The sequence below is a fragment of the Gymnogyps californianus genome, chromosome Z (assembly GCF_018139145.2).
Source record: "Gymnogyps californianus isolate 813 chromosome Z, ASM1813914v2, whole genome shotgun sequence".
NCBI classification, from domain to species: Eukaryota; Metazoa; Chordata; class Aves; order Accipitriformes; family Cathartidae; genus Gymnogyps; species Gymnogyps californianus.
In genome coordinates, this window is record NC_059500.1 from 20,543,484 (window position 1) to 20,684,436 (window position 140,953).

Consider the following 140,953-nt stretch of genomic DNA (forward strand, 5'->3'; position numbering starts at 1 on the left):
AGTGAATCAAATCGTTTTTTGGTCATTGCAGGTTTATAGGAATATTTTTGTGGATTGTTTTTATTTGATTGTGTTTTCTTTTTCTTTTCTTTTTCTTTTCTTTTCCTTTTTCTTTTCCTTTTTCTTTTCCTTTTCCTTTTCCTTTTCCTTTTCCTTTTTTTTTCTTTTTTGAACAGTCTTTTGGAAAAAGAAAAACCAATGAGAAAGTGGAAAAAAACCCACAAGCATTTGCAATATTTAAGCATTGCCTCTTAGTATTGCTTATTACTAATTATTTAACAATTAATGCAACCATATGATAGGATATCATATATAACCTAAAAAATCCTATTTACTTTTAAAACAGTAAAAACACACAAACAGATAAAATGGGTTGTATGGATATGTAGATACATTTGTTTGTGCTTGTGCAGGTGATAAGCAGCTACCCACGAGTTCTGATTTACTATGTTAACTCCCTGCTAATTAAAATACTGAAACTGTTTATTCTTCCTGCTCAAATATGAAACAAAGATTATCAGAAAATTCATGAGGGAAAAAGCGTTGTGCATTAATGTACATTAATCATGCTTAGTCCATCGTAAAATGGATCTAAATTAGCCACTGTTACAATGATACAATATATATTGGTGTTCAGAGAGGAAACCTGACAAACTAGTGCAAAAAATGGCTAGCGCATCTGTACTTGAGACTTGCATTGATGCGAAATATTGGCAAAGCTGCTTTGATTTACACTGATATGAACAAGATTATAATCAAGCCTAACAGCTAGACTGAATGCTATTTGTGTTAGTCATCTGTGAGAACATATAAGGCCTGACTGTGTAGTTAAAACTCCCCTGGAGACCAATGCCAGTTTTACCTGCATAATGACCATAGAGCTGTACTGTAATAGTGTAGAAATTATTCTGTGCTATAATAGAAAACTTCTACCTACAGCCATTTATTGAGGTCTTTGGTGAAAATACTCTGCAGATCGAAGCATGTGACATTGCAAAGGACATCTGTGATTATGAGAGGCTGCTTGTGTTATGTAATATAAATCATTTGAGCATGGGCATCCAACCAGAATATGACTTTCCACTTCATGTGAGGAGTAATTAGATTGGCAAGAGCACACCACGTGCAGAGTACTGAAATAAAATAAAATGCATCAACAGATCTCATAGACAAAACAGAAAAAAGGGCTTTGGAGGTGTTACAGGTGCTCTCAGCAATGTTCCTATGATTTTAAGGGTGATTCCCACATGACTTTAGCCTGCCACAAGTGCTCTGTTTCCGATCTACGCAGCACTAGTAAGCGCTCTTATAAACATACACATAATGGGAATTTTCAAATGTATATTCATGTGCCAATTTGTATCACAATTTCGCTCTTCTCCATTCAAGACAAATTAAACTCATTCCTGTGCATCCTACTGGTAATGTACAATTAGCTTCCTGAGACTGCAATCTATTTTTCTCTCCTACCTTGCAGGAGGCTTTGAAGACACCAGGTAAAAAAACCACCTCATCACTTTAAGAAGGCTCTTTAATATGGATCCGAATGCCATGTAAATCAAACCATTCTGTAAACTGTGCCTCAACCTCTTTAAACATATCTCTATGTTAGCTTTAACATCATTATGTCCCATTGTGATGAAAATGGACTTTCTGTATCCTGTGATAATGAAAATAGCCACTTTATGCAGTTTCTGTCTGCAATTATCCAGGCTTTTCTCAGACTCCAGAGAAATCTAAGCTAATTGCTTTGGGACTTTTGCTACATTTCCATAAATTCTTTGTTAATTTTTCATGAGAAATTGTTATTGCAGTTGGCCTTAAAGTTCCCATTGTATTCAATAATGTAAAGAAGTCATTATGAAAACATAACCAATTCACTAGTGCCTCCATCAAAGCTACACTCTTTTATCTACATGTATTCTCAGGTGAGACTGAATGACTCATCCAAACCCTTCAACGGCTCTTTTTTTATATTTTGATACATGCTTTTCTTCATGTGAGCTTACTCAAAGCAAATCTAAAAGTGGTTCTATGTGGTGCATGACCTTGTCATTATAGGACATGAATTGAGTTTGCTTTATCTGACAGTTGGTTGTGGAATTGCTTTTATACCTACTCATCAAGCCAAAGACAAAGAATTCTGTTTTAAGTGACATTGTAGTAATAAAAATGAGGCACATTTCCAAGGGAACGCTTCACAACTTGTGATGTTGTATTTGATGTATTGATTATTTTGAACTCAAAGTCACGATTTCTGTAGACTAGAAACAACAATAAAATATTAATCTGAATCCATTGTAGTGCACTTTGTGCAGATATTCAGTAATACAAACACAGGCTCTACTCTGATGAGTGCTGAGCATTTCTTATCAGGATCCTTTTTTTCTTTCCTTACCCAGCTGGACTTCAGTACACTGATGCACATTTTCCTCTGCAATATTCTCTTAAAATGCAGCGATTATGAATGTTAACTGTTATTAATTAGATAATACCCTACAAAACAGTGAGAAAGCTGATTTTGGATGAGGGGTTCTGGGGTAACTGCAGTTCTTTGCAGGCTCCTGAAATGACAGCAGCTCTGCGCAGCTGGCTACAGCTGGTCCAGAATTTTGTGAAAAGAATACTACACAAATTAGAAACGAAGAACTGTCAAAAGCACGGCTAAAGTTGTGTTATTGACCGTGAAAATGCATGTCACTATCATCTTCTGCAAGCTGCAGTGTAAAAGCTTTGACTGCGTTCTGAGGACAAGCTTCTCAATACAAAAATCAGCAGGTTTGCATTCATTTTGGTGGCGCCATGCCAGTTTACACTCATTACACCACCAGCCTCAATGAGGTCTGTACTTAAACAAAAGCATCAGTGCAGTCCACCAAGATGCCACTTTAAAAGTCCCTGAACCATATGAAACCTGCTTGTCTCCCCTAGACCCCTGAAAAACACTAATAACAATGAAAGCATCTACCCCGTTTTCAGAGCTTATTGCACATTACAAATTTTCACGATTTAGCTCTTTCTGTTGTGATCATAAAATATTGACATCTTTGTAATCAGATACGTGCCACTGCCAGCTCTGAAGCAGTTAATGTAATTTGCAGTGCAAGACAGAATTCCGCAATGATTTTCCCTTGAAAGTTGCAACAGAAGAAAATGTACACTAGTGAGAAACAAAAGAAAATTAAAAGGATCAGGGTGAAAAAATCACCCTGAAAAATCAAGATAAGCCAGTATTTTTCTAGTTAGAGAATATTGCTTAGCGATATGATTTATGGAAAGCACAGGTTTTGCTGATATCAATAGTAACCATTATAGATTCGAACTGAATCATTTAATGACCTATCTTTCTCTAAGGTCCTCTAACGTCTGATTGCTGAAAAAGGCAAGGGATTGTAAGCAAACCTCAGAAATCTCTAAGGTTTGACTCAGAAACATGCTCACAAATCCCATTGCTTATCCTAAGCTTTTCTAAACCTCTTTCGTGTGGTAATGAAGCAGAGGATCACTGTATGATTGGATCTCCTATTCTCTTGTAGGTAGGTGGTCTAAAATAAAAGAAAACCAATACTGCTTGCGATATTTATCTTAATCTTAAATAAGTAAAATGCAAAAACCTTAAATAAGTAAAATGTTAGCTGTACTTTTTGCTTTCTCACCAAAAAGATAAAGCTGGCTTCAATCTTGTGCACAGCTTCAGGTTTTTCACATTTGTTAGTGATTTCCCTGTGCTGGAGACTATCAATTCAAGACCTGTGCCCTTCCCATACTTCCCAGGAGCTGTGGTGCTTTATTCTCCAAGGAAGTGACTGATGTGAATGGGAATATTGGCAGCATATGGCACCACTCAGGACATCTGAAGTGGGTGGTGCATTGTACTGGAGGGAGATTTACTCTGTTTTAGTTCTTGTTGCGCGCACTCCTGAGCAGCACACATTCACAGCCTCTCTGAGATGGCAGTTTTACTACTGCTGCTTTTCGAGGATTTGCTGCCGCTGATGTTAATGGTGAGACAAGTGAAAGAAGCAGTACAGTAGCTAGTAGGATGAGATTTTGACTACTAAGAGTCTTAACTATTGGGTTTTTCCTTACTGCTGTGGTAGCAAAAATAGTGAGTGGTATTAGGAAGCTAAGCCTTCCATGTATACGACTTCAAAAGTGCCTGAACATAGTATATCTCTACTTTATCCAGAGCGCTGGATACTTATTTCTTTCTCCAAGAGCTACAGCCACCCTCTCCACATTGGTTTTCTTCCACACAAAATTGGGTTTGCTTTGAAAGAGAGAAATGATTGAAAGGCCTGCCTTCATCCCAAAAGTCTACACCTGTTGGAAGACTAATGGTCTTAACAGCTGGTCTGCCTTTCTTCTCACCGTCTTCCCTCCAACATCTGCTCCAAGCAGCAAATCCAGCCCCATGCATTCAGAGTGGCCCAGGGAGGAAAAATGGATCGACTGGCAAGGGTGGGGGGGTCTCTCAATCCATAAGGGATGCAAAAGGCAGGGAAGTGCAATTATATTTTTCCCTGTAGTTGCTGAGTGGATGTGAGGAGACAGGATGTTATTTGGGATTAGGCTAAACAAGGCATTAGCTGAGAGCAGTGGAAGAAAGATTAGTGGAAGAGACGTGGGACATGAAATGCTGGAAACTAAGAGATCCAAATAGGAAAGGAGATATAAACACCTGTGCTTGCATGAACGTGTGTGCACATCTACTCACATAGGATTGAGGCAGGAGCCAAAGGAAAGAAAGGAGAGCGGAGCGGAAAGGTGTAAATGCAAGGAGCAGTTCCAAGTCTTTTTGCTTAAGAGAACAGCAACAGCCACTGTTTCTTGTACAAACACTGCTGCAGTAATGCAGGAAAACAGACTTTGAACTTCTGGGGACTAATCGAATGGTTTGGCTGTGCTTCCCTAAGCAAGTCATTCTGCTTTGTTTGTACACGATAATTGCAACAGGCTTTACAGCTAGTAGTCCCTTTACTGGTAAAGAAAATTTCACTTGGGTAAATTCAGTCCAGCAGGCCAGGTTTATTGTATCTTGAATATATTCACAAGTTCTTACACAGGCTAGATAATTCCTTCTTTTGTAGCTGGGTCTTAATGGTGTTTTCTTTTACATGTTAGTTACTTTCTAGCTTTTCGGTATTTTGTTGCTCTGATACTGCCTGAACCATGATAGCAAATGAAGTGATTACATGAACTAGTGAATATGGCTTGGTTCTTTTCTCTTTTCTTTGCTTCAGTATCTGCTAAATAAGTGAAAGAAAGACAGTTGCCTGAACTATTTGGGAAAAAAATTAAAAGCAAACACATACAGTAAAGTAGTCTTGGATTTTTCCAGAGCCCTTAGTGTTTAGTTTCAGTCTACCAGACAATAAAGAAGATTATTTAGGGAATATATACACAAGGCATGCATAAAATTTTCTCTGAATCGTTAGCTAGCTATGAGACTGATCACCAAAAGCAACGCAAAAAAGCCCTTTCATTCTTACAACAATCATTCTTTCTCTATTAGCTGAGTGTATGGAAAAATCCCTCAACATATATACATATAGTACCGATTTCCATACAAGTAAGTGCCGTCCAGCACTATCACATTCCAACTAGCTCTGCTGTGAAGACAATTGTTCATTGAAAACTGTTGGGAAGATAAAGTTCACATGCTTTGAAAAAAAACCCAAACCAACAACCAAAACAAAAATAAAAAACCCTGCAAACTTTTGACTGTTAAAGTTCATTATGCATTATGTTGTTCTTTACTTCAATGAAGGATCTCATAGAAATGCTGTTACAGTAACAATGGAAAACACATTGCTTTACATGATGCTTCATTTGCGAATTCCCTGTGGCTAGTGCATTTCTTTCCCAAACTGAAAGAAATGAAGTGTCATGTGTATCAGCTTGTTCTTCATTGCTCACATTCCTCTTTGTGTTGACGAGAATTTTTCAGTACAAGAATGCAAGAATGGTACTTTACTTAAAGATACTGCGTTATGTTAAGCAGACAGTATTGTCATTATTTAGCAGCTATGGTAGACTGTGGATGCAGTCCTGTTGATTTTATTAAAGAGGCTGTCAGGATCTATAATTCACACATCATTAACCGCTTCATTAAGACTACAGCAGCTCTGTGAGCCCTAAACTTGTAGCAGTTTCAAGACAATACAAGTAAATGCTCACTGGCTGAGACATGCAGGCATCTCCAGTGACTTGTTCACTCGATAGTTAAAAGCCAGCACTGTTTTTTAGGAAACACTTTTTTCGAACTACAAGCATAAATGCATAAAACATGTTCACTTAGAATTGATTTGATTTAAGTTAAAAGCATTACTTTGCAATGAGGTGTGCATTCTCACATCGTCAATCAAAAAAAAGGCAATAACATACCAAAATGTACAGTCATTTAAGTATTTTCATATGGTTTAGGTTTTCTTTACTGGAATATGAAGCAGCCTGTGTGATGAAACAATGTGAAGCAGAACTCTAATAGACATGAGCAACGTGAATCATATTTATTTAAGAATTTAGAATTAATGGAGCATTAATTATATAGAGAAAATTTTTATTTTCCTATTATTTTCCCCAAGTCCTCCTACATTTCCATTCTACTATACCCAGGCCCTTGTGCTTGCTTTCTCTTCCTCTCTTTCAGTAGACACCTCCTTCCCTCTCTCCCTGCTTCTTTTGTTAGAGCTATCAACTCAGACATAAGCACATAGCATGGATTTTGAGCTGCACTTTGGAGCCTGATACACTTGAGCGGATTTGGAAACAAGCAAAAAGATTTGCACGTCCACCAATTATGCAGAGCTGACCGTGGAAGCCTCCTGGGTGGGATGCATGTGCAGCCCTCACAGCACCACCCAGTTCTTCCCCTCTCTTTTCCCTGACCTTTTTTGCCTTCTTCCATTGCCCGCCCCCCGTGGCATGGTCACCGCCATTTGTGGACAGCCTGGGGTGCAGAAGCAGGGAACGGATCCAGGGGCCAGGCGCTGCTGGCTTTCGCTCAGTCACCCCTGCTGCTTCATCCCCCAGCAGAGCTCTGATACTAGGGCACTGCTCATATTCTGCAAATGCACGTCTGCTGACGGGGAAGGAGCTTTCCTTCTGTTGCTGGCAACCACAAATTTCCAGCCTTCCCCACCTCAGGAGCTGCAAGCACACCTTGCTGGAACAGAACCACCAGCCGTCCCTCCTTCCATGCAAGAGGGCTTTGGGCACTTTGCTCTGTGGGGTCCCTGTGAAGATCCTGCCCATCTGCCCCAGGGGCTGCCAGCCTCCTCCAACAGCTCCTTCACCCCGAGCACCACCGTCCCTCAGGATACCCCAGCAGCTCAGCCCCACAGCCACCCCTGGAGCTGCCCTGGCTCAGGGTGACAAGGCCATGCAGCAGTCACTGGGCTGGGGCTGGAGGACCAGGTGTTGTGGCTGCTCACCACCATCGATGCTCCAAACCTAGGTGTCCTGACGGGTCTGTAGCAGCATTTCTGGGGCCCAGAATCTTCTACTGGGGCTCGCCAGCAAGAGCAGCCTGGCACCCCTAAGCCAGTGCTCAGCCCAACCTACAGGTACTCCCTAACAGATAGAAAACCAAAATCTACTTTCTTTGCAAAAACCAAGCAAAAGTTATGCTGATGGCTGTTAAGGGCTGGCAGCCTTGTGTGGGGCTCAGCCTGCTGCTAGTGTTAGGTTTGGGGTCAAGAGGAGACCAAGCCCAAAGCTACAGTAAGAGTGAGGATGCAAAGGGGCTGCCAAAAGAAACCAAGGGCTGCCTGGCAGTCACACATTTCACAGGTTTTTATCATGCACTTTTTGAAGGCTGCTAAATAAAATAAATAGCATGATATTGTATTCGTTGTTGTCAGCCCAGGAGCACTATGCAAAGCATAATTGATTGATGTTACCCCAAAACTTCATTTGAATTTTGCTAACTTAATTCCTTGCAGCTTTACTGACAATTTAAATAGCATAGTTGTTGCCATAAAGTAAATCTCTAGGTAAATGTACTGTCAACAAACATATTGTACCTTTCTTGGAGCCAGTATGTGAATATCTGTATTGACATTTTTGTAGGGAAATAAGTCAAATTTTTATTTTCAGAAATTTTTTTTTTCTTCCTCTGCATTTACCTAGAGAGACGTGCAGATAGATTTCTGCTCAGTCACGGTAGATTCTTTCAAGGTTAAATCCCAGGTCTTCAGGGATTATTCTCTCTGTGAGATGTCAATATTTCTAAAAATGGTCTAATCAGGAAAAAAAAAAAATCTTTTACCAAGAGCACAATGCTGACAACTATTTTTGCTGGGGGAGAGTGATTGCATAATGGTCACCACTTGCAACACGCTTACAATTCATTGGGATGTCTGGGCTGTAAAACTCTGGCTAGGGTTGAGATCATTCTTTCTATGTTTTGGTGTACCAGTGGTTACTGAGAAATAAGATCAGCTATGGTTTTCCAGCCTTTGTCTTTAGTGCCATCCAAACATATCAAATACTATGGGACAAAGCCGGCTTTTGTAAAAGGGGACTGAATGAGGAGCTCCACTTTTTTTCCCTGTAATTATCACTGGTGAGTACCTGTGCTCTCAACAGCAAAAGTACTGGTTACGTTGGGAACTGGTAGATTTTGTAAAAACTGGAGGGATAGTCACTGTGTAAACAATTAGAGGCCAAAATTTTTCACCATGACCTTGCACTGACCTCAGCCTTGAGGTATAAACTTTGTGAGAAGTAAAACATGAATGCCTTCCTGTCTGTCCAGGACAGATGGCCTAAGACATGGTAGTAAATTCAATGTGCCCAAGGCCATTCTCTAGCAATGAGACCAACCTACACAGAACAGTGCACATCCTTTCCTTTAAATTATACTACTGTTCAAAACAAGGTGGCCAAATCCAAACCTACAACTTGGGTACAGTCGTGTCCCATGCCCAGCAGATGGTACGGGCCAAAACTGGGCTGAGGCAGCCCTGGCATTGAGTCAGTGTGGATGGGTGAGCCCAGTGCCCAGCACCGCTCCCCAGCTCTCCTTAATTTAACACTATAGAATTAGCAGGGGTGCTTCTTCTGGTGCTTCTCACTCTTTCTGGGGAGTAAATCTACTCATTCTGTGTTCATTTTACTTAGAAAACTTGAAGGAAACTGTTGTGCTTTAATCCCAGCCGGTAACTAAGCACTACACAACCGCTCGCTCACTCCTCCCCGGTGTGATGGGGGAGAGAATCAGAAGAGCAAAAGTGAGAAAACTCATGAGTTGAGATAAAGACAGTTTAATAGGGAAAGCAAAAGCCGCATATGCAAGCAAAGCAAAACAAGGAATTCATTCTCTACTTCCCATCAGCAGGCAGGTGTTCGGCCATCTCCAGGAAAGCAGGGCTCCATCACATGTAACCATTATTTGGGAAGACAAACGCCCTCACTCCGAACGTCCCCCCCCTTCCTTCTTCTTCCCCCAGCTTTGTATGCTGAGCATGACATCATATGATATGGAATATCCCTTTGGTCAGTTGGGGTCAGCTGTCCCAGCTGTGTCCCCTCCCAACTTCTTGTGCACCCCCAGCCTACTCACTGGTGGGGTGGTGTGAGAGGCAGAAAAGGCCTTGACTCTGTGTAAGCACTGCTCAGCAATAACAAAAACATCCCTGTGTTATCAACACTGTTTTCAGCACAAATCCAAACCACAGCCCTGTACTAGCTACTATGAAGAAAATTAACTCTACCTCAGCCAAAACCAGCACAGAAATACAAGCAGTTACCTCTTAAAGGAAGGTCAATAGTCACCGCAGAAGCATCTGAGCAAGTCAAATGATATTCATATATTTTCCCAGCTCAACTAGCATATTCCTTTCTCAGCCTCATCCTTTCCCTGCAACCTGTATTCATTCTCAAGTTTAAAAAAGATGAGAAAAAAACAATCAGCTCAGATATTCCTATGTGACCTGATTGTGTGGAGGGCTGTTTGTGTCCAGAGCCAGGGTGACAAGAGGATTGTATCTATGGTAAATCAATGAGCACTAAATGCTACAGAAAGTTAACAAGGCTTAATTAATTAGTCCTGCAAGATACCATTGGACAAGTCAACAGTAAAATATTTTTCCTAAGAGATCATCCAGCTTTGCAAGAGCTGAAAACCCCAGCAATCTGTGATTATGCACTGCAAACAAAACCCCATGGAACGCAGCACGAGAAAATCTTTGTGACAGATAATTGTAAAAAAAAAGAAAAAATAAAATTAAAAATAACTGGAAAAAACAGAAATGTTTTTCCAATAGACGCATAAAAAGCTAAAGGTGAACTGCCCTATCCATCCCATGTAATTTCAGAAACCTGCAGACATAACAAAAAGATACGGTGAAAGCAGCAAGTATATCTGTAACATTCTCATGAACACTCCTCTTGGTGACAGAGGATCATCATCATTTAGTGTACTAAAGCAACCATGGTCTGTGCTTAAGCCATGCAAGACTAAAAAGCCCTCTTAGGAATATTTAGATATCACCAAAACCTTTTTAATTAAAAAAAAAAAAAAAAAAGATACTGGATGCTCACTAGATCTCAGCATGAAATGTTAGTCTCCACTGCTCACACCTTACCAATGCTTCAAAAATCAGCTATCGATGATGGCCTAGATGGCCAGTATTTTGGGCTACAAGAACTTTTGGTAGGACCTCGTAGGACAGTCCTTAACAGTCTGCCTTTCTGATGGGTAATGTAAATCTCCCTTGCTGGAACCTCACTGCTTTACTTCTCAGCCTATCCACAATAGCCAGGAAGTAAAGTTACTTTCCTTTTTTGTTTTTCTTTTTACACTGTTTTAAGACTTTCACCTCCGATCAGATTCTTCTCAAAACTGAAATCCCTCATTTCTTACCATTCTCATTCTCCTTCAGACTCACTCTACTCAGTCCACATCTTGAAGTGTCGTGGCCAAAAGACAGACAGGGCATGGAGCTGACTTCTTCCCATTGCTCAGTAGAGAGGATCGTTAGTTCATGTGTTTCATGCTGTTTCATAGCCCAGCATGATGTGTTGATGCTTTCACAATAGCATGACATTGTTGACATTGTTCACTTTGATCCATGATAAACCCCTACAGCGTCACTACCTAACCACTACTTGCACAGTTTATTTTCCTTACATATGCATCACGTTTTGTGTTTCTTTTGTACTGCACTTTTCCAGTTTGTGAAGATTATTTAGCACTCCAGTCCCATCCTTTAATGCGCTTCCAGCCTATTCCAGTTTGGTAGAAACCATATATTTTAAAAGGGTATATACTCTATTTCATTACGTAAGGTACTGATTTATATACTGAAGAGTGGCCTCAGAGCAGCTGAATGGGAATCCCCTCTCAGTACACACTCTAAGTTTGACCAAGAAGTGTTGATAGCTATTCTCCAAACAGAGTCTACCAGTCACATTTGTTCCTACTTCACAACAGCTTAATCAACACTACACCTCCCCCACTTGTATTTGGGAGCATTGTGTAACACACAGTCAAAGTCATACTAAAGTCAAGATAGGTAACATCTGGTGTTATTCTCTTAATGTCCTACCAGAGAACGAAATTCAGTTGTTTTGTCTTGATTTGTTCTTGTTTTGTTGACAGTTACTCAACTGCTTGTTCCAGGTGATTACAAAGAGTTTGTTTCATCATTCGTTGTATTATTATTCTGTGAATTTGAAGATAAGTTAGCCTCCTAGCCTCAGCTAACAAGCTCTGCTAACCTTGGATTCCCCGTTTTTTCCCCTTTGCAAAGCTGGTGGAATTATTTCTGCACTGTGACACACAAAACAAATCCAACTGGTCCAGCTGCTTAGGCAAAGAATCACTTTTTGCACACTTGCACAGACACACTCTAAAAACTCAGAGATTTTTAAGCACCTTCTGGCAGTCAGCTGTTTCAAGCCAACGATTTCATCCATAAGCAGTTTACTCATCTCTGCTCTTACAGCACATTTTGCATATGATCTCTGAAACATCATAACTTTCAAGTCTGAGGCTTGGGAAGAAAACAAAATTCAGCAACTGATAATAAAAGAAATAGATAAAAGCCTATCAGCAACTAAATAGAAGTCTCCAGGCATAAACACTTTCTCCCATAAGGTCCTTGGCCTTATCACGCTTCCAATGTCAGACTGACAGTTCAAACAGCTCCCCAGCAAAAAGTTAAAACACCTGCTAAGTTTCAAGGCGGAGCTTGACTATGGCTTCCATTTTGTTACTGCTTCAAATAGTGTCGTGATACTCAGCAGATGCTGATGTAAGTTAAACTATTAGCTGAGCGCTATTAAAGTCCTAGAACAACTCTACAAGTTACAAAATTCAATTGCTTATGGGGTCCTTTTGGCTGGGTGGAAACCTGAGTCCCAAAGTAGTCTCATTTTCATGTTTATCATGTATTTCACATTCATTATGTATCATGTATTTATCAGGTACCTCATATTTGTGGTAGGTATATACCTTTAATCTTGGCAAAACACTATTTGAACTCTGGATCTAGGGTAACCTGAAAAAAGACACAAGATCTGCAATAATCCCTCTGCCACAGGTGCTTTATAAAATACCCGTCCAACACCAGTGTGATAATAGGAGTCCAAACAATCGATCAATGGATTTTCAGTCATTTCTCCAAAAAAAAAGCCGCCTTCTCATTCTAACTGTGTATTCACCATTAATAGTTACAACCAACAGTTTTAATCACACAGACATATATAGATGAAATTCCTCAGAGTGCTTGTGAAGGTTGGGATCCAAGACAATCGCTATAAAAGTATTTATACATCCCCATCATCAGGCACCATCCACTGCTGTTTTTCTGGGTTCTGGCCCAGATTTCTGACCTATTTCTGGGGCCCTATGGCATACACCAAATTTATATACATGGCCTGGATGTATGTAATACACAGAACATGTACACCAAGCAAAGCATTTCTCACATGTGGCACTGTGCAAACACAAGCCCTTACATGCACACAAGTCTGAACAGTATAGTGACCTCTTCTTGTAGGTTGATAGCCTTTATCTTTCGAATCCTTGCTACTGTTTTTAGGCTTAACACTAATCGAACAGAGCAAAACTTTACTTACAGATAAGCAGGTTTTAAAGAAACAAAAACGGCAGTGGCTTTAAAAGTGCCTTTTCTATCATGGAAGTAATGTGAAGACAACTAATTCAAGATGATAACGTTAATGGAAGTTGATAAAGTGTTTGAGTAGACAGTTGTATGGATTTATCAAGTGAAGCATGCATCTTAAATGTATTAGAAAATTATCATCTCACACTGATTAAGGATGCAACATTTCTTGCCATCAAGATGTGCTTTACATCTGGGAGACTGTAATGTGTCTTGCAAATGGCTTCAGTATTTCACAGACAAATATGTTTTTCACTTCCACATGTTCTGTCTCTAAGTGAATGGAGATGCTAGAAAACTCAGCTGTAAAAAAAGTTCACTGGTTTTCCATCCAAAACAGGCTTTCCATTACAAATCAACCTTTTTGCAAGGGCTTTAATCCATTTTGAGATGTTTCTCTTGTATTCCCTTAGCAAGCTATGACACAGTTAGACAGACATGAGGAAACTTCAGCCCTGTGAACACTTGCCCACGAGAGACATGTAATCCCTGGCAGTAGTGCTTAATCACATTCCTCAGTCAGGTGTCAAACAGAGCAAAGGCACAAACACACAAGCAAGTTTTGTTTAGAGGACCTCAAAAAACCAGCCAAGTGGCAAATTTGGACATCTGTGCTAGACTGCGGCTGTCCTGTTTTTTCACTCTAATCTGTCAAGATAACCATTTCCCCATTCTCTTAAACAAACACAGACTTCCTTGTTTAAACACTGCAATAGTTCTAACAGAGCACACGTTTTAATCATTCTCTGCTAAGTACACTAGCAAGAGACTCAGAAAAGAAGCAAAACATCTTAAACATAAGCTGCTGATTTTGCTGTGTGCAAAAGAGCAGGGCATGTGACCCTCAGATTTCAGATGGACTGTAAACAGTGGGCTTGTAAGAAAAAAGTGTGACTCAAAAAGAGATGAGCTCTTTTTTGGCCTCTTAATTAAAAGAGGCCAAATTAAATTCAATTCCACTCTGAAAGAATAATTAGAATAATTAATGGAGGGGGGTGTGTGTGTCACTTTTCTTTTCCTGTAGGGTATCTTTTCCTACAGATTCCCTCTGCTACTCAGATTATATTAATGTAGCACTAGTAAAAGCTTTTCCATGAGCAATATAATCATAAAATGTGATAAATGTTGAACATTAGTCTATAGGTAGCCACTGCTTTTAATACCAAAATCTAGGAAGATATGCTTCTCACAGACAGACTATTAAGTACAGAAAAACAAATAAATCCAATTAAAATCAGTCTTCTATTTTTTCTCAATATTGACTTATCTTTTTATTTTCTTCAGGCTTTTCCCCCTCCTTTTCTTTTCTATTAGTTCTGATTCATTCCATTCACTTCCGTATTATTTATCTTAGATTTTTTATTGTTCTGCACGTTGTTCTCTTGCCTTTCTCTTCTGTAACTATTTGTTCTTTTTCTCTCTGAAAGAAGCATTTCTTTTCCATTCATTCTTTACAGCTTTTATGCCCAGCACCCTTTACTGACCCACACACTTTCTCTCTCTTTCTCCTACAATCTTTTTTCTTTTGTTTTGTCTGTTTCTTTTCATTGCATTCTACTGTTTTTTTCTTGCTCTTCCCTACCATGGTCATCCTTCTTTATCCTTTCTCCCCAAAGTCTCCTTTTTCTTGCCATTGAATCCCTCCCTTTATCTCTTTCTCATTATGGGATTTCCCCACATTCTAATCTTCCATCTTTTCCTATCCAACATATGGTGCCTCCTACCCTCTCATTCCTCATGGGGTCCTTCTTCCTGTCCTGCTCCAGAGGATACATTTCCACTGACAGAAATGTTACTCTCCCATCTTGCTCTTTCACCTCTTGCTTTATTTACACTACAGCACCGTCTGAGTCTTACCACATGCTTGGGAATCACTCTATCCAGGGTTTGGGTCTTGTGATTTCACACACAAACGATCCCGATTATTTTCTACCTGCGTGCCACCTGGCCATATTGTGGGTGTGTATTCTTTGTCGGGAGCCTCCTTCTCCCTTGGGATGAGGGTCTTGGCCAGGCCAGTGCAGAAGCTTCCCATCATAAAGTTTCCTTGGTAGTTCATACAGACTTCCAAGAGCTCCTCTTTCGTGGCACTCTGTTCAAAAGTGTTTCTCCTTGGAAACCATTGTTAAAGAAAAGAACACACAAGGTCTGCAGAGGAATTTTCAAAACACTTTATTCTTGGACAATACAGGAACCACACAGATCCATGCACAAACAATAACACCTACAACCCTACATGTCTCCCAACCTGAGTTTATCCTCCCCTTCTCAGTGATTCTGCAAGTTCAATTCATGATTGAGGCAGCTATACTCCCTTCCTTTTCTTTGTCACTCTCCTGTTTTCCAAGGCCAGTTCATCAGTGAAATAGGGAGAGAGAGCAGGCAGGTCTGGAGAAGATATCCATCTTCTGGTAAAGCTTTGCTCACCCCTGTCGTGTTACTCACCACTCTGATACCTTGGTCAAATGGCTCATACCCAGCTCTCAGAGAAAGACTAAAAGACAAACAGCTTCCATTAGCTTAGTCTAACCACTCTTGGCAAAGACAATTAACAAAATATCTCCTTTCACCTCTTACATTCAGGCTAAAAAGAATTAGGCACCTGGCTTTACAGCACAAGTGGGATGAAACAATCCAGAAGGAAAGTGTCATGGACAGTGAGTATGAAATACAGTACGTTTTGACAAAATGAGATGCAGACAAACCATCCTGTTTTCTTGCACAATAATGTACAGACATTACTTCATCAGTAATGTACAGACACTGGAAATAGCATGTCACATACCTGGAAAATGTTTCTCCTACCCAAAAGGTGCAGTCATCTCCTCAGACCAATACCTCAGATTGAACAAAACAGTAACTCTTAAGTGCTCCAGTGATATAGCTACTCTTTTTGCTCATTGATGAAGAGCACCAACACCCAAACTAGCATTCAGAAAGAAGTAGCAGCTGAGGATCATAGGCAGCTCAGATCCGGAAATAGCCAGAAGGTGTGCATGAAAGTCCTAGCAGGCATAAAGTCTCAAATGCTTGGAAACTGGAAACAAAAGACTGCAAATTCGCCTAGAAAATATCCCAGGACCAGGGAAATACTAGTCGTTGCCACGAGGCAGAAGTGAAAAAACAGCCCTGAACTGCGTAATTGAGAACAAAACAAAAGAAGCAAAACCTGGCTAGGGCCTGTGACCCAGGTTCTGATTGTCTCCAGAGCTGAGTTCTCCTCATACTACGCTCATCAAGCCTAAACTGCAGTTTGCTATAGGGGGTTCCTTAAAGTGCCAACTGCAGAACAGCTGTTGTCCATAGTCTCCATCTGAAAACAGTGATTTCAAAGCTTTGCAAAGATTTCTAGCAGTACTTACACAGAAATCCCTTCTGTTGCTGGAGGGTGTGAGCATCCTTAGAAAATCTTTGAATCTAGAACTTACTTAAAGATAAATTTTAGAAATTTCTAAAATTGTACTGTACTCCTCTGTGCTTACAAAGACATGTCCATCTTTGGGTCTCCTATACATGATATCATCTTAGCATTGTGAAAAATAGGTTGCATTCTTCAAAATTATGAAGTCTGTTTTGGAAGATTTCTTCTGTCTACTTTGTTGAGGTCATCCATCAAAACAACCCATCATTGCTGTGTGGAGTCTTCCACATAGTGTTAGAAAGTTCTGCTGAGGGCTTTTATGTTTATGCAACATTATGGTGCCTTCCATCAGTTCTGGTAAGAAGACTAACAAATTCATGGCAGGATCATGTATTAGAGACACATCATTCAGATTTCCTTCCAAATGTTCCTTCCAATCCTGCCATACAAGGGGGTCAGCTAAACAATTTCATAATCCATCAAACACTTGAACATTCTGCAGTTATTAGTCACCTGGAGAAATTTACAGCTTGGGGAAAAGGGCATAGTTCCAACATGAATCCAAATATTAGTGAAGGCTGAGGTTATAGAGCTAAAAGATTTTCTCACAAAGGGAATATTGTCCTGAGGATTTAAATGTCAGAAGTTGATGTGGGAAAATACCATCTCACTCAGCGAAAAAAATGAGGTTTTCATAGAACTAGATGCAAAGAGCATGAAGTAAGGAATCCAAAGGAAGACAGGATGGATGCTACAAGAGTCCAGAATTGGAATAGAAACATCACAGGCACCAGAATGGAACAAGTGACTAGAAAGGAGAAATCTGAGAATGAAGAAATAGGGCTCTGTCAGACATGGTATATGAGTCTGACTATCCAGATTTCAGGTTGGTTTCAAGGCTAGGATAAAATTTGGCCTGATGTGGCCCAGGACTGGCCTGCCTTGCCGCCAAGGCACACCGCCAGCTGATGCTCACCTTGGTGCCCACCAGGAACCCCAGGGCCCTTCCAGTCAGACGCCATCCTGTGTTTTTGCTTTTGATTACTGTGTCCCACGAGCAGGAATTCACATTTACCTTTGTTAAACCTTGTGCAATTCTTTATGACCCAATCTTTCAGCCTGTCAATGTCTCTCTATAAAGTGGCTATTCCTTCCTGTGTATGCACAGCCCTTCCCATTTTTGTGCCATACACAAACTTGGAGCAGGTGCATTCAGTCCTATCATCTGGGTCAGTTATAAGGATATTGAGTACCACTGTTCTCAGTACTCACCCTGAGGATCTCTGCTTGTGAGTGGCAGACAGTTTGACTTTGAGCCATTGACCACCACCAGTTAGTTCAGACAGTTTTCCATACATCTTGTGGTCCATGTGTCCAGTCCATAGCTTAATGGCTTGTCAGCAAGGATGCTGTGGGAGGCTGTGTCAAACACCCTGCTAAAATCAAGGTAAGTTATGTCCTCAGCTCTCCACTCACTGCTTAGCAAGTTGTTTCACCATAGAAGGTGACCAGATTGGTCACGCACCATTCACCCCTGGTAAATCTGTTTTGGTTTTTCCCAGTCACATTCTTGTCCTTTACATGCCTGGATATAATAGCTTACAAGAGGACCTATACCACAATTTTCCCAGCAACAGTAGTAGTAAAGCTTGTAACATCCTGGATCTGTATATGCTTTGATCTACTTGTGATTTCCTGTAACTGTTTTCAGTTTAACACCATATATATTGGAAGGATACAAAGGAGGTGCCTCCACAGTTTGTGTATAGCACTTGAGGACAGGTCATGCACAATGGCACAGTAGAGGTAGATGCTCCTGTAACTCATTTAGTCCCCAAGAAGCTTTTTAGAGGTTCATTTGGGTCTTAGAGCATCCCATGGTGCAGCTCATGGAGCAACTAGAGAGCTATAGAAGAAAAAGAGAAGAAAAATCCTATCATCTAAACTGTGAAGAATGTCCTCAGTACATATGTCAGGGCAAGCACCAATGATGGTATCTCTTCCCTTTTCCCAGCGACCCAATATATGTCCAATACGGTGTTGCCCACACACACACGTATACAGAATCTGAGCATGGTGAGGTCGTGCGTGCCTGTAACGTCAGTATCTTCACTAGTCTACCCTTTAAGGAGAACATACGCATATACTTTGGGGGTTTTGTTTGTGAATATGTTAGGCTCTGTGTGAGTGTTTATTTATGAAGGCCAGATGTTTTGACTTGCACCTTAAGATCTCTCTGTTGAGGAGCTGAATCTCTTGTCTGAACACCCTAAATACCCAGGAGATAGGATGAATATTTGTTTGATAAATTCAATAGAATAGATACCTGAATGCATTTCTTACAGGGCAACACAAAAGAGGTCTTACAAAATAACAAAACCTTACTTGGAATATTTGCTAAGAGAAGAAATAGGTTTTGTAGAATAATATAATAGTGAAGGAATAAAGTTGTCGCTAATATATTTTTACCATAGTATAACCCTGCCTTTACTTTTAGGCAAGGTAATTTCATCTTTTACGCTGTGCAGATAGCACATAAAGTCACAGAAAGGCTGCATTCTTTTTCAGAGGAATGTGAATATTAGCTATTCAACAATGAGGCAGATTCAAGACCCTTGTTGGCACAATTGATATAGTTTTATGAATACTTAGTTTATTAGTGTCATAAATAATTAATTCAATCCAGGTAGACTCCTTTAAAAAGCAATTTACTAGGCTGTCCAACAAGACAGCAACAAAGTACCAGGAATACACGTTGCTAAGAGGCATAATTTTAAAAAAGGATTAGTTATTATATTAAAAATATGATAAATACTTTTCTTCTGAACTTTGCAGTTCAATTGCAGCATTGTCTTCACAAAAATTCACAACTATGTAAGGTGGAAGGACAAACAAAAGATGTTATTTTAAATAATAAATATTTTTTAAAAGTAACATACTATAAGAGACATTTCCCATCTAAAGGAGGTGGTAAATGAATGTATTACTTACTTCAGAATGATTTAAATATTGCTCAATAATTAATGTGCTGCTGTGCTAACGTGGCATTATAGAGAAGAACTAATTCAAAGGCAATTAGTAGTATTAGATGAAAGTTTTGCTTTGGGGACGTTTATTATTTAGAAGCTATTTTTTATCATTAATGTAAACTCGATAGCTTACACTTAAGCTTAGGCGGCTGTGGCTGCCTGCTACATACAGACTCTGGCGGAGATGCATACTCTCAAGCCAGTCAGTCCTTGTAGCTCAGAGACAGCAACGCCAGAATAGCTCCGTGCATTGAAGCTGTCCCATGGGTGTGCAAACATTTTTAACCCTGCCACCTCCTCGCTATTGTAGCTAAGATATAAGGGAAGAATGCAGCGTCCTGGCTTTGTCTTGCACTTCAGTCCCACGGAGAGGCAAAGGTTAAGAATGAGGAAAATTAGGCAGACAGCCCTGTGTGGCCCAGAGAAAAACATGCTATTCTGTGGGGGCCAACTCCCCTTACATAAATGGGAGAAAGCTCTATGAATGAGATCATTTTGACTTCCTTTGCTCACATGTTAATGTGGGCTTTCTTTCCTTTAGTTAAAGCAGGTCAGCCGTGCAGCAAGGTTCAGCGCCGCATTGTGAACCGTTTCCGAACCCCCGGTGCCTGCGCTGCGACTCGGGTCTGAAGGACGGGACTCGCGTGGGCTTTTCCCGTGCTGCAGCCAGCGTGCGAGGGTCTGGCATCCCCAGAGCCTGCTGCCCCGCTCCCAGTGAGATCCCCGCAGCAAAGTCCTCCGCAGTCCACGCGCCCAGAGGAGCCAGGGGAAGCAGTCTGGATTTTAAACCACCTTTCATGGACTTATTAAAATTGGATTTGTGTACGCCCAGCCCTTACTGATAGCACATTAAATTTTAACGGGGGGCAGCTCCCTGACATTTAGGAGTACTGGTGATCACATACTAGTCACAGTGATAAGCTATCAGACAGACACTCCTGCTGCTGCTGTTTGTTCGGTGGCTTTTTTTAATCCTTGGATTACTTTGCCCTCAAATTCTTTTATAGTTTGTTCACTGAATTATGTTCACTCCAGAGAAGTGAATCCAGTTTCTTCTGTTCCCACAGTAATCATCAATTCAAGCTGAAGTGAAAGGGTCAAATTTAGAGGCAAGTAAATGGTGGTGTAAATTTCTCATTAGCAAATCAATGCAAATCTGTGAAATCCAGTGTCATTGAACCACAGTCAACCTTGCTTTAAGTGAAAATAAATTCCATTAATTTCTGTGGGAATAGCATGTTTTTTACTCTGCGTTTCATCCATTGGGCCAAATTACCTCTATACCCTTGACATCACTGTGAATTTGAATTAATTAGGGAGGTCAGCATCTCTGACACGGTGAATGTAAATCTGTATAATTCACCTGCTCAGAGGGGAAGGGAGCTGAAGCAGAAAAAAAAAGAGGCAGAACAACAAAATAAACTTGGCCACCATAACATTTTTATCATCCCCTTGAACCTCACTGGTGGTGGCAGCTTCTACCTTCTCAAAATGTGCACTGTGTTAACAGATTCGTACACTCAATGGACTTGATGAGCAGATGGCTGGGAGGTGGGAGATAAAGTGCCCAAAAGGAGGCTGCCATGCATAGAAAGAAAATCCCATCCCTGCTGCCCCAAAGCCTGCCCTTGGCTGGCACTGCCCCAGACCGAGTGATGCTGCTGGGGGAAGGAAAGTGGCAGGACCTCTCTGGAGTATTGGCTAAATACGTGCCGAAAGGCAGTAGGTTATCTTATACAAATTAAAAACTTTTAAAACAAGTTAGAAATAATGATGAATGAGGAGAACCCAACACACAGCCCAAAACCTGTAAGATGCCCTTCAACCGACTAAAGAGTCACCCCACAGCTCTCCAGCAGCGCGTGCTGCCTGCTCTCCTTCCCAGTGGCTCACAGCGCCTGGCATGCCAGGGAGGGCGGTTCATCTCATTGCGCTGGTGACAGTGGTGCATCCACAGTCTCTGCATATGCTGATGAGACTCCTTAATCCCTAAAGGTTTATTTCAAAAATAGCCTTTAATCAGGCTTCCGCATTTATGGCAAAGTTAACGAATTATTTTACTTATGCCTTTGAAAATATAACATGTATTTAACTGTGTGAAAATCCGTAATGTAGTTTTACATATATATGTGCATGTATACCTTCTTAGATATACGCATATATCTATACATATAAAATTTTACAAGTGGACTTACATATAATATGTCACACATTAGAAATAAGAAAAATAGAAACGGAACGAAATACTTTACTGTGAAATTAGGTCTAACGTAAAGCTTTTTAATGAGCCTTTATTCATTTAAAGTTTGCATCAGACCCAATTCTCTCCTCTTTTTCAAAAGACACCTTACCAATGCTCTATCATATTACAAAGCCACTGTAAGAGACTTAAATTCTTATGAAATGGACACTTTAGTCAGGTTAGGTCATGTTCAGCAGTAATGTTGTCAAGGACAGCCTCGGTTGCTCTTGTTTTTATTATTTATTTTTCACATTGTCCAGATTTGCTTGATATTGTTTGGCATTTTTAGCACTGCTATCTCTGAAAGCCAAGATGAAGCATTAAACCCAAGTCTTGTTATTATCTCTGAAATATATAAGAACAAAGGCATACGCGAAGTGTAAGCAGTTTGGAAAAAATACTATATTCAACATTGGAAATATTTAATGGATCAGATCCCAGTTGGTCCCTTTAGGCAGAATTGTTTCTTCCCCACACACGCATGCAATTAATACTAATATACTTATAAAGGAGATTTGTGGGTACTTAGCTCTGTGTACTTGACTGCCCAAGAGCCTTACAGAACTCCTATAGCAGCTAAAAGGAACTTGTGAACAAGCCGAAACAGGATAATAGCACCTATAGGTGTAAAGGCCACCGAACTGTATGCCAAACACGTGAGGACTCACCTGCTTTTCCTGCAACAGATATCAATGTATGTTCAGGCAGACTGTGTTGTCTGCAGTTAGCACTGGGGTCTGAGTTGCTGTCATGTATCTGTCTGCAAGAAAAGCCGGAGCTTGGTTTGCAGTCTGCAACACTGTTCTTCATCTGACACTCACTAAACACACTTTTTGGAAATGGTAAGAGAATTGCAATAAATTTCAAGACTGTAGATGTGAGGACACACAGCCTGGTTTAAAATTCTTGGCTCTGAATGTTTTGCATTTCAGATCTGGATCGCAATCTAAGCAGTCAATGTTGGATTTTCTGTGGTCAGAGTCTCATGTGAGCTGCCAATTGTATTTCCTATCAAAATAGCAGGAATTTTATGAAAGCAGCTGTTCTGGAGAGATTTTTTGCTGTTCTTCAGACTGATTTCAGCTGATTTGCCTTTATCTACCTTGCACCGTACTCAAACTCTGGGAAATGCACTTCAGTGTGCTCTGTACAGTGACTGAGAGATGAATCTGTGTATCACCAGCAGATTGAAAAGACTCATCTCACCTTCCCACTTTACCCGCTGGTAGGCTTATATATGTGAAATAGCAAAATGGCAGAGGAGAACTGTGTAGTAGACTGTAGTAGAACGGTGTAGTATCTAACACACTGTCAGACAGAGGAAAAAACACCCAGCACCGCGGTGAAGGTGCTCTCTGCCTCCCTGATGTGAAGCCCCATCCCTTCAGCTGGGAACCACAGGAATATCAAGAGCAACGCACAGCTGCTGGAGGCTGTAAGACCTCAAGTATGCAAACCAGCAGTTAAAACCTCAGCTCGTCTTTGCAGATCCACTCTGATGGATCATGGTATTGAAATCACTTCAGTGTAAGCTAGAGCATCCTGAATTGCTTTAATTTCTACTAGTTTTTGATGGCCCCCTCTGGAGTCATTATTCTATTAGGACTGAACTTTGTAGCGCACACGCTCCTGCCCTGGTACGTACTGTACATATTACATCATTCAGCCAATGCTTCAGGAACTATTAGTCATTGACTTCTAGTGTAATGCTTTAGATCTAACCGCCTATTTTTGAGTAACCTAATTAAAAAACTTGTTAAGGATTTCTTCCAACTCCATGTGGATAACACTCATATCCTGGCCCTGTCCCATTCATTATTAAGAATAAGAATTGAAACATGCTGCTGCTGTCAAACCAATGCATCACCTCTTTTTGGCTAAAAAGAACTGGGTTTGTTCAGCCATGAGAAAGGAAGGCTGAAGGGAGATTTGACTGCTGTCTACAGCTACCTAATGGGAGGATGTAGAGAAAGTGGAGCCGGACCCTTCCCAAAGCTAGACAGGGGTAGGAGAAAAGACAAAAGATACAAGCTGGAACATGGGAAATTTCAACTAGGTATAATAAAGGCAATTTTCACCGTGAAGGTGGTGAAATACCGGAACAGAGGCCTAGAGAAGTGTAGGATTTCCATCCTTGAAGATATTTAAAACCCAAGTGGACACAGCCCTGAGCAACCTCATTTAAACAAACCTTGAGCTGGATGTTGGACTACAGACCTCCACAAGTCTCCTCCAGCAGAAGGAGGACCACAGCATTCTGTGATTCTAAGAGCAAAACAAGGGGGTGGATTTAAGAAAATATGGCTGAGGCTACATGTTTCTCATCTTCCTGGGTTGTCTCCTGAAAAGTCTCCTAAGGGCTATGTCTCATCTGCCCTATTCCAAGTCTGTATGAAATCTCAGGACAATTCACAGAACTAGATTAAACTGTCAAAGTGCCCATAACTCTAAGTGACTTTACTTCCCTTTCATGCTGGATACAAACACAAAATGCACTTCCAGGCTTGGCTTCTGTATACCGTTTCTGGCAAGGGAAGTCCTGCCTTACAAACCACTTGACAGTCAGGGGATCAACGAGCATATGGGAAAGGATGATTCAACCAGATTGCCCCTGTGATATTGTTTGCTTGGCTTTCCAAAAGGCTTTTGACAGGGACCTTCACCATGCCTTTTAAAGAAACTTCACCAGCATAAAACCACATATAGGAAAAATAACTGGCTAAAATCCAGGAAATTAAAGGTAGGAATAAATGGGCTGTTCTACAGCAGAAAGACAGATATGATTCTCTACAACTATAAAGGATATATTAGAAATAGAAAAGGTTCGGAGAAGAATGACAAAGATGATTAACAGGTTCCATATAGGAAAAAAAGAAAAAGAAAAAAAAAAAAAAGATTAGGCTAGGAGTCTTTAGTGTGGAAAAAAGACGACCTAAGGTGGACTATGTTAAAGTCTATAAAATCACAAGAGGTATAGGGGGAAGATGACTAGGGAAGAAATTATTTGCTGTTACTTCCAGTACAAGAATTCAGGGTCATCCAATAAAATTAAGAGAGACTGCATTCAGGACACACAGAGGGTCTTTATGCAAGGGACAATGCATGTGGGAAGCTCCTTGGCAAAGGAGGACACTGTGGATACAGAAAGTTTATACTGAATTCAAGAGGATATTGAGCAAGCACTTTGGAAAAAAAGAAGTGTGTGAATTATTGCATAGAAAAACCACAATAGAAAATGTCCTGGCTGAAAATTGTCAGAAGATGGAAGAGTATTAGCATAGATACGTTCCCTAACCCTGCTCTTCTCTAGGCATTTGCTTGTGGCCACTACTGATGACTGAGCTAGCCGGAAAGTGGTTGGGTTTATGTTCTTCGACCTTCCTTTATCCAGAGTACAGAGAAGAGTGTTGAGTGAGCAGATCCCCATGCCATGCCCGAGTGCAGCTAGCTCACCCACGGCCATCAGCTTTCCTGCCTCCTGATCGATTCCCCAGTGCCTTGAACTCCCAGGATGGCCGATGTACATGTGTCCTCCTGAGCAATGTAAGCATGTCCAGAGGCTACCGCATGAATCTTGGCCATGCAGCTAAATCTCAGCAGACCTGAAACAGTGGGAGTGGGAAGTGAAACCACCGGTTGCCTCTGCTATGTGGCCTGAACCTTCCTATGGCAAGAGCAGTTGGATTTCCAAAAGCATTCAGGCTCTTCGCAGGAATCTCAAAATATGTTTCACAAGATAGCTGCCAGATGCCTAACTCCCCTTGACTGCAGTGCGATAGCACTTCTGAAAACACATAAGACACCTATCTACATCTTTAGGTGCTTAAATCTCTCTAGCGTGCTGACCCTGTGCCCTCCAGAACTTAAAAATAACTTTGCCTAATTGGACTCCTACTTGACCCCGTGTGGTTTGAGGCCTGCTCCATCTGCACAGGCTGACAGGGCAAATGAAAATATATTAATCTGAAGTGAAAAGCACTTATTGCAGATGGAGCAGGATCCCTTGAGGTACATTTCTATCCCAAAGTTATGGACAGGCACAGCTATTTTAATATTAATACTAAGTTTTAAATAATAGAGAAGCTATGAGATTATCAATTTATGGCCTAACAAAATATGAATCACACTGTTATATGCCAGATTAAAGGACTGCAGTTTATAACTTTTCATGGTTCTCTATTACAACAGTACTATAGTGGTAAATACTATTAAACAGGAAATTGCTATATGTGGGGTTTTTTTTCCTCAGCACAACAAAAGAAAAAGAAAGGAAGAAGGAAAATGACGGGGACAGGTCTCTGTGTGTTTGTGCAGCATCAAGCTGAGCAGGCTGGAAGCTTTGGAGGGCAGGGTAAAATAATTTAAACTCCAAACAAAAGAGCTTGGAAAGGCAAAAGACAGAGCAGGAGGCATGTCAGACAACAGTATTACACTCACTGTGTGTGCACATGTGCTGAAGGTATATCTGATCACCAGATGATCTTGCACGTATGCATATTTGTCTAACCGTTCCACTATTTTTTTCTCTCAGAGAGCAGTTTTGTTATCAGACACAGGCATTCCCATGTTTGGCACATTCAGGATTCATTCCCTTGTCTTTGCTATTTTTTTCCTTTGTTTTTTCCATTGCAGTATGAGGCACCATAAGCACATTTTTTTGGCTCCTGATTAGGCGGAGAGATCTTCTTGTCCAATTCAAGGACACATTCACTCACATTTTCAAAGCAGATGATTAGCTGTCCCAGGCTTTGCCAAGACAGTGGGAGTTGCATAGCTAAATCCTTGTGCAGGTCTTTGAAATTATTCTCTCTTGATAACTAACTGCAGCAGCTGACCTTCCCAGTTTCACATCCATCCACAGTTTCCGAGCAACAGTGCAATGCACCACCTACTATGCCAGTTATCCACTCGCCATTATTTGCAAAACTGCACAAAAAAAAATTTTTGTCATCTGTACTTAGTACAGTGCTTTAAACTCAAAAGCGGGTTAATGGGTAATGTTGTGATCCTGGGTCTGAACCTGCCCATCTGACCTCAGCATTAGCTCAGAGCTTTAGGATGTTGCTACCCCCAGCTGCCCTCCTTTACCTTTAAAAAGGTAATTTAAAAAAAAATGTCATGCCCATGTGAGAAGTAGCCAGCCAGGCACTGCGGCTGTGCCTCCAGTCTCCCCCATTAGGGTCGGCACAGCCTGGGGCAGATGTGGGGCAGCTCTGTGCCATGACACAGTGCCTGTCCCCAGCACGATGGGCACTTTCAGCCATGGGGCAAGAAGGGCACACGTGGCAACAGCATCCTAAAGCCCTGGAGTTAAAATTGCCACAGCGCTTCCCCCTGCCTCCTGAGGTTACAGCTCAGGAGGAGCAGGAGATACGGAGGAAACTCTCCTGTTGGTCTCCTAGCCTCGGCAGAGGCAGTCTGCAGCACACTGGAAGGGCTTCTTTGGGGTACAGTAATTATTAGCTGAATGTTTACTGGATCAGTTCAAATGGAAACAGCATGTCTTCAGCAACACTACAAAGGGCATTTGATTAGCAGTGAAGATGAGCCTGTACCAAAAACTTGGATTCAGAAAGTTCGTGTTCAGCCTTTGTGGCTGTAACCCTGCTCAAGTCAGGATGTACTCTGCCCCCAGCTATTTATTTAGCTGAAACACATAAAACTCTTGTTAGTGTAGCTATGGTTGGATATTTCCTTTTTTGCTGTTCCAAGAGAAACATTGTTCTACAAGAAGAAACAGCTTGTGTCTGAAAGTAAATAGGTTAGCAAAATAGCTGTTGTCAATGGGCAGCAGGAGCACTCTCCCCAGAGAGAACAGCTCATTCATTTGGGTGGTTAAGTAAGAAAATAGGAGTCTGCCTTCAGGTGCCCAAGTTCGAAAGTATTGGCCTATGTTCCTGAATTGAGTCCTCTCATGCCCTAATTCAATTCTTATCGACCTTTCTGTACAGCAGACTGGTGAATCCTAAAACTGGATGTTTGTTGTACACAAACAAACAAAAAAATCACCACCGCAACTTCAATGATAGTTATCTGAGCTCAGCACTGTGGTGCTGGTATGTTCTTTGCTTGAAATTTCCTAACACTAAATGTACATGTGCATGAAAGGGAAAGAAGATCCCCAGCAGCCACGCCAACCTCATTTGAACATTAGATTATTCACTTTCCCAACTAATCAATAATTGTTATAATTAAAATTGATAGCTGCAAATAACATGACAGAGTGCTGCTGCCAGAATACTGATTGTGTATTTGGCTTGGAAAGATAGGCAGTAGCGTGGAACACTTATTTTCCAATTTGCTTTTAGCTGTGTGCAAATTGCTTTAGCTGTATCCAGCTGATTTAGACCTTGCCTGGAGGTACACTAGATTAATTGGGAGCCACACATTCATTGCTTACAGAGCGGACTCTGTAATTGGTGAAATTTGTTAGTGCCAGTTATAAAATAACTATATAGTTCTGCTTTTTAGTTGTCCTTTCATTACTCTTTCAGGAAAGGGGAAAACAATTAGAACCTTTCAGATGATCAAGATTGCTTTTAAGTCTTTATGTAAAACCGCCAGTGTGACTACAGTCAATATTTTATGCAAGCAAACATTAGTGTGAATATGCTATTGATTTTTTTTCAAAACTGAAAATCTCTTCAGCATACACAAGAGGGATTTTTTTTTTGTCCTTGTTGTGACTGAACTTTAGATAATGAAACCATTATGTTGTTACTACCCAGAGCTTTCAAAAATAACTTTGTTCTTTTTTGTACCTTAACTAGCTTATTGTTAAACAGTAGAAAATTCATTGTTGTTTCTTGGCACCCAAAAGCATTAAAAAAAGACTACGGCCATAGCTTTTCTTAAATCCAGGCTCCTTTTTTGCCTATGTGTATATAATAGGGACATGTAAAGCCTACAGCTAAATACATAAATGTAATAGATTACTTCCAAGTTATAAATTCTTGTGATTATTGATGGATTTAGGAGTCAAGAGCCATGACCTAGGCTTATTTCAGTTTCCCTTGTTCATAGCTTTACCCTAAAAACGAACAAATTATAAACCGGTTACTTTTCTTTAGAACAGCTATGATGCCAGAGATGTTCTGCATCTTACTTGTGGTGCAGAGAGCATGGTGGAAGAGACTGGAGTAACTTCACAGAGCGTCCATGCCTGGCCCTGAGCACACCCCATCTTTGTGAGGGGAAAAGATGCTGTTACGCTCACTGCCACCTTTAAGGTTTTTGACTGCTCAGGATACACACACAACAAGGCCACGCAGAGGAGACCCTTGCAGAGCTCTCATTTACAGTTCCTGTGACCACACCATGCGTATAACCTTTCCCTTGCATGTAACATTTGAGCCTGTTGACCAGTTGCAATTAAACTAGATACTCCAAAGACACTCTATAATTTCACAAGTATTGGTAAGGAGGCAAAGGAGAGACAGCCTGTTAGTGGCCTCATTTAGGAGAAATTTAAGAAGTTCACACTTTATTGAACATCTGAGTCTAAACAGGCAAGAAAGCCATTGAAAACTGGTCTTTACTAGCTGCACTGATCACAGAACTATTTGTTGTTCTTCAAGTCTCTTTTCCTTGGTGATTAGTTAGCAATTTGCTTTTGATGGTGTCAGAAGATAGGGGTAATTCAACGATTCAAGTAAAGCATCCGACTTTGATGCTATCACTAGGGACTAATGGATAGTAAATGTAAGAAGCGAGCCAGGGGCAAAGCATAATCTAAAAAGGGGTGTGGAGGTGTGAAAGGGAGATGGGGAAGTGGTCTGCATCCCTCACTGCCCTTAGCTACCCTGATAAAACCTTCTCCTGAAACCAGTGTCATGAGTTTGCTTTACAGATTTCACAGAGAGAGATTTTAAATTCTCATCCTACTGATCATTGTGTAGTAGTCAAATGAGCTTTAGTGTGAGTCAGAGGGGTAATTGTATTATTGATAAATGTTGTCTCCGTGAAATCAGTGACTTGTTCTGAAATTTGTTTTGCTTTGGATCTGCTACCAGATGCTGCCAAGAATCTGAATGATCTGTGAATGAATTTTGTCCTTTTAAAGAAATAGAAAAAAAAAAAAACAAAAAAACCTGTCAAACTTGAAGTCCTGGAAGCTTATTTTTCCCTTTCAAATGAACAAGATTAAAAAAAAAAAAAAACAGAACAAAACAACAAAACATTACTAAATATATGTGGCACTTAAAGTCTAGTACCAACTTTGAACTTTTGAACATACGAAATACTGCATCATGAAGATTCAGCTAAAACCTCATCTAAGCTGCATGCTGAAGTGCTAATGTCTAAAAATATAGCAGCCAAAACAAAAGCATCTAGTAAGGACAAAACTATCATGTCCCATGATGGACATATCCTTCTTACAGAGAAAAATACTCAAGATGGCTTCATCGGCCAATTAATGAGGAGATATGGGCCCTTTGTACTGGTGGCTAGTAATCTAATACTGCCACCATTTAATGGGCCCCAAAAGAATGTAAGAATCGATCTACTTAATGACAACAAACAATGAAAGAGAACAGGACCAAAGGTTTCAACTTACTGCCATGAGAGGAAGTGTAAATTGAGACACACACTTCAGGTTTGCCATGTAGGGTCTCCTGGCTGATAATTTTCTACTCTGCAATAAAGTTCTCTTTCTCTATAAAAGAGGGACTCCTCTTTACTCCTGTCTTCACATGGCAGACAGAAAAGACTGGTTCTTGGTGTATAGCAGTTAGCAGCAAGTGAAATCATGTTCCCTTGGGGTAGGGGAATTGCATGTGAGTAATGGGACAGGTGTAGTGCCTTCTAAGGACAAAGTTGTCAAGGCCATGCTTGAGCTCTAAGGCTGCCTCATGCTTTATCCTGTCTCATCTTCTTTAAGTTGCTCAGACGTAGTAAGATAACTCTCACCGCTCTTTGGATTGTAAACACCATCCCTTTTGATGCTGCACACCTGTGCCACTGAAGAAAGCAGAGCATACTGAGATGGCAGCTCATAAGCCAGCAGCATGTGAGCCTGTGGCAAGCACCCGAGTGCTTCAGGACAGTCAGATCTGCTCTGAGGGCATTTGCTCCATGTTAGCTGCATAAAGAAGACCCACCTGTCCAGTGCCAGAGCTTTCTTTACTAGGAGCTATTGCAGTCCCCAGTATCAGTGTTTGGGGACTCACCTGTGCTTGCTTGGTGACTTACACGATGCCACTGTTCCTTGTGCTGCTTGGGTGACCTTGCTGGACCCATGCCTCTCCAAATCCCTGTATTTCAGTACAGAGCTCAGCATTGGAGTCTTTAGGGCAGACTCAGAAATTTTCAGCCAGGTCACCTTTATGTCAAAGCCTCCTGTCCTCCCTACCCATCAGGGCCAGCTTTAATCATTCCCTCCCCTTTCTGTATACATCTTGAATGATTTGCCAGGCCCATACACTGACATATACATACTGCTCTTCTTTAATAAAACAGAATTTTAGTGTATCCACAACTTAGGAGAATTAATCCTTTTATAAGCGGGACAGGTTTTAAAAGCTCGTGACCTAGTGTCAGGTGCAGAGATAAAACTCCAAAGCTGAGCAGTCATTAGTACCCTAGAGAGCTATTTTATTGCCAGTGGGCTACAAAAGAAATCCCTAAGCAAATTAATATCAAATCATGCATATAGCATTTATGTGTGACCCTCTGACAAAGGACAGACTGAGTACACGAGCATCTGAGAGAGACTTACATGTGCATGTACTCAAGGAAGAAGTAAGGAGCTATACTGAATAGCAATTACTGCTCTGCCTCAAGGGACCAAATCCTTATCTGAGTTGCAGAAGCAGAACCCACCTAAGCCTAATGAGAGGTGCTCTAGCATAAAAAACAGTGGACTCTGTCTTGCTATTTTTAGTGTTTTGTTTCTATAGTGGTTTCTTCTGCACCTTGCTACTTTAGGGAAGTAACTCCGAAAACGGGGACAGACTTTTGGCAGATAAAAGGGAAAGTGGTCAGCTGGTTTCAACAAAGTCACAAGCCATTTACAGAGGCTGAGGACTTGGCAAATTCTCTATTAAAGGAAGCCAGCTTCTTTCCAAGTAGGAAGATCATGAATTAGCACAGCAGATACTTGCGGCAAAGCTTGGTATTAAATTATGTTCCAGTGTACAGCATGGGGAGACATATTGTGTCATTGACATTTTAATGACCTTTTCTGTCTGGAGATCTGCTTAAAAATCAGTGGCTTGATGAGGCTCATCACTGCAAACACTTAAACTGACTTAGTGACAGAGCTGGGGAAAGGTGCAGAGAAAAGGAGATTTATAAAAGCCTTGCTCTGGCATGTGTAAGCAATGGAAAAGCAGAAACTTCAACTGTCCCTGCAGCTCGTCTAGCCCTTGATCTGGTTCCTCCTACTCTCTTCTGGGGAACACAGAGCCCCAAAGGAAGGAGGCACAGTCACGTTTCTGAAGCAGCCAGCAGAGCTGACCACTGCTGAATAGGGAGCTTACCATGGAGAAACCTGTTCTGTGGAAGGAAGGTGCCTAGTTTGAGCGCATGTATTAAGGGCCAGCTCCTTTTAAAGCTAATTGCAAATCTTGTCCCTTTCAGTCACCCACATTGGATGCGGAGAGGAAAAAATCCCCCTCTCCCCGCAAGTTATTTCTAGTGTTACTTGGACTCTCAAACACAAGTTTATGCTATTCAGGAAAAAGGTGAAAAAATTATGGAAAAAAAGGACTGTTTTTTCATGGCAGTCTGTTAACTGTGCAGGAGGTTCTTCAATCAGAAAACTCTGGGGCTTTTTATAAATCTCGTTTGCGCTATTCTGTAAGAGTTTGATTTGAAACACACAAAGACAAAATTCCTTTTTCACCTTTCATTTGTCTAATTAAGAAAATATTAGTAAGGCTCTTACTGAAGCCCATTCCCTGCACACCGTTCTATTAGAAACAGCCTAAACCCAAGTCCTGTAAGAGCAGAAACTGCACATCCTTGTTCACAACCATGAGAGCACAGACAGGGCTGGGGGCTCCTGGGGGCTAGCAGGTCCCATCCCACCGACCCCGGCCAGGGAGCAAGACAACTGGGGTACAGCCCCAGCCCAGGGCATCAGGTGGCCCTGGGGCAGGGATGGACAGCTGCGGGCTGAGCCGAAATGGAGTCCTGGGCCCCTGAGCAGGGGTGGGGGAAAGCACCATGGGAGGCTGGGCAGGGCCAGCAAGGCTTGGTAGTGCCCTCAGGGCCCTGAAAACAATTAGGAGAACTGCAGTCATTTACTCTACCTGTCAAGACATATGCTTTAAAATTAGTCTCCTGTATTAAGGGTTTAAACAGGCTTTCAGAGAACCTTTGCTTCCTGATTAAGCTCTTTTAGCAGGCGTTGCTGCACCGTTCAGTTTCATGAAGAAATCCTGTAGCATTATGCTCAAAGCAATAAGTAAACACTATTCTACCATCAGCAAACTCAAATGATGGAAATAATGTAATTAACATACACCATTATACCATCCAAAATGACTGCAGAATGCTGCTGAACCGACTATGGGGCTACTGGAACTGAACTACAGGTACAAGGCTTGGTCTGCAGGATTTCATTTGTCTGTAACAAAATCTGCTTTCAGAGTCCCCAGAGCACTTCTCTATAATATTATGGTGGAGAATAACAAGTTTTCCGCATGATAAATATTGTCAGGCTGCAAGTAATAATTACTTTTGCTAAATCCTTAAGTTTGCTAATTTATCAGTCCAGACAAGAAGTTTCAAGAGTTGCTACTGAGGCTGAAAGCACTATTTAGCATATGCTGCACAAAAATTACTAACAGCGAATGTGAGGATTTTAATGGTGTCTACCTTCCCACCACTGCAACATGTGTAACTTCAGCTGATGTCTCCTCTCCTGAATGAAAACCTCATGCATTTCTTGGTAAAAGTAACAGTAAGATTCCCTCAAAAAAATCTTACAGAAAGGGCTGAAGCTATGAGAACTTAGGCAATACTGACCTAAGAAAAAAAACTACACCAAGGAGAACTGTAGTTCACAGCAATGCTATAGAGTGTTTAGTACAGAAAACTAGGCAAAGGGCTACAACTGAAACAAATGAAGAAAACAGAGCTCTCTTTCTAAAGCAGAACAAAGCTGGTTCATTAAGTAATGACTGTATGTCCCCAGTTCCCTCTGATACAAGGAGATACAGCTTCAGACTTCCTATGTGGGCTTGGTATCATTCCAATTTTTGAGGCATTTGATGGTTTCAAAATACCTTTTAAAACTGTAATGGTTTTTGTCAGTTATCTTAAGCTCCTTGTTAATAATGGTCTGCTCTAGCTACTCATGGCATCTTGTGCTATCATCTATGAGATGCTATAGCTATTATTCAGAGGGAACTATAAATATGAACTATGCTGTGTGAATTTGAAGTGAGACATGATCTCTGTCCCAAACACTTCAGGCTGAAGAGAGACAGGATACATTAACACAGCATAAGATACAGGAAAAAACACAGGTCAAAGGAGGGAGTGGGATAAAAGGAAAAAGACAACTAATCAAGGGCTGAGATCACAAATGTATGCAGAAGGTTTTTAGCTGTGCAAATAGAGTGAGTATTTATAATATCAAATGGATGTAAGAGGGTTTATTAAGTGGGCAAGTGGGGTAGAGAGGGGAGAGAAGAAAGGAGGAGTGAGAGAGTGTGGCAAGCAAACATTAGAGTGAGATTCTGAGGCAGAAAGATGAGGACTGTACATTTGTCAGTTGTGATCAAGGTAGTGAAAAGACACTGATGCCAGAAGGAAATACGAACTAGATTCCCTGCTTGACTCTTTCACTGGTTCCCTGAGAAGAGCCAGGGTAGAGAGCTGCAGAAGGGCACTGTGGTGTTCTTTGCTTATGCCACTTTTTGTGCTATCAACAATCCCCGGTGTGTTTTAGGATGGATTCAGGGGTTTTCTAACTTCATGTCCTTTCGGGGCACTTGTCCTGCCAGCGCTTGTCAAAGTGGCAAGTGGGACTAATGACCCAATGGTTAAGCCCAACCAATGCACCTTTCAGAAGCAAAGGCGGGGATGGCATGGCACAGAATTAGCTCTGTGAGTTCTCAGGTGTTCCCTAAGGCCACCAGGGAATCTAAAATTACAAAACTGGAGAAATGTTACTTCTAGCCCCCATTTTCACCAGCTCTAGTCTAGCCCTGGTAGCCAGACAGCTCAGTCAGTTAGACCTCTGTCATGTTTCAGCCTCTAGAGCTACATGATTGCTCAAAAAACCCCCAACCCCTTCTCTGTTCACATCCATTTTTTCCCAGTGCAAGCACCACAGGCAGTAGCTCCCTCGCTGGGTTTTTTGGATCTGTGTGACAGGCTCCCACTGACACACCTTTCATTTCTCTAGCTGCATTCCATGGACAGGCTAGAAACTCAAAGAAATAAGTGCAATGCATAAGCCCTGCTTCACCTTTGCAAGATATCCAGCAACATCTGGATGAAAGATAGGAGCAGGGTCACTGCTTGGGGCTGCTAGAAGAGCAGAGTGGTAGAGGTGTCAGCCGGAGGCAACAAAAAGTACAAGCCCTTCCTGTGGAAAAGAGAGTACAAATATATCTGTATCATGCTGCTTCAGCTGCCTCTTTCCAGTGAGCAACCTCTGCAGCTCTTAGTTCGCAGGTTTGTAAATTGTCTTCCTTGTATTACTGCTTCAGTTTGCTCATCCTTTGGATGCTCACACCGTGCTGAAATGACCATAGCAGCTGCACATCAATGCTTGGACATGTGGGTGGATACGTTTTGGCTTCGGGGAGTGTTGAACCAGGGAGTCATGCTCAATGTTGCACAGCCTTTAAGGACGTCAACATGGCAAGTGTTAAACCAAAAGGAAAGCTATAGAGGGAAGACAATAACCTTAAGTGGAGGAAGACAATAAATGGCAATGGATGTTAGCCCCTCTCACAGACTTCAAGGATATAATAAAGCTATAACATTAATTATAATTTTAACTGTTGCTTACCCCGTATCAATCAGAGTAATTCATTCCAGTTACTTACGACACTCAATCTTAAACCACACTAAATCAAAATCACCAATAGTGTGAATTTATAAGATCTGTTTTGCTGCAGAAGCATTAGTGGTCTAGGCTGGAAAAAAAAATCAATGATACATTTCAATACAAAAGCCAGCTGAGCCTTTACTATAGAAGTAATAAGGCATTTATTATTTCAAGAGCCCTGCATTCACAATATCCCCTTTCCAAAGAAAACACCCCTTCCTTCCCATTTTTTATGAGGCTAATTTGTAGTATGTCACCACTGTGAGACTTCTGAATGTATTCAGAACAAGACAATAAGAGTAAGCCACAGACGAATGATGTGTAGTAAAAATCAATAAACCTTATAACTAGTCACTAAGGGAACTGATTTTATGCCTATAAAAATAAAACAATTATAGCAATATTAATGGCAGATTCCTCATAGTAATATAAAAAGTCCAAGTGTGCTTGTCTGTTGGGAATCTTTAATTCATCCTTCTGTATTAAGTATTCACAAGGTAGGAGAAATGGAACCGACTTCAAGAACAAGCTTTAACTTGCAGTAGTTCACCCTGTCAAAAAAACAAACACAAAAAACAAAAAAAAACAGTAAAACTTTAAAAAACAGTTTTGACAATCAATATAACTGGGATATGCAGGCAAGGACAAAAGTTAAAGCCTCAAAAACCTGACCAGTAAATCTGATTTTTTTTCATGTCGTGATTAGTGATTTCATATTATTGTGTACTGTGTCAACCGCACTGTAATAAAACAGGTGGTATAGCCACATAAAATATTTTGTGGTAATGCAGGTTAAGCACAGCAAGGGACTTTTTTTTTTTTTAATTGTCAGGTCCTCTGTTTTTAGGCATCTATTCATTGGGGGGGGGGGGGCAATACAGATATAATAGAAAAAATTTGCCTATAATTTACAGCACACAGAGCTGCTCTAAAACAGGTATTAGAGATTTAAGTTCCACTAATACCATCCAAGGTGTTACTATGGGCCTTTTTTGAGCCTATCAGGGTCAGTTGAAAGAGGGCCACTGCCGTCTGGCTTGGGCCCCGCATCGCCCGCTGGGAGAGGTGAACACCACAGGCCCAGCGAGGAGGCACGGGATGGCTGCAGGTGCACACCAGCAACTCAGCCCCAGGGAGAACCTCTGGGGACACAGACTAGTAGTTGTGTGGTAGCTGCAGCCTCTGCTACCTATGGCACATCTTTCAAAGTGGCCCATAGGCACCAAGCAAGTACAAAACCAACTTTTTTCCTTTATTCTGATTGCCAAATTATTTAAGGCAGGTATAAAAATGAAAGCATCCAATATACATTTTACATAAAATAAACTGCATTACAGCATAAAACAAGTAACCAGGCAATGGCATTAAAGTCTCTCCTCTAAAACTGGGTAATTGTAAACATTAAAAAAAAGACTGCAGGACTATTCAAGTAATAGAACAATCACAGATGTCTTCTGGTATGCAGGCTATTAGGTTATCTGCCATTCAAGATTATCAAAAAAGACATTTCATTATTCACAGATGCTCATTATCTCCATTTAAAATCTATACATTATATACAACACAGTTTTTGTGGTACTAGAATCCCCATGCCTTCCAAAGGTATATTTTTCACAATACACAATTACAATGAAACAGTGAATACAGTAACATTTTACACTGATGCATCTTAATAGGAGCCACCAAATAGACGTCTACATTGTACCAAAGTGTCATCACAGTTAGCCTCTCTGAGAGCTTGTGGGAAATATCAGAAGGGTATGCAAGGTTCAGGCACACTGATACATAACATTATTTATTTACAATTGGAAAGAAAAAAAAAGAAAAAAAAACGAAGAAGAGAAAAGAAACAAACAGCCTTTTGCGGTTAACGCTTTCTAAACATGACAAATACATATCTCCTTTTACTGTGTGGTTCGCAACTTAGCAGCAGACCCTGTGTGCGAGCCTTGGTACTGATACAAAAAAAGTAAAGAATATATATATATTTTTATATATATATGTATATATATATATACGCATATATATATATATAAAAACAGAAGTCTAATTACAGCAACATTTGTTACTCTGTGATAAAATCTGCAATTTACAAAAATGAAATGACTGGTTTTTGCCTGCCATTAAGGCATTTCAAATTAACACCATGGAACTGATGTCTGTAATAAAGCGCTTCCTCATGTGATCCAGTCACATGACAATGTATATCTCCAAACTCATCATTCTCTGAAAAGAGAAAGAAGAAAGTTTTAGTATGCAGTATCCTTTCCTCTTAGGTTTTTTCTGCACCTCGGATACACCTTGAAATGAAATCTGCACAGTACTCTCAATCCCAAGAAGGAAAGACAGCAAGCCACGTCCTCGTCCCTCCCCTGCCAGGAACAACATAACAACAAGTAACCTGTGCCGGGATTTATCTTCTTGGTTCTGACACCCTAGCATCCATCAGCTCTTTCAGGGCTACAAACCTTTCTCACTCAAATAATTCCAGCTAAGAGCCTTACATGGTCGTTCATTTTCAGAGTCAGCTTTCAGAAAGTCACCCATAACCATCCAACATCACAGTACTATTTAATTAACTCTGAGGCTTAACATGGCAGTGATGAAAGAAATCCTAATGTTAAGGATGCTTTGGGTTTTTCACTTGAGATGGGATCATTATAATACAGAAGTCTCTCTCCTCTTGAAGAGTAAGGATGATGGTTGAAGAGTAAATTCTACTGAAAACCTAGTAAATAACTGAGAGGCAAATGCATGGAATGGGTATGTAACTTAAATACGATGTCACCTCTAACAGACTCCCAAGCAAACCTCTCTGAAAGCAAAATCAGCAAACCAGGTAGACTTGCAGAATAGATAAAATCTTAAGTTTTCCCGGCAGTACATGGATCTAACTGAACATGAACTTTAAACCCCTTTTATAAAAAATCTGGATCTTAAATTATATTTCATAATCACTTGTTTTATCTCAATACCAATCCTTAAAACATAGTCTACGGAAAATCTCAGAAGACAGACTACTTGTTCCTTCTTCATGATCTATGTTACAGTTTAAGGACACAACTAAGGACAAAATGTCACCTTAAAGAGAATAAAACTACAATTAACCCAAAGTCCCAAGTTTTTCTTCATCCTTAAAAACTGTGTCATACAAGGAACTGTGGACCATCAGGCTATAAAATCTATGATTTGCTTTCTCCTCTCTATGTTAAGATATATAGTTTAAGATTCACTGGCTATTTACCTTCTTTGTGCAGGAAACATACCAGATGCAGATGCCTGCGCAGCCACCTGCTGAGTGGCAACAAGGGCAGCAGAGGTCAATCCTGAGGGAAAGAAGAAATGAAGGAATGTTGATGTACTTCTGGTTTTAATGGATTTTTGTGCTCAGAGAAATGTTAGGAAGCATCTCTAAGGCAAACAGACAAAAAACCCCACTATCAGAAAATGGTGCGGTTTTAACACTACATAAATGGCAAATACTTCAGGCACCAGTGTTAAGACAGCCTGCCCAGTATGATCAATACATCTTCATACAGTAAACCGAATTGTCCTTGATAGACATTTTACAGGAAAATACAGCATTCCTACTCATTGTATTCCTTTCCAAGTACTGCACTGCATGATGCTAAGTGGTTTGTACGAGTTCCTGAATAGGAAGCTCAGTAGAAATAATAGGTACCAGGAAACAACAAGAATCAAAAGTCACAATGAATTACAGAAACGACATGCCAGCTGCTCAGAATACAATACTTTCATAATAACTTATCGTTTTTACAGTTTTGCTACTGAACAAGCATAATGCATCCCAAAAGGCATATGGAATCACTGAATCAAACTGAGAAGTGTCAAGACTTTTACACAGGAAAAATAACTGCTGAGGCACCAAGTGAAGGTAATGAATTCACGTCATTTAGCCACCAATTGTGATAGCATGTACTTTGCTGCATGGGAGGAAATCTCCTTTTAATTCAGCTAGAGTCCAGGGTTAGCGAAAAACAGTCAAAGACTGGTATAAAACCCAGGGAGAATGAATCGTATCTTACTGCGCTGCTTTTTCCCTGACTGCAACTTTGTGCACTGCATTTGCCAAAATACAGAGAGCCCTCTTTCAGACGGTCAAATTATAACAAGCTCAAACCCTTGTGACTGCAATGCTTTGCACATAAAATATGTTCAGTATAAAAAGCTTTTGTCTTTGCTACACTTCTTCCATTGCCTACACAACCCTAATTATACAAAAAGGATTGTTTTGTTGTTTGGTTTGGGTTTTTTACTGCCTTTCAGCCAGTTAATGTCAGTTTGCAGTAGGAATCAAAACATTCACGTGACTGACAGCCTAACTGGTACATCTTTAATAATGCTCTAACACCCAGTTTTGGAAACAAAACTTGGTATTTCTCAGGCATGAAGGCTATTCATTTGCTGTTAGTCCATGCTTTGAATTTTCAAGCCTTCTTCCTAAATGTAAAGCACTTCTGATTTAACAAGGGGATCTCTATTCAAAATGCTTCACATACACATGATTTCCAATGTCAAGATAAGAACTCCATGAGGCAAGCTAATCCCACCATTGGAAATCTTCTGCTCACCTTGAAATGGGTCATATTGTCCAGGTATAAGGGGGTAACCCATTCCAACATGTGTGTGATGGTGCGTATGGAGATGCCGCTGGCTAAAAGGAGAATGACGGTCTCGTTCCCTTTCTGCTTCCCGTTCACGCTCAGCTGCTGATTTTTCCACAGGCTAGTAATAGAAAGAAAACTGATATGAGAATTTTAAAAGGGACAAAATCACAACAAAACCACACTTGGCATTACCTGGCAACAGCCTTTTGAATTCAAATGATGAAGCTGATTTTTTCTGAAGAAGTATCTCTACTGGATTATTTGCACTTGATTCTAATCTAAAGTTGGTGTATCTAACCAATGGGAGATTCTGCGGCAACACACTGCAGCTTGAAGCCACCATGACGACTTCTAGTTTTGGGCTCCCTGAAGCTTGGCTGACTTGCAAATGCCTCAACAACCTAGTCAAACTGCTGAAAGCTGATGTAAATGAATCCTCAGCCCTCTTTAATGCACTCCGTGGATCAAGCCTGCCTGAATAGCAGGAAAGCCCTTTTAAAAATAGAATCAGAGTCAGTGACTTGCTCAGAAGTAAAACTAGCACCAACTTATCTGAAAGTAAAATAACAGTATTTGCTCCAATGTGGAAATCTTCAGAAACGGGGGCTGGCAATCTGCTGCTTGGAAGATGTGGCTTCTTAGCAAATATGGGGAGGGGATATTACCAAATCCCACAGTCCAACTTCTCATTTCATTATCTGTTTCCAAACAGGAGCTTCCTGTTTAACTGCAATAAACTGTGCACCAGGAGGTATCTCTGAATGTATGTTTCTATATGAGTCCATTCATTTAAGATAGGAAGACTCGGAGCGCAGAACTGTGTTATATGTGTCACTTCCAGTTTATGCCACGGAAGCATCCTGACTATAAATTGCTTTTATTTTAAGCAGTACTATAAAGAAGAATCATGCATTCAGAGCTTCATGCCAGACTGTGTGCTTCTTAAAATTATGTTCTCTACTCCTACCCATATGTACCACTCTTCAGTAACAACAGATGAAGCCTTACAACAGGGGACTTGCTGCGATACTGGTTGGCATGCTGCTGGAGCAAATCCAGTGCTTTGGACTCAGTGGTTGATTTCGCATTGATGCTCGGGCTGGTATTGACTTTCTCCGCCTCTTCTCTCCCTGACATCTTCCCATAAACTGGATAATGAAATCCTGGAGAGAGATAGGCCCCTGCAGGTAAACAATAAATACCACATCAAGTTACTGTTTTTACATTTTGGTTATATCAAGGTGGGAGGAGGGGATGCCAGGACAGAGGATAACATCAAAAATGGATCATGTGACTATCAAACAGCATCTTTGCTCTTCAATTTCTTCACCTAATTTACCCTGATGAATGGAGGTTATAAAGAGGGTTGAGCTGATAGCCATTTCAGACATTTATGGGTCCTCTTTAAGTGAAAGGAATAGTAACTATAATGGTTCTGACAGTAAGTGCTTAGAATATTTTTATAGGCAATAAACTATCTGTCAGTCTAACAGCAATAGCAGACTGTCAAGGGTTGAGAAAACTGTAGCTGGGAACTGTGACAGTTCATAAAAGGAACATCTTGTATTAAATCAGTTTCATCTACAGAACTTTCCCTAGTGGAAGCACAAGCAAAACAAATGTCACCCATGAAGCTTCTAATTTACCCCAGCTACTAACAGAAATATTAAAATGCAGGCTTTACTGCACTTTGAGGGTGTAAATCTTAACTAGCGTGCAAGGCAAATTTCAGAATACATACCAGGATAGCTGTGCATTAGGACAGGAGAGACTGCACGATAGGCTGGATGGTTGGGATCGTACATCTGTGGATAAGGATAAGCATGCAAGTACTGGATATATGACTGATGCTGACTCATTGGTGAGGAAACTGCTACTCTAGCACCCCGAGAGTCCTTCCAATTTACAGGAGTCTTTCGATCATCGTTTTTTATCTTGCTCTCATCCACTGATTGAGAATCAGAACGCTTGACCTCTTTAGGTTCCTCTTTAATGCTTGCTAATGAGACAGGAAGGTTAGGCAGGGAACTTTCCTTGTTAGGTGTTTTTCTAGGGCTGTCTTCTTTTAACTTTTTCTCACGATCAAGTTCTTCTGATTTTTGCTGATCAAGGTATTTGGGCTGATAGACATAATGATGCCATGTTCGTGAATCTGGATCCTAATACGGAGGAGAAAAAGAATTTTGTTCTGAGCTTAGGTGTTGAAATACGATTATTATTGGTATTTCCCATACTTCAGTTAATGTATTTTTAATAACTGTTTTAATAACGTATCGCTATTACATAGAGGAGAGGTTTGCTTGCTACAGAGTGCCTTGAGCTCAAAGTCAAACCAATATTCCCATGAAGGAGCAAGAGACTATTATCAAAATTTAATTCAATTCCTTCATCTTATATCCTTCTTCATGCCTTTAACTAGTTTAATCATGAAATACATATGCATTGTATCAAAGTTCTGAGACCACGCTATTCATAAAACATTTTAATTAAAGCCCACAGAGAGCTCTTCCCACTAGAGAGCAAAAAATATCTGTGAACCACAAAATTAAAGCTGGCTAATGATATGCCAGAGCACTTGGATTACCTGGAACAATGAACCTGAAAAACTGATCTAGCTGGAAAGATGCTAATGCTGCCTCTGATATTACAAACATTCAGGAATCAGTGGAAGTCAGACATTAAGGCAGACTTCTTCAGCTGACAGTCTTATTTCAAGTTTATAAAATTACACATGGATAAGTATTTACAGGATCAGGACCACATGATTTAAAGAACAGGTACAGCATATCATAAATATATTTTTGCATAATATATTACATAGACCAGTTTACAAACACGTTATAGAATTAGCTACGTGAGTTCTTTACAAGACTACACCAAATCAGTACTGAGCAGTAACAGTAAGACTTTTTTTCTAATACAGGATATGCAAGAGCTAATTGTAAACACTGTCTCCAATTGATACACATTCATGGCACATGCAACAGAAACATAAGCACACAACTAGACCCTTGGACTGTCTGGTTCAAATACTCATTTGAATCAGCAGAAATCTTCTCCTACTGGGGGCTGTACCATCCCACTTCCTTTAGAGGTCCCTAACTCCCACTCACCTGACCCCACCGTATCTTGAAAGACAGCCCGTAAGGGTGAAGTCTGGGATGTACCGTACATCAGAACATGAAAGCATCGAGCACTGAGGCTCCGGTTCAGAGCACAGAGACAGCTGCATTGCCTCAAATGAAGGCAATGTGACATCTAGGAAGGTCAGCACGAAGCCACTGGATGAAATTCTGGTTCCACTGAAGTCAATGGCAAAACTATCACCGACTTCAGTGGAGAGAGGATTTCATCCATTGTGTAGGTCTGTAGGGGCTTGAGGTTGGTTGAGGAGAGAAGGGGAACTTAACTGCTTCAAAAAGGTCACCCTGGGTTAAGATAAAGAGCTGAGCTTCAAGCCAACTCTTCAAAGAACCAGCTCACCCATCCTTAGTAAATGCCAACTGTCATTTAACAAAAAAAAGAAACAGTTCAAACTATGTTTCAAATCTACTTTAAGTCCTCTCACGATGAAAGCTGCTTATTTTGCCCGAAATTTCTCATTTCTGAACTAAGCAAACTGCTTAGAATTTACATCTAAAAGAGAAATCTAATTCTATTTTACTTGTGCATGTAATTTAAAATAGTCTATTCAGGTCTTAAGCCTGGGTTCTGTCACCACCTTGCTAGATCCTTTTTTTTTTTTTCCCCCTTCTTTTCAAGCAGCTCAACTGAAAGGTCTGTTGGTCTATTTACAGACTACAGTACTATCGAGCATGAAAAAAGGATGGCGGAGCTTGTTTGGCTACAAAGGTAGAAGAACATAGCAGAATCAGGGACAAAATCTCACATGACGTAAGGACAAATCAAGACACTCTTGTTCCATTTCCTGTGGTCTCACCTGTTTAAATCTTGTGGTTGGATCTACTCCCGTTTGCTTCATGGAGTCCATAACAGATTTCATCTCCACAGCCTCCTTTATAAGCTGGTGGTTTTCCATTTGTTTGGCTTTGAAACTGTCAGACTGAAGCTGCTGCTGGTGATTGGAAAGGATCTGTGATTTGCTTGTCTCCTCACCTTTGTTAGGGACTGATGACCCTATTTTAGTGTTATTTTTGCTGGACTCTGGAGTTGAAGGGGCTTTTGAAATAGTGGCAGATGGAATATTCTTCTGCTTGTTGTCATCCTTCCCAATCTCCTTCAAGGGGGGGTCATTCTTCCTTTCACAGTCCCTCCCAGTTTGTGCCATTTTCTGTTCTGCTAGTCTCTGGTCCTCATAGTATTTTTCATACTGCTGCCTGTAAGCAGGGTTAGAGGCCATTAAGGACTTTTGGTCCATATAGAGCCCATAGGCATACTGTCCATAATAAAGTGACTGAGCAAGTGCAGGGTGTCTTTGTGTTATCACTGACTGATGTTGTGGCTGCAAATTAGAGGAAGTGCTTTCACTTTTCTTGGCATCTGACGGTTCTGCCTTCTCTTTCTTTTCAGCCTCTTCCTCAGCCTCCTTTTTGATCTTCAGTCCCTGTGGGGTACTGCTGTTCCCAGCTGCTGGTGCACTGACCTGTCCAGAGTGCATGTAACTTGGGGAATAATAAGGATCGTAGCCATGGTAATAGGGAGAATGGGACTCTTTTGCTTGAGCCGATTGTGCTGTGGTTGAAGAATGTCCTTTTACAACACCGTCCTTATTAGAAATAATATCCGACGGAGAGCTGGCCTTTGACCTCATGCCCTCTGACCTGCTGTCAGAGCCACCATCATCAGCCGCATCAGAAATATCCGAGTAAGCAGGGCTGTTGGTTTTAGCAGCCGCGCTATCTGCACCGTTTTGTGTCAACACGTGCAGTGGCGCCATGGCAGATTGTCCATTCACCAAAGTGCTGCATTCCATCCTGGAGGCACTCCCTATGGAAGGGCTGGGCGCATTGTCTGTGAACGTGTAAACCTTATCAGCTTCAGCCTTAATACTTGCCATCCTGCTCTCTTGAGACTCTGACAGTCCATTAGCTAGCACTTCATTCTTGTTGAGATGGTCCTTTAAAAAATGTCCAGATAAGTCTTTCCCAGACCCTTTTGAATCCTCCAGCTTTCCCAACTTAGAATCCATCTTGGGGCTTCCTGTCTCTTTGCTTTCTTTGTCCTTCAGCTTTCGCTTCTCCTTTTTCTTTTTGTCTTTGAGTGATGTGAGAGCTGGGTTTACAGTGCTTGGCTCTCCCATAATTGTGGGCTTTGGTTGAATAGGTTTTAGCGGAGGGCTCTTTGGTGTAGCCTGAACAATAGTCGTTGTTAGAGAGGGCAGTCCTGGTATTGTCCCTGTAGTGGTGGTTGTAAAGGCTGTAGTAGGTATAGCTATTAATTGGGGAGGAGTCGGTGCTGGCGCTGGGGCAATGGGCCTGGCTGTTTTCAGTTTGGAAACGTTTTTATCCACTTTGCAATTGTTCGCTTTCTTGCCTTTATCACCCAAACTCTTCTTGTCAATTAACCCTTCAGCCTCCAATTTTGGCATTTCGGTCTGCAAATTGCCATCTGCTACTGAGCAACTATCCAGTGTGGCTGCCATATTAGAAATTACCGGAAGGCTGTTCAATTCACTGTTCAGACCCTTCTTTTTGCCAGAATTCTTGCCAGTTTTGGAACTGATAACTGAACCAGGGCCATTGCTGGTCAGTTCCCTTTTTCCCTTGGGGGTCCCTGGGGTAGTGATGGAGGAAGGAGATGTCGGTGCTTTTAGTGGATCAAAGCCTGGCAAATTTGTGCTTGGCTCACTGCATTCAAGTGCCACATTACTCAATGCTTCCTCACAGTCTGAAATTTTGTCTTCACTGTCAGGCTCAAATTCCAGTTTGTTTTCTGGGTCTAAATGTGCATGAGCCTGATGGTATCGCAGTCCATTAATGTGCTTGTACTTTTTGTTGCAGTTGGGGTGAGGACAGTCAATCAGCACTGGAGAAGAGCAGCCTTGGTCCAAAAAAGTAGTCTCGGGTTTCCCCTGTGGGGTTGTGGGAGTGCTTCTAGAATTAGTACGAACACGTTTTCCAGATTTATTGTCCTCTGAACTGGAGTTCAAATCCAGCTCCATTGGAGGCTTAGTCTTCCTCTTGTTTGTGGATGAGGGGCTGGCTTTGACTTCATCCATGGCGCAGTTTGGGGGTGTCCTGCGCCCACTTGAGTTAAGGCTGCCCCTCCTCCCCTTCCCATTGGCACCACCTCGATTCTTATTCTGAAGTCCTCTGGACTCTGCAAAACTCGCATCATTCCCAGGTACAGCTGCAGCGGACCTTGCCCGCTTTCCCCTGCCCCGTCCTCCACGCATTTCCAGGTCACTTGTTGGCGATTCACAAAACCTGTGTAAGTAAGAGCAGACTTTATCAGCAGGAGCTGTGAACTGAATAAATACCAAAACAACACCACTTCCCATAACAGAACCTTCATACATGTTAAAGGAAAGATGTTCTTCTTCCAAATGAGAATGCTACGGTCTCAAAGGGAAAGTCATTAAAAAAAGGACAAAAATGGTACAAACAAGACCACCTAATTAGAACAATGGACAGAAAAATTCTACAAACTTACAGAAATGCATTTTTAAATTAATTGCGCTCTGATTGAATCCCATGTATTTCCCCTCCCCTCTCAAAAACACGAAACAAAAAGAAATAAAAACTCCCACCCCACATTTCAGTGTGGAATAGAGAACTACTCTTTTCACTGGTGCATGTTTTCATTTATAACCAGTTGGTTTTTATTAATCTCTGTACAGTCTCTTGACAAAGATTGGGGGTGAAAACACAGCAGAGAAAAAACAGACTCAGAATGATTGTCTACCTAGGAGGGGCCCAGTCATGCTTTGTGCAGTCCAGCAGTGTTCCCACATAAGTCTTGTTCCTCCACGTAACATTTACCACTAGGACACCTGCCAGTGGGAGAAAAACAAAGTATTATCACAGTCAGAACAATAATTGGGGTAGGCTTTTTGTTTTGCTCTTTTTTCATTTTTTCTCTCCTTCCCCACAAAGCGAAAGCTTTATTCTCATTTGCTTTCAAACGCTGTGGTCTATACTCTTCCTCTTCTCTGGTTTCAGTGACCTCAAGTTAAAACCCACAGGAAAGACAGCAAACGACAAAGAACAAGTGTGTGTGAGCGCATGCGTATGTATGTAACAGAGTGTGTGCCTGTGTGACTGTGTGTGTAATCAAGATACAGCTGACAGAAGGAAATGGGTTTTGCCGTGTCCTGCTGTAAAACAGCAACACTCACCTCTTAATTTCGCTATTATTGCACATAATTGCTTTCACTTGGCAGCCAGCCAGCATAAACTAAGCACCAGTTACAGTGTTTAAATCAGTAGGTGACTGAGAAGAATCTGCTTTGCTTTGAACAATATGATAATGATGCTTCTATTTATTTGAAATTGCATATATCCAAACACACAAACACACACAGGTATGCACTGCAAGTTCTGTTCAGCAGATATAGACGGAAACATGTATTATTTGCCTTGCTTTTTCTTCTGTGGAAAGTGAGGGACTAGACACGAAATTGCAACCATACAGTAAAGCTAAGAGGAATCGCAATACAGATACATATAAAGACAGATCCTTTAAAAAATGTACTGCAATTTAATTTGCTTCTCCACTTATGACTTTTATTAAATGTAAATTTGTCTGCCCACCTAAAGCAGACTTCTAATTTTGGTTTATTGGAATTACCCCTGTAAAATGTGTGCACGGCAAGGATATCCTATGTAACAATAAAATAAATGTGGGGGACATCATTCAAATGTTTTCAGGTTGCCGTCAAACACTTCTTCACATAATTTATCACCATGTTTATGGACTAGCCAGCATAATGACTCCTTTAATTCATTAACTTACGCAGATAAACACAAGGTAGTACTATTGAACCAGCCATCTCTTCTCATTAGAACGTACACTGAAATAAAAAATGTATTTTACCCAGCAAAGAAAGGCATGATGCAAAATGTTTCCAATTCATGAGAGGCGTGAAGACACTAACTCGCAGCTGCCAGCCTTGTGACTTGTTTTTTCTCTACACTTCCCTTGTTCTAGCTGTAGCGTTTTTGTAACGGATATAATAATGGCATTGTGCCAGAATGTTTCCAGCCCGTCTTTTTGCTTTGTCTTACCAGTGCGATTTCTAATTTTGCACTAAAACGATCCCTCTATACTGCACCGAGGTAAAGTAAACATGCAACCAGCCATGAATTTCCTCAGGGGCCTTTTAAGAGCGGGAAAGTATTTGAAGTGTTGCTAGTGGAGGTGCCAGGGAAGAAGGGATTTCCTTGAAAATTCTGTGTAGCACATTTGAAAATTATTCCCCGTATGGTTTCAAGTTGCCATTATGATAAGGCGACTAGAATTTCGTACGCTGGGGAAAACTGGTCTGAAGGATGAAAGATCAACGGCTCTTCCAGCCAGGGTCAGAGCCAGGCTTTGAATACCTAGAACGTTTAGGGTTAAATCGCTACGCCGTATTTTTATGACCTACGCAAACCCGGCAGCCCGGGAAAACACCACACACGTTTTACCCTGGCCGCCTTGGAAAGGGCGGCAGCGGGGGCCGGGGCGGGGCCGGGGCGGGGGGCAGCGGGGGCGCTGCCGGGGGCCGCCCGGCTCAGCCGCGCTCTGGCCCGCCAGCCCCGCGGGGCGCCCCGGCCCCCGCCGCCATTGGCCCGCGCCCGCCGCCAGCTCCGGCTCCTGATTGGCCGCGCCCAGCTCTGCGGCACCCGCCGCCGCCAGCCCATTGGTGGCAGAGGCCGGGCGGGGTGGGGGTCGGAGGCGCGAGCAGGCGGGCGGCGGTCTGCGGGCGGGAGCGGCGCGGGCAGCGTGAGGCTCTGCCTGTCGCCCGGCTGCTCGGGCGGCGCCGAGCCCTGCCGGAGAGCGGGGTCCTCCGACCGCGGCCCAGGGGTGCAACACCTCGCCGACGGCACCCGCGGCCTGCAGCGCTGAAACCGCCCGCTGCCGCCTCCTGGGCCGCGGACGGCGCCTGCGGGCTGTTAGGCGGGCAAAGGCGAGCGGACGGAGCAGTCCGATCGCGGGAGATGGCTCCGGCGGCCGAGGGCCCGAGGGCGGCCCGGCGGGTTCCGCCGGAACCGTCCCCCGTCCGGGAGGGGAGCAGGCGCTCCCGCAGCGCCTCTGCCGCTGGCGCCCAGTGGAGGGGGGCGCGGGGGCTCTGGGACCGCAGATGCCGTGTCGTTTTCGCCGGGTGCTGAGATCGCGGCATGTCTTGAAACCTCTACACCTGCTCAAACGTATGGGCAAAAAACGTGAAGAGGAGAACACGTCAGTAGATCCACAGAGCAAAAAACTTGTCAGTGGAAATCGGGTTTCTCACAACAACTCCAAGCTATGTTCCCACCTGCTGCTCGCACACTAGAGAGAGATACTAAAAGGTGTTTCTCCGGTAACCTTCATGCTTTCTTTCCACCTTAATAGGTTGTCAGCTGTGACTCTCTAATGCTCCGACTGAAAATGACAGCTATTTCCCATCGCTAAATTCTGTTAACGTCATGCAGCCCCATCTCCCTGCAGCAGCACAATTGCTCCCTCCTGTCCGTTTACCAGTGTTAGTCCAATCACCTTCTAAATGCACAAAGCAAGGAGGGCTTTCTGGCTTCACACGGACTATTACGGGAGAATTAACTGTGCCATTCAGTTTTCCCCAGCTAGTTCACCTTTATCCTTTTGTTAAAATGTAATTCCTAGGTTTTCTGTTTGTTTTTTTTAAATCAAGGTGTATTCCTAAATAAGTCTCCACCTTCCTCAATATTTGTAGTCTATCTCTACATGCACTTATTAATATATATAACAGACCTAGGGATAGTCTGTTACCTATTAATAGAAAAGAGGGCAAAGTAGAAGGCATGGAGTAGGTATAATAATAAAACCCCCTGAAATCAATACACATTTCAGTAATTCTTAGAAGACATTCAAATGACCTTCCAGTGTAAGAAAGTCAATACTTCAAAAGCAAACACAAGTAAGTTCCTCCCTTAAAGTCAGTTACATTTAGCATCTCATTAAGTTTGTTAGTCTTAGCAAAGGCCCCAGTATATAAGTAGGAGGGAAGATTAATCTCCATGCCGCATTAGAATAACTGTGGCAAGGAATAAATTTCCTTTCCCTAATAAACAGCACATTACTCAACCACAGGTAAGATTCCACAGAACCAGCAGTGAAGGTAGCTCACTTAATCTTCTAAGATTATCATAGAAATGGGTCAAGAGAATATAAGTAACATGGGAGGTATGACTGACCGCTAAGGCAACATGCAACCGGAGGCTTATTAGACCAAAGCACTGGAAAATTAAAACGGAGATGAGAAAGGTAAGTAGTCCACACTATATACTAGATGCACTACTGAAGAGAAAGGATTATTCTTGCTGCACCCAGTCAGGGTGTACTATTACAGGTTTCTTTGATCCAAAATACTTGTCCTGGCACACAGTTCAAGCTCAAACCAAGAACCTCTGCTGGGACTTCTCTGCATGGTCTCAGAGGCAGTACACAAATAGTACTACAGCGGTCTTAGTTCACCTCCAAGTATTACATCTGAGCACACCGGGCATGCAGTCATAGATGCACTAACCCTCCTCTAAGTTGTTCCAGTTGCTCTTTTGAGCGTGTGTGTGCTGGGGCATAGCTCTCCACATACTCCCTCCATCTTAGGAAGCAACATATCACAGGATCAAACCTCACTGGGGCTATGTCAAGTCATAAGAAGTCTCCGTAATGAGACTTCCCATTACATTAGACTGTACATTAGACTACACATCATGTATCAATTATTTATTTAGCATTGCCTGAACAAGAGTGAAAATGCAAACACAGTCTGAGGAACCCACAGGTTTCATACTGTCTGAATACGGAGATGTATTTTCACCTTAAAAAAAGCTCAAGAGACTAAACTATTTTAAATAACCACTACTGAAGAATGGGAGAAAAATTCAGATGCTTGTAATGCAGTGTACCTGAGGGTATTGGGACTCTTAAGATTCCAATTCAGGAAACCTGGCCAAATATCTAATCCTGTTCTTGTGAGGTTGGATCAAACAATAGTGAATATATTTAGACTACATGCAAATGTTTCTTTCACCAAGTAAGGGTGTCAACTCAAGAGTTTCACCAATTACCAGAGCACAGTTCACAGGAGTTGGATGTAATAGAGAAAAACTTATCCCAAAATGAGGGTGTAAATTTCTTGATTTAATTTGGTTTATCATTCCATTTGCAAACAACATAACTATTCACAGTTACAGTTTATCTGAAATTAGCAGTATCCTCCACAGTCTTCAGTGTCAAATATCCTAAATTAAAGCAGCCAAGAATAAGAAAACGAAAATTTCAAAAGTTACTACCCATGCTACTCTTCCTCATTAAGGAGCAGAAAATGGGGTCACGTTACCTAGAACTTTTACAGTTCACCTACACTAGTCAGTACCTTTTCTGCCAAAATCCATTATTAGCCAAGGCAGGATCATACACAAAAGCCTTAATGTACGGCAAAGGTGCACACACCTAGCACCCACCACTGTCAATAGAAGTCCCTCCTTTAACATCAAGGGGAATTTCATTAGCCTGTTAGGAGCAAGAAAAGGTTCTGTATTTTGGTGTTTTCCTTCACAGTGCATGTACCATTATGAGCTTTTTTCTTTACTCGTCACATTCATAACCACAATGTTTGTGGCAAAAAATTACCCAACAACAGATAGGAAAAACTAACATATGCCTAGAGGAGCACAAAACCATTTTACATAAGCAGTTGCATTGGTTTTGCGTGGCAAGGTTTTGGTAGCGGGGGGGCTATAGGGGTGGCTTCTGTGAGAAGCTGCTAGAAGCTTCCCCTATGTCCGATAAAGTTAATGCCAGCGGGTTCCAAGACGGACCCGCCGCTGGCCAAGGCCGAGCCCATCAGCAACAGTGGTGGCGCCTCTGGGATAACATATTTAAGAAAGGGAAAAGAAGTTACAGGGGAGTTGCAGTTGCAGCCAGAGAGAGCGGAGTGAGAAGATGTGAGAGGAACAACTCCGCAGACACCAAGGTCAGGGAAGAACGAGGGGGAGGAGGTGCTCCAGGCGCCGGAGCAGATATTCCCCTGCAGCCCCTGGGGAAGACCATGGTGAGGCAGGCTCTCCCCCTTGCAGCCCATGGAGGTCCACAGTGGAGCAGATATCCACCTGCAGCCCGTGGAGGACCCCACGCCAGAGCAGGTGGATGCCCGAAGGAGGCTGTGACCCCGTGGGAAGCCCACGCTGGAGCAGGCTCCTGGCAGGACCTGTGGACCCGTGGCCCTGTGGAGAGAGGAGCCCAGGCTGGAGCAGGTTTGCTGGCAGGACTTGTGACCCCGCGGGGGACCCACGCTGGACAGTTTGTTCCTGAAGGACTGCACCCCGTGGATGGGACCCACGCTGGAGCAGTTCGTGAAGAACTGTAGCCCGTGGGAAGGACTCACGTTGGAGAAGTTCATGAAGGACTGCCTCCCGTGGGAGGGACCCCACGCTGGAGCAGGGGAAGAGTGTGAGGAGTCCTCCCCCTGAGGAGGAAGGAGCAGCAGAAACAACGTGTGATGAACTGACCGCAACCCCAATTCCCTGTCCCCCTGCGCCGCTCAGGGGGGGAGGACGTAGAGAAAGTAAGGAGTAAAGTTAAGCCTGGGAAGAAGGGAGGGGTGGGGGGAAGGTGTTTTAAGATTTGGTTTTATTTCTCATTATCCTGCTCCATTTTTGAATAGTAATAAATTAAACTAGTTTTTCCCCAAGTCAAGTCTGTTTTGCCCGTGACGGTAATTGGTGAAGTGATCTCCCTGTCCTTATCTCGACCCATGAGCCTTTCGTTTTATTTTCTCCCCCTGTCCAGCTGAGGAGGGGGAGTGATAGAGCGGCTTTGGTGGGCACCTGGCATCTAGCCAGGGTCAACCCATCACAGCAGTTCTGATAGATATAATGTAATAATCTGTACAAAATAACTGTGACAATTTGTACTTGGATTTTATTATGGAATGAAAGGTCATATGTCACAAAAGTGATTTGTAATAAAATCATGTTCAGAAATCTACAGAAACAGGCACTTTTTATGAGTTCTGTGGATGCAAAGTTTCTGTGCTCTTTCCTTTCCCCTCCCTTCCTTCTTTTCAGTGACTGCATAACAAAGATGAGAACTAAAATTGGCTATTTACTATTAACTAAATCTATAGAATGAAATATGTCATCACAAATTGGAAATGGACTACCTAAATTTGTTGTTCACTATTTAAAAAAAAGAGCCATGCTTTTTTAAAGTCAGCCTAACAAATGCAGATGTGCTATTTCGATGTAAAAACATCACAATCACAAGGCACCTTCAGTACCAAGCCAGGGTGCCATTCATTTTGACCTCCTTGACACTGCACTTCTAGCAGCCACATCAAGCCTGTAACGATCTACTCAAATCTAACAGGATACGCTCTTGCAGATGTTCCTTCATCTGAAGGACAAAAGACTAAAGGATCTAGTCTAAACCAGATACTAGTCCTTCTGCTTTCTTGATTGTTTTCTGCAATGAACATAAGCCAAGAATTTTTATGCTTTGTATTCAAAACTTTGAAAATGAGATCATGTGGTTAGGAATCAAATTATCACATTAATATCTTAAATGCAGGCCTCAGTTTTTGAAAATACTGGCTTTAGAAAACACACACGCACATTGAAATTCCAATATAAGTAGACATTACTCAATTAACCAGACTGGAAAGCCTGACAATGTTTACAGCATAGGCTGCTTTTGTGTGCAGATCACAGCAACTGCTACAAAATTCTGTTTTAGTTCAAGTTGATTATTTTCCCAGAAAACTCAAAAGACCAGTTATCTGAATGGGTGAATGGGTACACCTTCATTTTTGTAAAAGGAGCTGTTCCCTCTGTTCTTAGCAGAGAATGTGGACAAAAGTATCTGCAAAATTCTGGAGAAAGCAGATCTGCACAAAGTTTCTGAACACTTCTGTAACTGATTTGTTGAAGAACATTTAAATGATCTTCCAAAACTAGGAATCATTTGTTTGCTTTTCAGTCACCAAAAGTCACTTATGTTTAAAAAGTCACATAAGTCACTGATGTTTAAACATAAGTGGAGTCCTACTTCCTCAAAATTCCCATTAGGTTAACAGTTCTGCCTACTGCCTTTACTATTCCGAGTATCATTTTAAGACAACTTTTGCTGATGCCAGAGGAAGATCTACCAAAGTATACTATGCTTTGTAGTAACTTGTATAAGCTTACTTCTTAAAAAGTTTAACATGACAAATTCTTGTAGCAATATTCCTGTGGCATAGCAGCTCTTCAAGGTTGAGATGCAATTCTCAGTATTGAGAAGGCATCACATCATCACTTGACGTAACATTACACCAAAATCAATTCCTCGTATCTTTATGATCAGTGAATCCACAAATTTGTTTGCAAACCAAATTCCATTTGCCTTTGTCCTAGCCTTGCCAAGTACAAGTAATACAGACATGCCTGGGATAGCCAAACCACGGCGTATCTGTCATCAGTGAGTACACTGCCACCATGTATTAAACAAATTTTATTCTGCATCTGGCACTGTGAATCTTTTTAATCCTACATGTATCTATTTGACATCACTGTTCTAACAGTAACTAAAGTGTATGAAGTGCAAAAAGCCGCAAAATGAAAATCTATACTCTTAGGATTATCTCAAGCTTTTGCATTGCCATTGGTTTAGTAAGAGCCGTATAACTCATTTGCTTCCCAACATCCACATCATCATCAATCCCAGATCCACATATACACCTGCAATTCATCCAGGCATAAAAAACATAGAACAATGTTTATATTAGACTTGCAATGCAAATGGCTTATTTCTCACTGATTGCTTCCATCAAGAAAGTAATCTAAAATTAACAGTAAACATTCTACATATAAAGTCAAGTCTTCTGCACTGAATACTGATCTGGTAGACATACAATTTAGTGACTACTTTAATCACACTTTCTGTCTAGCATGGCACAAGAACTTAACTACATTTACAGCAGGTGCACATGTAACAGACATCAACATCAGCAAGCCTGAAAATGTAATGACTGTCAGGTGGCCTGGAAATACAAGACTGGTGTTTTGGGTTGGGTTGGGTTTTGGTTGGGTTTTTTTTTTTGGGGGGTGGGGGTGGGGTGTTTTGGTTTGGTGGTTTTTGGGTTTTGGGTTTTTTAAGAGCCCTACTGCTGCACTGAATGTTTGAAAAGTCACTTTAACCATATCCTGTAATCAAACCATCTGGAGCACAGATCTGCAATGACTCATCCTGGACACTGGACTTTATCTGAACAAGTACTGTATAGCAATGAAGTTAAGAAGATTGGATAGCATAAGGAAAAGAAACATAATGAAATACTGCTGGTACAGTCATAAACCTTTGAGACGCTTAGCTGTGGTGTTAATTTAGTACTTTATGAAAGCATAGTAAGCTTAAAGGTTAAAGGGCTGAGAGGCTAAAACCTGCCATTTTGGTTAACGTTGCCCAGCTGGTGGCTAAAGCAGGTTGGCATTACTCTAGCCACATAAACTACAGCAGCTTCTTCAACAGCATAACAAACTTAGTTCATATGCATGTGATTTCCATTAAGTTCTGAGTAATGTCAACCTAAATTTCATGGAGACTTTATTCAAATTGCATGCCCTTTCTTTCCCCCTTCATTATGAAGTCATCAGTACAGTATATTTAGAGTAGCAACCACCACCCTAGCTTGAAAAAGCTGTGTTATACCTTTAATGATATACAAACAAAACATATTCCCTGGACTTGCATTACATACTCCCATTTGCATTCAGAAAAGAAGTGGCAATTATACAGTGAGTACCACCTCTTGAAGCCATGGAGTTGTGCCATCAAGGAGACAACTTTTTCATCCCACCTAATAATAACTGTAATATATTTTCTTAATCCAGAGGTTTATCCCAGAGCATATAGAAGAATATACACTGAAATAACTGAAGAAGGCCTGTTTCCCCATGAGCCCATGTGCTTAATACAAAAAAGAACACACAGCCACTTCCATCACTGTCATGTCCCCCGCAGCCTTTGTTCTGAAGCCTGATGAGCTGTATTGATTTGGGAAAATCATTGAGCTTCTTGGAAAACTAGAGTCCAGCTTATTCACCACCATCTATTTCTTTCTCATGAAGACAGTTGGTCAATATTCAGTTGAATGGCCAGCTAAAAGCAGCTCTGGTTTCTTTTCTTTTTCTTGCCTCCCTAGTAACATTATCCTTTTCCAGCTTTAGTATAAAGCAAAACAGCACATTAGGAAGACTTGTTGCTGAGGGTGAGCTGAAATGGTAGTGCCTCTGGACAAAGCTATGACTGAAATGGTTGGCTCTGGAAAGCAGGGCAGCATCTAATCAAAGAGCTTATGTCCCTTATCAGTTACAATAACAATGCCACTATAAGTTTTTCACTGTATGTTTCTTCTAAAGACAGTCTGCCTAAAAAAACCCAATAAGCAAGATCTAAATGCAAATGGAGAGCTGGAAGAAAAACAAATGGTCCTAATCAAATACAAGGCTAAATTTTACACTCATTAAAAGAGCAATAAAAGACTCAATGAAAACTGGGTAATACCCCAGAAAGTACATCAGATTGGGTCCCAAATGGCTTGTAGGTTTATCCACAACTGAATAGTTCTACTAAAATATGAGCTACTTAGAATGGTGATTTTGAAAACTATGAAGCCACAGCAACCAACATAATTTTCTCCTGTCAGATTTATATCAAAGTGATTAGGTTTTGGCAGGACTAGGAAAACTTTCAGATAAATTGCTGTTACACCTCTTGAATGTCAGACCACATGTTTGCAGTGTTTACAGGAAAACGTGCGATTAATGTTATTATAAAATAACCATAGGTTTCTGACCTCCGGACTACAACTAAAGATTTGTTTTTGTACAAACCTTACCTTTTCTTTGGCCAGAGTAACTGAACCACTTCACTGTTCTACTGAAGCTTGAGAATAAAACTGCAGTCTTACTTTATTTCAGCTGACACTAAAAATGCAAGTTGAAAATCATTTAACATCTGTGTGTTCTGAAGAAAACCAAATCTGTTTCAGAAATAAAGTATTTTGTTTCTAGCAGATTTTTTTCTCTTTTACTTCAGTAATCATAACTGTGATTCACATAGCCTGACACTGAAAAATGTCACAGTCTCAATTTTAGAAGAAGGAAATGCTGTTCTGTAATCCCCTGAATTTCCCACTCGCTTCTCAAGGAGTGTTATTTCAGCTCCTATATTGCTGCCCTGTGGAACACAGAGACACTCTTCTGCTTTCTACTAGAGTGGAAGAAAAAGAAGCCCCACAATCCACTGCCTTTGCTTGTACTCTAGGACCATATGTCACTTGAGATAAGCAACAGAACATAGGGCTTTTCAACTCATCTGTCACACTCGCTTCCTGCAGTTTATATTAATTACAGGATCTCTTCGGCTAGTTATTTCTCTCCCAAACTCTTTCACCCTTAAAAGCAAGTAAACAGAAAAGCAAAACAAGACTGGGGTGTAGGGAAAAGCACTATTGTTTAAATACAAGAAGTAAGACCAAAAAGGGAAAACCAAAAGCATTTTTTCTCACCCTGACAAGCGTTCAGGAGTTTCTTTAATAATTATCTGCCTCATTTCTATTCTTCATCTCAGACACCAGACCACAGAAATACTGTTTTCATCAGCAGACTGTTGAGAAACAGCTGCAGAAATAGGGAAGCTGGTATAAATTTATGTGTGTATGCATGTGTGTGTATCTGTCTATGGAAAAAAAAAAACCTCGAGGAGCTCATACGTTTTTGTTTTTCTTCCTGAGGTATTAGGACATCTCAATAGAAGTTTGTGTCCCAGCTCTGAACTCTGCTACTGTAGGAACAATTCACTTGGAGAGTAAAAACCAAGCAAATAACAGATGACAAAATGCACCTATAAACCTTCAGGTATCTTTGGTGATTAGTTCCCCAGTGCTCTACATCATGATAAAGAGCTGCCAGCTGCAAACAGTGGTACAATTATTTATCAAACAGTAGAGCAGCTAATGAAACATAAAGGAATGGAAGACAGAAGAGAGAGGATTTGTGGAAAAGAAACAGCATGGGTAAAGAAACAATTCCAAGCCCAAACCATGAAAATGCTTCCAAATCTGTAGACTGCAGATACCAGAATTGCAGTCGAGCCAGGCAGACAATTCTGCTCAACCTCAAAGAGCTGCTGCTGATCCGTGTACCTCATTGGGACTGAGAGGCAGAGCCTCTTAGAAATTATGATACTTTATTTAAAGTCAAGGCATTTATTTGCTTTTGTGCCAGCTTTGGATCCTTTTCACCTCTAGCTACCAGGCCCAAGAGAGAACACATTCCTGTAGCTCTGCTGGCAGCCAGCTGTGGCCTCAGTAAATCATAAAGCCTCCTAACAAGCCATTCTTTACAAAGGCCAACTGCAGTTACAAGACATGATAACTTCTCTATTATTCCACTCACTGGAATTTAAAATAGCAATTTAAAGCACTGGCTGAAAACACTGAAATCTACTGAACTGCATTTTACATCTCTCTCTTCCCCCCCCCCCCCGCCCCCCCCATTAAGCTTCATTTATTTCATGAAGACTTCATTGTCCTTAGCCTGGGAAAAGGGTAAGTAAACACCTGAGACGGACACACCCAAGACAAAGAGGAGGGAAAAAAAATATTTGGGATTTCTTTTGCAGAACTCCTCGGGATTTCTTACTACAGCTAATAGGAGCCAAGTACCTCTTCTTTCATTCAGTTTGTGGGACTTGCAGGGACACATCTTTTATGTTTGTGGAGGTAAACTCTATTAAGATCTTAATACAGCAATACCATATCATGAAAATTCCCAGTAAAATACATAAAGCTAAAAGTGGTGTATAGTCAAGCATGGGATGTACATTAGAGTCCTATGAATACTGCAACTGTAAATGAGGAGTTCTGTCTCTTCTACTTCTTTCCCACCCATGCACCGAAAAGGAGTCAAGTATAGTACAGTGAGGCCCCCCCATTCCACTTTTTCCTCTGTCTAGGAAAAGCAGATCAAGAACATTACACATCTGAGGCTCTTCTTCCTATACAATTGTTTCAGTTTAGGATTTGGGGTAACCTTATTGTAAGGTCTTTTTTTGCTATAGTTAACAGATTAAAAACAAAACCATGCTTGAAACTCCACCTTCTAGATTTGAAAATCGCAGAACAAATATGCATTGCCAAGGCTAAATGCTACAAAATTTTTACAGCTCTTATCCCACAGACTGGTTTTTGTCCTTAAAAAATAGTAGGCAGTGCTGTCCTTCCTATTATAAAATTCTTGTACTTTAGTGGGGAAAAAGATGCCCAGAACAGTTACAAGTATTTCAGTAACACACTTAAGATACCAGTTCTGTTTTGTAAACAAGCCTAATGAACTGTGACTAACAGTGTTCTCCTTGAGCAGAAGAAAGGTAAAAGGGCTTTTGTTAGCATCTACTGAAGCAAAGTAGTCATTTTGCTGGGACAGAACAAAAGTGAGCTACTTATCAACTAACCAACTTCAATAGGTGTCAGAGTTCTGCAGAGCAGTTCACCGTGATTTTCTTTCCTCTGTTTTAAATTATCTCCCAAGTGGGTAAACTAGTAAAACATCTAGTTAACCAGTTGGCTTATTCTAGCTGTTCATCAATACTGATGCAATGCAAAGGCAAGCTACCAGCAAATTGATTTCCCACTACAATCAGTACACTTTCTGTGAGGCTTCTCTTCTCTTGCCAGCAACTGGTTGGACAATTTTCCTCTAAGTGTCCTTTGTGCAGGCTGTCCCCATTTTTCCACTTATTAGTAAGAGCCTGGCTAGGTTTCCCTGACCTGCTGTGATCTATGCCACTACTACAGCTTCTCTTGGCTTTTTCATGCACTAGAGCTGATCAACCTTTGACCCTCATAGGTTTAGAAACAAAACTATTTAGACACTGAGGACAGACCGGTGTTGCATAAAATGTAAGTAAAATCTTAGGGTTCTAGGAATCCTATTGTAATCAGTTAAAAATCTCTACATTTCTTTTGGCAATGAAACATCCCTCAAAGGATCATCATAGGCATGCCCTCCCTCATTAAAGTACAACCAACATGATGACAGATACACATATTTCACTATTAGAAGACTATTTTCCTGTGTCACTAAAAGAAAAAAAGAGGCTGGACTTTCAGACATGACTTAATTCTTTCCTTGGTCAGACAAACAATATCAAGATAAAGCTTGCTTTACTCCAGAATCTACACACAAATTTCTGTCTAAATTATTGACTGCACTTTGGCCTCATCTGAAATGTTGGCCCCGAAGGCTGATAAGCTCTGACCCCAGGTGGCACATCCAGCCCTCTCACAAGAGGCAGGAACATTATTGCTTTGCACTGAGGACTGCAGCCCGAGAGCCAATCAATCAAGCTCCCTGACAGCTTTTACAGCCTCCTCACATTAGGCCTAAGTCAAACTCCATGGCTCCTATTGTTCACATTATTCTTTCTTCCTCTACTCTGATGAAGTTAGGGCAAGTCCAAGGCTTCAATGAGAAAGAAAGGCTATTATGAGCAGCTCAGAGTTTATTGACTCTGAGCTATACAACAGTGGCCCAAAAGCCTTTTTCCTGAAAGTAACACATTCCTAATTGCTAATAATCATCAGTAACAAAGATCAGCCCTTAGACGCATACTTATATGAAAGAAAGGTGTAACATTCAAACAGCTAGATTCATCATCTTTACATGCTACGAAAGATTTCCTAAGATAATTTTATGCATACCAAGAATGATAACCTTTCAGTCACACAGAATTGTAATACAAATGTTGGTATGTTCCGTAACATAACTTGTGTATTAGAAAACCAGTGACCAAAACAGATTTGTTTAAAAATATCCCTTGTGGAATCGTGCTATGCTAACTGTGGACAAACAGATATGTTCTTCTTTAGTCACTCTATAGTATTTCAAGATCAATATCACATTGTGCTCAAAATGGAGAAACACTTTCAGAACTAATCATGATGTCATTATTTTTCCCTAGTGTTCTCCTGAGGTCTGAAGAGCATTTAAGTGGGACTCCTACATGTCTGACACAGAAGAATACTGACTTCTCTTTGAAAACATTCACCCTTAATTATTACTATTGTTTTTAAAGAACTGTGTATCACTTCAGTTGCATGCGTAAATCTTACTGACACCAACAGGTCATTTACAGAGTCATAATGTGCTATCACCAAATGTGCACAAACCCTTTTTTTGTGTAAGAATTTCAACATTGCATAACATGACTAGATTTTACAGTTGGCAGTCTTCTATGTCTTTTTTTCCTATTTATGAAAGTTAAAACTGGAACAAAAAAAAGGGAAGCAGTTTTTTAAGGACTTGTTTTGATAGGAATGGAACTTGTGATCAACTAGCAGAAACCAACTGCAGTAACTCCAGAGATCAGTTTCCCTGGATATTGAAGAAACAGAAGGAAGAGCGTGTCTCTTTTTTTCTTTCTTTTTTTTTTTTTTTTTTTAATTAACTTAGCTGTAGCTTTAGATGATTCTGCCATTATAACTTCAGCTTTTAGGAAAGAATAATCTCATTTTAAATTACAGAATAGAAACTGATAGCCATAAGTGAATATTTATGTACTTTCTTCAACCTGAATATCAGTACTAAGACAGTGAGAGGTACTTTCAATTAAACTGTTTCATCTGCATTATTTTTAGTGCACCGACTTCACAATTGGACTGAAATGGTAAGAGATTCAGAGAGCTTTCTGGGAAGGTGCTGGCTGAAAGAACAGCAGCTTCCTTCTGCTAAATCCCCTGATACAGCAGCTTGCCTTTTCAGCTGTCATTCAGTCCAATGTGGCTTTTCATACAAAACCAGAGGAGATCAAGTGCAGACTAAAAAGCTTGTTTCAACTGAAGGATTCCCCTCCCTCCCTGGCTTTCAGCTGAAAGCATATTTACACCCTGAAGAATGAGAAGAACTCATAATTTGTAGTCCATCAAATAGCTTGTTTTTAGATTCTGCTGAAGATGAAGTTTCACAGTTATTTAGGTGAACACCTGAATAAACAGAGCAGTAAGCACTGGTAGTGCTGGAGTAGCATAATAAAAATTAAAAATACAGCAGGCCTTTTAATTTATTTATGTAGCTACTGTGGATCAAACAGTCACAGTATTAGTAGCTCAAGTTTTTATCCTTATGAATATTCTCGTCTTTCCTTTCTTAAAAATAGTAACAATGCATGCAATGTTAAATTTCTTGTCCCTACAGGGACATAAAACGTGGCTGAGAAAAACTGGCAAAGCAGTGTGAAAAGGTAAGCACTGCAGCACCCTGGACTGTACACTTGTAGTGTACAAGGATTCCTGTTTACAGTGCTGTCAATTAGCTCTCGTTCACAGGCACTGCATTCAGCTTGAGCATTTTTTTAAAGGGAAATAAATGTAATGCTATTCTTGTCAACTTACAAAGCTGAGAAGTAATGCTGCTATATTTAACCTAAATGCTATTTTTCATGGGTGCTCTGTAGGATGAATGATATCTGATTTAGAAAAACGACAGTGATTTTGCTGAGCTTTCCAAAATCAACACCCATTTTTGTTGAACAAAACAAGAGGCTGCTGAAGCACATTTGTCTCTCTGATGATGTATATTCACTAAGTACAGCCCATAACCCACCTACTCACAGCAGCTTCAGACAGCTAGCCTCACCCACAGATCCTTGCAATTTAATGAACAGTCATATCCAACAAATCTTTTACCAATAGCCTGACAGTAGTTATTCTTTTAGACTCCAGGCCCAAAAGAGAAATTTGTCATTGCCTAAATAAATTTTACAGATGTAATAGATAAAGGCAATAAAGAAAACAGAGCTTTTATAAAACAAAATCGACAGAGCAGAAAGCTGTTCCTCTAGACTGTGCGCAGGCGCGCTGGGCTTGTGTGTACCGAAGGGAAATAGACAATGAAGGTTAGGAAGCATGAAATGACAGCCTTCTTTGCTTTTCAGGGAACGTAAATTTTATTCACAGAACGTAAATCTCAAAGTCATGGTTTTCAATCTGCATGCGTGATCACACGAAATTGATTTCAAGGAGATTTGGAACTATTTAACTCATTGCTCAGAGATGCAAATCCCATCTTGTACAATCATTATTGTAAAAATAGAGAAAAAAAAAGGGTGTCGTTTCAAGGGCTCTGCCTATACATTTTCATTTTTCAGATAGTCACAGCTCATTAAGCTTCCATTTCAAATACAGACCTGTCTGTACTAAAGCACCCAAATAAAGCTGTGTATGTTCCATATGTTTTAGAGCAGCTTAAAACTCTTAATGAATAATACAGCTCAAATGAAAGACATTCTTGAATATGTTTGCCACAATGTAACACACCCATGCTTATGTTCCTCCCTCAATGAGCAGGAAAACATTGTTCAAATGCTTCAGTAAACATGGCAGCAGCCCTAATGTGGATGCAGTGCTGAAAAGTTTTTGGAAATGCGTAAGAACATTTCTTGACTTTGGCACATCTGCTGCATCTCACAGTGGTTTTCTTATAATTTGATACCTCTTTCTTGATACTTCACCGCTTATCACAAAACCACTCAGGTAGAAAAACTGTTGTTAAATTCAGAAATCCCAAACCACAGATTCTGAAGCATGGTGTGTCAAGTTAATACGTGATAGTATTAAAAATACCTCTGAAATGCAGCCTTCTCTAACAGAAAGCAGATCTATTCTTGAACACAGATGAGCTTCCCCTGTGTCAATAAACACAAACTGACTCTGTTTAAAACACAGAGGAAACTGGTTAATTTCTATCTCAATAAAATTTATGAAGCAATAAAAACTTTGTAGTACAAGCTGTGTGGTTTGTTTCACTTCCTTGTCACATGAATTAATGAGGAAAATTCTTCTCTTCATTCTGTTACGCAGACTCGTGCTGGAGAGGGCACCGTACACTGACCAAAAGCCCCGAGAGCCTAATTCTGATTTCCACTCCTCACCCGCAACTGCTTTATAAAGTTTGGCAAGGAACATTTTTAATTTCCCATCTTTGTGATGACAGTGTTTGTGAATGCGATTGCCACGACACTGTGAATTGTACTTAGTAATACAGTATAACTGATGGGGGAAAAAAAAGAAAGAAATGGCATGTCTGAACTAGGGTAACTGTCACCAGATCATACTAGTATAACCCTTCATCCTCTATTTATGATACTGATATATCAGCTAATTTAAATTTCTGCAACCCTTGAATAGGAACAAAAGGGAGGGATGGGGAAATGTACTCAATGTCTGAAAATACATGCCTGCAACAGCAGAAGCAGAAAAGACTGGTAAAGACTTTATGCGTAATATTTAGTCAGATTAAATACAACTCTTCACTGCATGTTTTACTGTCATTTATGTTCTCTCTGACCACACAAAGAAAGCTGCTTCTGACAGGCCACAAAAGCAAGGCTTCTGGGAGTGTTTTGTTCTTTCTCTTCAAATCCTCTGATGCATTAATTTCCTGACCTCTCTCCTAATATAAAACTACAGCTCACTCCTTACATGATCATCTTTGTCAGAACAACTTCCTGCTGCTCAGACAGCAGCTCATCCACTACACCTAATGGTTTCTGTTAGGAAGGAAGGAAGTGAAATGATGCCATCATTACACTACATGGAATAATCCACATACCTCATGTGGACCTCCCCTTTCATGAAATACCAGCGTGATGTATCAAACCCATATAAAATCTAGCTCCCTCTGTCCTAACGTGTGAATCAGGTGCCATTTAGCCAATGCATTTTTTGTTATACCCCTGGAGACTGGGGGGGTTCACTGGGGTGGATATTCACACTCCTGTAGGCTGGGAGACAACTGCATGGAAAGACTGCTCCCTTGTTCTTGGTCCTCCACGCTATTTGTATAGTTGTTATCATCTTTTAACTCACCTACCTGCCTTATAAAGAGGAGTCTTTGTGTTTCAGGACACAAGATTGCCTGAAGATGACCATCTGAAACCACAGAAGTAATTAGCAAAAAAAATACTGTGTATTTATCTCCCTTATACTTTCTGTGCAATATTCACTAGCAGATTAAGGCCGCTTAGAGGAAAGGATGGAGTAAAATCACAGTGAATCAGGGCATTTCATCAGGAAAAGACGACAGCACTGACAGAGAAAGGGTGCCAATGGGGAAAAGGTCAGACCTCCATATGTCTCCACCCATGGGTTCCTGTTGATGGACCACATCTCTGAGCAGCAGACAATCAAATGCAGTAACAACAGATGCCACAACAAGAAGTTTGTAACACTTCAGGAAGGTGTGAAAGGAATGACAGTTGGCTGCCTTTCTCAAATCTTTGGCAGAAGCCTCTCTTCTCACCCAGAAGGCAGCCGAGGCTGTGGCACCTTTTCCTCACAGTTTCACTGTGTTCAGAGGTTCCACCGATGATCTTTGAGTATTTTAGTCAACTAGTTACTTAGATTACAGAGGCTGGGTTTCTTTCTCATGGACTCTCCTCTGTGACAGAGACAGAGAAGAGTACTACAGATCAAGATAAGACCATACATTTGTTTTAACTGTTAAGGGACACAAGAACATGGAGGTCTTCCTGCCTCTTTTGGGAACTGAACAAAAGTAGGACTTTTGTCCATTGGTAAGGGAATGTTTTCTCCTGGAAGATCTTTCCTATTCTGGTTGAAGAGCTTCTGCAAATGTCATTTTGAGAAAGAAATGTTAAAATGACCTATGAAAACTCCACAGAAGGAGGACACCTTTCTTCTGAAACAAAGAACACCAGTGGAGATTTGAGGACTGCAGATTTAGTAACAAGAACTGATATATTCTTCTTAACAAAGATCTGAAACCACCTAAAATAGCTAACCAGACTACTCAAAAAAGACAGTAAACAAGGTTTTTAACGGATGTCCATGGAAAACATTTGTAGAGGCTATGTCTTTTTCCCTTCACCATATTACTGACAGCCCAGATTCAGTTAATGTCTTACTTATGAGAAGCCTTCTTTTTCTTTGCAGAGTCCAATGCACTATGCACAATCAGAAACAACCTCTTTTTAGTAGGAAGCCTTTTGGGGATAGGCAGATAAAAAAGGCTGCTTGGTGAACTGAATCAGATTCCAAGGAAGAAGGTTTGAGGATACAGAAGAGCTACACCAAAGGAAACCCACATCAGGTTTTTGTGGTCTCTTTCCAGCTGATAGGATTGGTAGGCTGGTAGAAAGCTGCTGCCTTTAGCCTTTCATTTGAAGGTTTTGAAAACTGAAGGGATGCTATGGAATAAGTCTTGGGCAAAGATTCCCTGTTGCCCAACAGACCCATTCTAACTTAAGTTTTGCAAACTCATGTTACTTTTTGCTCTGAAAAGGCCCGTTTTTCTTCTCTTGATAAAACTGCTTAGTGACTGAGAACTATTTCTGAGAACACCAAAATCTGCATTTGGTCCATCAGAAATGCAAACTTGACTGAAGAGTTCATAAAGACTATTAGTATAGACATTTTGATTACACTGATAGGATTCTGAAGGTATAAGCACACGCGTGAAACAATTTGTATTTCCTAAACAGTGATGAATTTAACAACCATTCCTTTCAAGAAGTTTCTGGTTTTTCTGAAAAGAAAATTTTGTATTATCTTTAATCACCTATAGACTAGTGCAAATACATGACTCAGTATTTCAGATGACAAATGACAAAAGGCAAATCAGGTAAACTTGAAAAACTGGGAAGTGGAAGTAAAACATCCTTAAACCAAAAGACTGCAGGTGATTCTTTCAGTAGGTAGCCTTTAAAGTAGTTCAGAAATTATTCCCTGCAAAATGGCAGCCACTGATTTTATTTCAAGTGCTTTTAAATTTCACAGATCAACACCCACTGTTTTAGAAAAATTAAAACCTATTTTTGTCTCTGATATGTCTGTCTTTAGGGGTTAAATATATTCACTTCTAGTACATTTGGGAATTGCTGAAAACGAGCCTATAGACATCCATGGATAGGAGGCTCTACCTGACAGGAGACTATCAGAAACATCAGAGTAGAAAGATAATTTCTTGTCTCCAAAGGATTTCCCACCTACATAATTAACAGTCCCTTGACAGTCAAGGCAGAATGCGTCCAAAAAGATTTGAGTCAATTTTGATCTTTGTTTTTGAAAGCAAAGGCACTGCATACAGAACCTTCCAAATTGCTCTGGATTTCAGATATTCACAATGATAGCTGCTGCAGACATAAAGGATGAATTTGTGTCTAGATAAAACTGCTTTAAACTTATTTTTGTGATTCTACTATCTCACCTGTCCTGTCTAGAGAATGTAGCAGGCACAATTGAAAGTTAGGTTGTTACTGGCTGAAGATCTCTTTTCTTCAAGGCCTTCTCAATAGGAGATTAGTAAACTATCTATTTAAATACTTTGAGAAGTGTGGGGTTCTCTCTTGTTGTCCATGAAAAAACATCCTCTTTCTTTTAAAGATTCTAGACAGAGAGAAATGTAATGTATTTGCAAGCCAGTTGCTCACTGGCAAAAAGGTTCATGGTTAGACAATCAAATGGGTAAAGACTGTTCTTTGACAAAACTATATGGCTGACCAACTGAGAAATTCATATGAGATCTTTAGACTTCAGGAGTGCAAGGAAGGACTGCAGAAAGAACCCAAATGAACGATGAATCAAAGAGAACATTGTTGATAAAGCTCACTATTACTTTTTCTCTGTCACAGGGAAGTCAGCTATAGGGAAAACCACACAGAACTAGGAAAATCTTAGATACTATTACCGATAGGTGGTAGGAAATAAGGAGGAAAGAATGAGAGAAGTGGAAAGACTAAGAGTGAAATTCTGTCTCTTTATGGCTGGCTGTCAACTGTCTTATAGATGCCATAAATAAAATATACGTGGCCGTATCTTTGAGACCTTGAAGAGATTTTTTTTTTCCTTCTCTCCAAAAAAAACTCAGCATACAACCCATACCCCTCAAAGAAAGAAAAAACCAAAAATGCTAATTCATATTTACTGCTGGAAAAATATTCCATTGAAAATAGTTTGAAAAACTGAAGGAGAAGAGCAGTATATCTTTATTACTCTCCAAACTGAAACCAACAGCTGTCCTCACAGAAGGAAGATTAGTGTTATTTATGTGCCTCACTCAGACTCAACGGTATTCTTGGATCTCAATATGCTGTACTATGTTTATAACACTGCCTTCCCTCATTCCTCCTAAGACAGCTTTAAAAGATTACATTACAGAAAAGCAAAGGTTACTGGAGAAGCGTCCTTCGAAATTATGAGATATTTACTAGCTAGGTATTGGTATGAAAAATTAAAGCTTAAGCCAAGCACAGCGGTAACTTTCCAGCAAAGAGTACCTGCACGCTCTCCTCCTTTTTCCTTCAGCTGTATAGATTCAACAGTTGGTCTCTTCATTACTAGGCTGTCCGTAAAAGAGTTGTTCTCTGTTCCATATTGGGTTCCCATGAGCCCTTGTTTAATAGCTGTCTGCTATAATTTATATATAGCCCTGGTTTAGGCAGCACAATTTCCTTTTTACTGCCATTTTAAAATATTTCACTAATGCTGTTCAACTAATTTTAAGTCTAAAAAAATAAAGGTGACACACTGTATCCTAATTTCCTAGGAAATCCCCGTGTGAGAAGTAAAAAACCAACCAAATAAATTATGAACTATCCTGCTCTTAGAAACGCTGAACTATAGAGCTGAGAGGACCTCAAGAAGTTGTCCAGTCCATCGCCCCTACTTCTGAAGCAGTATCAGCGTCTATCCTGAAAAATGTTTGCATAGATTTTCCTCTAATGGAAGACTCCACAAGCTGCTAGACAACCAACTCCGCAGCCTCATTATCCTTGCTGTTAGAAATGCTTTTCTAATGTCTCACTTGAATCTCTCCTGCCAGAACTTAAGATCCTTATTTCCTGCCCTTTCTGCCATGGTCACAAAGAACAGACCAACCTGTGATAAACAAGATCTCATCTGACTTAATACCCTAACCAACCAACCAAAAAAACCCCAAAACCCAACAAACAAAAAAATCCTAAACCAATTAATTTATTTCAGTATTGTGATATATTTTCTAACCTATGCTGTGAGGTTATTTTCTAACCTATGCTGACCTTCTTCAGTCAAAATTTGGGTTTAAATAGAGCTGGGGGCAAAATGGAAACTTATTAAATCCTGTGATAGGAACATTATGCTATTTACTAGTCTATTTCCACCAAACCTGTATTTCCTGCATAAATGCACTGTGGCTGACTGGGACTTTCTGTCATAAACACCTTATACTACAGCAGCAGTTAAGTATTATGTATTTTTCAAAAAGTACTTCAACGAATGGGTGTGGAGGGTAGGTTTTTTCAAGGACCAAAGAGGAAAGACTATTGCACTGCTTTTTTTGCACTGCTTATAATAGAAACCTCTTGTGAGGTCTTCTAAAACAACAATTCAGCAAAAAGCAAATGCTGAAGCGACTAAGTCAGCCCCTATAAGCCTTTTTTTCAAAAAGGCAGCTTTCAATGAACCCATTTTAAATATTTCTCACACCACACCCCCACACCCCACCCCCCAGTTATTCTTATATAAAAACTTTCCCTCCCAACCCTTTCTCTTTGGAAATTTGGTAACCATAGTTTCTGTGTCCTGCTGAGACTTGACATGTAGAGCTGTATTCTACCTGCTATTAAGCTGCTGATAGTAGTGTTTCTGTTGCAATTTATGAGAAATGTCAGTTGAAGGCAGAGAGTATTGTACACACTATATTTTCCCAGCTGGATACCTCCGTGAACAGAAAGCAAAAACATGAATACACATACACCATACGTTTGGGGGAGGGGAGGAAAGAGACTGCAGGAAAAAAAGGCTGCAGGTTAGATGTGATGTTGGGTGGTCTAAAACCGGTAGAAAGTGAACATGTGAATGTGAAGATACCTCTAACATTATTAAAAAACACCAGAGGTTCTTAATGCAGTCCTTGGTACTACATCACCAATACAAAGACCCCTCTGTTGACTCCTTAGACGCCTCTTTCCCTTACACATATAAATTGAATTGTTGCATTTTGAAAGCTGTCACATTCATCTGTTTGTTTCTCTGACCCAGGCCTGCAGGTTCTTGTTTAATGTTTAGCACGAAGACATTTTAATCCTGAATACAGCTTAGCCACTTTAGCAGTAATTATACCTGAGGGTCTTTGGGTTTTCTTCTCCCCCCACCCCCTGAGTGAAAACCAAGCCACCAAGCACAGGAAATAAAATTGTGTCTCATCATGCTATTCAACAGCAGTTTACTTACTTCAGTGACAGCGATATCATATAGCAATACATTTGTTTGTGAAAGTATTTTAGCCTTTACTGGATAACAAGGAGAGCAGTTTTCATGTTTCTTCATCACACTGACAGCTGAAGGTAATAGACTTCACAAGAGAGGAACTGAAGTCCAGTTCAGCAAGGAGTGAATAGGAATTAAAGCAAAATGTTGGTTCTGTCTCCTAAAAACGTCATGGGACTATAACTTTTTCTACACCAGAAAGTATCGAAGATTACAGTAGAAAGTATTCACCAAAGATTACTGCTCTTCAAGCGCTGCCTCCCTGGAGATCAGAGTTTTGTGGCCACGACCTTCTCTCCAGAGAGTACTGTATTGAACTGAAAGTTTGCAGGCAAATAGTTTAACAAATCCCATAATTTATGTCTACTTCACAGTCCACACTATACAGAAACATTCACTTGTCAGTGAGGAACTACTCCAGATGTAAAAGTCACTGGTAAAGAAGAGACAGATTATTACAGCAGCAAAATCATTCATTATGGAACACATGTTGCTCAAATAGCATATGTGCCTTCCCAAAAGTTATCAACTCTTGTCACTAGTAACAGCTTCGAAATTCACCATTAATCTTTGTCATTCCCCAAATCACCTCCTCCATTAGAAGCAGAGAACTGAAAATAATGAAAATCCCAAACCTACTAAAGTTAAAACGCTCACAGTCAAACTGAGGATAGAGCCAATTACCATTTAAATAACAACATGAAACTCTTTGAAGGAAAGGCCTTTTGATCTTGAAGATTCAAATGCTGAACAGTGAGAATCTGAGTTCTTAAAATTTCCAGGGAAAAAGCTACAAAAAAAGAACTATGACCCAGGCTGTCAGTCATGTGCTTAAAACCCTAGCATTTTTTACTGTTAAATGTAGCTCTCTTGGCGTATAATTAGTGGCAATGTCATCATCAAGACCACAGTTAATAAATGCTTAAGTAACTCTTTGCTTGCAGGTCGTTCTGGTGTGGAGGTGTAGGGAGTAGCAAGAAGTGAAGGGGAGACAGACCAAGGGTGAAACATGAGTTGTATTTTTCATCCTTCCCCCTGTGGAATGTTGAATTTACGACTTCCAAGTTTTGATCAACTCACACTTAGTTGTTAATACAGATTTTGCAAATTTGAATGCCTTGTTAATTTCAAATACAAAATAGTGTAAGGTCAAATGGCATTAAAAATCTCATTTGGGTAGAATTACGAACCCTGTGCCTTTTGAGCAGCAAAGGCGAACAATAAAACTGTACTGAACTGCAGTTCAAATTTCTGTCATTTTTTAATCCTTTCTCTGGAGAGCTGTTCAAGGAATGATGCTTTGAAAAGTCCTTTAGCCTTTGACAGCCTATGGAGTTTGCTGATGTCACACTTCCTAATTGACACAACACAGGGTCTGCATGGCACATTGCTACAACATTTGTTTTACAAGTGCACATTTCACAGGAAACCAACGATTAATTTCCCAAAGACTTACAGGCATACATTTCCAAAAAGGGAAAAATAAAACTGTTACATATCCACACAAATCAAAATTTACAGAATCATGGCAGCCAGCCAGCAAAACTACTCCAGGTCTGCTTTCCCATCTGCTTGGCCTGTTAACTGAAAGAAAATAAAATCAAATTGCTCCTTCTGCAACTAATTCTCAGAAGAACTCCCTAAAAAACAACTTCCATGACACAATTTTCATAATGCAGAATGCCTTACGACAATCAGTAAACTTCCTAGCACTGTGCAATGTAGACACAATAGCTCAGAAATGGGTATTGAGACAAGAACAGTTCCCTTCTGCCCCAGCATTGAAAAGGCGCTATGCCAAGCCACTATTGCTGATCACAAAACAGACCTCTCTTGATCCTTCTACAAACTAAGCCCTCCAGCAGATAAACTTGACCAAACCTTGATGTAGTGGGTGATGCTACCCCCTCCTGTACATCTGTCCCAGCCCTTTGCTTGAGGCTACAGCCCTTGGAGCAGGGAGGGTAGAAACAAATGTGTGTCAGGTCCTTGGTCACCTGCAATCACAGCATTAATGTAAATGAAACTAGCACTGGCTTACGCAGGTTTGTGAACTTGCTGGCACTGGAGAGCACACACAATCCCTGCTGTTGCCTCTGCTAAATGGGAGGTAACTTACACAGATCAGCTGTCTGAGCAGTTGAGGTCAATAACGCCTTCAGCTATTTGTCTGCTGGAGCCCTGACAAGTGATTCTCAGTTTATGGCAGTGTACCATGTCAAAATCATTACCTTTTCTTTTAATCTATAAATTAAAAACCCATGGTAAAGACTTGCACAGCTTTTGTCTGTCTACCGTTGCAGTGGTATACAGTAATTAATATACTACAGGTTTCTACTTCACAGATGAAAAAATAATTTGACTAGGAGTACTTTCAACAGCTGCCCATAAATCAGCCCACTCTCAAGAGTTCAACTCAAGAGTTATTGTGTCTATTGTGCATCTTAAGGTTCAAAGCAAGATTATTCATGCATTCATTCATAGCCAAGAATATATCCCAGCAATGAAATTTACCCTTCAAAGCTGACCCAAGCTTAACCACTGGATTGACTAAATAATTTAATTGCTCAATGATATGCTACATCCCTTCTCTGAAGATTGTATTTTTGGTGAATTGAGCTACGTTTATACCAGTGGTATGTTAATAGCACATATTCCAAAAGTGTAAGCAGCTGCTGCCCACAAACATTGCCAAACTGAATAACAGGAATGCAAACAAATCTCCTGGTGCACAGTTAGGTTTTTAAAAGTATTTAAAAATTGTAGGGTTACAAAATTACTTTAGTAGAAGAAAGAGGCAGAAAATAGATGAAAGCAAAGCTGTTATTTACAGAGAGCCCCTAATAACTGAGTAATGTTGCCAGTGTAAGAACATTAATTCTGTCACCTCCTTTTCATACCCAACAATTTATTTTCCTTTCTGCGCAAAAGGGTTTCTGTGACTAGATGTAATCATGAAAAGAACAGTGAGTGTTCTCCTCACATACTAGAAAGAAGAGTCCTGGAGTAATTTCTCCTCGCTTGTTAGGAGAAGCTATCTGGTGCAGCTAATTCAGTCAACATTCCAGCCTTTCCTAGCTACACTAAACCAATGCAGCTAGACTGAAGATTAAGGAGAACGGAAACAATTACATTGTGTGTTACTGCCAAGGATGCAAAGACTCTAAATCTCCTTGAAGCTGAAAACAAATTAGCAGCTTTTCCTGCATCAAGCTGTCTGTCCAAATGGAGGTTTCTTTTCACAACAGCATTACTAACTGTGCTCCTTGTAGATAACACTTTGGGGATACAAAAACATTTTCTCTAAGTTATTTCCTGTCACTTGCTTGTCTAGACCAACAGAACCATTTGTAACCCAATCACCACCCACTGCCTTGAAGCAAAACCAAGCACATATTTACTCCCTGAAGAGTCCCTCTCCCCCCTTATTTTTACTAATTTCATGTGCCACTTGCATGGGCAGAATGAAGATAAGAAGAAATGGCGTTAGCCTTCTGGTTCGTGTTTCATAAAAATGCACCATCAGTTGGGAAATCCAAACCTCTGTGCCACCTTTAATCTCTATCTGAGGGAGAAACTGCCTGTCAGTTCTTGTGGAAAAACCTCCGGACTGGGTATCATGAAATAAATGACTAAAATGCTACACAACTTCATTCCCACTGTCAACAGGAAGGTGTTTGCAGGGGAGGTGTAGTCATTCAAAATCTGTTTGATCTGCTGGCATCTGCAGCTTCCCTGGTCAGCAAGAAGCCATACCTTGGTATAACAGTGCCGTGGCTGAGGCCATCAGAACTTCAAGTGCTGGAGAAAGGAAAATTCAAAGAAACCAGTCTGTGCAGCTTTTGGGACACACACAGACACAAAACCTACCAGACAACTCTCAAGATGTGAAGGTTTGTTGTGGGAAGTTTCCAAAAGAGCTAGACTGGAAGAAAATGCATGCGGTTCAATGAATGCCTCCGCTCTCACACTGGATCAGCGGAAGTCGGAAGCACTGTGGACATCTCTCAGCCTTCCACCAGCACTTGTGAGGACAACTTCGCTGCCGCCTTTTCTCTCCCCACCAGAACTATGTTTGAACACTTTCCCAGCTAAATCTGTTTCTAAGAAACCCTGACTAGCCAGTTTAATGAGAAACAAACTACTATGTCACTATGTTTCAAAACCAAGATCTTTCACTCCCATCTTAAGTAACCCTCCACTCTGGAAGAAAAGGGGCCTAGCTGGGGTTTGCAAAAAATTGTTAAGTTGAAAAAGCTCAGAAATTGGCTACTGCCAAAGAACTAAACTGTACTGCCACTTAAGAGTCACACAGGTCTGACGTGCTTAAAAATACTGAATTCTTAATTTTTATAAGACTACCAAGGAAAACTTTTTCTTTGTTTTATACAACAACGGAAAAATGAAAGGCTTTTTCAAGTGCGTGCAGACTGTGCTGAAATGTCATCCTCTCCCTCAGAATTCAATAAAAATGATCTCATTTTAATTAAGTAATGAACATTAGTAGCTTCCACTGGCCTTAGTTCAGGTTGTATCACCTCTAAATACAGGTCTCTAGCTGGGAATTGTTGCAACCCAGGAACAATTTAATTTTTTTTAAATTTTTTTTTTTTTTTTTTTTTTTAATTGCTCAGGCTTGTAACCGGTGATGCTTCTTACTCTGAAGCTAAATGAAGTCTACCAATAGCCAGCAGTTCTTCTGGATGAAACTGGCTTGGATGCAGACAAATTTGTACTGATTTCACTGTCACAGGTAGTGGTTTGAACAAAATTTCTCAAGAAGCAAATATTAATTCATTGCAAAACTTTCTCAGAAACCACAGAACCTACAATCATAACTTTCAGGACTTTAATAAATTTGTAGAGAATAACCTAAAAAGTAAGCTTTTTTTTTTTTTAAAATCCGTAATACACATTAGAAGGCATACTCTGCTACAAGTTGACATCAGCTTATTTCTTCCCTAAGGAAAACGGCTCCTTTAGTGAAACCTGAGACTCTTCATTCTGTTTCTAAAATCTCCCAACTAGAGGGGGTCACATAGCCTCAGGCTTTAAAAGATCCACAAAAGCCAGCTCTATATGAATGCAAGGTTAAGAAGTACAGGTTCAGTCACTGTAGGGGAAAGTAAACAGGCAGTAAAACGTAATTACTTGTTTCAACCTACTTAAATGCAGAAGTTTTAAGTGACTGGGGAAAAAAACCCGCCTCTAGATTAATTGACGATTCATCTCGAACTGCCCCCGCTTGAAACCAACACTTGTCCTCAGTGTTAGGGACTGGCTACAGAATTGCCATCTACTGACAACTAACTTCAGTTCCATTTTATTAATGGAGCTCTTTATACTATTGGCTAAGCCACTAGGGAAAAAAACAAATGGCCTGATCTGCCTGTTAACGGTCATATAGAAACAACAACAACAAAATTCAAACAAAACAATATCACTTAAATACACTAAAATATCACCCCAAGCAAAGCTCTAGTAAACTTCCCAACTAAGCTTAACAAGTAACTGACATCTATGAAAACAAACAAACAAAAAAAGTAGGGGAAATGAAGGCTTTTCTTAATTATTCTGTTTCATTCTGATTAAATCTTTAACAAGGGTAGTAAATTCTGCCCTTAAAAATTAATTCTATGGCCTTTTATTTCCATAGCTATATCCCCTTAAAAATCCTTTGACATTTAAATTTTCAGGTAGTAAATACAAACCAGTGTTAATTTTGATGGACATATAAGTGTTTCTGCTCTAGTTGATACTCCTTAAAAAAAAAAACAACAACCCCCCCCCCCCCCCCCGAATTAAAGCAAAGTGCTCTAATACTGGCCTTTTGGTTTTTATCCCAGATGTTTTTGGGTTTTTTTCCTCTAAATCTCATGGCATTTGGGGGTATAAAATTGATGAACCTCAATTGTGGTTTCCATTGCAACACTAGCTTTAATAAATCTAGACCCAGTTTTTCAGTCTAAATCAAGAGAGCTATTTCCCTTGAGCTTTTCTTTTTTTATGTTCTTTGTCTTCACCCTCAATCTCTACCTTTCCTGTCTCCCTCTTTTAGAACAAAAATATAAGCTGTAATCTTTTAGTAACCCTGAAGGCCAAAGAACTCTTCACTGTTCAAAATTTTTGAATTGAGGTTTTCCTTCTGCTTTTTGGATTGCCTCTTGTCACCAAGAGTTCCAGACTAGTAGCTAGTTACTACTACCTCAGTAATAACTGGAAAGAATTATGAATATGCCCTCAGAGTGACAAAATATAAGTTTCCAATGATTCTAAAAAATGAAAAGCTGGATGTTAGGTCAGCCACTGATCTTATACAGGCAAGTTAGTCCCAATGGCAAAAGCAGCTTTTCGCTACGCAGCCTGAAACACAGAAAAAAAAGATTATTTTATTAAATTGCTATTAATCTGTATTAGTGAAAACATACAGTCCAGCAACCAAGAGAACTTCTCATTCATCACTGCAGAAGACCAGCAATACTTAGGAGTGTAACAAAACGGGAAGACCACAGCTTGTTCTAACTAGTTAAACTATGTACGAACTTAGAGTGACTGTGAGAACATCTTTAAATAAGTGGTTTAATCCCTGAACCACACCAGTTAAAGATACCATTTCAGTTGTGCTTTCATTCCTTACTCCAGTGGTATTTATTTAGTAAGAAAACACTTGCACGGATACACACTTTCTTCATTAGCAGTCATTTCTCCCCCCTGCTATCTACAAATCCAAACACCACATGTTGCAAGTATTTTGTACTGGAACGGTCTCACTTCTAAGCAATCTGCTGCTATTGAGATTTTGCTTTTGAGCAGTAAATGCTCAAAAGTGTTGCTTTTCTTAAAGCAACTCCTTCAGTGTTGATAACCTCACTGCTCAAGCAGGCTCACTTTCACATTCAAATAGCTCCAGGCAAATGTTTCCAATCTCAATCATCCTCCTTCCTTTTTCTATGCACCCTCCCTGCCCCCATATGCTTGTTTGTAAAAGGGATAATTTTCTATGTATGTACAAGCAGCGCAGGGAGTCTTCCTCTGTAGCAGTCTGGCAATATACAGCTTTTTATGTAAGCACTGTCTGGAATCTGTTAAGTTTTTTCATTCTCTGCTTTGGGTTATAGCAAAAGAGTTGCACCCAGTCTTCTCACTGAGCTGTAAAATGTGGCATTTGCCAGGTCCCTTTAGATAAGCTGGCCATTACTACCCTGGCTAAAGAAGACACTTTGGATATTTTTGGTCAGTTATTGCAACTGTACTGTGGCTATGCTCTGCTTAGCATGACATCTGTATCCGTAAGAGTGAAGCAACAAGACAAGCACTAGGCAGTAAACAAATCACGCATCCCTTCATGCAATAGAGATGTACAGCCTCTCTAAACAAAGTTGTAGGACTAGCAGTAGTTAGACCATGCAGTGTGTATATGTTCAAGGAGGAACACTGACATTTAAATACCAAATTTAGCATTTAACAGAATCTTTATACAAATTTCCTAAGTGCTTTTCTTCCAGTGGTGGTCTGCAGTCTTCAACTATCTTCTGAAGCAATGGTGGTGGGAAGGAATGGAAGGGGTGATGAACTAGCTTGACTTCTCCACTGCATTAAGAAAGCCTGGAAATTAGCAGTGGTTCTGTTTTCACCTCATTTTTTTCTTTTTTTTTTTTTTTGCTGTTACAGACCTTCACTAATCTGTGATGCTTTCCATCACCTAGACAAACAGCTTTAAACTTAAATTACTGTTTAAATGAATGACTAATTGAACATTTCTGGAAAAAGGAGTGCTTTGTAAAAGAATCAGAATTAAACTCAAGGAGGTCAAAATACCTCCCAGCTGACATATAGCTCTGCCAGCAGGGAACATCCACAACCTATTTTGCATTTCTCCTTCACTGAGAAGGTTTATACTGACATGATTTATCTACTGTTTGCTGTGAACGAAGAGCATGCAAAGGTTTGGTTATCATAGCCCAGCTGATTCATGGCAACTCATTAAAGCCACATCAACTCAAGAGCCAGTCCCAATGGTTTAAAATAATTTTAAGGGGCTTCTGTGGATACACAGGGGTTTGGCTCTAAAATTACTGTTTGCTTCATTTATTTTAGATGAAAACAGTATCAAATAGACTACAAGTAGTTGTCTAATTGGGAAATTGAAGTTGTGTGTGAAGAAGTGTCTTACGAGGAGCTGTTGATGGAACTGGGCTTGTTTAGCCTAGAGAAAAGAAGGCTCACAGGAGACCTTATCGCTCTCTACAACTACCTGAAAGGAAGTTGGAACGAGGCGGGTGGTGGTCTCTTTTCCCAGGTAACAAGCAATAGGACGAGAGGAAACAGCTCAAGTTGCACCAGCGGAGGTGTAGATTGGATATTAGGAAAAATTTCTTCACTGAAAGGGCTATCAAACATTGGAACAGGCTGCCCAGGGAAGTGGTTGAGTCACCATCCCTGGAGATATTTAAAAGACGGGCAGACGCAGCAGTTAGGGACATGGTTTAGTGGTGGACTTGGCAGTGTTAGGTTTATGGTTGGGCTCCATGATTTTAAAGGTCTTTTCCAACCTAAATGATTCTATGGTTCAGTCAAAACCAGTTCCCTTTTTGGTTCTCTCAGAACAAACATTTTGTGTTATAGCAATAAAATATATCAAAATTAAATTACTGCCATACTGGCTTTGACCAAGCAGTCCATCTAGCCCACTCCTTGCCTCTAACACTGGCCAGCACAGTACATTTCAAACAAATGTGCAAGAAACACTGCAGAAGCCAGTTACAGGACAATGTCCCTACACAAGCACATACACTGATAAGGTCAGGCAAACTGTCGAGATGATCAAAAAAGCCCCTCAGACCCAACAAACCTCAGCGTACCTACAGCTAAATCTCTCTCACAGTCCGAGTCCTGTAACGTTAAACTCTTAAAACTCTTCTCAGATAGTCTGTGTACATCCCAAAGTACAATCTCCCGAACTCCTTTTGTAAAGTAGGTAGAGCATCCATAAACCACGAACATTTTCATGCAAGCCTGTGGCTTCCCATTGTGAGATACAACCCATTTCTCTTTTGCTCTAAGTCTCTACGTAACACGTACTAGGTGTCAGATTTGAAGTGCCTTAGATAATACAATGAGACAGTTGAGGTCTATAAAGAATCACCTATCTCAGGCTTCCTTCAATCCATTGATTTACTGGGTCTGATATCACAGACAGTAGAAAGAGGAAAAATAAAACATAACATCTCAAAATATAAACGTGTATAGGCTTTTTCTGAACAGATGACATTTTGATACCGGCTGACATTCATACTGGTCAGCAGATAACTCACATGACAGTAGAAAATAGCTTGATTTTAGGTGTTCTGTTAATGTAGCTAGCCAAAAAAACTATCTTCTCCACAAACTGCTTCTGTGTAACATGGACATAACAAAGCCTGATTTTTGAGCAATGGATATCTTTATGCTTCTCTCCTATAAAAATACCCACTCTCTTTCAATTCTGAACTGAATAAGGTGGGTAACAATACCAAACCACTGCTTCCTGTATCCAGCAAGTCAAAGGTCTACATCACACAGAAAGGACAGAATATAAATGCACCCAGTCTGAAAGCTTACCTGTTTTTTACAACTGTATCACTTGGTTTAATAAAGGATAATGCCTTTCTCTATAAACCTTGTCTGAGCTCAAGACAACAGTGTGATTTAATCATGTTTATCTGAATTTCTATGAATTATTGTAACAGTCTTTGATAAAACAGACTTTTAAAAAATCTCTAATTTCTGCAATTATTTACTTATATATTTGACACAGCTTTCAACATTACAAGTTTCATTGTTTCATCATGCTTTTGTATTTGTGAAAGTAGGAAAATGTGGTTGTTAAACCACAAAAATTGCTAAGGGGGATCAGAGGCAGTCAAATCACTTCTCATTCTTCTAATTCTATTCCTATAGACACATACACACCCTTCCTTATACACACATGCACGAACACATATATAACCAAAGATATTTAAAACAGACTGTTCTTTTAAAATAGTTTTTGCAAAACTAACACCACATACTAATGCAGGGAGGAATCCACGTCAGCTCTGTGCAACAGATATGTTTTCAAAACAACATCTATGCATATTAGTTGCAAACATGGCAGGCTGGGAAACCCATACACAACATGTATCAGCATGCCTCTTTGTCATCTAAGCGTTCTCCTTTCTACTGAAAATTTCTGCAAAATAGTATCAGAACTGATGCTCAGATAAATTTGGAATACCGTGGAGATGATCCCATCAGATTTCTAAGATCCAGCAATTCCTCTTTCTTACATTTGACAACTAGTCTCAAGTTATAAAAATCAACAAGCTAACTCTGATAAGAGGACACTAAAAAATACAGCTCATTTCCCCATTATTTGTTACTGAACAACAGCAAGTTGTACCCAAACTGCACAAAGAGAAAGAATGTCAGCGCAGCAATGCGAGAACTCCAACGCCTCATGTAGACAGCTTGTTCTGCACACAAAGGCAGCAAGTTGACGGATGGCTGTTTTCCTACACAGTTTTCAAGCAAACAAGACATCATCAGAACTAGTGCTTCCCACATCTAATGGCAGACTCTACTACTAGATGCAGAACCAAAATCAGGACATGACCCAAGGCAACTGCATGTGAGAAACTAAACAAAAAAGCAAGCTCTAAGCAATTTAGAAAGTTGGTTGGTGGTTTCCCTTTTTTCTGGGTCATTTTTATTTCCTCCAGGCAGTAAGAAACAATTACTGCTCTCTTCAAAACTGTTTTCCCAGAAGATAATTACACAATTTAGCAAGTACCTGATTCTAGATAAACCTTATTTCTCAGTATAGAAATACAGTCTTTTAGCAGCTGTTTCCTAGAGTATCAGAAGAACCAACCAAACAAAAAATACACTCCAGTAACACTACCAAGATGCTTTTTGTGAAGGACTTTTACTGTTACTGGATGGTAGTTTCTGGTGTCAAATATCCGCATCAGCTGCCAGCTTTCAGGCTGACTTGCCCACAACCATTTCTCATTCCACTACTACAGGGCAGCCTCAATTAGTTCCTTCAATATTCTTTTCTACAGCCATTAACACCACTTTGGACACATTATCGAGTCATATCCAAACAAGGTCATTGTGGAGATGAAAATGCCTACAGCATACATATGTAGAAATTAAACACTACACAACTTAGTAGCGCAACTGAGAAATGCCCACGTGATAACCAGCAGTCCCAGTCAATTATATGAGTAACTAGCTATGGTTAGTTACAAAGCCCTGTAATAAAATGTGACAGACTTCAGATGCTATCTTCCCTTTACACAGTTTAAGATTGAAACACTCTAGGAAAAACAGTCTGATTTATTAAATCTGCTGATCAAGTCAACTGAATAGATTAGCATGGAATAAATGAAAAGAGCTGTAGTAACAATGCTGTCTTTGATCTGCCAGTTTTGTCTGAAATCCAATGCTGCTTTCCCCCCCCCTTTGGAGTGATTATCTTAAAAATATGACTAATAAAACTAAACATCATCCTTTTTCTGACCTTGACGAACAAATGCAACAGAATGTGACAACTTGTTTAACATTCCTAAAAGAAAACTGGTTATTTCAGATACCGAAAGCCTTCAAAACATGAATTCTCAAGTATACGCCTTCTCCTCTATAAAGCATATATTACATTTAATAATGAGTTCTACATAAACTATCTGATTTCATCTTTCTCCACTCACTCTACTATTCTTATTATAATAACTGTGATCACCACATCCTTTCTGTATTTACATTCCCACAGCTAGTTGCTGCAGCATATGAACACTGCTCAGCAGCACATTTGGTTCATAGTTCCCCTATGCCATAGAGTATGCAGACATCCTACAAGCCTACTCTAATCACCTCACAATTCGTCTTACAGAGTGGCTAAATCAGATACAAAATAATTCAAATATCTTAAAACACAAGCTAAGGTCAGAAATTTTCATACCTTAGCTTCTTAGAATTGTTTTACATTAAAAAGCTATCGGATATATAGACAGCTAGATAGATGTCAGTTTGCATGTGTGTTTTTATTAGGTTTTGGAAAGCAGTGAAGGGAGTGAATATGAAAGAAACATATGGGCATCACAAAAGAAATTTGTATTTCAGTTGGTCATTATGAATGTCAAAATGGTTTTAGATGTCACCAATTACAAAGATGTCAGTTAGAGTATTCTGGATTTACACCAATTTAGGAAAGGTCATGTTCTGGCCTAATTAAACTCAAAATGATAACTGGAGAAAACGAGTATCTGATAATCTTCCTTCTGTTAAAGATAAATAGAAGGCCCATCTGCACCCTGTTTTCTAAAATTTGGCAGAAATGGCTTCACGCAAGCTGCTAAATAGCTGCTTTCATGAACATGTCAGAAAATTTGAAAACAGCTAAATACATACATATATGTGTGCCCCAAACGTCAAAACTTAATTAAAATGCAAAAATTATCATTAGGAACTCATTTTTCATAATATAGTGTTGATTGTGAACACTGGGAAAACCAGAGTAAAATTTATGCTATTTTCTTCAGTCAGCAGGGTCTAAAACAGTAAAACACAAAGAGCACAGTACAAACCATACAATATCAAATCATATCAATTATCTTCATTCTCTTAATCTACATTCTAGCTATATTTCTAGGTTATATTAGAATCCCATTTTATCTATTATTGTAGTCACTCATAGGTGTAGTGTTGCCAAACAGTATTTGTAAAGCTGTGGAAACAGGCACATTCAAAACCGTTTCACTCAAACATGCCGTCATTTTGCGCTGAGTTGTTTCAGAAAATTGTTTTAGACAAACTGGGAAAAGGTTAAGGGAGTTAATTTCTATTAACTAACAAGAGTTTTTAAACCAGTAGAGCGCTGAGAAACTGGTAAATGGAATGTCATCCTGACCAGAATGCACTTTTTTTAATACTTCATTTCTGGTGCCAAACCTTTAACAAGGCAGGCTTCTTAAATTCAGTGGGGGTCAGAAGTTTAGTTTATTCAGCAAGAATAACACTATTAACAGCTACTGCTCTTTCATGTCAACACAGTTACTGCCCACACATTCCAACTCTGGTTAATACAGGCCAGTCAAGGAAGATTGGAGCTGCTAAGGGCAGTCATCTCTGCAGGGATATTTTAAAACAGAATTTATACTGTGCTTTAAAAACAATATAAAAGGATCAATCTACCTTATGAATCTGCTGTAGACATACACAGAGAGAAAGATGGATGGATGAAAGCATATAAAAGCAAGTAAATCTGACTCTCTCTATTGATTTTTGAGAGGACAGTGTAGAGCACTTTGGCGAGGTCTTATATATCACTGCAAAGGACCAAGTGCTGTTGTGCGTATGTCTGAAGGATGTTAGGATTTATCATGAAGCAATGCACTGCTGTATTCTTTCATTATATCCTTTTGTAAATAATCCTGTTTTCACTGTTGAGGGAGGTAGATCACTAAAAATTAAATAATCCTCAAAACAAACATAAGACCAATCACAGGAAGACTCTCAAGCAGCTATAACTGGAGAAATCCACTATAATTAAACCAAAAATTGCAGAAGTTTAGTGTACACCTGCAGTATTTTTAGCATTAACAGGAGAAAGCTGGTATTTTAATAATGAGCTTTTGAAAACCAAAATGGAAAAATTTGCATATCACAGCATAATCCTCTTCCTGCTTACTTTGTTCTAAATCATAGCAAATCAACGTTCAGTATTTCCCAAAGCTCTCCAGCACTCCTACTTGGCCAAATGCCTTCAAAGGATATGAAAGAAATCACTCTGGTTTAGATAGCACTTCTTCACCAGATGGAACATTTCTCTTCGAGCAAGACTACTTTCCTCTTAAAGCATGTTTCAAATAACCAAAATGCAAACAATAATCACATCAAATTGAATTTCTGCGGGGTCTCTGGGGCTTCCATTGTTACGTAATGGCAGCATTTTTGATCATAGTGTCTGAATTCCAAAATATTCAGCTTTCTAAGTTTTCATCTAAACTATTCACGTATCCACTCCCATCACATATACCCCCCTCATGACATACATTTAAATAGCACATTTATGCTATTATATTAGCTATTTCTTCATATGCTTTTCTCAATATAGCAATAGCAAACAATTCCATTCTTAACTGGGGTTACATGGTAGGTCATTTGGAAATTACAGTTGCTTAAATAATAAAAAAACTGCCATTTGTTTTTAAAAGAAAAACTCAACTAACTGAGCTATTAAGCTCAGCTGCCATTGTACATAATGGTGTCCCAATAGACTAGCAAGCCCTTAGTTAGCACCCAGGCAGATACAGCAAAGTCTCCTCCTCGTTAACATATCTCACAGACAAACCTAATGGAAAAAACAATTTACCTTCTTCAGTTTCATGCCACACAATTCCTTCCAAGTTCACGCTGGTCCCAGGCTCACAGGGTCCAAGGCATTCGGGTTCTGTTACTACTCCAACCTCGCAAGTATTTACACCCACTGAACGAGTCCGTACCAAAAGCTGCTCGACTGGTGCTGCAATATTGGATGAAGATGGGGAAAAGTAGGAAGGCAGAATCTGAGGTGTGATACTGCTGGAAATCGGAGGTGGAGGTGCAGGCACTGTAAACAGGGGATCAACCTGAAAACAACAGACAAACTTACTATAATGGTGCTGTGAGATTTAAAAAAAGATAAATAAAAAAAAAAAAAAAGCCCAGTTTGCTGAGACTGCATTTGTGTATGCAGGGATTTGGTGTATCATGGGTCATTTCAGTCTTATGAGTTTAATTTTTTTGACATCAGCCCAAATGCTGCACATGAAAAATTAAGTACAAAAATATCTATCATGCTAAACAAGGCAAATTGCTAAGTTTCTACAAGACTATTCCCTGTTGGCATAGACTGCTAGTACGAAATAATAATAAATTTTAAAAACAAGGATTAAGGCCACTTTTTTCTTCGTGCTGACAGAGACTGATTTGTGGATGGGAAGTAATTTTGCAAACTGGGAACTTCATTTTCTATTTAAAGAAAAACATTTATAAAGACAGTACAAAGACATATAAATGCCATTTTTTCATGTGCATCATAGAGAAATTAGCACTTGGAACAATTCTAATATCCATATGACATCAAATATAATCTCTTGTCATCCAATAATTTAAAATACATTAGGATCACCCACCTAACAGCTTACAGATAACATATACATCTTTCTACTTGAAATAACAGATGAGGACTTTTACAAAAATCTATTCAAACCATCTAATTTCTCAGGGTTTCCAAAATGCGTATCTGGAAGAATACAACTTGCCAGGCAATCAGTCTGTACACAGACAATTCACACAGAGACAATATCTATATATGAACTGAAGAAGTTATCTTTCCCATATGACTACCAATATACCCAGTAGCAGATCTTCTCTACACAGATTTGGCCTGAGGGTTCTCGGTATTTTACTGTGGCCATAAGGTCCTTTGTCACATAAAAGATAGTCAAATGAGGATATGAATGTGCCAACTCAAATAGCTAAACCATCTAAAATTCATGTTTATTTGGCCCACTGGATCATAGATATCACACCAAAAAAATCATTCTTCAGTCCAATGTTTTTCACAAAATGGCTGCTTTCTAGCTGCTTTCAAGTAGATGATCAAACGTCTTCAAGTCTACGCTGTTTTTAATTTTGGATGCCGTAAGAAGACTAAACAGAAAAGACATAAGGACTCACTGTACATTGTCATCTAGGTTTCGTTCAAATGTATCTTAACGTAGATCAAAGTTAACTTTGCTTTCTTTTAAAGCCAAGTTGGCAAATGGGGATACAAATAGAAGAAAGGACTAAAGAGTATTATCCTTGTATTATATATTCTTTGTATCACAGATTAGCTCACTTCATCACATGGCCACTTTTCATAATGAGAAAATAAAATGGAAATCTAAAATTAAAAAGAACTGTTTAAAAATTGTAAGAATTGTTACAATGGGCCTTTGTAACAATTCTTTTGCTTTAAGCATCATTCATACATACAAACTGAGAGCCAACACTTTTAATTGTGCTAAATATTTAATAAAAATGTTTTGTATGATATTTGTATGACTAGCCTGGATTCTGATCTCAATTATACTAGAACTAGGGAGGAGAGAGGAGGGACCTATAACCACATTCTTCTCGAAACTCTTCCTCATTTTGGAGGGGTCTTTTTTATTTAAGACTAAAATAATCTTCAGGTTAGAGATAGAACAAAGTAAAAAAAAAAATTCATAGCAAAACGAAAAGCATCCATTAGGAGTAAAAACCTGCTAATACCAGCAAAACTCTACTGAGTAAAGCAGAGTTCCTGTGGCATAAAAACAATGCAGTCAAGCAATGGTATCTTTATTCTTCTCTTAATGACATTGCAATTGCAGAGTTAAAGCACAGGCAAGAATGCTTTGCAGAGCAGACTTGAATGCACACAGGCAAGTCAAATATCAATTGACCCACAACAGCAGCTGTTACTTGCAGTATCTAATAGTAAGCATAACATAAAACATAACCGTGTATGCCTAGTACAGGGAGACACTGATTCTACGCTATACAGATTCTGGCTGGCTGATGCCAAGTGGAAGCAAACAGTTGGATGGCACAGAGCCCTGCTCCCTGGCACAGGTTGTGTAACAGGGCTCTGTCAATGAAACGGGGTCAATATGTACCCCAGGCATAATTTAGAGGAGTTCTTAACATATCTTGCTTCCAGCCAGAAAAGAACAAGGATAAGTAACTGGCAGGTAAACGGAGCCTAGTGCTTAAGAAAAGCTAAGCCACATCCTTTTATAAAACCAAGAAATGCTGATGAATGGCCTGTTTGATTGTTTACACGGTGTTTTGTAAAGCTGTGCAAAACCTCTTACTACACATGCAACATCATTCTTCCATAAAAAATACTCATCACAAAGCCAGAGAAAAAAGAAAATGTTTGCTATTATCATACTAAACTAGCCAACGTTTTAAATGAATGTAGACTAAATTGGCAGATGTGTCTTCCATTTTCCAAGTATTATAAACAGTGAGGGGGAGCTAAAGAAAGCATGGATCTGACAGTGTACGCTAAGATGTTCTTTGTTACAAATATTTGTACTCAGTTCTGGTTTATTTAGACCTGCTAATAAATGTTCATGTTTTCTGCTAGAAACACTCACACAGGACAAGGCCAAAGAGTAGCTATTGCAGTAAAAGGGGCTGTTGCTCTGTGAATTAAAACTCTAAGTCTTTGGTTGAGAATTAAGTAGACATTTGCCGTCCCTGAGGTTCGTGTTCGTTGCACAAATATGACCTTACTCATAAGAAAAAAAAATGCTAAGTTTAAATATTGCTCCAGTTTTCCATGTTTTAAAATTATCCCATCTTGTTTGATAATCGTAACGTCAGCACAGCAAAGTGGTGGTTCTCAGTGATCATTGTGGTGACACAATTGTTTTCATGAATTCTCCAAAGGGCACTGATGTAAGCTATTAGAGGCAAAGAGAGAGGCAGGAAGGCCGCCATCTCCAGTGGAAAAAAGGCACATAAGACTAACATCTGGTGGTGGCAGTCTGTCAAACTGAGGAAAGTTAATGTCAAGAACAGATGCTCTGCAGTTTCTCACTGTTATTTTTGCATGATTATTCCCAGGTGTTGGCGCATACTGAGCAGTAGCCTTGCTGTTTATCACACGAGAGATTCCAATATGAGAATGAAAATCTAAATCTGAAGAAGGTTATTTACATAGATGCTCTCTTTATACACATAATCAAAGGGCTGCAAAAAAGACAGAAATATTCAAGCAATATTTTCTTCATTCACCTAATTCCAAGAGCTTTTGAGAGCTGATTAGTGACAAAGGCTACAAAGCTGCAGTGTTATTCATGGCAGCTTTCCACTGCCAAGTGTTTGATTTTATCAGAGAGCTATGGCTCTTAGTAGTAGAAAGCTCACAGAAAATGAAGAATGCCTGCCAAGCAATGTAGTCAGTGCTCCATGGAGCGCTCCTCTATCTGAACATGACCAAAAAAAAAAAAAAAAAAAAAAAAAATTTTTGGTGGCTGCATAACATTAGTCAGTATGAGGAAGAGGGTATGGAAGAGAGAAGAAATATCATCCTAACTAGAAATAGGCAAGACTTTCTAATAAGGAGGGTTCTCCTTCAGTTACTCAGGCACTTTACATGCTGGAATTAAGTTCTGCTCATCAAAACTCATCTTCCTGATGGAGTGTAAGCTTCTAAAATTATGTCTGGAAATTAACATTTTGTGTCCTTTGTACACAATTTCCTGACACCCAGGAGAGATTCCAGTGGGTAACCCTGAGCTCACAGAGGAAGGTACACAAATTTGAGGGGAATTCCCAGATCAGAGAGTGCCCAACATCATACTATTGTAATCAGCTATATCATATTCCCATTCCTGCAGGAATGGGAGAATGTTAAGTCTTTATGGGACAAAGTCTCTCATGTCCTCCTGTGGAAAACTCAGCTGAATATAAGAAGAGTGAGATACCAGGAACACCTATGAACCTATTTGACATGGTACTAATCTGACAGAAGCGGATTTACAGTAGCGTTCCAAATAAAATGACTTTTCACAGAGATTTAAACAGATAACTTTCTGATCATATTATCAAGTGGAAGTATTCTGTATCTATGTATTTCATTCATTTCAACTTTGAAAACTTTCAGAGGGTGTGTATCATAAGTGTGAAACCTTTCTGTCATAAATCACAAAACGCAAACTAGAAAACAGCTACCATGCAACCAGGCCACGTGATGTGACCCACCATAGTGTGCTATCATGTGTGTAACTATGAATGTATGTCTAGTTCCACCTCATAAATGAAGGTATATCTTTGAAGATGTATGTCAGTGATGACAGCCTACCAATCTAAGACCAAATGGGGTCATACACTACTGCAGTGTGACCCACCAGGTGATTTTGAAATGTACATGCCAAAAGCCATTTAATTCATCTACCAATATACAGCCTGGAGAAAGGCAGAGGAGCAGGTTTAAGGCTCAGGATAAGCCCTTCCAAGAAAGCACTGCTTTCTAAATTGAGAAAAAAATCTACTGTAAGGATTCCCAGTGGGAACGTCTGCACTAGTAGAAAGAATGTGCAAAGAAGATCCGAATCCTCTTATGGGATATACCTAAAACACAAAGCCTGACCCTTTGCAAAACTATATCTTTCCTTAAAATCCACCAACATAAAGACTGAAAGGAATAAGAAACCTCCAACCTTGAAAATGACATTGACAAATTCTTTAGAGTTATGAATTAATAATTCACAGAATCACTATGTCTGAAATGAAAAACAGGAAATAAAGGAATTCAGCCCTATATGGAAGTTTTGCTTTCTCCAAATTGATTTCTCTAGACTCTAAGGTGAAAGGGAGATTACCTTGTTTTTATATAAAGTATGTTTGCCCCACCTTAATTTTCTAAAGCAACAGTGACCCCAGAAGACCCCATTCTAATCTCATTCACAGCATCATAAATCAGAACTAATTCTAATGAAATCAATGAAACTACTTTGGAAGAAAACAAATGTGGGAGAATGTGACATGGAAAAAATGTTTGTGTGCTCAGGAGTGTGTCTGCATTTCTAGACATCTCATTGACCTTTACATCTCTTCTTGCTACAAACCTTGCCCCATAAAGAATTTACACATCTAAAAACTGAAGTTATTCCTTCATATTCTACCATGTAACAGAAATTGCCCCTATGAAGTATCTCTATTTAATCTGAAAAATCTCAATTTAATCTCAATTCAGTATTTCTTGCATCTAAATTCACATAAGAGGCTGCTCAGAAGTGTTCTCACACCATACTTAACAGAACTGATGCTTTGCTTTCTTAAATAAACTAGTATTAATTTTGAGAAGAGAAGGATTTAATTATACCTTGAAATACTGGTCATTACCTAAAGATATTTTATTCATTAAAACCCATGCTTATTATCTAATAAAAGCATTTTTGGCAAACAAACGTTCTACATGAAATTGTTGGAAGAAAAGGTCAGCGCCATGAAGGACATACTTTGAAAACAGGAAAGAAATACTACGAGACACGGATGTAGAAAAGAATTTTGGTCACAGGACATACATATCTATTACAAGCCTGACATTCAAAATACAAGACAGTTGGAGGTATTAAGGAAGTTACTTATTTTGGTCAACTTAGTTGAGAATCACAAGAGCTTGAATATAAAAGAAGGATGAAGGAGATTCAGACTGCCTAAATTTCATCCAAATTTTAGACTTAAAAACCTATGTTTGAGAATAATCAAAAAAATACACTTATGCTTTACAAATATTATAGTATGGATGAGAAACCTGACATGTAATTATGTTGAACTGAGTAACGTAAGTAGCATCTACTTGGAGATTCCAAGTATTTCCTACTCTTAAAATGAAATTCTCCATTTCAATCGACTGAGTAGTTGGAGAGAAAGGGGGGAAAAAAAGCAAGCAAGAAGACACACTAACAGAAACTGACACCTTTTTTCCCAGTAAATCAGCAAATCACTCGCATCAAGAATAATTTCAATATTCTGAATATTTGTTATTAAACAAAAAAATCCACTTAAAACTCTTACTATGCTACTAATCTTTTACTACAAGGAAAAAGGAAAATATTCCCCCTTGTATTCAAGATCTTCTGTACTACTCCCATCAGCTGCTGAACCAGCACACACTTTTCTGCAAACTCACAATCTTTTGACAGTTACATGTTCTTTCTACATACAGACCTCCAGACCTCCTCAGACATTACGTGACTGTATCTACAGCACCTCCACAAACATGATAATGTTAATATTTTTTTAGCACAGCATTAATATACAATGAAGACCATGATGAAAACTCAAAGCTTGGAGTAGGGTCTAATGAAGAAACAATGGTGCTAAACAACAGGCAAAGAAAATTCCTTGTCCTCTCTTATATCTTCTATTCTAGCTCAGACGCTTGGGATTTCCCAAAGCCATTCACCCGTTTTACTGTGGGAAAGATTAGCATTTGACAGCTGCCAGCGATATCCTTCTGCCAAAGGCTGCATCTGTGAAAAACTGTATGTCAACTCTAACGTTTGGCAGAGTCCTGGGAAGATGCCCAGATCACCACCTGCAAATTTCTAGTAAAGACATTTCTCCTCTTTCAGCCCAAGAAAATTGTGTTCATTGAGATAATTTTGTCCATAGGTCTCTAGAACACCTTCCTCCATTTAAACTTGATTTCTCCTGATCAGCTCTTCAGTCTGCACTTCCAAACTTTTCTTCAGTCAGCCTGGGTGCTTTGCTAAGCTTTAATACAGAATAAACAAGCACTGAAATTCACTGAAATTCGCTCAAGATACCTATCCTGTCTAGACAGATACACTGTATTCCACAGTCAAGAAATGAATTTTTCTGAACAGTCAAGAAAGGAATTTCTCTGAACCACTTGGGTTTAGACAGAATGTGCATAAGATGATCTCCAGTATCAGATGGTGTCATGTGACTGAATATAGTAAAAATCGAGGCACGGCCATTTGCTGGTAAGGGTTAGGTACTGCTTTATCAAGTTCTGTGACCCTTTAGAAGCTTTTCATTTTAAAGAAAAAAGTTTTTCATTTTAAAGATGACAATCATCTCTTTTTCTTCCCCAGTTTCTGCTACACTCAACCTTTCAGGGTTCTGAGCCTGAAAAAAGATAAGGTATTTGTTTATGGAAATCTCACAGCATTATTAATAAATGGTACCCTGAAGTTGCCAATGTTTATTTCTAACAGATGTGAGACTTTGACTCAGGAATGAAGCTACGCTTGCTCTATGACATATCAAGACATCAACTGACCAAGGAAAATTTTCCCACAATTAATTATATATAGGAAAATAATGGATAATTTAATTGCACCATAACTGAATGCATTTAACTGTTACATTTCAAGTTTTCATTCTCAGTGTCCAAGCAAATCATGCCACAACCCTATGACCCCACAACAGAAGTTCTCCATTACCAAAAGATGGTTTTAGTTAGTCAATGATGTGACTGCAGTCTGGTGGAATAGCTGCCTTTTCAGCCATTCTGAAGTGCAGGGACATAAAGAATCAATATAATTTTGTGAGTTTTTCCAGGAATCCACAATGTATAATCCAGTGGCAAACAAGACTCAGAAGAGAAATGGCTTCTTTGCACCTCTTCGACTTTCTGCATGTCTATGGCCTATCATTAGGTTTTTGTGGCCTTTTACCCATTTGCCGACTACTCTACTTGGCAAGTGCAAAGTTGCATTCATTATGATTCAGGCTGTTGCTTCCTCAACTCAATAAATTTTTGTTGAGAAAAATCAACTAAACTATTAAGTTCTCTTCCAAAAGCTTGTCAAAGAACCCCTATAATCCTCAGAAACAGAACTGAGCTTCCTTGATGGTCTATGTATACAAAAATTTTTTAGTTGCCTAACTAGATTCCTATGGATGACGTTTCTTAGCATGTTCTGAAAATTCATCATTTGACTTCATGGTCCTATATTTATTAGTATCTACAGACCCCAAAATTTTTAATATAGCTAGCCCTTAGGCTTCTTAGGCAAGACAGGTAGATCTTTGGTTAATACATTCCTGTATTATTGCCCTAGGTCTCCCACTTGGGCTTTTCAATAGGGTGTAGGATCCTGTATCAGTTAGTTTTTCTCTTTCTTAGACCAACTTCATGGTATTAGCTACAAACAAGTGTATGATACCATGTCCTAATTTTATTTAAAGAACAAGACAGTATTATTATTTTTAAGAATGGGACATACACTTTCATGATTATTTAGCAAGTCACTAAAGGAAACACTTCTAAATTGACCTTTCAGCTTTCCTTTTCACTGTGATAGTTCAACTTAAAAAAGAGCTGAAGCATTATTATTTAGCTATCCCCGCAACCACCTGCTGTTGAATATAGTTAATAAGAAAAATAAAATCTTTATTCTCAAATGCAGTTTGAGGTATTTACAGTATCATAGGGAAAGCCAATTTATTATAAGTCGTTTTTTTCTCTCAACTGGTGTACATCTTTCCTCTGGTGTAAATCCAGAGTAGTTCCACTGAAGCATAACTATGGGCAGAATTTGGACTGTAGTGTTGTTTTACCAGGGAGGAAAGTAATTAGCATTTCAAATAATTTTTCAAGAACTCTAAAAAAATTCTGAAATAATGCATCTACAGTGAAGATTTTAAAGAGGAAAATAATCCTGGTGAGGAGGAAACTGCTAATACCTATTCCCTCCAAATTGTTTTGGGGTTGGTTTTTTTCTCTTTCCAAACTGAACATGGTACTGATGCAAAGTGTCCAGTAATCCTTAACAATGAGACTGAAGGTTTAAGCTTACAGTATGAAGGCAAATACAAGAACTGGAGTCAGCAGGGAAGACCTTTCAAAATTTACTTACCTACTTGCCTCAGCTTTGGGGCCATTCAGTTTTGGCAGAGAGGAGAAACGCAGGTTTAGTGTTCTCTTAATTCTCTCTCATGAGAGCATCTACACTATCAGCACCAAATCATCTGATTACAGGCGACTGAACAGACAGCCAGATCTTGTCCCTTCTGTGGCTTAGAAGAAGGTCACCTTGAGACCTCTGTTCTCATGGCCCTACCTCAAAGACATTTTTCCCTATTGAATTTGCTATGGTACCTTGGGATCCTCATTAGCATGCTGTCTAAGCACCCAAACACAGACAAAAGTTTACATTTGCAGAGTTTCAGTACGGGCTTATCATTCCTGTCTTGCTGAGAAAGAATGGAGGCATGCAAAGGACCCCATTTCACCCAGAAAATCCCAGACACCATTGTTGAAACACCTTGTGTTTCAGTATGTCAATCTAACCTTTAACTTCCTCCTTTCTTACACTGTCTCATAGACTATTTTTATAGCGTAACAGTGTGATCAACATCTGCTGCAAATGAAGCTCCCTTTCTGTTCCAATAAAGCAAAAGAAATCAGTAGTCCAAGTATTCCACTTTTCATGTGTTATATTCTGCAGTTACTTGCACCTTCTATTCTCTGCTCTGCCCTAATTGTACATACCCTTTCTATTCTATCTACTGCATGATAAGCTTATTGGAAAGACAAACAAACAAAGGAAACATTTTTGTATGCTTGGTAGAAATTCAAATTTTTTGCTCAACTGAAAAAATAAACCTAATCTACACTGTCATGAAATCATGAAATGACTCTGGCAGTTCTATCAAACTATATAGACATGTACAGATCCTTTGAAGGAATGAAACTGCAGTTTATCAAGTGTGATTTATAAGCAACACTGATTTAGCTGTGAGATAACACTGCAGTCTAATCATTAGTAGTCAGACAACAGCCATGTGAACACATCAATTATGGGCCACTGCCAAAAGCCCTTGAGATCCCAGAGATTAACAGCCAATCCTCTGTTTTACAAGCTCACATCAAAAAGAATATTAATAAGAGGAGGGGCAATGTGAAAGCTTGTCAGAGTAATTCACGGACTAAAACAAGGCATTTTTCCCTTTGCTCTGCCTTGAACTGGTCCATGAAAAAAGCTGGCATCAGCTACAAAGCACAAAGCTGCCAATTTCTCAGAAAATATTATTCATTAACATATGAGAAGTTGTGAGAGGCTGCAAAAGCTCTATTTGGTGGATAAAGGCGACAACTTCTATGCGCTCCTTTCCTGAATGTATAAATCATACAACCTCAATCATTATTCAGATATTTGGAAATTAACATCCACACACAGAAGTGTTTGATGGCTCTTCTCTACCTCAAAACCAGAGCTGTTTACTATTATAAACAAATTAGCCAGCTTTCAAGGCATCCATTTACTCTGTCTCACTAATGACTTAGAAAAACTAAAGTAGAAATACTACCTACTCATCTTCAGGTTCATTTCGGTCTTCAAATGTGTGGAAAAAAATCCCACAATTGTGCCTTTCTTACTGACTTCTATGCAGGGTGGCTGACTAGAGATTTACTCTTCTTACATATAAATGAATGGAAACAAGACAAGAACATACCTCCAAAGGGAGCAGTTATTCCTCTGTACAAATGTAAACATGTCTATTGAGATGGACCTCAACCAACCTGTTGCTGGCATTTTAAATGCAGCAATATTAACTGAATAGTCTTTAAGCTTGGTCCAATCACTGTCCAGTCATCAATTATCCTGTCTGGACTCTACTCAAGGGTCTTTGCAGAGCTAGCTTTATATAAGCTATCTCTGGTACTGCCAGCAATTAACCTCTAAGCAAAGAGGGGGCAAGAAGCAGGAACCTTTTAGACTGTCTCTGCTGCCCCAGAGCCAGTAATGTGAAAATTAGACCTTTAGGCACAGCTCCAGAATACATATTCTTTGTCAGATGAGCCAGTTCTGTAAGTTCCCACTTTGCTGCGGTCTTCCAGACACTCGTTCCCTTCACTTGTTTTTACCTGGAATATTACACATACATATTCTACTGGAGGATGGCATATTGTTAGTCAGATTGACACAGCTAAGAGGGTCATAATCACACATGGAAGGACACACAGGCAGGAAGTGTTTCAAGCAACAGATTCATATTGTAGAACTGCCCCTTCAGTAAACAGCTGGAGTAAAGAGATGTCAATCCCAGATTGTTCGCTCAGGTAACCATGGCAATGTCAGCTTCCACAGCTTTACTGCTTCAGGAACACCTGTAATGGCAATTTTAGCTAAGGACTTCTATCAGTCCTTGTGTTCCTACAGCTGAACACATGGACAACTCGTGGCCAAAAAAAAAAAAAAAAAAAAATCCCACAACTTGTCTCACACTTTTGGGATTCATCTTGACATGCCAGTTAGTTATCCAGGGTCCACGGGAAAGTGTGACAGTGACAGCTCAGTTTGAAATCAGTTTCTGCAGAGGCAGAACCACAGGCTAAGTGTACACTTTGCACCAAAAGGGACAGACGACTCTCACACAATCATTCTGCCAGCACAGCCACAGAGACGGCAACTGCTGGCAGAGACACGCAACATCTTAAACTCCCACTGATGCTTGATAGCTTAATACTGTGTGTGAGTCCTTTGCTCACTTAGGTTTTCGCTTTATTTTCCCATAGTGAAAGCAATGCCTGGAACACACCAGGTCCTTAAAGATCTATCACTTGCAGCTTAACAGCTGACACAATTTTAGAAATACTTTTTATCTTATCCTAGACATGTTTTGGGAATATATCCACTGTTTTCAAATAAAAGATTCTCTCTGATATATATCCAAAAAGGATGTGTTTCTCCTACATGTCCAAAAAGAACACCATGCTATGAGAGCCACCCTAAAACATCTCAAGTTTTTAATTTCAGTGTGTTCTCTCTTTCTGTCATTCTATGAGGACTAGTGATTTTGTGATTCAATTGCTTAAAAGCTAACCTGGGAAAACATTTATCAGGCAGATGTATTCCAAAGCAGTAACTTCATAAGCACATCATAAAACAAGAAAGTGATTCAACCATTGTGCAGCTGATAATGGCAAAAAAAAAAAAAAAAATTTTGGATTGAAAGAAGTTAAATTTATTAAGAGGCCATGTTTTTGTTCAGCTGGCTGGGACAGGAAATTTGTGTTCCAAACGTTCTCTAACATTGTTTTCAAATTTGAATGAACTAATACAAACTAATACCAAATGTTGGACTTAATGCGCCAAGTGACATGAGTTAAGTTTGACCTGAGTGGCCTCCCAGTATCTAGCAAATTAAAAAGAGAGACTGTTTATTTTTAGGCTGTATTCAAAACAGGGTCAAGATTTTCTAAACTTCCAACTTAAAGACATCATTTTCAGAAAGCACTGAGCAGTCTGTGTACAAAAATCTGGGACTTCTGAAATGTCTCATACCAGGCAATTAGAGATCTCTTACATCATAATTGAAAATTTTGATTTAAAAGCATAGATAACTAACATAGCACCTGGATCAATGGGATCCTATTAGAAAAGTGGAGACTTTAACTGACTCTGACTCTTAGATTGGCTCTTACTATGCCTCCTAACTCACTAGCAATAAATGCAGGATAAAACAGCAAATGAAAAGAAACCCTTTCATAAAGTGGAGGGCAAGACTTAAATCAATTAACTTATTTTTAGTGGCAATCCTGTACAAATGCTCTGCAGGTTCTACATGGCACACCTCTCAAGGAAGTGTCAAAATGATATAGATACAAGTGCTGTAAAACAGGGAATGCATTAGAATATAATAGTTGGATGATAGCCCTAATACAGAGCTCCTGATGACGCACAGCAGCAGAATCTTTATTCCAAGCAACACCAGTTACTTTGTAAATTCACTATTAGAAAGATTTTCAGCACTAAGTGTGTCAGGCTCTAAACACTTATTTGCTTTAAGATGGTGTTAATGACTTAGCTAATCACACAATTTTATAGTTCTATAATGTACTGTGCTGTAAAAATCAAAACAGTGTTTATTACACCTCTGCTACCTTTCCTTCTTATTGGACTGACTCTTAAATGGGTGAAAGCAAATACTGTACTACAATAAAACATAAAAAGTGCACTGGTTGACAACAGTTCTCAATATGTACACAGTATTTTAGTTCAAAGCCTACTCGCAAACAAAGTAGTTCAAAACACTACTCTCAGATACTGAAATTAACGACATACTTGTTTGTCAATATGGAGGGAGCTACTCCATCTGAAAATGTAGAAAATGGTATCAATGCTAAATTACATTAAAGGGATACTGACAGATTAAAAATGAAGCTACCTTGCTTTTATTATTACTAGCATTTTAGGTAACTGAAAAAGGAAGAAGTTAAATTTTCCTGTGATTGTTTTTATTTGCTTCTAGAATTTCACTCCTTTTGGACACTAAAACCAACCTAGTCAGTTTTCCATTTCGTATCTGAAATACAAAAGGTGAAATACAACTCAGTTTGTATTTTTGCAAAATTACATGGGTTTGCAAAGTCTCTTTGATGTCAACAATGTTTATGTGACAGGCTCTGATACTGTACTGTTAAAACTGCATTGAGAACAAAGCTTCCTTTATCACTGGAGAATCAATATGACTAATGGCCAAGCAGAAAAGACTGGATCAAAGATACCTGAAGATGCACTGCTTGTGTGTTGAGGATAGAGAAAGAAGAAAAGGCGCACACACACACACACACACAAACATTGGAAAAAGCATACACAGACATCCGAGATACAGAGTTGGTGGATCTTTGAATATAAGCAAAGAACTTCATACACATTCTTGCACTGCAAACTAGCTTTCCTATAGAGAAAAAACGGCAAAAAGAATCAGATAAACACAAGCTTCTTTGATCTCGATAGGCATGATACAGAAAATTCTTCATGCTTACACAGCAAAGAAATAGGTATTTAAGCTACCCTAGACTGGATTAGCTTGAGTATCTGCTGAAGAATGACCCCTTGCTTTCAATACTGTTTATAATTAAAAGGGAATCACCATGCGTTTTATAAAAATTAGTGTCACACCACTTGAATTTTGAGGAGTATTTGTTTACCGCTTCATAGAAAGAACACAGTATCTGTTGTTCTGCCCCTAAACAAGTGAATATTATTTCACATTCCCAACTCATGTTAAGGAGTCTGATGATAATGTAGGAATGGATGCAGTCAGTGCTTATGGCATAGTACAGCTAATTTCCATGCTGTAATGCAAACAATTTGCTTTGTGGTTCTAAAACCTAGGAATGTTGAGATCAGACGCATTTCTTTTGGTCTGAATTTAGGCTCTAAAAGCCACTTTTGATGGAGCTATTCAGTATGGAAATATGTTGGCAATTTTCAATAACACTATGATCTCGCCATCTCAATTTCATTGACTATAAAATAGGGATAGCTTTTTCTCCACCCCCCTTCCTTCCCTCTGGGTATTGTGAAGCTTATGGCCAGACTGTGTACTATATTTAATTAGAACTTAAAACCCAGAACTGATGCCAGATTTTCAAAATAGCTCACAAATCAAAACAAGAGGCCAGATGTTCAAAAGAACAAAGCACACTGGGTGCATGGGTTTCCCTCAGATTCTCATAATGGCAAAAGTAGGTCCTGGACTGTTCAAAAATCTTACCATAGTTGTAGGTGTTAACCACATTAAAAATCTGCCCTTCAGAAATGAACTCGTAGTGCCTCCAAGTGCTTTGAGATCCTTGGAAGAAGAATGAAATAACCATGCACTGAAATATTTAGACCCAATTCCTCTTTTCATTCACGTAAAAGGAATCTGGAATTTGGTCTTCCATCTGTTTGGGGGCAAGGAAGAGACTGTTTCTTGGCTCGCTTTTTCCTTAGCATCACACAGAAAGCCTTCTGCTTTTTTTGCACGTGTTTGTTCTAAGCCAAATGAAGAAAGACGACTAAAACTGGAGTAGGATGGGATGCCAGTGGATAACTCTGACAAATTGAGCTATGTTTCCTTCTCCCACACACAAGCCTTCAGTTTAGCCCGATACATCACACAAGCACAGGGGAGGAGGATGCACTGGCTTTTTCTGCTACACTCACATTTGCATGAAAAGGAGCAGTCAAACGAAAATTAAGCACTTAAACAGCTTAAAAAAGCACTAGTTCAGAATACTGTACTTCAATAAAACATTCATTGTTATTCAATGCTTGGCAAATGACATTGCCATCACATACTAGCAGAAGAACCGTGAAGAATAAATGCTATCTGAAAAAGAGGCTTGTACTTATGCAGCGCTAATGACCATCTAAAAGAGCGATTCTGCATGGTTACATCCTCTTTGAGATTCACAGCTGCAGCTTCACAAGAGCAGCCATACATCATAATCTGCAGCCATTTTAGGCTACCCTTGTGCTTTGGAGAGCAATATGGGCAGTAAGGAACTGCTAATCTGTAAAGTTACAATCAAAAACAAGTTTATTCAGCGGTGATGACTGAGGAGAAGGAGGTATTCAAATTTTAATACTGACAACACTTTTGATTGTAACAGCAGCGATACACGGGGAAGAGATCTCCACATTTAGTTTCATTAGAGAGAAAACGTACTCATTATTAGATTTTGATTTCTAATTCGTTGTAACAGTGGCACGGAGTAGCACACAAGCCATTCTTTTAAAAGGTCAGATGACTGTATTTTAAGATTATGATGCTTACATTTTAATTAACGTGAGGAATTTGCTTATTGAACAACATGCTGATCCTATAAACATCATTAATGAACGGATATACAGTGACTTTTCAGAAAGTCAACAGCTTGGGAACAAACATTATTCCACCGTACTTTGAAACTGTTTGATAATCAAAGGCAACGTTAATATCCACTAAATTAGTCACAGATTTTGTGGGCAAACCAAAGATAGCCTCCACTTTCTAGATGCACAAGATTTACAGCCACACCCATCACACCAAAATATTTTCTCCAATTATGCACACTTCTTCAAGCTCAGTTATATGGAAGCAACTACAGGTCTCTGCACAGTACATATCTGTGGCTTATTAATATAACTCTTTGGATCTTTAATTAGGTTAGACAAAGTAAAACAGTCTGGAGAGTCATTTGTCATTACTGTGCTTGTTTGCCTCATACATTAAATATCTTTGTCTCTTTCTACAACTACCTAAAGCACATTTCTCAGGCCAGGTCATTCAAGCTAGCCCTCCACTGCCCGGTAAATGGCATCTGTCATCATCATGATAACTCCCACGATATCTCTATGTACAAATTTGGAAGAGGAAGCGCCAGAAGAGAGAAATGGGGCTGGTGCCAGTTTAAGCTGTCAAGAGTTCAATGAGAGGTTAACTGTAACCAGGAAAGATGGTGTTTTGCTTTCAGCCCTCAGTACTGTAACAGCCAATATATATCTCTTTTGCTTCTTAGGCTTCTCTTGCTGAGATGAAAGTAGCTTGAAATCCAAGTTATTACAAGCATAAGCATCTGTATGAAAATGCTGGCATACTGAAGAAAAACTAACACTTTGGTAATTAGTTACTGCCGTAGGCTCCTCTGCACTGTGAAAACACATCTAGTAGGAATGAGTTCATACAAAATGATCATTGATTTATATTGGTTACTGAGAAGTTACATTTCAGCATTAAACACAGCACTTGGAATAACTGGCTAGGGCCACAGAGGGACAACGAAGCCAAGATTCATGAGTCACTCTGTGTCACAACCTCAAGTGGGCAACACAGACTCAGTGAAGAGACTGTCCTTTCCTCGCTGGGGGCTTACACTCCCTTGCTTCCTCTTCCTTTCCAAAGAGGTGCTTTCTTATTTCCTCATCATGGGATAGCTTATAGAAAGCTAGCTAATGTGCATTAAATGCAGAACAACTGCATGCCATTTCTACAGTCACATCACTACCTAGCTCCCTAAACAGCATAGATTTGCACATAAGCACAGAATCTATCAAATTACATCACTTGCACAAGGAATCGTATGGTTACCTATTTCCATAGGTTACCATTAACTATTTCACAGGGTACACAGGGCAATCAACTGACCAATGAAAAGATCCCCAAGAGACTGTTTAGGACTCAAGAGTGCCATAAAGACAAGGCTGTTCCTGTCTTGCACCAGCTCCAAAATATGGGTTTTCCAGAGTCTGGTGGCAAGTGTGGAAGCAGAGGCAAAAAAACCCCCAAACATCCCTCCTGGTGATGAGAAGAGAGATGTTGCTCAACCTCCCCCCACCCCCCCAACAGCTTCCCCTGAAGAACTGAAGGGTGAATTTTTATCTTATCTAAGTGATCTTCATTCATATGAAGTGACTCAGTTCCGGCTTCTACCATTATGCCTGAAAACCCTGTCCTTCTTGCTATCTGTGATATTCTTCCTAGCTACGTCCAGAGCACCTGGCCACCAGACAGCCAGATGAGAAGTTTCAAATGTTGCTAAAGAGGAAGTCTAGATGGAGACTTCCAAGACACGATGGCAAAGGAGACAAGGATTTCAGCAATCAGGTTTCTACAGGCACTGTCCCTTCAGGTTAATGAAAGCTTTTTAAAAAGGAAAGCCCTGACAGAGTTGTTCCAGATACACAGCTTACCATGGAGACTTCTATACATTTTTGCGGTTTCACAACACATTTTCCTATTAATTGGCAAATACTTTTCTCTCCTCGGTAACCAGTTGATAAGTCCACAGAAACAAAAGGGGAAACTGACAGAGGACACCAGGGAACCAGAGATTTGACTACGTATACAATCTGCCAAATGAACAGGCGAGTCTTGAGGAAATTTTCTCCTTATATTTCACTTCTACTAACGTGGAATACGGCACGAGATGAGAAAAACTGAAAAAGGCACTACAATGTGAGATTAAAATGCAAGGAATTAGTACCACATAAATGCAAGCAAAAGTAAGAATAATCACTCATCTTGTGGAAATGAGAACAAATTACGCATAAAGTAGTGATGGTTTTCATGAAGAAAGCAGGCAATGTGATATAATAAAGTAAAAAGACTTTCAGTGCTCATTTCTCCTGATTTTTTTTTTTTTTTTTAAATAAATTGCTCTGGTTAACCAGGAGATTGCAAATGTCAGTCTGAATGCCCAAATAAACTCAGTACATTTAGGCTGGAGTGACACATCTTGTTACAGCTGCAATTGAGCTAAATTGAAACGAGTGTATCAAACCCAGATACTAATCACCAGCCACACCTCACCTATTCCAGACATCACTGACTTTCCCTCCACATTGCAGATGTAATCCCACCTTGCATTCCAGCCAAGTTGGACACTGCGTTAGAAAAAGCACACTATTGTAGTCACCCAGACTTTTTTGGTTTTCGGTTGGGTTTTTTTTTTTTGACAGAAGCAGGCTAGGAAATGGCCTACCTTGTAGAAAATAAGGAGGGAAAATAAGAAAGTACTCATCAGCGATGAGTATTGACAGTATTCTGGGTAGATGCCGCTAGAACCCCACATGGGATTACAGCTCGAGTTTCATTTTCAGAAACCTAACAAAACTGTTCTGCCGGTACCTGCAGGCTGAGGCACGCTCTAGCAGTCAGCTACCAGTTTTGACCTGGCACTGCTCCATTCACAGCCGTTTCACAGATATAACTTCACTACACATCCAGATGCAAAGACTGCAGTACAGCCAAGACGTTTGCAGACACTCTTTTCTAAGAGAGCTGTGCAAAACCTTTTGCAAGAGAACTGAGCAAAAATGCGATCTTTTGTGTCTGGAAATCAAGAAAACAAGATTTACCGTAGCCCACTTCCACACTGGCAAACCCATAAAGATATCAAAGAATTTCTGTGGTGCTCTAAGAGGAGTTAGTCTTGGAGGTACTGATTCTTCTAAGTGCAGCCTGACTTAAACCAAACCAAAGAAATTACGTTTCCCTACTCAAAAGACTTGTAATGATGCTTTGCTCTCATACCCCAAACGAATGAATGCAGTAATTCAACTGTAAAGTGGGCTACAAGTTTATTTTTAAATGAAGCTGTAATTTAAAAAGAGAGTCAATTAATCTCAAAGTAACTAATATTTCCTCCCTGCTCATAGGTCTCTCAGCAAATGCTTTACAAATTCAGTAATGACTAGAACAGATTAGCCTAATTACCTGGAAAACCTGGTATACTGACTGTCAGTTTCCAGATTAGATGCCCACCTCTAATTCAAAACACTGAAAATACTTAAAGTATGAGAATGAACAACAAAAGTGTCACACTCCTCGTCCATGGAGCTGGTTTTTATTCGCTAAACTAAGTAAACACAGTGACTCCTTTGTGCAACAGAGGCAAGATCAGATCAAAACCACCCATGGGCCGTACAAACACAGGCCAAACAGGACAGAGAAAAATGTACTCTGACCTCTGTATTTAAACTTATCAAAGGTTTGTCTCCTGCAAGATACTGAAAATTTGTTAGTGCAGGTTAAACCACTCACCCCCCACTCAATTCTTAAAGTAACATTATATTTGCATGGCTTTTCTTGAAAGAATTAAAAGTTGATCAGCATAATTAAAAGAAAGAGGAGCTCTTACACGACCATAAATATTACCCAGAGCTATTTTTATCTTAATGAGTTAAAATCATGTCAGCAACTTCCTTTTTCTCAGAATTTTACCAGCCCTTTGGCTTCCAGTACAACAAAATCAAACTAAGCCTGTACCAAATTTCCCAAAATCTTGAGATTAAATAATTTATTGGTCTTAAATTGTTGATTTAGAATGCAAATTTCCTTTTGAATTTACTGAGACCCACATTCAGGGCAACATTGCTTAGTAACTGTTTTTTACTCTACCAAGGAGACAGAGAAGTTCATTAAGTCTGTCAAGCATTTGGATATGGTACTACTGATAAAGAAAACCCTTAACTTTTATTACGTATTTCACTACATTGATCAAAAATTGAAGACTTAGCCTGGAGTGAATTTGTCTACTGATAGTTAAACCTCACATACCCACAAAAAAAGAATGACTTTGTCTTGAGAATTTATGAAACTTCACCCATTTCAGTGCTGTAATTTTTAACCTGCAGTGTGAAGACCATCCCTATATCTCTTAGAAGCAGTAACAACAATAAAATTATATACTTGTAAGTAGATGCAAAAAAATATTACCACGTGGGGGCTATGCCTTAAAATTTCCTATTGCAAATTTCCTATTACAGACTGGTTTTGTAGCTCTGCCAGTCACATTATACAAGTTCTAAAGTACAATGTGAACAAAATCACAATACCAGAACATAATGTAAAGTTCTTTAACGGTCACTTAGAACACTGCTTTCAATCAGTTAAAATACGATGTCAACGCTCATTTTACCAAATAGATATCAGATAACAGACTGGTTTAATGTTCCAAAGGAAATAGTCATTTCACTGCCTAGGGAGAAAATGAAGGGACATAAACGTACACAAATATGCATATAATTAGACCGCATATGAGAGACCCAATTCTTACATAACTTTCAAGGCAGCATTTTCCTTGCAGAGATGTTAGTGCTAATGTTGCTACTCACTTCAAAGCAACCAGATTCTGCCTCTAAACGCAATGGGTAAAGTGGCCTGTTACTTGGGAATACAACTATATGCACTTCACCATCTACTATCTCTCATTCTCTGGATAAGGAAATACAGCAGAAACTAAATATAAAGAAAAACCTACTCTATTAAGAATACCGTTGTTAGGGTTACTACTTAGTGGACTACAGTTTGAGAGCATAATATTTTTAATAGCACAAGCTACTGGCAATGCTCTTTATGTTTGTTTATATATAAGCAGAGAGTAACATTTTATATACGGTCAGTAAATTTCAATCAAGCAATATGAAAAGAAACAACACAGAGTGTTGCTAAGCATTTAAAGGCCACACCTGCAGCTCATTAACTTTGTTCCTGTCCCCTTACAGAAACTATACAATATAATGTACACTAAAAACTTTCCTATTCCTGTACTGGATTTCAAATATGAACAACTGACAAGTTCTTTTTTTCCTGCGTCTTTTGATTTTTCTTTACATAAACTTGTCACTAGTCAAAGGGATAAAAAACTCAATGTCCATTTTATTATAATTTAAAGGGGATCAAACTAAAAGCATATTTTATAATGACTTCAGATGACACAACTTGCCAAACTCAGCTATGCCTACTCCCTCTCTGATGCAAAGTTACTATGGCCACTGAAGATGGAAAATGGAATATTTATAGCCAGTTTTACATAGGCCAAACATATTCTTCAGAAGGTTCATGATCTGATCAAATCAAAGCCAATTTTCACACAATCATGACACATTTTCCAAGAAGGCTTTGCCTACCAAGCTACTGGCAGCAGGGATGTTCTATATAAATAAAATGTTTTCTTTTCCATGATCTTTTTTTCCCCTAATATATATTTTCCCTATTCAGACTTCATAAATTCATTTTCATGGTGGTGATAGTGGGGAAATTACAGTAAAGAAGTCACAGAACATTCAACTCAAAAGGCAGAAGTTTTGAAAGGCTATAAATTACTGAAAAAGAGGAGGTTCAAATGAAGAAGCTTAAACAACCTTTACTGTAGAGGTTACTCCACTTCTGCTATAATGCTTTCTTGACTTTGATCTTTAAATCAATGACTCATGAAAATGATATCTTCAAATTTACAGGCCACCAGTAAGTGGGTCTTTAAAAAAATGTTGTACAACAATAAAGCAGGAACCACAAGCACTTCTTAACCATTTGAACTGTCAACTAATTACTTATGATACTGAAACAAAGGCCCATTTAAAAAACTTGCTCTTAAAAAGGAGAGAGGAGAAAAAGAGAGAGGGGAAAAAAAAGAGGGGGAAAAAGGTCTTGTGAGCAAGCCAAACTGCATTTCAGGGAGAGAGGTTCAAGAAAGTGTATTCTGTTTGCTCACATTAACAGCGGCATTTCTCCCCCACACCATTCAGATGGAAAACAAAATAGGGCAGCTCTTCTTGCCACCGACTGGTGCCCCTTAGCTGGAAGCAGCTCCAGTTGTCAGGTTCCTGTCAGCGTGTAAAGCGCACCAACACTTCCCTTCTCCCACCCTTTTGTTCCTACTTAATATGTGCACTTTGCTCAGCAGTCTTTGCTGTTAAACAATTCATTTTTTCCTTGCCTCTTCTGCTTTAGGAGGAGGCAAAAATAGCAGGTTTAGTCACAAAATATAAAGCTCATTTCCTGTACCTTAGTGCCTCATTCTTTCACCTCCTTGTCCATAGGATTTGGCTTGGCTACCAAATAGGTCTTAATCTGTAAACAAATGATTTGCTCTACAATTAAACCATTCAGGTTTGGATTTTTTTTTTTTCTTTCTTTCTTTGGCTGCTTGGCTGCTGTCCAATGTGGAGGCTCATAGGTTGTTCTATTATTTAGTGCTGGTTAAAAGGCAATAAGCTCATTTAGAGTTTATAAAACTATAAGCTATCAACAAAAGCATTTAATGCTTCTCTGAAGCACTGTGGGTTTTGTCTGAAAAATTAATAATGTGTGGTTGCGTATGTGTGTGTACACATATGTGTGGATGTGTGGGGGTGTTTTTTTATGTGCTGGCCTGGTTAAACACTCTGGATGTCTTTAAGTCAGTTATTGTAATCTACAAACACATGCATTTCACTCCATTTTTAATTATCTGTGTACTTTTTTCTCAACAGCTGACAATCACAGGAACCACAATTCACCGTGGCTACAGAGCTGAACCTCAAAGACTTCAATGTTGTATGAGAAAAAAAAAAAGTCATGCTGCTGCAGCATTTCACAATGTTTGCAAATATTGTTTCCTTATAAAACGATGTTGTGAATCACAGGAGTCTACTCGAGTCAGTGAAACCTTTAGAGAAATAAATAACATGTTAGGTTTCTCATCTCTGCAGTTAGAGTCACTGACGACCCAAGAGAAAACAAAATAACATCAAGGTCATTTTCCTTTATGTCTATTTTTACATTTTTGTTCTTGGTGGAAAATAAGTTCTGAGGGACTATGAACCAAAACACAGCATGTGTGTGTGTGTGTTCACCTTCATTCAAATGTTTATACATACAACATGGGGCTAGCAGGCTACCACCTCAATGTGGGACGGTAAAGACAATGAAATATTTTTTAAAATGTGTCTATAAACAAGTGAATTATTGTAAATGAAAAGCTAAATCTACAGGTGTAAATCTCATTTAGAAATGACAGGTACTTAGCAATATCAACTTCAGCAATATACTTTCAATGAAATTCTGCAAGCCTATTTAAAGTCTATTACGGCTGCTGACATCAATCTGCCAAGCTGCAGAGTGCTAAGCTCCACTAAAGATTTGCACCTATAAATTTAGATATTGGTATATTTGAATTAAATACACTGTTCCTCCATATAGGCAACTACAGACATAAGGCATTGAGGTGGACGGGAGATAAAGCAGAATTGTCACGGAGCCTGTGATGCCAGTTTTGCCTGAAGAAGGACTGAAGTTCAGACTCCCACTTGGGTTTAGATTCCAGTCCTCTCCATGGTGTTTTAGTTTAGATTTCCACACTTTCCACTCAAAATTTCACTTCTTCCCCAATGAATACAACAGTAAAGGCCATATTCCTACTGCAACTGCTCACAGGAATATACACCCATGTACTCATGTATATGCATGCACACACAAGTAGAGACACATACAAAGGGACACACACACAGGCAGACAGGTGGCAGATTAAGTATGTTCATCCTGAAAAACTAGTTAAAGGTTAAAAAAAAAAACTTGCGCTAGCCTTGCAGAAAATAAATGCCTCATATGCTGAATTGGCACAGCAATCACAGCCAAATTTTAACCTTAATTTTAAGTATTGTTCATTATTTGAATTTATCCATATGCAATATATCTTCAATAATTACCAACCAGCTGAAAAGGTTTTGTAAAAATTAAGCAGTAAGAGGCATTTTAAACCTATAATAAATATTTCAGTTTGAGGAAGAATGTAAATCTTGGAAGTAGTCTGAAAATAGTTGGCAACTTTTCCTCCCAGAGTAAATCTGAAGGCTCAAAAATAAATATTCAAGAGCATTAATTTGTTTCTAGATGTGTGCGTGCAAGTAAAACAGCAGCCATCATGTGGAAATTTGAGTCACATTTTGCAACTAATTGGAAGCAGATTAGAATTCTGCCTCAGGGGAACATTGTCAAACTAGAAGCTGAAGCAAATGAAGAAAGAGGTGAAAGCATCGTGAAGAGCTGACAGATTTACAGTGCTCAAGGCAATAAACGGGTACTAGATGAAAATGAATGTGCTTCACTGTACTGCATGCAGTTTTCAGTCATATCTCAGCAATAACAGCATACAGCCATGAAACTATTATTTTCAGAGAGATGGTGAAGGAAAGAGTAAGAATGAACAAAACACTATTCAGGCAGTGTGCAAAAAAATATAAATCATACAGTGGCTCAAGTTGTTACAACAATAATCAAATTGGTCATACTGGGCCCTGTTTTGTAACCTGGACTCATCTCAAGTAGGGCTTACACAGGCATAATGCAATTAACTACTTAGTTGAGTTGAGAAAGGGCTGTAAGCCCTTGCTCACTGTGAGCAAGAGTCAAAGCATTAAGCTCTTAAGAGAGAAAAAAAAAAATCACACAGATTTTATATTTTTAAAGCTAAGAATAACACATAACCCTGCAGACAGATAAATCGGAGGCAGGAGGGAAAAACCCTTTTTAGAGGGTGATTAGGGAAGGTTGGAGGGGAATATAAAAATGAAAATAAAGTGTAGAGGCTAATGTACCAATGCTGTAATGGAAACAGCTGCTAGCTTTCTCCTTCAATGTTTGGCATCTGGTGCAGCATCACAGGAAAGATTGTTAAAGGATCTGGACATGAAATGTAAATATAGACTATTAGCCAAAACTCAGTTGCTGTATTTATAAAACAGTAGCAGCCCTTTTTTCATGTGTGTGTGTGTGTGTGTATATGTGTATATATATACACACACATATATACATATACACCTCCCCATATATATATGTATTGATATACATACACACATACGTGTATACAATCCTGTCCTTAAATAGCAACTAGTAACACTATTAAATGACACTGCACCTTACCACTGGCTGACGTGGGTAAGCACATGAATTTAGTTTTTTAGTAACACTGGGTGTGCAACAACCACCTTCATTGTTCTCAAACTGCAGCAGTATTTTTCCTTCAAATTCCAGAACTCCAGTGCAATTCAACATGCATGGCCTAACATTAAACCCAGGGCAAAAATTAACCACTAAAACTTTATGTCGAGTATGTTCAATATATCCAGATATACTCCTGGAATATTAGATTCTTATCGTCAGTGCAAGCTAACTAAACAACTCCCTGGACATTTACTAAATCAGATTTAAAACTCATAGCAGCAAAACAAAGTTCAATTGAGTAATGAGGTCCATTTCTAATTGTATTTGCTTCTAACTATTACCTTTTTTCACAGAGATACAGATCTAGTTTCATTTCCCTCCTTCAAAAAGGAAGAATTGGCAAGAACATGAAACCCCAAAACATGCAACTACTGCCATTACTCCACTGCTATAAGCCTATAATAAAGCACAGATTTGATAGTACTATCCATGTAGTGTGGCAAACCACACACAAATAAACAGTTCTCCACGAAGAATGAAAACCAAAGACCAAACCCTTCCAATTCAAACAGTATTGTTGCTTTTAACATAAGCCATCCACAGAAATCAGCCAAGGAGGTGACAAGAAATCCAAAAATAATTTGGTCTGGCTCTACGCACTATGAGAAAGGGAGATTACAAGTTGCTTTTCACTCTTCTTACTGGTTGAGGGAAGCAGTGAAAACTATAAAAGCTATGCTTATGCAACAGACACCTACGGTACCACTCCCATGACAGGCGTATTTCTACCATAGTTCAGCACAGCATCACTGAAATTCATCAATAAAGGTGGCATTTGAGTAGTGTGAATTTATGATGGGGGGGCGGGGGGTGGGCTTAACAAAACCCCTGAATTAATTCAATGGCTAATGCAAATGACTAAATGTGTGCAAAATCAAACTGGCTAGTGCACACAGTTAAAGAGACCAGATGTGCCTCAAAATTTCCTGGGAAACTGAGCCTAAAGCTGGTGCTTTATTTTATCAGAATGAAGAAAGCAAGCTCCATGAGTTTACACAAGTGTGACCAATTGGAGCTTAGTCTTCTGTTGCTAACTGAAGCATGAAAAAAAGAGCCAGCTTCTGAGGGCAAACTACAAACATATACTTTTTATATTCCACTGCCACATGATAAAAAACAGAATCAAGCTCACTGGTAGAAACTTGACTGGCAACCAAAGACCAAGCTATTATTTCGAACTGTTATGGGAAAGCAATAAAATTGCTACCAGGTCTCCTCATGTTACTCTTCAATAAAAAGAAGCCATCAGGGAAATAAGAGGAAAAGAAAACACATCAAAACCTCTAAAGTTCCTTTAAGTAAAAATACACTTCTGTGGCATAATGCCATCTGCTTCTTGGTTAACATGACAAGACAATTCAACAACTAGAATACCAGTGTTTTGAAAACACCAAGTAACCACAATCAATAGATTTTAGTTTGCTCTTTTGACTGCAAAAACTGCATTCACATGCCACTATTGGCACATGCTTCAAACATCCCCACGAGGACATTTTTCTTACATTATTGTTTGGTGAAGATTCTCAAGAGACAGAAACACTTCAGCCAAGCTAGGTTTGTGCCCAGGAATAAGATTTAGGCTAGGAAGACTCAAAAACTGGGAGAGGAAGATGGGAGAAGATAAGGGAACCAAATGTTTGGTATTTATTTTTTCTGAAGATTGGTAAGTCAAAATGGTTGAGGAAGATAAAGGACATACAATTCAACATAGCACATCTTCATTCCAAAATTACTGAAACAAAGAGCTTCACATTTAATTCCCAATGGCTTTGATCTGAATAGCCTCAGTCAACGTTACAGGCAGATGCTAGAAAAGTTGATCCCTTCGTTTTGAGATTTAGCAGTATTTGCCAACTTACAGGAAAAGCAGATATATTATAAACTTCTGTCACTAAAATGCAACTTTTTTACTTGCAGTGTTGGCTTAAGATTTCAGAAAATTTAATCAACACCATAGCTACCCTAGAGCTGGAAAACCTATATATACAGTAATCAATCCTATTTCATTGCATGCAACTTACCCTATGCACTCAAGTTGTTTAATCAAGTAGTCTCATATATAAGCATATATATTATGTATGTGTACATGTACATGCCAACAGGGGCATCAGAGGAAACTATCTATTCCCGCTCCCTTGAATTTTCTCTCAGCTTTTTCAAAAAAGGGAAGAAAAAAATTACAAAGAACTTGCTTGTCAGTCATGTCACTCTGAATAGTTTTACAACCTTTCATTCAAATGTAAAGGCTTTGTTCCAATTGCCAAGACCATTTAGTCAGAATTAAAAGAGAAGATGCGATAGAGAGTGCTTACTGAAACCCTGGCTACAGCACAACCAAAAGTCATAGTCTGATCTTCATATTTGCCCAAATGGCTACTCATAGCCTGCAGTAAATTGTGGTTTTAATTCAAGAATGTAGTAATAATAATAAAAAAACCTTGTGATTTAAAATCTCATTTTAAGAAAACCCCTCAAGTCCTGCTATGAAAACTGGTAATTATCTTTATTAAAATTATCTCATTTCAAACATATTTTTAAGCTAATTAAAAAATGATAGCTTGTATTATTATTATTCGTTTTGGTGAAACACTGCACCACAAAAGAGCTCCACTGGACAGTAACACTCTGGTGCAAAAAGGGAAAAAGAAAAAAAGTTCATCAAATTGAAAAGAAAAAAAAAGAAGAAATATAAACAAACTTTTCTAAATTTTAAAAAGCTATTTACTTTTTGTAATTATGTCATCGTCAGAAATTTTCATGGAACACCGTTTTACTGTCTTTCACCCAACAGGGAATGTTATGTACAGACCACAATTTTAAGAAAGATCAATATATTTTCTGTGATTATTATTAGGAAATAAAAATAACTCCTTGACATGTAAACAGACTAAAACAAACACTAGTTTTTAGCTAAACTATGGCCAGCCCTTCAAAGTCACTGCATCCACAGATCCACAGGTGGGACCCTATCTGAGGACTCATGGAAGGATGTATTTCTGTTGTAAGAAATAAAGCACAATTAAGAAGTCAGGTAATCTCTCCAGCCTTTCAGGAAACGCAGTGACATATCATCATGTATGTTAGAACATTATATAAGTACAATATAAAGCTGGTACAATGCTAAGCATATTACGTAAAGAATAACCTGGTTGTTGGATCATCTGTACAAAGTATCTTAGCTCAGAGCAAGGCCAACTCTAAAACTTGGTTATATTCAGCAATCCCAATTGTATACCATAGAACAAATCTGGAACATGTAGCTGACATGCTATTCAAAAAGTGAGTACTATATCTGAGAAATACAGAACATGTGGCAATGACACAAAGCTGCCTAAGTAGCGCCGGAAGTAATCTAACCTTTTTTCAAGGGTGGGTGATGGAAATCAAAAATATGCCTGTCTTTATCCAAAATAGAAGTAAAGGTGGTGTTTCTGATAGCAGAAATGATAGTATTTCTGAGACCATATTCCTGATGATGCTTGTAAAATGTGCTTGATACCACGTGTACCAACAACACCGTTTAAGATGTGGAGAAACACAGACTTTTTTACTCTTTTAGCCTACTTTTACAAATGCAAATCACATGGATAATATAGAGCAAATAAAGGGGCACCTGTATTCAACATGCAAAGGATGTGTCCAATTAACAGAAAGCAGGCCACAGAATCTCCCACAAACATCAGTACTACAGAGCCTACAGATGACACCTTTTAAAAACTAGATCATTCATTTCTTATGGGGAAAAAAAAAAAAGCACGACTTCTAGCATGCAAGAAAAACTGCACATTTCAGATTTATGATTTACGTTGTTGTCGATAAAATAGCTTTCCAATTATCAAGGCCCTGGTAGGAGAAGCTGGAATGCATTAAGTGTTAATGATCACAACCAGGGGTCCAAGCTTTACTCTTTTGTCAGAGCTACAGCAGATTCTCCCCGCAGCTTCACCATTAACATGTCTGTTTCCTGTCAGACCACTCAGAGATAATGTCATTTATCTCGGGGCAGCACAAGACCAGTCATTAGCTTCAGTAAAAGACCTCAAACAAAGGCCGGATGGCGTTTTATCCAGGGCTCGTAGGCTGAAGCCAAGAATCTCATTGCCTAACAGTTCAGAACTTAAGTTATCTTTAAAAGAGTAATTTCCCCCCTATCAACAATTCTAGAACACTTCTCTGAAGAGCAGAAAAGTCTCTGCATGGAAAATTTTAGTCAATGGTTTTATCATATGCAATTAGGTGACTGATAAGAGCTTGCTAAACTTATCCTTTGAGAGGCTTCCCCCCGGCAATGAGGAAGGGGGCTTCCTCATAGGGAAAAACTGATAGAATAATTCAGGTTCTACCTAAATAGTAAAACCTTTGAAGAACTGACCCTTATTGTGTTTGCCTGCAGGAGGTGATTCACTATTATAAATTCTTCAATGACTGAGCTTCTGGAAATCTCTTTAAATGAAAGTGGAACTAGTTAACTGTATGTACGAACATGTGTTTTCACAGTCTCTCCTGTATTATTGCATTTCAGAAAGCTGCTATAAAGTGCCAGGTGAACTTTTTTAAATAATGATAATAATAATAAAAAAAGAGAGTCGAAAAAATATGAGCAAATCTCAGCTATTCAATTCCTGGTCTTATGCTGAAAACTAGGAACAGATGGGACTTTCCATGTTACTTGAACCTGGTTATTGAACACCTCTATGGTTACAGGAGATTTTGCTTAGCACTTTTAACATCCATTTCATTTATTGGACTATAAAATGCTACTTTGGAAAAACAAGTCTTTATATAGCTATAATTAAAACAGTCTTGCAGGAAAGCCCTTTAACATGAAGAACATGGTTAACCTCATGACATCTGGACAATCAATCCTTTCCTTTTTACTGGGTATTTATGAAGTTATTAAAATTGTAAAATTACCAATGCCCAAAGTGAAATATTTTTTCCAGTAGTTCCGAGTAAGGTTATCAGCTTCCCTACTTTATTTTATAAATGTTCTAGACCAGCCTCCATTGTGCTGCGCTAACTCTTGCTTTGCACAGGAATTCAATAGCAGATCTGGTCATACATATTGGCAGAGGTCAGCAGGTTCACACAGAAAGCGTTCCTCAGCCAAAGGGCAACACCTCTTCACCCAGCTCAAAAAGCACCGTCACACTACTAGACAGCACTACAGAACTCTAAGAACCTTGAGCTGTGCTTATTGTTAGACACCCATAGTTATCAATGTTTTTAACAGCTAAATCCCTTATGTAGCTTTCAAAACAGTTTGCTGTCAAACAACAATAGACTTTGTTCTTTAATTACAGCAAGTGACCTCCCTGCCCTTTTATTTCACAGTGAATAAACTACACACAAGGCCAGCAAGAAAAGTACATGAAAAGCATATCTCCATAACATCATTAATCAAAGCATGTACTTAAATGATTTACATCAATACGTAAAATGCAGTTTCCTGATGAAGTGTAAAACATCCTCAATCCCGCTCAAATAAAAAAAAAAAAAGTGAAGATAAAATAAACAATAGCAGCCAACATGTTAATTTGCTGGAGACAACTTTCAGCTGTGAAATGCAGTCTTAATGAGAAGCAATAAGCTAATACAAGAAAAAAATTCAATCCTGGAGTATCACTAGACTGATTCATTCAAAAACTGCAACTAGACACCTCTGATTATAGCTTTGTATCTTCTGTATTACTTTCACGTGAACATACTGATTTTCACATGCCAAATACAATTTTCCTATATCTCAGAGTAAATTGTGACTGACTGAATCCAAAAATCTCCCTGCAACACACACAAAGGAAATTCTTGTAGATACTTAGAACACTTTTCTATGTAACAGCTGTTAAAAATACAAAAAACTTAGCTAAAACAGATGAAGAGTTCATGCTGACAAACAGTCAGTAACTGTGCTAAAAACGGTACGGATGAGAAATGGAAAATGGAGACAGGTTTTAACACCAAAAATCTTAGGAGTGGTTAGCCTACCTGTCAAAGCTACTTATTCAGACATGTCACTGGTGGCTTAACCACAAAATGGGCTGCACAAATATAGCTCAAACATCTTAGAATTACAGCATACTTTGACTTTATCCACATATTAGGGGAGTGGCGACTTTTACAACGTACTTGCGGTTTCTGCATAAAAGAGCCAGCAGAACACAGTCATTGATTTAATTAGGCTTCATAAGATCTAATTTATCATGTTTTACATGACTTTCTGCAGCAAGGAAACAGAATAAATAGACCAAAAATAGACATTGAAGCATGCTGTGAAAGCTAAACAGTGACTACAACTCCTGAGAATCTGCTCCAAGCTTTTCACAAATAGTAAACAAATGCACTATTATATTCCACACCACATACAAAAACCTGTAGATTTTGAATCAGCAAGCATGAACTCATTTGTATCTAAGAGGAAACACCCAAGTTCATGAGACATGTCTTTCACAACATTAAGATAACTGGAAATTGATTTTAACATGCAGGCTTGAAAATTACATATTTATCTACAGACACAAGGTGCTTCTATGCAAGTACAGCATATATGTTCTAGTGTATAAACAGTCAAAGCAAGAACACTTAAGGAATCTAAAACTCTTTAAAAAAAATCTTTCTAATGATTATTAAACATTTGGGAAAAAAGTCAGAATGACAAACATAAAACACTTCAGTTTCACTAATAGTGCCACAGGCTGGCCTTAAAGTTGCAACCATTGTCGGCAATGAGCTTTATTATTATTGTATGTCTAGAACGGAACATTCTTTTGGAAGAGAAACAGTAAGGGATGTTATTAAAGACAGCAAGCAAGCACACCGTTGTGCCAGACAATGGCCAACACTGCACGACTCTAATGTGCGAAGCCTATATTAAAGTCAGTGTGTTCCAACAGCAGTGGCTGTTACTGGAAATGCAATCTCCAAACCTCCTCCTGGAGTAACTACAACACCAAGTGTACCACTGGCTCTGAACCGCTCCATACGTGTTTGCTCTGAATTTGCATGCCATCCAATTTACATTGCACGTAAGATTACTCGCATGTATATGGATTCTTCATACAATTTCCTGTGTGACTAGAGAGTGAAAAGAACACAAAACCGGGAGAAACCACACCACCCTCTAATCTCTGTTGCCATGACAGCAGCCTTTGAGATACTGAAATGTTCAGATTGCCAGCTAAACAAAATTGTTGAATGTGAACATTTGGCTGAGAGATTAAAAGGCTAAGGGGGTTGCAAAAGGGCAGTACCTCCCACATTCCAGGCAGCCACTGAATCCAATCAAATGGCTCTGACTCTTTAACCACAGCCATTGTGAAGACCGGATTAGGGCAATTTATCTAGATAGTTAAAACAGATTAGAGAACTGCAATTTGAAGACTATTGGCAACAGAAGTAAATGCCTACTGTACTAAGTTAATAAAGAGACCGTGAGATTTTAGGACACCTTTCTGCTGCGAACAGAACTTCCATAAATCAAAGCGCAAACATACACACATGAATTACAGCAATCTGGTTTTCTCATCTGCATTTAGAAAAGGTCACAAGGCTCATTCAAATTCATCCGTAGATATGCTATCTTAAAAACAATATTATGCATACAATATGAAATTTAATTTGTTCCTTGCCTTGAACAGAAGCCCTTGAAATTATCTTCCAGTTTTAACAAATATCTGATGTCACAAGCACCCAAATCTAATCCTCCAGTCGGCTTAAATCCTACAAAAACTTCAACATGACCGAAATACAAAACAGCCGGTAACGGGTGGTAAAACAACATAACTTTTCCCTGAGACCTTCAGCCCTCCCAGACACTTGCAGACCATACAGTTAACACCGACCTGAAAGTTTTCCCATTGCTGAACATTCACTCAGGGAAGTTGTAAAAGCAGGTAATTTAAGACCAACAGCTGACAATAAAGTCACCATCTAACACGCTGAGATTTTTCATTTGGGGGGTGTTGGTTTGCTTTTTCAGGCAGACCAGGTTATCTTTGTTTAACAACCTGTAGACTTCATCAGACTCATAATTATGGGCCAACGCTCGCCCCCAGGTCCCCCAGAAGACACCTTCCGCCCTGCAGACAGAACAACTCCCCCCGACACCAGAACCTCCTTGAACCAGCGGTTAACAAAAGCCAAGCTCTCCCTCCACCCTTCCCAAAGAATAGAGCCGTGGCCATCTATTTTTACAGAAAGCATCCTTCGCAACGTAATAGAAAGGAAGAAAAACACACACCCTCATCTGATTTCTTTCATACATTTCGACTACTTCAACAAACAAGTAGTTCACATCCAAGAGCCAGCAGGGCTCGGACAGGAAAGCTCCCCCAGACAGGAGACAAACTGCTCCCCTCTGTTCTGAAAGCTGTTTTGCACACATGCATCTCAGCACAAGGTGCATTCCCCTCCTCCCAGCCTCCTCCTGCCAGGAGGATGAGAGGCACTGCCTGCCTCCTGGCTCCTTCCTCCCTGTCCTCCACACCAGCTTCTGGGGCCTCTGGGCTGCTGTACCACAGGAGCCCCCACTACAATAAGCATCCCGTGTCTCCATGAAGCGCAACGGCGGAGCCCGGGTCTCTGCTGATGCCTCCTGTTTTCCCCCCCAAGCACAATCTCAGCTCCAGACAGCGGGTCAGAGGAGAAGGGAGAGAGGTCCCTTTACACTTCAGGAGAGGAATGGCCACAAATGCCCACTGGTGTTGTCGAAAAGTGTCAGCACATACAAGACCTGCTGCTCCTGGAGCCTGAGCTGCACACCCCCCTAGGCAAACACACAGACCTCCAGCCTGCAAACATGTGCCATCTCACTGGTACCAACACTGCTGCTCTCTGCTAAAACCGGGGACAGCTGAGTCAGGGTCATCTTGGGGTTTCTCCTTCTGGGCGAGTGCGATCAAAAGGAACAGACAAAACAGAAACGTTCTCCAGGTCTGAGGACAGGGAGGGGAAATCACAAGGAAGAGCAGCACACTAAAAACATGGTGTCTTCCGTCTAGGGAAGAGGTCTCAGGGTTGTTTCTTTTTTTGGTTTGGTTTTTTTTTTTTAAAGAGAAAGAGGAAGAACAGATGCATGTCACAAATACACAGCAGAGAGAAGGACACAGGAGCCAAACAAACAGTTGTGGGACATTTATTATAGACACAGGGAGACACAGAAGAGAAGAGGTGGAGAGGAGCTTTGTCCTACCTTTTCTGTTTTCAATTTCTTGATTCGCCTGTGGCTCTCCTCCTCCTCCTCCTCCTTCTTTACCAGAATAGAGTTCCCCATTAACCCTGAATCCGGGGTACTTTTGCTCACCTCCCCCACAGCAGAGGAGGTGCAGTGGAAGGGGCTGCTGCTTCCACCACTGCCTCCCTTGGCCCCGAAGCCATAGAGGTGCCCAGGGGGAGCTTGGCTGCTGCCACCCCCACTGCCGTTGGGGTGGCCCTGCTGCAGGTCATGCTGCTTGTCCTTCCTGGATTTTCCCGCATCCTTATCCCGCTTGGAGCCTCTGCTGCCCGGGGCTTTACCTGGTTTCTCCTCTTTGTTTTTCCCACAAGAGGCAATGGTGGTGGTGTTGCTGGTGTTGTTATTATTGCCGTTTGGGTTACTGCTCACGCTTTGACCCAGTGCTGAATTCATGCCAGTTGCCTCTCCAGGGCGCCCTTGGACTTCCTGCCTCTTGCCAGCACTGCTGATCTCAGGAATCCCATACAAGGCAGCAGAAGGCAGAGATTTATTAGCATCCTTAGAAGTTTTACTCCTTTTCACTTTTGATTTGCTAGTCTCTTTGTGAGAGGAATTCCCCTGGGGAGCAGAGGGCTGAACAGAAGCAAATTTTAGGCCATCAGCTAAGGCTGAGGTAGCATTAGCCCCACTGGAAGCCAGACCCCCACAATCCTTGGAGCTGGTGTTGCTGCTGCTGGTGGTATTAGTAGAATTATTCATCTCAAATTTCTGTCTGTCCTTCTCCAAATCGGCGTCCAAATCAATTATTAAATTCCCAACACCGATTTCCCAATCATCGCCACTGTCATAAGTGTCAACCGCATTTGGATCCACACCTTTTCCTGCAGTGGAAGTGTTCAATGACATCCTGAAGATGAGATCTCTTGAGTAAAAATCCGATGAACTTTCCTTTGGAGATGTGGGGACATTCGTTTTTCTCCGCTGGGCTCTCTTAAGTTCAACTCTTCTTGTCTTCCTCCCCCAGGTGTGTCTAGGTTCACAACCTGCAGTCCACGTCCACCTTGTCCTGTGAGGAAGGGAAAAGTTGAATATTTCTCATCTGGGTGTTACCAGAATATAATACGACTAATAAAAAGGGGGCAAGGTAGCGGGAGCGAAATCATTCACTGTTGCCACGGTTTTTTCTTAAGTTTGTTAAACCGGAGGCAATGGCCGTGATGCTTTTATAGTGAGCATCTTTAATCTAGTTGTATACCAACATCCACAATCTCTCAAGAAGTCATGTCCACAAAAAAGAAAAAAAAATGAAAAAATTAACTACATGATTTAAATCCACAAAGATCAGGAAATACAGTCTTAGAAGTGGTGCCTAGCTGTTGGAGCACATGTTGTAATCTAACCCCTTGGACCACCACCTAGGCACGAAAGGGAGAAAAGGAAGGACACAGATTCACTCTTCACTGCATTCCATGGATTTTGTGGCTTTAAACCAGACCCTTGAAGTTTTGTGACTCTCCTATATTATCTTTTACCCCCCTTCCGCTTAATCTCTTGGGGGGGGAGAGGGAGCGCCAAGGGAAGTAGGAAACCTCTTTTTCCTTGCCACAATACAGCTTCTGTTAAAAAACAACAACTTACAAACACAAATGTTTACTGGAAAATATTAAACTCCATAGGTTAAAAGAAAGAAGAAGAAAATAAATAAACAGGTCTTTTTTCTTTAAAAAAATATTCTCAAGATAACAGTTCTAAAAGCAGTTCTAATGTACTCCTAGGTCACACAATTGTTAGGTCTGTTAAATATAGTATTACTGACTGTACAGGAAACTGATTAAGACATACACTTTAAGTGATCTGCACCAAGGTGGCCTCAGTGACCGCAAATGAGTGTGTGTTTGACAAAGCTTAGTTAAAACGATTTTTAAAGGGATCTCTCCCTTTTACAGTCGACTGTCGAAATATTTATACATATATATGCGTAATGCTTACCTTTAATCCTTTATCATTTTTTAATTAAACCAGCAAATCAAAATGCTGTTCCCACTCGTCTCAGCAACAACTCTGTGCCTCATTTTACTTAAACAGCAAGTGATCAAGAAGTAGAAAGCAAGTATCATCTCAGCCAGTATAAATCGGTCAATAACATATCTCCCCCTACTTTGGCACACGGATTAGAAGTCCTTTTTTTGTTTGTTTAGGTTTTTTTCCTCCTTGCTTAGAGAAAAAAAAAAATTAAAAAAAAAAATGCTGAGCCTCACAACTTTACCAGCTGGTAGGTAATATTTCACATTCAGAACTGAAGCATCAAGGACCAGATTTTTGTTTGTTTGCTTTTCCTGAATAAGCACCGAGAGGTAATAATCATCACAGTAATTTAGGAAAAAAAAAAAAAAAAATGTATCCCCAACTTCACACTCCGTCTTCAGCCCCGGACCTGGGAGCCATCCTGATCAGTAAGTAATGATCCCATGAAACAAACCTACAGGCGCCCGGGTGTTACAAGACAGAATGTGCTAACATCGGGATAAATTAGTGAAAGGGAGGAAGGAAAAAAAGAAGAAGAAAGGACTGAAAATCTGGGCTGGATTCCGCCTGTTAGTTGGGAAGTGGCATTTTTTTCGCCCGTCCTGACAGATCTGATTTCTTGAAGTAACTTGAGGGGAAACGGGGGGGGGAGGGGGGGGAGGATGGGGGAAGGCGCGGGGGGGGGGGCGAGGAAGAGGAGGAGGAGCGGGAGGGGGGAATCACTGATCTGATAAACCGGTTATCAAAACATTTTGTGGGAGTGGAGGAAGGACAGCGTGCTCTCAAACGAAGTAAATTTTCCCAGGGATAAGATTTCGGGGAGGGGGGTGACTGTCCCCGTCCCCCCCGCCTCAAATCAGCGCTTTTTAAAAATAGTAGTAAAAAAAGCATAGGCACAGCTCAGAGTTTCAAATTGCTGTCTCGGAAAAAAAAATAATAATACTGAAAAACCCGGGAGCTTGGGCTAATCAGTCATGCGGTAAGTAATTCAGTAATTAGAGTCCGAGGAGATAAAGCAGACGACCTTTTTTTCAGGACAGATCGCTCCCACCTTATTGTCTCGGTAAACCTCGCAGTCTACTTCTATCCCCCTTCCTCCCCTCGCCCTCCCGCCTCTCCCCCCTCCTCCTCCCCAAGTCAGACGGTCTCGGAGCTTTAGCTTAGTATTTTTAATTAGCCGGCGATGGGAAGCTAAAAGCCGTAATGAATTGCCGGTGCGGGCGGGGGGGGGGGGGGGGGGGGGGGGGGGGGAGGGGAGGGGAGGGGAGGAGGGGCGCTCGCGCCAGCAACCGCCAACCCCCGAGGCGCGGCGGTTCCGTTACAGTTCAGGCCGCCCGCGTCACGTGAGGGTGGCGGGCTCCATTGGTTGTCGTGAGAACAAAAATGGGTGACAAGCGTATCCAGCGAATGCGAGCCGGGTCTTTAACACGCGAAAAACGCGCCGCGACAGTCAAGGCAGGCAGAGCCCGCCAGGGCTGCCTCTCGCCCCGACCTCTCGCCGCCACCCCCGCGGCCGAGGGGATCCCTGGAGCCGGGGGGTGCCGCGGCAAAGCGGGTGCTCCCGAGAAACACCTTACAACCTCCCCCCCCCCGCCCCCCCCGCCGCCTCCCGGCGGTCCGGCGGAGGGGGTGCCGTTACCTCGGCGCTTTCCCTTCCTCTCGCCTCGGGACGGCGAGCGGCGGCCGGCTGCGAGACCGAGGCGGGGGGAAAACGGCCAAGGCACCGGCGACCAACGGGCGACCCCCACCCCCCCCCAGCCCCGTTCCAGCCTCGCGTTTCTGGCGTCTCCGTGTGACAGGAGAAATGCCTCCCGTGCCGCCGGGATCTGTCGGTACCCCATCACTCCTCCTAACGAGCGCCTCGCTCTCGGGGCCGAGGGGGGAGGGGGAGGTATGCAGGCTTGTCTGTAATTGTGTCACTTTTATTTTTCCCCCTTGGTTAGTTAAAACCCCAAAAAGGCACTATGCTTTAACGCCCCCCAAGTGCACCGTCAAGTATGATTTGTGTGACTACAGTGCTTTCACCCTCTTATTTCCCTCAAATAACTCATCCTGCTTGTGGGATTCTTCTTTTTTTTTTTCTTTTTAAAACCCCAAAAAACCCTAGTTATCAACTCCCAAAACTCTTAACACTCCCCTTTGCAGAGAAAAAAAAAAAAAAAAAAAATCCCCTCTAAGTGCTATAGACACACCACGCAACCGTACTTACGGTCTGTATTGGATCGAGTTGACCTTTTCCTTCTAACTGCATTGAGTGTGTTTTTGTTGCAGCCGCTTTTTATTTTAGGAAAAAAAATCTAATGTCTTCAACAGATTTATTGTGTTTGGAAGACGAGAGCACCAGATACCATGAACCTTCCTTTCTTTCTAGAAACAAAATTAAAACGAAAATAAAAACGGGGGAGAGAAGAAAAAACAGCATCTGTGTCTGTCCCCTCCCAGGCTGACACACACACACACAGGGGACACGGGCGCTGCCCCCGCGGCGGCGGCCGAGGCGGGGGAGTGGGAGCCCGCTCCGGCGCGGTACCTGAGAGGGACTTTTCTTTGTTCACAATGCCCTTTCCCTCCTGGCCAATCAGAAGCCAGCTTTTATGAAACCGGGCTCTCTGATTGGTCCGTCGCTCCTCCTGCCTGCCGGCGAGGGTGAGAGACAGAAACACGCACGCACACACACACACACACACACACACTGTACACACAGGCATTAGGCGCTCACATACGCACGCCACACACGCACACACACCCCCTCCCCCGCACACACGCACACTCACATTAGACACACGCACGCACACACGCACACACACAGCCCCTCGCTCTGCAGCCCTCAAGCCTACGCCGAGTGCTACAGTCGGCAGCCTCCTGCTGCAGCCAGATACAAATCATGTTTCCCATTTCAATTATCCTATATAGCATTTAGGGCTTGGGGGGGGAGGGGGGAGGGGAAGAAAAAGGGAGAGAGGGAGGAGGGGAAAAAACAGAAAACCAAGGTGGAGAGTAGCTCTGCCAAGACTCACACGTTGGGAGGAAGACTCCCTCATTTCGTTTTAATTTAATTTCAGGGCAGTTTTCGAAGCGATGATGAATGATTTTTCTGTGCCGGTTTCAAAGAGGCAATTTAGAATCTCACTCATAATTTTTAAATGCCCCCTCATTCAAAATTATAACAGCTTGAAGCCAGCGAGAGAGGGCTGCTGATACACATGTGCGATTATTTTCGTGCTTAGTGGAGGAGAAAAGCAAACAGTGTCTGGAGGAAGGGGCTGAAGGGAGGTTCAGGGCAGGGCAGCACCCCCACCTCTGCTCGGGGGGACACCGAGGCGCTGCTGCGCTTTCGGACCAGCCCTCTTTCTTGCATTCGCTCTTCCCCGCCTCACGTATTTTATTCCATGTTCATTTTTACAATATGGTTTAAGTTAGGCAGGTCGGGTTTTATTCTTTTTTTTTTTTTTTTTTTTTCTGGTCCTCTTTTTCGGAAGGAGGGGGAGCAGAAAATAACCCTTTTGTTTCCAGGCTGCTGATTTACTGCTGCACGCACTGAAGTGTGAATGCCAGCGACCGTATAACTACCACGTGAACATCCTTTCACAGGAATTAGTAACACAAATCTTCCCTATCGGGCTTTGTGTAGCTCGAAAATATCCCCCTTAATCATTCCTTTTGTTTAGGTTGGGAGCCATTATGCTACACCACTGCGTTAAATTGCGTTTAACCCTTCGCAGACGGCGGTGCTGGGGTGGGGGCGGGGGCGGCGGCCGCCCGTGAGCACCGGGGGCGGGGGGGGAGTGGGGGTGCTGCCCCTCGCCGGCACCCGCCGCCGGGCACCCGCGGGCACCGCCGTGCCTCCTGGCCGGGGGGTCGGACCCTGTCCTTCTTCATACCCTTAAGCACGGTTTACGTTTTTTTCCCTTTTTGTTTGTTTTTTTTTTTTTTTCCCCTTTTCCCTTGATCTCACTGGGAATTATCTCCCTGTGAAAATCGATAGGGGATGGTTTTTTTTGCCAAAAGCACACGTTGCCCAACTCAAGGTTTCCGGCGAGGAGTCAAAGCGTGGCATTTACGATGTCCTGTGCACCCGTGACAGGGTGACAAAATACCTCTTTGGACTTCATCCAGCTGAGCAAATTACGGGCGTTAGCGTCCCCGCGTTACACGCTTCCCATCAAAGGGGTCATTAGCGGAGAGGTAGTGGAGGAGTAAAACCTCCTAAACCTGCTTGCTGCGGGGGCATCGGGGAAGGTGACGCAAGATGGGGGGGGTAAAAGCCGCCTGTGATGTGGCACCTGGCCGTGCCTTGGCCACCAGGGCACCGTGACCAGGGCCCGTGGAAGGACAGGCCGCCCTCCTGGTCCCGCGAGCCCCGGCTCCCAGTCGCCCCGCTGGCCTCGCGCCGAGGGCACTGGGGTCACCAGCACACGCTCCCTTGGGAGGCCTTGAAGCCGCCCAGAGAAAACCCACTCCGTTTCTCCTGGTGTAAAAACAGTTCCCCTTCAGGGGCTGATAATGAACGGTTTATTAGCAGGGATCAGTTCATTGCCAAGGAGGCCGTTGATCACATTAAATTTTTAAGTGATTACAAAGGGGGACGGGGCGGGGGGGGAGGGAAAAAAGGCACGGCATGTGTGTAGTACAAACAAGAAATGCTGCGGTGTGAACGCATCCCTGCCCTCCTGCCCTGGCGTTCTGACAACGCCGGGATGATCCCAAGGAGCTCCTGCGAGGGGCCGCTTCCCAGCCGAGATGGCTGCGGGCGCTGCCAGCGGTACCCGGGGATGGCCCACTTGCACTCGGGCATTTGCAATTCGTGGGGGAACAAGCATGCATAATGTTACAAGGTACTGAAAATCACAGGTTCCTCGGGGTAACTTTTGGGTGATTTCACTCAGTGGTTAGCGAAAATTTTAAGATCAGCAACACCAAGCTGACTTTTTTTAGCCTACTTAGTCGCGGATCACTCTTCCTGTTTCGTTACAGTATGTATTTTTCAGATTTAGGTAATGGCCCTGATTTTTCAATATCGACCTCTGTTTAGACACGTTTCACTTTGGGCTGCTTCTCATCTACGAAATTACAGTCATTTTCACATTATTATACAGTGAGTAGGAGACAGTTTGTATTTAGCATTGGGTGGGGGAAGGGGTATTATGGGAAGTGATCTGCTATGGTCAGCACATAATTTCAGCCCAAAGAAAATTGCTTCTGAATAGATGGTCTGTTAACTAGCCAAGGAACAGTCACTGGGAGAGATTGCAAAAGCGCCTCTGCTTTATCTGCGTTACACCATCATTTTAATTTCTGAAAGCAACGGTCAGTGAAAGAGCCGTTTCTCCAACCACGACTGCCAACTGATGGGTAAAATATCCTCACAAAGCTCCTTCGATCACAAAATTCAGAGCGGAGCCTCCCCTCTCGCCCCTCTCCCCCCTGGCTTTTGTGTACCACTGCACAGGGAAGGAGCCTGCCCAACGTACCGCATGATTACCGAAGCAGGGTTTTATGTATCTATTTCTGTGGCAGAAATTACAGCAAGACCGCTCACAGGCCCGTGGGTGCATCTGCAGCAGTCGATTCCCATGAGTGGCTGCAAAAAGACCACTTAACTCACATTGTCTTCTCAGGTTGGAAATGTCCCTATTTCAAAAAGAGGCCAGGGCCCGCTGTGCGCTTTAGTGGCTTTTTCGCCTTAATTTCTGCCTGCTCGCCAAATTAAATTACAACTTTGTATTCGTGTACGTTTTACAAGACAGACAGAAGGCCAATAAATTAGTGAAGTTTGTCTAAAATAGGAAATCCGGTTTTAATTAATGCAGCTGCAGACCGCTAATAATCCCAAAGGGATCCCCATCCACGCTCCCCGCCCCCCCCCCTTGTTTTTTTAATCTTGCCAGACATCTGCATCATATACGCTAAGGAAAATTACCGACAAACGTCTGTTTTTAGCGAAAGGAACGTGAGGCCCTTATCTTACACTCCCGGACAGTTTAAAAACACGTTTGTTATGAGGAAACGCTCCTTCTTCCTTCTCCCGGAGCAGCCCGGCGACAAGATCAATCAGTGCGGCGAGGCGGAAGCCTCCAGCCAGCCGCCGAGCGGCGGCGAGCGCCCGACCCCCGGCCCGCCAGCCGCGCCGCGCCGCGCCGCGCCTCGCCCCGCCGGGCCGGGCCGGGCCGCCCGGCCCCGCTCCGCCGGCCGCCGGCGCCCCGGGCGCGGAGAGGGCGGCGGCCAATCACCGCTCCAGAAATCGCTTTTCCGACCTCTCATTGGCTGAGGCGGGGCGGGGGTGTGCGGCTGGCGGCGGCGCCGCGCCCGGCTCTGCACCCCGCCGCGCCCGGCGCTGCCCGCGGGGGGAGGCGGCCGGGTCAGCCCCGCTTCCGTGCTCCCCGAAAGTCCGGGGCTCCTGTGTGCGGAGGCAGGCTTCAGTGCGAAAGTAAGGACGACAGCAAATACTTACGGACAACTTCGGGAAGGGCGTTTTTCAATCCTTGCCGATGCCCCTGTCCCGCTAATAGGACGAACTTTAAGATTATTGGTGTTAAATTTATTCATATCTCAAAATGCCACGTAGTCCTACCGTCATTTGCAGCTGAGCCTTAATTACCTTCCCTCAGACGACCTCTTCCAACTGCACCCTTTGTTCCTGCGTTTCATGTTGCAGGAGCAGAGGTACGTGTATGTGCAGACAATCTCAGTATGATACACAGCATGTCTGCAAAGATTAAACCATCATTCTTTTTTTTTCAACTTGGCACTAAAGAGAGGACAAAAATCTATTTCTCTTGAGGACTTATTTGCCAGATTAATTAGGTAAACAATGAGTGGCATTTCTCTCGCATACAACATTTTGCACATAAAGGGTTTTTCACAGCAGGTTTGAAAGCAGTACATTGGAAATTATCGTATTGATCCGAAAATTTTGGATTAGCACATCCTTGCAACCCTCAGAATTTATCACAGCCTATCCCACAGCCTTATGGACAAACTTTTAATTGATGTGCGCAAACTACTGGCTCTGCGGATTAGTTGTGGATAATTTATTACAGCATTGCAGACTGCCAGTGATCCATAGACCAGAGTGTGGGAACTGGTGATACAAACATACAGAGGAGTCATTATACACTTGGCAGATACTTACGCTAGATACTTTTTTTTTTAAAAGAAGCAATGCTAACAATGTTTTCTTCTTCTTTAGAACAGTCCGTAGACTCTTTTACATTTGTCTGCATAGTCACAAGGAGTCTCAGTTTGATACCTAATCTAAAGGTCAGTGTCTCTGATGCTTCAGCACACAAATATAGGTTATATATGGAAACAAAGTACCGCTATGGCGTTTATAGAAGAGCAACAAAAATGGCCTGGCAACTAGAGGGAATGATTTATGAAAGGGTCTGTGTATATGTATTTATTTGGGAGTAGGGAGAGAGTGTAAAAGGTAGACAGGATAGAAACTATCTTTCTGAGAGTACAGGGGATTAAAAAAAAAAAAAACCAACAGTTGAAGATTTAAAAAAAAATCCTGACACTGAAATGTGCTAATCAGTGAAATAAATAACGTCCCAAAGGAAGTTCTTAAGTCCCATTGCATAGGATTTGAAAATTAGGCTGGAAAAAGCACTAAAAATAAATGCCATGGGGAATGACTCCATTTTGGCATTAGAATGGACTGAATGACCTAGTAAGTCTTTTCCATTTCGTAACTTACTAGTTCTGTGAAGTTCTACTGTAGAATTTGAACTTACAAACCTTTTACCCAGACATGAATATAGCCTTCAGTTCACTGTATAGATACTCAATTTCTCCTCAAGTAATATAAACAACAGCTTATTTATTTATGTAGTGCATAGTGTAAACATTCAGATAAGATTAAAAACATGTATTTCTTGCTTAATAGACTGTGTGCGATGAGAAACAGGCAATACATGTTAAAATCTGTTACAGCCTTTTGTCGTAGACTTAGTACTCTATTACACAGTGTATTTTTTACAGCTACTTTCATACAAAATAGCTTAATGTTTCACAGTCGATTATAATTTGTAATATAAATGATGGATGCAGATTCAGTATTTTAGTTGGGCAGCATCCACATTATAGTAGTGCTAAGGTGAAAAATGTACAAAAACCAGTGGCTGGGTGCCATACTTCAAATTTTCAGAGAGAACAAATGAGCATGGGGAAATGAAACTGAAGCTTAGGGAATAGGATTGGATTGTTTTATTAGAGAGAAGGCTAGGAGTCATAGGCCAGGGAGAGGGAAGACGCGTCTTGGAATTCACAGAGAAGTAGCCAGTTAGACATAAAGAGTCTGCAGCAGAAGCAAGGGTGAGAGGGATTTGTTGTCCAATGTGAAAGGAAAGCAAGAAGCATGATGCTGGAGGAGCAGAAGGAATAGGCCAGAGATAAGATCAGATAGTACATACTGGGAGTAAGATAAAGATGACTAAGAGGCACAGTGTGTACTGGCTGGTGAAGTGAGGAATGAATCTGAAAGTTTTCGAAGCCAAGGTTAGGTATATCATCCTCAGGGGAGGAATGAGGAAACATGCTGCTACATTTTTGACAGAAAGGAGCTTGAAGAGGAATGACCCTGAAAACTCACCAAAGAAGTTATCAGAATGTGTTTGGGAGTTGACGTCCGGTAGATTTAAAACCTGCAGAGGTGTGGAAGGAGAAAATAAATGCTCTGGGACAAGATGAATGCCTGAGATCGTGATAATCAGGCCGAGAGGCCTTTTAACAAATGAAGTATGTGGGCCACTGGAGCTACAAGTGAAGAGAGCATCCCTAAGAAATTCTCTATCTGTACCACAGCAGGCAACTTTGGCTTCTTGCTTTCCTGACTGTCCTTGTTGCTCTCTTGTTGTTTCCTTTGCTGTACTGGGGCAGGAGGAAAGGAATACAAAGAGAGCTTCGTACCCTCAACTGCATGAGAACGGACCTGCTGGAAAAGAAGCATGAGGAGACAGAGATCAAGACAGCAGGAAAGAAGGAGAGGGGATTGGAGACCAAGAGAAGGAGACGGAAAAGAGGACAGTGTAAATACAAAAGGGGAATAATGATCTCATTACTGCAGAGGATGGGGAATTGGGCGGGGTCTGTTCTCAGCTGTCTCACAATTATTCTGTGACCTTGGGAAGTTCATGGTACTTCTTTCTGGGATTTGGCCATCTTGCCTTGAAATGGTAACTAAAACAATGCGTGGATGTAAAAACATCCTTAATTCCTCAGCCAAAAATAATGCAGGTATGGTTTTTAGTGGAGGGGGGGCCTCAATCAGATGAGACATTACTCACTTTCAAGGCTTACATTCTCTATGGAGCTACCTGAAACATTGCAGAACTGTGTTCTTGATGTTTGAGGAGAAGACCCATCCAGCCTTTAGATATTTTCTGCATAGATATGATTGCAAAAGTTTAATTTAAAAAGAGAAGAAGCCTGATAAATAAAGAAGAAAATGGCAAGAAAAAAACTCTGAGGAATGCATAGACTCAGAAGTCTGGCGGTAAGGAATATCAAGTCACAAAAAAAATTAATGTTGCGAGAATTTCCCACAAAAGGCAATAAATCACATGAGAATCCAGAAATTTTATACAACATTCAAAACGATTTCAGTGATGTCTTAGTCTGTCAATATGTTGTATGTGTACAACACTCCAATACTCTTGTTATGCTCCTTGGTTCAACGTCTAGGAGTTGTACCACAGCAGGGGCCATGAAACTTAGCTGGTGTTACACACCACAGCTGTGATACAAGAAAATAACAAACATCATCATCACTGGTTGATCATTCTTCTTACTAGGGAAGAAAGTTATGATTGTAGCTAAACTGAGTGCATCACTTTTGTGTTGCATAACTCTCTGTTTTAAAGCAGTGGCATGCGCTGAAGCGGGCACTGTTCATGTCAGACACAAGGCAGAGGTGCTCTGTTTAGCTGGTGAGCCTCTGCACAATCTGGACTTTGAAACCTGTGGGTCTTCTCATCACAATGCTTCTGCTTCCTCACGTGTAATTTCATGTAACAGTGATTACTTACCTTACAGGGTGCCCTGAGGACTGTGTTTGTTAAGCATATTGAGATCAAGTGTAATGTGATTAAGAACATCTGCATTAGATTTAGACGTGTATTGCAAATAGCGACTATTAAGGCAGACCTTCCAGTGACTGAAACTGCTCTCTTCTTTGGCACTAGAGAAAAGACAGTCCAAAGAGTCACACACAGGTCTCAGCTTTATCTGCCTTATGTAAATACGCTCAGTGCTTTCAAACCCTTTAAGTGGGGATGGCAGCAGACTTTTTTGTCTTGTTCCCTGAACAGCCACAGGGATGTGAAAAATGTGCACATTTTGTAATTCCGGTTAAAGAAGTATTGAGTCCTTAGGAGATGCTCAGGGATCCTTCTGGAGCCTAAGGTTTTCTGTGGTGTCTTGGAGCCAGAAGTGCTATTTTTTCAACCATCTTCCCACAGAAATACTATAAAAGAACCTGGAAGAAATGCTGTAATGATCACTGCTTCTACAGAGTGTATTCTAGCTCATACTCATCAAGAATGCCCAACAGAAGATTTCCAAGTTGTACTTAAAAGACAAGGATACTTAGGAATTATTCCATACTCTGGACCACAGAATAGTATTTTGCAGACTACATACTGCTCCTTCCCTTTCTCTCCAGATTTGAAATTTAGGAATAAATTACAGAATTTTTATTGTAAAATTTTGCTTTTTCATTTTACACTTTTTAAATTACAAGTGCACAAATGTAATGCTCTCCGAATTAAAATACTTGTGTTAAAATTTTGCCCAAAGCAAAGTTCTGTAGCTTTTAAACAGTGTTGCTGGGTTTTAATTTTAATGGTGATACTAAAAGATATCTGTAAGTACATTGATTTTTCATAAGAAGTATTAAAATGCAGTGTTTTTATTTGGAGAAATGAATTTGTGTGAACTATTTCTAGCTGTAAATCTTTTTATCTAGCACTCTGTATTTTGCTGGTTAAAAACATTCCTCTGAGGTCAAATAAAAATTTGTAATCAAATGCAGACCAACTTTCTCTTGTACTGCTGTTCAAAATGGTGAACTAGTTCTGAAATATAATCCGTTAGCATATTATTAATGAAAACATTTAGCACCGAGGTCATGGCTTTTCGGAAAAAAAAAGGAAAGTGCACTTCTTCAGGAGAATATTTGCTGTCTACTCTTCTTACTTGTTCTTTGTAAAAAAACTGGGTTATAATTTGTCTTTTTTGGGGAAAATATTGTTGACAAGAATGCATTGCAAGTGCACAAAATAAGTGGACAATGGCTTCTACATGATTACTTTGCAAGGAGTAGGTGTGAGAACTGTGCCACTGAGCACTACCCTTATCACATCCTTAGTTCCACAGGCTTCAGGGGGAGGAAGAATGCCAGAGTGTGACCCTAAGCAGAAAATATGAAGCCCTAAGTATTATCTGCCCAACATTTTAACATGTTCACATACTTCAGAATGATCAGAAACTTCCAAGGATACGTTGCTGTATTCACACACAGTGTCACAACAACTCAGATTGCAGATAATTGTTCCTAAGTTCAGTTCTCCAGAAGGTATTTATAGAAAGAGCTTTGAGGAAAATGTGATTGTGTTCCTTTTATTTCTCTCTATTTCAGCCGTATTAAAAGGAGAAACTATGCATCTGAAAAGAAAAACATGAAGAGGAGACCCCATTGCCATTACTTTGGAGAGCTGAGAGGTGGAGAATGAAAAAGCCATTGGTCTCAGTTTTACTACCACAATGGCCTTTTATGAGAGGGATTAGATACGCCTAGAGCTGGTGCAGCATTCAGTGCTGCCCTGGACAACAATCTGGAAAGAAAGACGATAAAAATCAGTTTGTCATAAGGTTAAATCACCACAGACTAGCTAGATTGGCTTTTCAGATTGTTTTTCATTTGGGGAAACGAGGAAAAACAGAAAGAAAGAGAGAAATATGGCTTAAAAGCTGTTTGGTTTTTTTTTTCCTTCCCTCTTTTTTTTTTTTTCTTTCCTGCAAGATGTAGCATTCAGAAAACATGTTGAGCGAGTTGAGGCATTAAAAAGATCAGTCTTTGGTTGCTGAATGAAAGACTGTTGTGCGTGTGACTCACATACTAAACAGAAATCTGCCTTCAAAGCCTATTTTACTGCCTAATTATATATACACAAAATGTAGCTGTCTGTTTCAATCAAATCCTAGGAAAAAGAATAAAACTCCTCTTAAGATGCAATTTTCATGGTTTTTCATAACCTTAGAACACACACTGCTAATGCAAAAGGGGGAAGTACAGCTGCAAGGTCCAGATAAGGCACCAGTAATTGTTTTTCTTTTAATTATTACTTTATAAAGACATTATACCTCCTACTCAGAATGAGGAAAATTAGTGTCCTCTCCTTTTTTTTTTTTCTTTTTAAGGTTTTCCTTTTTTTTTCCCCCCAAGAAAGCTTGTTGTTATGCATTTCAGGAGCAGTCAGCAGCTATGGAAAGTACTTTTAAGCAGCCTCTGTTAATAACAAGCTTTCAGGAGGGATCTAGGAATTCCAGCCCTCTACAAACCTTTGTATTGCACTGAGCACTCCATATGAACAAAACCAAATATAGAGTGAAAGAATGCACCATAAAATATAAAATAATTGCTGGCAATCAGCTCTCTTGGAAACTTTCAAGCTGGACAACATGTGTGAGCCATTTCTTTTATGAGAGACAAAAAAACTCAAACTGATTTTAGCTCTTCCTGCAGTAATGTGAGTATGTGCATGTGTGTGAGTATATGTATATACATACATATATATAATTTTCTTTCATGATCTACTATTCAGAGGTCTTTTTTAATAAGTTCAACTGTAAAGTTTGATAAGCCATTACTAATTTACATCCTCTTGCAGATACAAATCATTAAAATGAAATGATGTTTTAATGGCTTATCCAATATATATCTAATTGCTCCTTAAAAGTTTCTTACTCTGAAGACATCACTGGTTATCTGCCTGGGAGACTGGAGCGTTAGAGAGAGACAATTTACTCTGCAAATCGCTGTGCCAGTGGAAGAGGTACTGCCCATCATCTGCCTGGGCATAGTACATCATATTTTCCCTAACCTGAGCACTCCCTAGACCATTCCAGCCACAGTGAGACAAATTAGCAAAACTATTTTCCCCACTGTTTAAGTAGTTGATCCCACTTAGGCAGAAGTGAGTTAGAGGGGGCTCTTACTGGGAGAGGTGAAGTTTAGTAACTTCTGGGAAGAGGCATGGGAGTACAGTGATAAGTCACAATAGACTTAGAAAATAACTCTATTTCATCTGCAATGGTTGTTTACAGCCTAATAGTCATATCCTGAAGCTGCCTCTATTGTTGTTAAGCCACTGATTCTAGTAGAATATTCTTGCTAATTACTAGAGGGAATAAGGTCAAAACTGGTCACTGAAAATTTAATTCAAAACCACATTTTCTGTCCCAGTCACTGGCATTACTTGTGCTCACAAAAAGGCTGATATCTCCAAAACTGGGCAATGTCTGTTAATTACAGAATTAATTAGATAAGGGGCCCGACATGTTCTGCTGTGCAATGTATGTGCATTCAGCCGGAAGAAGTTTTCTGGCAAACCTTTCTCCCACCTAATCAACATCTAGTAATTTGAACTCTGACATAGTGCAGCGATGGGGTGAATGGGTAAGATTTAGGAGTTCTGGTTGGTGTGGCGAGCTTGCAGCTTGCAGGTTTGCTGTACTTCTGAATACCCTGGCAAATGGGTATCCAGCTCACATGGATTGTGTCTTCTCTCTCCCAGACTGGTTACAATGGAGGCTTGTTGAACATAATGACTGTACTTTAGCCAGACAATAGGTATGCTAAGGAGATTAGCAGAAGCTACTTCCCTTACCTGCCTGCAGGGAGGGAATTTGGAGAACAAACACAGAACAAAAGACTTATGGATCAAGTGAAGTTACTGCAAAGTATGCAGGGGTGTGACTTTACAGCACACTAACTACTGCACTCTTTCTCATATGGGCATCCTTTGTGCACGGTAAGGGTGCAGCTCAGCCAGACACTTGAGCTGCTCTAACAGCTTGCTGCTGCCAAAAGGGGCAGTCCCCTTCAGGCCCTGTTTTCCCACTTTTTCTCCAGCCCTTCAAGCTGTGTGGTCTCATCCTCTCCATTGCACAGCTCTGGCACTCATTTGACCCCTAAGTGAGTCAGTGGAGTTTGTTAAGCCAACAAAAAACTGTTGACTGTTTTGTGGGGTTAGTTTGCTGCTGGCTCAGTGAGCTGAATCAGCTCACTCTGCAGTCAGAGGGGCAGCTGTGTCACCTTTAAGGGGGTCACTGGCAGCATGTAGGTTAGGTGGGAAGGAGGGAGAGGAAACTGAGGGCTGAACAGAGCAGGACCACCCCTTTTAGTTGCAGTAAACCATGAAACTGGGTTATGCCATTTCATCTAACTATACCGTAAGGCCAGAGACCTGCCTCTTCTCAGATGGCTGTCCCAGCTGCCATCACCAGATCTGCCAGCTGAATTGCCAAAAAATACATTTTAAACGTAAACCAATCCTGTTCATTTTGCCAGGAGCAGACTAAGACATACTCATGAAAGCACCTCATTCAGAGGAACAGGTACAAACTTTTGGTACCTAGGGATAGAAACCACTTCCTCTGGCACGGCTGCAGTAAAAAGAAATGATCTGCCTCTGTCGTTAGAGCGTCTGCACTGTGAGGGATTTAGTGCAGAAGAATGACTGTGCGATAAATTCACAACAGTATACTTTGCAGTAACTTCCTCACTGGAAAAAAAAGAGCAAAGAAATCAAGGTGTTGGAACAGGGACTCACAGACACGCATGGGAAATCCTAGGCAAATGAAGGGAAGAAATAAACCTGCTTCCATAGCAGAGCACAGAGGTTTGGCTGTTAGATCAACTTATGTAATAGATGATGAGCTGAGCTGAAGGCAGTAAATTGTTTGGAAGACAAATGTTTTGGAAGAGTCACAGAATATTCTGGGCCAGGCCATTGACTACAGAAGAATGTTCCAAAATGGTAAGAAATTGAGAGTGAGGAAATAATTGCAAGAGTTACCGTTTCTTGTCTTGTGTATTGTTGTGTTGAGTGAAATTCATTGAGCGATTTTAGAAATCCAAAGTAAATCTCAGTATGACTTCTTTCAGATACAAGGAACCCAACACAAAGTCACCTGATTTCTTGCCATGTTGCCCACTGGCTTCTTCCCTGTTTTCTGGGCAGGACACTTACGTGTTGAAACATCGCTTGCCTGTCTCAGACTTGCCCATGGGGACTACTTTGTGCTCTATCTCCCTTGGCCTTCAGCGCATCAGTCTGGGATGCGTTCACTGGCACACATGGAGCCACAGATTCATAATTTTTCACAGAGGATTTCAACAGCCTTATTCTTCACTGTGAATTTAACAAAACCAGAACTTTTTAGTGACATTCTTGACACATTCGCTTTGTCTCTTCAGCTCTAAAGTTGAGCATGGAGACACATGGAGAAATACCTCTAAGAGGCATTCCTACTCCTATGACTGGCATAGACACACTATTAATTCCAAATCTGTAATGGGGTATCAGTCATCCTATCAATCAATCAATCAATCAATTAAAAAAAAAGAGTGAGAAAAACATTGTCAGGTTGTTATGGTGGTGGAACTTTAAGTACCATACTTTAATACTACCAACCCAGGATAATACTACGGCATCACCTAAAGCAAATGGGACAGGTACTGGTGCAATGTAGTCTCAGATAAAGCCAGTGGTAAACTCTGATTTCCAGGGGCAATGTTGCAGGTGCAGTTTGATATACTGCAGGCATGCAAGGCCCTGTCAGTTGACGTTAAAATTGCATTAATGAAGCTTTTGGAAGCAAATATTCTCAAAGACAGAAAAGAGGGACAAAAACTTCTTTTTTTTTTTTTTAGTTTTCTTACATCTTATTTTCCACAAAGAGTTCAAAAAACCCAAGAAAATGTGGTTTATTTCTCTGACAGATGTTCATAAATACCTGTTCAGAATATGTGGCAGAAACCCAAACATGACAGAGATATCTAGTAGACAAACTACTAGACAGATAGTATGGACGAGTGCAAGTTCAAGTGTCATGGATGAAGTCTGTGGCAGAACTAGGACCGCAGTTGAAATCATTGGACTCCTAGCCATTTTGTAAGAGAACACCAGAGTATGGGTTTGGAAAGGACACAGTACAAGAAGTCCAAATCCCTGTCATTGCAGAAAACCATGCAATAAGTATTTTAGGAGGTACACAGAATATGTATTCTACATACTACTGAAACATCGTAGGCTACAGAATTCATTCCCAAGTCCTACAGCAAATATGAGACCTATGTCCAAACAATGAAAGCCACACCTAATAGTATGTCCCAGGAAGGCAGCAGACTTTTTTTCCAATGTTTTAAGCCTCTGCAGCAGAGTGGAACTTGTTAGAGAAACCTCCCAGACAACCACTGGAAAAAGACTAATTCTATAGAGGAACATCAAAAGTACATGCCAATCAGATCTGAATAAAGATTGGTTCCAGACATCAGTTTGGCATAAGGTTGTGGCAAACACACATGAAACAGATGTCTCATAAATTTCATTGCTACTAGAAGCGTCTCCTGCCTTCAGCTGTTACCAGTGCCTCTGATGAGCCATAAAAGGAACATTCTTTTCTAAGTGCGGGGGAGCACTAGTCTTTCTCACTGCTTTCTGCACTGGTCTACTACAAAAAGCCCACTCTTGCTCAGTGAAAGTTCATAGGCAAGGAGATAAAAAACTTAATAGTGTCTGAACCCTTGCAGAAATGACATGATTCTCCTGAAGCTTGTAGAGTTTCGTGCTAGGTGTCCTTTTCAGGATGAAGGTCTTTACCAAGATGAGATGCCACTTACCTTTTCTATAGAAAACAGCCTTTCCTGTCGAGGACCCTGAGATGGCGACATCCCTTCTGCACATCACAGAAGTCAGGTAGGGAGTACCGGACTTTCCAAGGAGAGAAGGATTGCCTTCGATGCTCAGTCCATCCAGTCCCAGCCAGGAGCCTTTTTTGTGCTCCCATGAGATGACTGTGTGAGAGTGTGTTTTATTTACTTCTGTGACTATGTAGAGCTGTATAAGGCCACAACCTTATACACCTGCAATTAGGGCAAGCCCAGATTTTGGATGTTGGCTGTATGAAAAAACTTTCTGTTATCGTTGAAAAAGAGAGCATTTGATATTGCAGGCCATTGCAGTTTCCATTCCTGTTCCTAATTTTTTAAAAACATGAATCTAGTGTTTCTGACACTTCAATATATTCTCAAGGCAGAGATAACTGACTGTAAACCTCATGTCACCATAGGTTTTTCTCCTTGGGGTTTTCAGCGGGAATTATTTGTGCTTCAGTTATCCTTTTATGACTGTGTAACCTAACAAAAACAAACAAACGTTTAATGGAAGTTTACAAGAATGGACGAAGGAATTGTTACAGTCTACCATGCAGAACATAAAGGCATAGTGTAAAATGCATCTTTTACACTGGCAGCAACATCAGCATGAAGTACGAAGCATTATGGTACTAATGTATGTGCACATACAGAAAGAAGAGAAAGTATGAAAGGATAACTGATTTTACATACTCTTTGATTATTAACTTTTCTGTCTTAAAATATTGCAGGATTTTATCACTTGGTTTCTAAAAATCTCAGAAGCCTAATTTGAGTTACATAAGAATATATTAATGCATTTTAAAAAATATATTAATAAGTAAAAAAAGGGAAAAAATCACTCCTACAATCCAGAAAGGATTTTAGTGGTTTTATTTAAAACTTCTAAAAATTGGGTTAAATGAAGGAGACAGCAGCAAAGCCTTAAATATAGATGAGCTGACAACAACATAGTAGGAAAAATCTCATATCATTCTGAAAGCTTGCTACAGCACTGCTAACATATTTTGTTACAGTGCTCTCTTAGTCCTTCACCAAATGTCTAATTTCAGATCCGCTTCACGTGCTTTCCTTGCAGGGTTTAATGTACGTGATTAATCTTGACTCGGCTTAATACTGCTAGGAATGTGGCAATGACCTCAGCTGAACACTGGCAAAGTGATTAATGTTACATGAACTGGGATATTTTTTACTCGGGATCCTGAATAAACACAGACATGCTGTATTCCGTTACAGACCTTTGCTCAATTGAAAATGTACTGTGGTTTCAAAGAGTAATGTTTCAGATGCAATAAACAACGTTAGAGGAAACATGGCTCTTGTTAAAGAAAATGCTGTTTCAGGCTAAAGTCCCAGTGATCATAAAAGATATATGATGCAATAAACAAAATGAACCACAGGCAAGACAGGTCCATTCGATGACTAACCACTGATTGAATTTTCCAACACTCCTAGACATTCTGTGAGATAAACTATTCACAAAAGGTCCCTATTAAATATAAGGTTGTCATTTCTTTTTTATTTTTATAGTGAGGTCCAAGAACTGTATGAATGTCCCCTATTGGTTGTTTGTGGTTTTGAATTTTTTATGATATGGGAAGACAGGCAAACAGTTGCTATGATTGTCAAATGTCTTAAATCAAGTAGAGAAAATGCAATAAAACAGTTTCCATGGCAACACATTGTAACCTAGTACCTCTGGATTATGAACCAGCTCACATCTATGATCATTATTTGTTGACAAGCATAAATTGAGCCTAAAAGCATTAATTTCAGAGATAAAACTGGAATGTTGAGGTAAGTAATAATAATGTTTAAATATTTCCAAGGTAGTGGCAGCAAATCAAGGCTAGTTATGTTCAAGGCCGTTCAAAGGCTTCGGTGTAACTTTCTTTAAGGCTGTGTGTCTTGAATATTACCTTTACATTGTTGCTGGAGTTTAGAGAAGAGACTTGATAAGATAGATCCTAAACATAGATTTGTATTCCCACGAACTTGGGGCCATAGCTTAGGGGGCTATTTAAAGAAAATTAATTGTTCCCCTTTTAGTTAAAAAAAGTCAGATTTGACCGGTGCTAACCACTGGAAAGGGCCAATTCAATAAACATATGCAGCAGCTTTGGGAACAATGGAAGCATACATCATGGCACAGCCATTTACAGCTTTTAGAGTCTAGTTATGTGAATGAATAAATCCTTCTTAAAAAGTGGAATTTTTTTTTTCTGGCTAGATGGCAACAACTTTGTAGACATTCCTATAACATTTTGTGAAAAGTTCTTGCCAATTGCTGAAACAAGTGACTTAAAGAGGTTTGCCTAGCCGAACACACCTACTCCTTCACAATCATTATTATGTAAATACCTACTTGAAGACC

The 140,953-nt window shown here is 40.3% G+C and overlaps 1 protein-coding gene across 1 annotated transcript; it reads right to left on the bottom strand.

Moving 5' to 3' along the window:
- Positions 1–39,005: 39,005 nt before the first annotated feature.
- ZNF608 (zinc finger protein 608) lies at positions 39,006–121,681 on the bottom strand. Its single transcript, XM_050913587.1, has 9 exons — positions 121,605–121,681; positions 119,634–120,681; positions 85,236–85,491; positions 47,272–47,359; positions 44,348–46,793; positions 42,149–42,566; positions 41,416–41,588; positions 40,372–40,525; positions 39,006–39,105 (listed from the first exon to the last, which is right to left on the bottom strand). The coding sequence occupies exons 2-9, from the start codon at positions 120,519–120,521 to the stop codon at positions 39,020–39,022; spliced, it is 4,509 nt and encodes a 1,502-aa protein (XP_050769544.1). The 5' UTR covers positions 120,522–120,681; positions 121,605–121,681; the 3' UTR covers positions 39,006–39,019.
- Positions 121,682–140,953: the final 19,272 nt, after the last annotated feature.

Coding starts and splice junctions, on each gene's coding strand:
- ZNF608 (XM_050913587.1), bottom strand. CDS start 120,521: ATGTCATTGAACACTTCCACTGCAGGAAAAGGTGTGGATCCAAATGCG. Junction 85,492..119,633: donor AGAAATTGAAAACAGAAAAG/GTAGGACAAAGC, acceptor TGTTGTTTTCAG/GTTGATCCCCTGTTTACAGT. Junction 39,106..40,371: donor ACAATATGACCCATTTCAAG/GTGAGCAGAAGA, acceptor TCTTTCCCTCAG/GATTGACCTCTGCTGCCCTT.